Source organism: Lepisma saccharinum, chromosome 8, assembly GCF_977018435.1.
Source record: "Lepisma saccharinum chromosome 8, izLepSacc3.1, whole genome shotgun sequence".
NCBI lineage: Eukaryota > Metazoa > Arthropoda > Insecta > Zygentoma > Lepismatidae > Lepisma > Lepisma saccharinum.
In genome coordinates, this window is record NC_139236.1 from 12449080 (window position 1) to 12593258 (window position 144179).

At 38.2% G+C, this 144179-nt stretch overlaps 1 protein-coding gene across 1 annotated transcript; it reads left to right on the forward strand.

Annotated features, from left to right (window-relative positions):
- Positions 1-1272: 1272 nt before the first annotated feature.
- Positions 1273-119743, forward strand: LOC145991665 (fatty acyl-CoA reductase 1-like). Its single transcript, XM_083127730.1, has 9 exons — positions 1273-1287; positions 4544-4744; positions 46711-46959; positions 53679-53824; positions 60930-61039; positions 88936-89131; positions 89984-90226; positions 110141-110398; positions 119674-119743. The coding sequence occupies exons 1-9, from the start codon at positions 1273-1275 to the stop codon at positions 119741-119743; spliced, it is 1488 nt and encodes a 495-aa protein (XP_082983856.1).
- Positions 119744-144179: the final 24436 nt, after the last annotated feature.

Below are 144179 nucleotides of genomic sequence, written 5' to 3' on the forward strand. Positions count from 1 at the left end.
AATGAACGTGTCAATAAACCACTGATCATTTTGGCAGTTTATAGTTCCCGTATTTGGTTTTTCCCAATTGATGGACAGGTTGAAATCACCAAATAACATAATATCTCCACTTGTCATTGCTGCTAATACCGAATCCCTGCATGCTTCGAGGATGGAAATATGAGAGTTCTTATGTGGGCGATAATACGATCCAACGAGCAGTTTTTTTTTGTTTTTTTTTAAATTGAGTTATATCCAAATAATTTCAGTCCTTGATTAGGTCTCTTCGTATCTTACAATTCTGTTTAACTTTAACGCAGATCATCACTCCTCCACCACGACGACTTGCACGGTCATTTCTAAATACATTTAAATGCTTTAAAAATGGAAATTCACTATCCATCACCGTGTCGTTTAGCCAAGTTTCGGTGAAAACTAAGCAGTCATATTGCAGTAGCTCGCTTAAGTGAATGTCAGAAAGTTTGTTTTTTATACTTTGCACGTTCTGGTAATACAAGGAAAAAACAGCATCATTCCCTTGGGAGGAACCCGGGTTGAAATGGATGTCACCGCACAAGAGCACGAAGCACAAGAGGTTAGAGTAACCGAGAGTGGATTGCTTACCTCGCGGTCGTTGATCGTCGGACGTCCGTAGTCCCATCATGGCTGATGTCAGGCCAGATAAAGTTCCAGCGGCAGGAAAAAGAAAGTTCCTATTTCCTATTTTCCACGTCTTCAATAATGAGCCACTATTGACCATAGTTACTTTAGAGTTCTGATTCACACGTACGTGGTATTGAAAAACAGAAATGAAGCACAACACCAACACTTCGTGCTAGTGAACATAGCACCCAAAACGACTTTCCACAACAGCAGATACAATTTTGTGTAGTTGGTTAGGATTGCAAGGTTTGGTACTGACAAGTTATTTTCGGCGTGTTATTTTGCTATTTTACTGTGCATACAAACAGTTTTCACTAACAAAAAGCGGCGAAAGTACTCCGAAATTGCAGGTTTTAACCTACGCGGGCCATATTTTGGGATCAAATATCTCCGTGCTGGAACGAATTTTATATTACGAAAAACATCGAAATCTGTAGATTAAAAAGAAATCCAACATAATTCTCGAGAGGGTTCAGTGGGTCAAGGACCCCCAAAGAGCTACCTATTAAATATGGTACCGGAGAAATATCGAACAACTGACAAAAAATTCTACGCATAATTCAACCGTTGAATTAAAAATTAACAACGGAATGAAATTTATCGATTTGAAGGTTCATTAATCAAGGAACAATGCATCTGAAAAGTGTGAGAAAAAACACAAGACCACCTTTGAAGTCTGGAATAGCCATTACTGAACGATACCTCGTACAACCTATACAACTAGGTAAATACACGTTTCTTCTTTCCCGGGTACTACGAAAATTAGTTTTGAAAACGGCCAACAAAGAGATAAGAGAATCACGACCAAAAAAAATGGGATGGAGGGTTGTATCGCAGGTCAAGCCAACCATCGTTTTTAATCGTAATGTTTTTTTAATAACCCATCGAACGTTTATGAGTCTAAAATATGCCGCGATAAAGCCGTATAGGAACGTTTTACGCAAGAATTCTGTATCTATAAACAATCTGAATTTGGAAGACATCCATACGATGGAAGACATCCATACGATACCTACAAAATGACGATGGTCGCATATAGGGCCAATGATCACATGCATGGGATTAGTAATTTAAAACGACGAGCTTGTACATATAGGTACTTATAATATATAGCTGAAACTACTGCTAAATAAGGTCTTCCACGACACCAAAACATTCTGCTTCCTTTCACAAACAGGAAAAAAAGAACAATATGGCTGCCGGACGTTTAAACTTTCTTCCGCACTCCTTATCCTCTAATGAAATGATTAGATAGTAGTGACGTCATTACTGTTATACAACGTCACCACAGCGGCCATGTTCCCATCGATGACGTCACGACATGGTTTACTTACGGTTTTGGGGGTGCAGCAGGAACGTCTACGTTTTAAATTTGCATTAGAAGGATATTCTTCACCACTATATTTTTTAACCGCATCAAATTCTATGTAAGATCTGCTCTGTACGGATGAATGAAAGCATCTCCGATATCTACATCTATCTCTACTTCTCTGTTTGGTTCATTAAGATTAGCAAACGTCCTCCTATTCGGACGCATATATTGCAACTCGTAACTTTCAATATGATCCATGCTTATTTTTATACATTGATTTATATCACAGCTGAGGTGGTGGCACCAACAAAATCAACAACTTCACTTTTCTCGTTGGTAACTGCTATTTATACGTCATAATTTTATCGTGTGAAACAGGAAAATAGCTGGTGGAGCTGGACAATAGATGATGGGTTCCATAGACTCGGAACTTGGATTAAATGTATCAAGGGTGCCTGTTTAATTGTGACTGTCAATTGCATTTTCTTTTGCTTTGATAATCATACCTTTCGCTACATTGCGGTGAATATTTAATGTTTCAATAGCTAGAAATTTTGAAATGAAGGTGCCGATGTACGTACTTAATGCCTACATACAATTTACTATTATTCAGAAGTACTAAAAGTTCACCTATATAAGATAGATAGATCCACTTCGTGCGTGGATAGCCGGCCCCTGTGGCGGAGTGGTTAGCACATCGCTCTACGACGGCAGGGGTCCCGGGTTCGAATCCTGGCCTGGGCATGGATATTTGTGAGTGTCCATTCATCAATTTCATCCAAATCTTATCAAATTAGCCAAAAGTGGCACAAAATGCGAAGTAAAATAAAGCAAATCAAATCAAATCAAATCGTTCGTGGATACAATCTCCACTCTGTGCGTTACCGAATTTATAGAAAGCATTACGCTCCTGGAAAGTTCAGCTTGCAATGTGGATACATTATATTGCCCAGGAGGAGTAATAATATTCTCGTTAGCCACAATGATGGTATTATTGTACGAAGTCACATTCGGAATGCGGTACATGCTGTAGAAAGCTCTCAAAGCGACATATTTCGAATAAATAATATCTACGTGCGGTTTGAGTTTCAAGACCGACGTTTTGCTCGAGAGATGAAAGACTCGCATGTTTTACGTACCACGCTCCGTTTTGAAAATCCTGTAATGTGATGTTGTGTATTTTAGATAACAATGCAAGTAACAATACGCAGATATGACCACAGGTAATTTGATCGATGCTTTGAATGCGTTCGTTGTTCTAATAAGTGCTGGAATGGGTTAAATAGTTTACTAATTCTAACGGTGGCTCCCCATCAAAGAATTAAAAAAATGAAAGCAATATTGCTTTGCTTATAAAAGCAGATCCAGTGCGTACCGACATTTTTAGATACATCCAAATTCACCACACCGCATTCTTGGAATAAGAAACAATTTTGAAGCAGAGAATCAGACATGAAAACACATCCGAAATATTGAATCTTAAATATTTTAACTAAACTTTTAATGTGTTCGTTCGTAAGTGGTTTTTCTTCTTCTTAATTTTCTCAATGCTTCGAATTTCACGCCACAACCTATTTTTTTCTCCATATCCAAATTATGATGTTTCTGTTCTGCCAACTCAGCTATATTATTCTTCGCATCAATGACCGCTTTGGCAATAGCAGCACTCTGATTTGCTCAATTTCCCACAGTAACCAAAGCTGGATAGCAGGGATACTAAAAATAAATCCTCAAATATGTCAGTTTTTCCTAATATCTGCAAGTGTATTAATTGGGGTGTGCTTAGTAATAATTACATTCCATATCCTTTGAGCACGCATTGTTGTTTCTTCTCGTGCTGCCTTTTAGTAAGAACAGAATTAAAAGAATTCAAATATTTTAGATTATCGTAACGCACTTGATAGACAAAGCCTTTTGGTTTCATACTTTTTAGGGTATTTATAATTATAAGCCTTATCCTAATTTTCCTTTCGTATTCATTGCAATGGTGGTTCGCAGAGCTGCTACACGTTCACCAAACGATGCATTTTTACTGGCAATATGGCCGAGGGCTGCATTTTCTAAAATGTTATCTGCTTCGTGTCTAGCATCGAGATCTGTGCTCCTATTCTAAGCGATGTCATGCTGTTTGCATGCTGCATCCAGGGGATTCACACCTTGATATTCTCCCTGTATTCGTTTCTCAAGTTTTGTGCCAGGACCACAATTTTGATAACCTGGGATATGTAATTCGAATGGTAGTTTATTAATAATATCATTGACAAGACCATTTCCTTCAGCCACGTTCCAGAATTTCGGTGGAAGTGTGTTGATAATTTTAATCAAATACCCTGAGCCCTTTGTATCGTTCACAATAACATTAGTGAGCTTCGTACTGATCATATCCACGATAGACACTTTCTCATTGTAATAAGTTTGTTTCCTGCATTTTCTTCTGAGCCTACGTACCCTGGACTGTAGCCCTAACTTTCTGCAAATTCTGTGTGAAGCTATCCCTCCCATCACCTCCTGGCTTGCCCACTCTTTCCTTCCTGCTAAATCTTCCGTCTTCGTTTAACTTGCTTTTAAAATGCTTCTCTTCCTGTGCAGATCGGAAGCCAGCCAACGAGGATCTCACACTTCTTCCGGGGCCGCAGCGTCCTGGTGACGGGCGCCACTGGCTTCGTGGGGAAGGTCCTGGTGGAGAAGCTGCTGCGCTGCTGCCCGGACGTCGTGAGGGTCTATGTTCTCCTCCGCCGCAAGAATGGGCACGCGCCCGTCACGAGGCTTCAGGAACTCACCGACGCTCCGGTTAGTGATTCTCACACTAACAGATATTGCATTTTCAGCATTCAGAAATTAAATTGCAGTGTGTCACACTTTTTTAGTAACCTATTCTTCCCGTTGTGCAAATCTCCTAAATCTGTTTCTTCATTTTACCATGATGAATAAAAATATCGTACAAGAACGAAGAACGACTGGGGAAATTTGGGTTGAGAACAAGAAAGGGTGGAAATCGTGCTCCTTTGTCCTGTGCCACTTTAAATTTAAAAATAATTTATTACTCCTACCCACATCTTTCGGAAAAGAAGAACACCTAATTTGAATTTAATATTCAATTTCCTATCATTGAAATTATTATTTCACATATTTAACTAAATCTTTCATTGTACTTATAATCTATCACATAAAATACTATTTAATTTAAATTAATTAACCAATAATATCAAATTTGGTTTTCATATATTATAAACCAAGCCTAACAAAAGTAATAAGATCATGCAGAGTATGACGTATTGCACAAATATTCTATCTAATAGAATTATTTTGACACATAAAAATAACCAGACAAACGACATATTTTATGTAAATAAATCAGAGCGATGGGAATGTGTACATGCCTTAGAACTAATTATTCAAAATACTTTCCTTAAGGATAATTACACTCAAATCAAATTTCAATTATATTTTACAATATAATATTTAATACTAGCCCAATGGAGGAACATAGTTGTTCTGATCCCACATTAAACTGTAGGTCCAGTCCCGATTAGCCTTTCTGTGCATAAAGTGGACTTAAAACACCAAATCAATAAATCATTCAATTAAGGCTAGCACGTTTCAATCGTCTCCTCCTATTAATGTATTACACCCTCATCTGAATTCTGAAATATCATTTGAAAGGAAAACTCAATATATGAACTTAAAATACTCCTGTTACGACGGTATACAAACTGCTTACACTGCTTTACCAAATGAAGTTCTGGAAACGAGAGGTGAATTAACATAATTCTAGGATGCTGATTACGAATAATCCATTTTCTCCCATCACGTCGAATTTTTTCACAAATTAATAAAAAAAATATTTCAAATATCTATATACACATTCGCTATTTGCGTATGCTAACAGTTAAATTTTTCTTCCAAAAGAACGTAAATTTTCATGATAGATTCGAAATGTCATTGGTCAAACATACTTCTTCTATGTCCGTTTCTACCATTTCGCATGGAAGCTCCGATAACTAGACTTGCTCTTGAATCCTCATCCAACAGAAATCCGCCATCTCTGTTGTGCTCAAACGTTCCTGAAATTGGCGTTCCATGTCAGTGATTTCCTGCTGAAACCCATAGGGGTGTGAGTGTGTGTAATTATTATTATTATGTTTTATACAGATGCATTTCTGACGAGGGGCGATGCATAAATTAACCTACCAAAACGATGCATCTCAACTTTACAGTCGCCGCACCCCCGCCCCCTCTGGCGTAGTAGTTAGCACATCGCACTACGAAGCCAGTGGTCACGGATTCGAATTCTGGTCTGGGAATGGATATTTGTGAATCTCCGCGCAAGGAGTAAATCACTCGGTGTTTACAACATGCAATCAATGACGGCTTGTAACAACATATTCGCACACATTATTAGCATTTTACCAACTAGGACAACGTTTACAAACAATGTAATTGTTATTATCGTGTACTTTCACCTGTGTCAGTTTGCGCTATTACATATGGGACACCCATTATATACTTTCAGCAAATGATTTCTAAAAACAATAAATGCTTAGTTCTATCGCTTGGCATGGAAGGAAATCCAAACCAAGAAAGTAAGTACCATCATCTGTCGTTCAAAGAAAAATATTACTTTGCCACGTTCCTTGTGCGGAAACGCCTGTTAAAATCCAGTTATCCAGGTTGGGACAAACAAAAGTCTCAAATTGGAAAGTAAAGGTGGGATTAGACCAGATATTTGAATTTCCAGGAAAATGCTATGTACTACGTTAACGTCCACCACTTTCGTGGGCGATGGCCATTTTGACTGCGGTAAGTCTCTAAAGAGAGAGATGTCCGGTAACACCCAAGACAGTCGAAGGATTTCCCGCAGGTGCATCGTTGGCTTTCGGAATCTCATTGGGCTTATTGTTACACGAGACCGCATCTGTACGAACAATGCCTGGTAGACTTCGATGAGAACTAAACAGAAGCAGCGAACTCCTATGAAGATAATTTCACGTTACCCTTCACGTGAGTTGGATCTGGGTTTGGATCTTTGTGTCACGTACTTGCTCTTCATGGAAACTTGAGTACAGGTTCATTTAACAAATGCACAACAATTTTTCGGAACAAATTTTGGTTTTGGCCGCGCTTCTAGCGACTCAAAAACAATGGTATCTGCCAGTATGGGTGCAAAAACATCAACTGATACTTACCGATACATCGGTATAGGTATCGCTATCGGCTCAGCCCTAATATATATATGTGTGTTTGTATGTATGTATGTATATATGTGCATGTATGTATGTATACGTACACACAAGCGCGCGCGTCTCTATTTGTGCGTGTGTGAATGTGTATGTATGTAGCATTGTAGCATTGCTTTACATCGAATTTTTAAAACGTTTTCATCTGATAGGAAAGTTGTGAAATTGACATGCAGTATGTAAATTGAGATTTCTAACTAGTGATTGCTACATCCGGAGCGAAAATAGATCTTGTAACCCTCACCTCATGTTTCAGAAAATGATTATTTTCTAAACTTTTCTAAACTTACGTTTCTCTATAATTTTTGCTTGCAAATAACAACTGTCGTTCCGTAAGGTTTCCATAAAATATTATGAATTTTGCCTTGAGTACATCTCATTTCTCTACAGTAACAATCTGTTGTTTCTTAGCTGTAGCAAAGAAGACTTAATAATACAAACTCGTCCTTTCATTTTGAAATGTGCATTTGGCATTATTTATTCTGCTTACATTGCATTACTATTCCGTATTGAGTACAGTTTATACAGAATTCAGAGGGTTGTTAATACAGCACTTCAGAAGAATTGTTTTGAAGTAGTATTAATAAGTACAGATTTTGATGTGACTCAGAAGTACGTAAATGGCTTTAGTATGAGCGAAGCGAACTACCAAAAGGCTAGTTAAGATAAACCTGAAGCTGAATCTATTAATGCATCCTGGACTGCATTTGGCAGACTGAAGCGAGGCTCTGGGGCCTGAACTCACGGACAGTACAGTTTTATGTAGAACATTTTTAGAATTATTTATCTGCAAACTGAGAATATATATCATTAATTAATAATGCTTACAATCAGGGCGGATAAAAATCATGATTTATATTTTTTTTAAATCATTTTTGTTAATTTTGTTTTATGTAAATCGATTATTTAAAAAAAACGCTTCAAATTGCTTGTATAGTTTTCGGCACCATACATAGATTAATTTTCTTAACCCACTACTATAATTAACATATAAATAAGATGCCTGAAAAAGGATTACCATGATAGGGTAAAGTTTACATGAAACCTAACATGTTCTTATTATCATGTATGTTTTATAACTGAAAGAATAAACTTTCACCGATGGTATCAAACCTCATAGTGTATCATACACCAAAATATAATAAAAAGGTAAGCTAATTAAGCTAGAGGGCTCATACCCCACAATTTCTATAATAGCCTTTTATAGAAAGTTTTTTTCTGCTAAACGGCCCTGTAAAATATTTTAGCAGTTTGATTAATTCAAATAAAAAATATACCTAAATATACATTTTTCTGTTTCTGATACTGTACTGTACCTACCAGTGGCGGCGATTAGGGGGGCGAGGGGGTAATGCCCCTCAATTTTTGCCTCTTTTGCTCCGTACTCTGCTAAACCTTATCTACCGTGGGAAAGTCAACTGTCCTTGCCCTCACAGGTTTTGGCACCTTGCTCCCTAGTTTTGGAACCCAATCGCCGCCACTGGTACCTACTATGGAAATATTGTTGAATGTGTTATTCAAACTAAAAATAATTTCAGGAACTTTTCTTCCAGTGAAAATGAAACATTCTGGATGTACTCTGTAATTGTAAGTTAAAATAGTAACTTAAGTATTTTTATAGTCTTTGTAGCTGAATTTTGGGAAGTTTCTTAATGGTGGTTAAAAGATATCAGCAACCATGTTTATTTACAGTTTAATGATACTGACACTATTTATGGTTTATCATGATTAGTATTTTGATATTTCTCTACACAAAATCTTTGCTACTTTTGCCTATAATAGTTATTGAATTTTAAATCCAAAGAAATGTGTGTTTACAATTTCTTTCATATGAGCTTCACTCCATCCAGTACATACATTTTATTTCATTCATATTCCTATCTTAGAGTCTAATAAGCTCAATTAAATTATTACGAGATTAATATACTTTCACCAAAAGTGATAGTGATAATTACAAAATCCTTATGTACAATAGTCTATAAATTATTTATTTAAATTTATTTATTTTTTAAATATTTTTTTGCTCCTTCGGTGACCTAAAATAAACGCAATCATTTTGTAATTGCTTAATTTTAATTATACGTGGGAGAATCAAATGAAAACCGCAATTAATGTTTTTCCACTACTTTAATGCAGGGATAATGTTTGATTGTGCATTATTTTTCTATATAGTCCCCTCCCAGTTCAATACACTTACGCCATCGGATAGGTAGCGCTTCGATACCGTGTGAGAAAAATTCTTTTGGTTGACTGTGTAGCCACTCGTGCACCGCCGATTGGACATCTTCATCAGACTTGAACCTCTGCCCTCCAAGATGCTCCTTTAATGGACCAAAGATGTGGAAATCAGATGGTGCCAAATCTGGTGAGTATGGCGGATGTGGTAGGCACTTGAAGCGTAGGTCATCGATGGTTTTCATGGTTGAACGAGCAGAATGAGGACGGGCGTTATCATGTTGAAGCAAAACACCTGCACTCAGCAATCCCCTTCGCTTTGTGCGTATCGCTGGCCTCAAATGGTTCTTGAGAAGGTCGATATAGGTGGCACTAGTCACTGTCATACGCGGGGGCATGTAGTGTTCCAGAATAGGACCTTTCTTATCCCAGAATAAAGTCAACATGACTTTCCCTGCAGAGGGCTGGCTGCGAAACTTCTTTGGTTTCGGCGAAGACGAATGTCGCCATTCTTTGCTTGCACGTTTCGTCTCCGGTTGGAAATGGTGCACCCAACTTTCATCCCCGGTGACAATGTGAGCTAGAAAATCCTCACCCTCCTCTTCATAACGCCTCAGCAGCTCTTGACATGCGTCAACCCGACGGACTTTCAGTTCCTGCGTCAGCTGTCGAGGAACCCACCTGGCGGACACTTTTCTGTAGCGGAGTTCGTCATGCACTATGTGTTGTACTGAACCGAAGCTCATATTCAGTAAGGAAGCCATTTCAGCCAGGGTGACACGCCGGTTTTCCTGAATAAGCCGATCTGCTGCGTCTATGGACTCCTCTGTCACAACTCGCTGAGCCTGACCCGGACGGGGAGCATCAGTCAATATAGTCGTACCTTCTGCGAATTTCTTGCACCAATCGTAGACTTGCCGCTGTGACAGACAGGCGTCCCCATACTTCGTCTGCATTCTCCGATGAATATCAACCGGTTTGACACCTTCACTCCATAAAAATCTAATAACTCCACGCTGTTCCTGCTTGGTGCAACTGCGTAGTGGTGCCGCCATCTTGAATCAGCTGTTACTCACATCCAACCCCACCTACCGGCACTGCTTCGTACTACTAGCTCGGAAAGACGTCAAGGACTGTGTCTGCAAGTTTTCAAACGCCTAGAAAGAAAAAAAGATTTTTAATGGCACTTTTGCGGTTTTCATTTGATTCTCCCGTACTTGTATTCTTGAACACATGTGCTTGACATTTTATTGAGTTCGTGATTTACATGTTGATTTCTTTACTTGTTCTTGACAGCCATGACTTTCTTGACTGGTAGATACACCCTGTTTAACATTATAACATACCTCAACAAGACTTTATATACAGGGACATAACGAAACTTGATCAATAGCGCAGATTCCCGTCAAAGATGTAATTTATAACAGGAATGCAATGTTCATTGATTGAATTAGGTTATTTTACGTAACTTTTCTTCCACTTTTGACTAATCGCGATGATGAGGATGATGTGATGAAATTGATGAATTGGCAATTACAGAGAACATCCATGCCCAGGCCGGGATTCTAACCCGCAAGCCCACAACGGCGTTACACGCTACGTAACCACTCTGCCATGCAGGTACGCTAGGGAATGAGAATGTGGTTATATTTACTTTTCCGACACCTCAAGACACCAATATGTCTTGATAACACAGATAGAATCGTAAATGAGAAGGAGATGAGTAAAACTTACCAGTGAATTGATTCTTTATCAGACAGGCTTCAGTAGAGTGATCTTCCAGATTGACTTCGCTTTGTTTCCCGGGTCCCAAAGCATTCTCCAACTGAAAACTATTATTCGCAATTCATTACAGACGACGTGCGGACACGTTGTCCTGATCCAATGGGAATGAATGTACTTTGTTCTCCAAGTGGAGAATTACTTCGAGTCGAAAAGGGTAGGCGAAGATTGAAGTAAGAATTTTTTTCCCAGATTTCTAATTCTTTGTATTCGTCTTTGGAAGTAGCAACGAATTTGACTCATAATCATTGCTTGGACCTTTATCTGTGCCTTTATCCCAACTTTGAATGTAGGGAGGAGGGTTCCGAACCTTCCCCAAACCTACCTATGGGAAACCTTTCACTGTGTTATCCAATTAGTTAACCGAACCCAGAAGGAAAGCTGTCTAAATGCAAATGCAGGAAATGAATCTTCATGATGTGACACACTGTGCTTGAAATTTTCATATTTGTTCTTCAAAGCAAATTCCGATAAATGTCTTTGAATTCATTACAAGCTTTCCTTCCTATGGCTGCCATGCTTTATTCAAAGTCCGCGACCTTCAATAGCTTTCTTATCTGATGTCCCATGAACTTGCTATCTTTTAATTTAGCATTTGGCAAATCTGGAAATTTGTAGCGAGATACTTTAAGCACTGACCATCCATGTCCAAAGCTCTGACATATTGTTTCATTACACCCAATTTAATATATAACGGTGGCAATAGAATCTTGGATGGGTCTACGAGGATGACATCTTGCAAATTTTTACTTCCTACATTCTGTATGCTCCTGAGAGGCCATTCTGCTTGTTTTCATTGATTGATCGATTTTGTTTATTTTAAATCGTGTTTCTGCCACTTTTGGCTAATCGCGAACATGAGAAAGAGTGGTGATATGATGGAATCTATGAAGTGACACTCACAAAGAACGCATGCGCAGGCCAGGATAAGAACTCAGGATCCCTGACGTCGTAGCGCTATGCTAACCACTCCTCCACGGAGGTCGACGCCATTGAGCTTGTACCCAATGTAAATTTGACGTGTGTGTGTTTCACGTATGACGAGATAAGTATTATGTAGCGCTCCTAATATGGTAAATGCGCCCATTGCATATGTAGGTATCTTGCAAATCTTAGACTCCGCGGGTTGCAGGTAAGTGTCACAACTTTGAAGAAAAATGAAAAAATACATGACTCTGATAAGACCAGCGGTTGTATATGGCTCAGAAATTTGGAATATTACTTCCGAAATGTGTTTTTGAAAGAAAAATAGTTCGAAGAAATTATGAACGTGTCAAAGAGGAAAACATCTGGAGAATTCACAACAAAACGGAAAGAGACAATACATTAGAAAATGAAGATATAGTGATAGTTTTAAAATCGAACCGATTAAGATGGTTCAAACATGTTGAAGGGAAGATACCAAGAGATGATATCCATATCCGTGCCAAGATGGAAGGGAGAAGATCAAGAAGACAACGACGGCGCTTGCGTGATTAAATGGAGAATGATCTGAAAACTTTTAGAATCAGAAATTTGAGAAATGCTGCAAAAGGATAGAGACGAATGGAAAGATGTAATAATAGAGGCCAATGTTCGCCCAGAACTATACTGCCGGATAAGTAAGTAAGTTGAACAAATTTGTCGAACTCCAAACTCGAACATAATAAATGTCTAAGTGGTAGTTACGTTTTCTCCACTTTGATCTCTCTTTTATCATAAAAACTTATTCTTCTTGAAAGTCCAGCAATAATTAAGAAGACAATCGTCATAATGGAAAATATGACATGAATCGAATCTTTATCAAACGCGCTGTATAAAGAAGCGAAATACACGCGCACAAACTGGTGCTGTGACAGGTACTATGTGAAGCCAAAACTAGTACCCGGGTAACTATTGCCTGGTCCAAAATTTACAGAAATTCCCGTTCTGTTTAGGGTAAAGAAAGTCACTCCCGAGCTGGTTGCCAATGGACGTAAAAACCCCAGACGACTTTTGAGATCCGGGCGACATTTTCCGGTCGTTCCCCCACACGTTTAAATTTTGACAAGAAGGATATCAAACTTAGACGGTAGGAGCATCCCTCAGAGTGTGATCTCTTTGTTATTTCTGTTGTTTTTTTACTTGAGCTTAAAGGTATGTGGACGGTCATATAGGAGTCACGTAGCTTATATTCATTGCAGAAACACATTTCAAGGCACTGGCTAATTCAGTCGAAATCTTGCGATTTTTCGAAGCAGGTCCAGGTTTATTCCAACACTGACCGCCTGCATCATTTTTCATTTTCGAAGAACGTTACTTGCGTCTTGAGACACACTTTTATTAAGCGTGTGAACCTCGAAAGGTTCGGGGATCGAACCTGGAGCCCTTTAGATGAAAGTAATTATTCTTCAATCGGGGGTTAGCAGTAGCCCGTAAGCTCTCGCTTGGCTGCATCTGCTAACTGCAGGAGGTACCCGAATAAACTTAAATTTACAGAACCCTTTATAGAATGGCAACTCTCTAGATTTGGGTTACAATGACCTTAAGTCTGCATTGGCAAAGGATGGCATTAGAAAAGTATATTACCTGTCTCTCTTTAGAAGCGTGGACCGAAGAGTTTCTAAAGTAACTGTCCCTCGCTTGCTGAAGTTCACCTCTTAAATTGTCACTCAGATTCGTTGCACTCCACTTCCAAACAAGTTTCTAAAAGTCTGCATCCAGCCTGAATCTCCCTCAAAATCCAACTCACTCTCCTCTCTCCAAAACTCAAAACTCCCTTTTCTTACTCCCGAACCACTCTCCTCTTCTCTTCAAAACCCAAGACCAACCACCTGTCTCTCTCGAGCCAGATCAAACTTGCATTCCTCCTAATCAAAACTCCTCCCCTTTTTCTCTCTCATCAATTTTCCTTTGCAAACATTGGCGAATGCTTTTCGCTGAGCTGGTGCTGAAGTTAACACTTTCCTATACTTCCTGCCAGGCTGCCTAGCTAAACGTAACTCGAAAATGAAAATGAGGGATACGTAACGGTATCCAGCTGGGCGAAAAAAAAATTCCTTTGAATTTTTAAAACGTTTAGCTAAGTTGCAGGTACAGTGCCGGTTATGCCAATGCAGTCCCTTATAAGGTCTATTTATTTAGTGAAGAAAAATAATAACACATTTCACATCAGTGAAAATAAACACTACAGACTAACTCTAAAGCTAAAGGGGAGGGAAAAAAAATTGCAGTCAAAATTAGATTTGGTTGACAGGTGTCAAGTCGTAATCTAATTTGGACTATCGAACATCAAGACAAAAGCTCTGTGGGAACAAACTAAAATTAAAAGCCGAGATGGCAATCAAAAATGAGAAGTCCAATGCCATATTTTGTTCGTCTCTAGCATGAATGAAATGAACGCGTGCGTACTACAATATTTATGCTGAGCACGCATACATTGGCTTCCAAGAAATGTTTATCAACACGAGCTAAGCGGTAATGTCAGCTCGGGTCAGAGAACCATGAAAAATATGTTGATACATCAAACACACACCACTGAACTCACTTGTCAGCTGAACTGACGTCAGAATGGCCAAAGCTCTAAGTTGTGGCTCCACCCACTAATCATGTGGGGGGGGGGCTAACACCAAAACATTAGGAATATGGGAGCAACAGCTCACGACACAATAAATTGCAAGGCAATTTGCACTAATATAAGATGATCCTGGTGAATATATATTGTATCGAAGCACATGCAAGTTTCTCCGTCCATTGAATCTCTCTGAGAGAATAATATATGTATAGAAGATATAAGTACCATCTTCCAATAAAAATTAGAGGAAAAAAAAGATTGTTAAAATATATCAGATTATAGTGAATAATGCTATACTGCATTACGTATTAAAATACCAAAATTGTCCAACACCGTCCATTAAATATGAGTAGATATTTGAATACACACGTGATAAGTAAAGAAACCCAACTTAGTCCACTACAAATACATAATGAGTGGAATATTAAAATCAAATGTCCATTATATATGTATATCTTGGTTAGTAAAAATTTAAAATCCTACAGTCCTTGCTGTACGGCGTAAAAGTTAGGTCCGGAATGTTCTGAAAACACGCGAAAGCACTTGCGTGCAGTATCCACTGCATTCCATGGAGTCCGTGCAAAAGTGTTTGCAACTGCGAAAACCGGAACGAGGGTGTCACAATTTACATCCCAATCATCACGTGAGAATATCGGTCCTTGTAGCTTAAGGAACGAGAAGTGTTCATGATTGTACCACTGGATGTAAAATTCTGGGTGAGGGACGTTTGATGAGGGGGGGGGGTAAATCTTGAAGATCGGCGGGTGAACAGAAGGAAGAAACAGTTGGATTATTTTGTGCTGCTAACTGTACTGTAGAATTAATCATCCAGGGGAGAATGCTGTTCACAGGACTCTGCTATGCGATGTAGACGTCATGGAGATACGAGACATTATTAGGTGAGGATAGGAATGAGGTGGCCAATTAAAAAAAAGGAACAGGGAAAGGTTTCAAAATACAGTCTTTAAAATCACAATAACCCAGAGTATGCCATTCAAATAAAAGTACAAAATCACTAAATATGGGGCCTAATGTCAAATACAATATAATAACTAATAATAAAAAGCAATAAAGAATGTAAATCAATTTTAAATAACTGTATGCTAAAAATGTGAAGGTTTACGATGCGAGACATTATTTTACCATTACGGGAGTGTAAACGTGGTGAAAATATTGATTGAAGGCTAACAAAATTGCAATAATTGCCTCTAAATTTAAAGAGGTGATAATAAACAAGGTAAATGAGCGGAACCAAATTTTTGAATTTATCTTCAAATGTTAATTATGTAGGTGACGTAAAAGGAATTGAAGTGACGCAATAATGACGTAGTATCCCTTAGGTACTAGTCGAAGAGAAATTAGTAAACAATTAGAAAAGGTAATTGAACATGCCTTATCTCAATTGTCGTGTCCATTGATTGACGAATATGAACAATCTCATCAGCAAAAATAAATTGTCAAAGTACTTGTCATATCCGTACTACATTATATATCTGAATGCTTTATTTAAATAACTCCAACAGTTCACCATTATTAGTACTGAATTTTTGTCTTAGATGTTATCACCACCCTCGGTTCCTTCGAGAAAACCAAACTCCCGTGAGGAAACGAGGCTGATGTGACCGCGCAGTGGAGCATGCTATGCTATGCTATGCGTCTCGAGAATGTTCATTGAAAAATACAGATGTTACAATTAAAACCAGCATGTTTCAAAGAAACCAGATAAAGTTATATATTAACATGAGTTTTATTGCAATGTATTGAAAACAAATTGAAAAATATAATGTTAACAAAAATCTTTTGGAACCATTCTATCGTTCCATTACTCCCCTAAGTTAAATTAAAGACACATACCAAATACCAATTAGAACTAACGAACTCTACCTTACATGAATAACGCTAGTGTACGTGCAGTGTATCTGATCGGCGTTCTACCCAGAACTCGAGTGCCTCAGCCTTCCTGGTCGCTCTTGAACACTCGAGCTCGTTTGTGCAGCACCAATCAGATCACACCTGACGTCATCTCTACTTCTTATATTTAACGCTAGAGTTCGTTAGTGTACACATCATCTTAAAAGACCCGTTTATAACAAAGTGGTCTTAACCTCCCCCACTCGGGGGTAATTTACAAAAATTACACCTTAGTTATGATACCATTCTAATTTAAGTATGTTCTGGGTAGCCAGCGCCGTTATTCCAATAAATCTGGTGTTGTGTGTCGCGACATAAAGCTAGGCGTACAGACCCCATCTGAAATATACAAAATCGAGAACAGTATCTTCGTAACTTACATGAACACCCTGTATAACATTTATAACTCAAACATATGTACACTGCTGTTTGTGAAAATTGCAACACCCAGAAATAATGGCCCAAATTAATCCAAACTCGGAGGATGTGTAGAACAGTGTACCAGCAATAAGTGATTAGTATTGCAGAGAGATGGCGTGCATGTAGGCCCAGCAGCGCCCTCTCTTGTGTAACCGGAAGGGTCAGTGTTACGCCAAGCTCAGTCAGTGAAGAGCCGTCAAACGAAGTGGAAACGTGAAAGCAAGTGCTGGTATACCTCGTCGACGTCAAAGGGTGCAATATCAGCATGTGAGTGTGTTCGAATGGGGCAGAATGAGCGGTCTCTGGGAAGCGGGTTTGTCATACCGTGACATTTCGGCTCGTACAGGGCATGCTGCTACGACAGTGATGCGTGTGTGGAGCCAGTGGATAGAAGAGGGTCGTGCACAGCGACGAGCAGGTACTGGACCACGCAATGTGACCACAGCACGGGATGACCGCCATCTTGCCCGCATGGCTGTAACTCACGGTACGGCTTCGTCCACAGTATTGGCTCGACGCTAGAGCAGTGCAACGGTTGTGGACCTGTCTGCGTGGACGGTACAACGATGTCTGCTGCGGGTTGGGCTGGTGACACGCATGCCATTGCGTCGGCTTCCATTGTTCAGAAACCACAAACGCCTCAGGCTGCAATGGGCACGTGAATGCCGTCGCTGGCATGCTAAGTAGCAAAATGTAGTGTTTTCGGACGAGTCCCGCTTAAACTTGTCCTACAGTGATGGCCGCATAGGTGTTAGACGCTACCGTGGTGAACGCAATCTGGCAACCTGCATTGTTGAGCGGCATAGCGGACAAACGCCAAGTGTGATGATTTGGGGTGCCATTGGACACAACATGCCATCTCCCCTCCTACGCATTGAAGGCAATCTAAACAGCAACCGCTACGTTAGGGAGGTTTTGTAGCCCGAGGCACTGGCCCTCCTTCAGGCAACTCCACATGCCATATTTCAGCAGCTCAATGCCCGGCCACATGTGGTGAGGAATGTGCAAGCCGTCTTCGAAGCACGACAGTTACCACTGCTTCACTGGCCTGCACGTTCGCCTGACATGTCACCCATCGATCATGTCCGGGATATGGTTGATCGGCAACTTGTTCATCATGGTCTTCCAGCAACCACTGTTGATGCTTTGTGGACTCGCATACAAACCGCGTGGAAAGAGATTCCCCAGGAACATATCCAGGCTCTCCTTGATTCCATGCCACGACGTGTAGAGGCTCTGTTTGCAGCACATGGGGGCTTCACACCATACTGAATTCTCAAGGTCAGAGATCATATACAGGTCTGTAACTCTAATCATTTGTGTATTGGCATGTACCAAATCTGTGGTATAAAGTTCATTTCAATCATACGTTTTCTTCTTGGTGTTGCAATTTTCACAAACAGCAGTGTATATTATTTTGATTACTTTTCACATATAAAAATAATTAGTATACAAATTATTTACAAATGTATGTGTCGACACATCATTAATGGATTTGCAACATTGGTTTTGGATTTTTAGATTACGTAATCTTTAACCTTCGTTCAGTAACACATTTCCGGAAAGGAATTAAAGAGTCTGGCCTTGAGTCAGTTAGGCAGGTACAACTTGAAATAAAGACATGCCTATACAGCAGACTTCTACAAGTAACAGATGGTTACACAGATAAGACGCAACACAAGGAGTTCTGACACGTGTTTTGGGTAGCACGGCGATAAAGAAAAAAAAATCTGGGGAGTTCTAATCGTGAAGTCGAGACAGATACCTTTTCAATTGACTAACATGAGCTCGACGAACTTTCCTGGAGTCATTTACATTTTCTAATAAAACACTATTACCCCCTAGAAATTTTATTATCTGATAAGGTCCAGCATATTTCATACTCAATGATTTCGTTATATTTTGTGCTAGACTAGAGATTTTATGCGTCTCTACTAAAACTAAGTCACCTACCGAAAATCTTATGTCTGCAAATTTTTTCTTATACATTTTGTCTCGCTTATGCCACATTTTAACCATATTGCCAATTGCAAGTTCCCATTTATTTATTAAATCTTGTTTTTCAAGATGTTCATCCGACAAGATAAATTGCCACTTAACTTCTAAAGGGGAGTACAACTTCCTACCTAAAAATAATTCTGCCGGAGACATCTTTAAGGTTTCATGATATACTGAATTGATACTAAAGACAATTTCTTGTAAAACACTTGACCATTTGTCTTGTCTGTTGTGTATATAAGTTCGCATGGAACTTTTAATAGTAGATATGTATCTTTCACTCAAGTTTGCCGCCGCATGGTATGGCGAAATTGTAATATGACGAATTCCCATGGAGTATAAATATGAGGTGAAATATTGACTTTTAAAATAAGCTGCATTATCAGTTACACATTCATAAGGTACTCCTAGTAACATAAATGTTTTATGTAGTAATTTGACACACATTTTAGAACTAATCTTAGCCATTGCGTGACATACACAAAACCTAGTAGCGGCGTCTACCATTATTAATATAAACTTATTTCCACCAGACATGGGTAACGAACCTATTACGTCCATAAAGATACGTTGCAAGGGTAATTTTATGATTTCTGACATCAAAGCATTGAATGTGATTTTTCATACCTTCCCACGTAAATCTAGACTGTATTTTCTTGAGAGTTTTTACCCAATAACAATGGGATCCACCAATTACATTCGAGTGAAAATAATCGATTATTGAATTTTGTAAATGTTCTGGCACACATATTTTAAACGTTTGATTTAGTGCACGAGTTTTCTTGTACAAAATATTATTAACTAACTTATAATCTGGAACCAATTCTTTATTACTTATTTTATCTATGATTCGGGACAATACTTTATCTTTTTTCTGTTCCAAATCAAATGATAAAGAGAATAATGGATGAAAATACATTCCCAAATTACATGTTGCAATTCTTCAAGTTCTAAACTTTCTGTATCAAATTCTTGACTGTTGTAAATGCGTGAGAGAAAATCAGCTATAACATTAGCCGTGGTGGAAATGTGAGAGATTTCAAACTGATATTCGGAAAGCTTTTCTAAATAGCGAGCATACAATGGATATTTCTTAGCTCTCCTTATCATCCATGTAACACTGAGGGAATCCATCTGAACCGTAAATGGTCTTAATTTTAAATAGAAACCAAATTTCTCGATAGCTAACATTAAACCCATTAATTATATTTCATATATAGTTTTTGATTTATGTTTCTCTTTCAACCGTTTGGAATGAAAATAAACAGGTTTTAGTTGACCTTGTTCATTTTCCTGCAACAACGTGCATCCAAACCCTTTTAGGCTTCCATCCACTTGTACTGTGAAGGGTTTATTGAGGTCTGGTAGTTTCAGAACTACAAAATCTTCAAAACATTGCTTTAGTTTGTCGAAGGCAGACTGTTGAGACTGTCCCCACTGAAATTTAACTCCTTTAACCTTTAAATCATACAAAGGTGCCTTTATTTCATGAAAATTTGGAATAAATCGGCTGAAGTAAGAGAGAAATCCACAAAGTCTATTTAAACCTCTCATATTTTTAGGAGGTGGAAGTTTATGTATAGCTGCTATTCTATCTGGGTCCATGCATAGTTTTCCTGATTTAATAATGAATCCCAAATATTGAATTTCTAATTTCATGAACTGACTTTTAGTAGGGGAAATGGTGACCCCCCATTGCTTAAATCTGTCGAATACAATTCGAAGGTGTCTCAAATGTGTCTCTTTATCTGGGCTAAACACAATTACATCATCTGCATAGAATTCCAAAATTTTACCTTTCAAGTCACCCAAAATTTTATACATAATTCGGGCTAAGCTACTAGGGCCAATTTTAAGACCAAATGGGATCCTAGTGTACTGGTAAAATCCCGAGGAGGTCCCGAAGGCAGTCAGTGCTTTCGAATCCTCAGTTAATTTAATGTGATGAAAGGCCTTTTTTATGTCTAGCACACTATAAACATTTCCTTGGCTAATTGACATCAAACTTTCCTCTAACACCGTGTTAGGAAAGGCATCAAATAGTATATGTTTATTGACTTCAGAGTAGTTACAAACAAGCCTACTTTTATTGTTTTTACCTTTCACTATGAAGCAAGGTGAACAATAGTTACTTTGGCACTCTTCTATAATTCCCTTTTCTAATAAATCTTGAACAATTGATTCAATTTCTAATCTTTTCTCACGAGTTACTGGATATGGATTTATTCTAACGGGAGTTGTATCTTTTAACTTTATATGATATTCATAATCCCTTATACATCCTATATCATTATCAGTAAGTACGTCAGAAAATTCCTTTTTCAGCTTACCTAGTTCTTGCTCATAATAGCCTATATTTGCAGTCTGCATTCCCAGATGTGTCCCTTGATGTCTTCTAGGCCTGCCAAAGTGTTCTCGGGTTCCTGGTCTGCTTCTTTTCCGGACTCCAACTTGTTCCCGGCGGTCGTCGTATCCATTTGCTTGACGAATCCTCTGCCCATTTGAATATTGAGGAGTAGAAACACTTTCCTGAAATATTGTACATCCTTTAAGTAAACTATCACCATTCCACTTAATTGGCACAATCTTATTGCTGCTTTTTAACTGCACTACACCATCACTTAACTTTATATTCATTCCAGTTCGAATTTGAAATTTTAGGCCAAGAACTAAGTCTACAGGTAAGTTTATCAACTGGCCACGACATTTCATTAATTTGAACTCCAACTGTCACTCTCTTATTAAGATGTAAACTGGACGAATTACCCACGGTAACTTTGATATCTACGTCATGCTCGTGAAAATTTCTTTTATCTTTAATTAATTGCCAAATACTGTCTTTAATAATGTTCTCAGAGCAACCTGTATCAATACAAGCCAACACTGGTACCTTTTCCACAGAACAGTCAATGAAAACAGCTTGCATCTCCTGTTTATTTATAGTTTTCGAAAGATCTCTCTTCATTATATAGGCCTGTCTTTTAAGGGGACAATTTGATTCTTTATGATTAAAGTTTGTACAAAATCGGCATTGCATAGGAACTTTGTCTTTAGGCAAGGGGAAGGAAACAAGTTTTTCCTGTCTTTTTTCCGCATAAAATTCACTTGCAATAACATGATGTTTTTGCATTCTTTCTAGACTCGATTTGAATGTTTCAAGAGAGCCAGGAACTTCACTCATTATAAGAAATTTCTCGGAATATCTAGGCAACAGTCTTTCGACCAACAAGGCACAAAATTCCGCATCTGTCCACGCAACTTGCAAAACTCGGGCTCTCCTTAATCTAGTTTCTAAAAATTCTACTGGGTCTTCCCAATTATCCTGCCTGCGTAATACATAGTTCGTAATGAGCTTCTCACGTCCCAAAGACGTCACATGAGTATCTAGTACTTTTCTTACAACTTCTCGCCACATGCTGTTCTTCGATATACAAGTCAACCATAAACTATACAATCTTTGTCCCACTTTATTTAACACTGACAACATGATTTCTCTCAAGGGAAACAACCCCTTTTCCACAATTTTCTCTATTGCTAGCAAAAATTGAAATATATTATCCGAAGATTCGGATACCACGGGCGGAACATCAGCAATAGCTTGAACTAACGTATTCTGTGCAATATGACTAGTTAACTTGCTTAACACACCATCAGGAAAAATAACACTATTGTTACTTCTTTCATTAATATTAAGCCTAACTTCTTCGTCATAATCAGAGAACTGTATTAAATTGTGACGAGGGCGTCTATTTACCCAGGAAGTCCTGATAGGAAACCTATAACTAGGTTGTAACTCTACATTTCTTTGGTCGAGTACATTAATAGGATTATTCTCATTACCTTCAGATCGCTGGTCTCTGTTACGAGTTGAAGAAAAAGGCTCACGATATTGCGTGAGATCCGAGTCTCCCACCTGATCTAAGGTTAATAAAGAATTCACACCATCCATTTTCTTTATATTGCAAATAGTGTATCTGTAATTAGAAACATACGTTAATACTAAATACTAAATTCTAATTTTCAGATCTCCCCCCTTCTGTTCCATATCCAATTAAATTTTCCTTTTCTTTTACGATGAACAGATTGAATACTGGCATTTTTCAATGTAACGAGCAGAGCAAACCGACAGCTGGTATGCAAGGTCAAATGAACATGCCTCTGAAAACACACGATCAACCATGCTCTCTCTTATCACCACCCTCGGTCCCTTCGAGAAAACCAAACTCCCGTGAGGAAACGAGGCTGATGTGACCGCGCAGTGGAGCATGCTATAGAGAGTCCTATGCGTCTCGAGAATGTTCATTGAAAAATACAGATGTTACAATTAAAACCAGCATGTTTCAAAGAAACCAGATAAAGTTATATATTAACATGAGTTTTATTGCACGGTATTGAAAACAAATTGAAAAATATAATGTTAACAAAAATCTTTTGGAACCATTCTATCGTTCCATTACTCCCCTAAGTTAAATTAAAGACACATACCAAATACCAATTAGAACTAACGAACTCTACCTTACATGAATAACGCTAGTGTACGTGCAGTGTATCTGATCGGCGTTCTACCCAGAACTCGAGTGCCTCAGCCTTCCTGGTCGCTCTTGAACACTCGAGCTCGTTTGTGCAGCACCAATCAGATCACACCTGACGTCATCTCTTCTTCTTATATTTAACGCTAGAGTTCGTTAGTGTACACATCATCTTAAAAGACCCGTTTATAACAAAGTGGTCTTAATGTATGGAGATTTCGAAGTGCCAACTTGGAATTAATGTTTCGACGTCGAACGCTGGATCGAGTTATTACCCGAAGTGCAAGAAAGTCATGACGTCAGAATAACTCTCGGGGGAAAATTCTGGGGTGGGGAAATTCTAAAAGGTAAGCATGCTGGAACATGGTTCGATCTTGCCCGGCTGCGAGAGCAATAGAGTCGCCGCTAGGCAACAGATTATGCGAAGTCAGGAAAAATTAACGGGAGATGTATCGTTCCTCAGAGTCAGTTCCTTGGAAAAGGAGCGGAGTTAGCCATTGTGCATTGTCATATTGCAATCCTGTCATTGTATCAATTTTCATCGTTCGGCCGGAACTGTCCAAGGTTACTGGGTGTATGGGAACGCTGAATCGCAGCCTTCGGAGTTTGCTGGAATGAACTGACGCCGGTAAAATGGAATGGAGGAAATTAACTTGCAAGAAATGTGAGTCGCCGGGATGGGACGAAGCTTCACTGGAAATCTGGAGGAAAGGAAAGGGGGAGGATTCTTGATTTGCAGTTAGGATTCATCGCGGCGCTCTGAACAGAAAGAAATAGTGGATGCGCAACATCCATGCGCCAAAGATCCAAGCGCGTGTCGTTACGTAACAAACGTGACTACACATTTGTGAATGTATCTTGTTCGACTTCTATGCAACTCGATCATAACAATGATTCCGTTTGAAATGAAATCGTCATCTGGGTCATTCAGTCCAATGCTAATCTTGTATTTCAAACTTTTCTTTTACAGGCTTGTAGCACGGGAAACGAGAACACAATAATCGTATTAAGAAAATATATGGCAAAGATCGCTATTATTAATATCTTATTCAAAGTACATACGAATACTGAAACGCTTCGAAAAATATTTCCGAAAATGATAACACCTGAACTGAAGGGAAATTAAGATATAATATTATATTTACTAACAAACTATGCAAAGTGAAAAAGGATGCAATCCTTTTTGGACCACTTAGTGCGCTGAATTCTCTTTAATTAGGTGTGATATGAGCTCTATATTGACATATTTAAAAGGATATCGTAGCTATGCGTTTCCTATTCTTTTATATTAATGCAAATTACAACTATTCTCTTTGGAACTAAATATATGTAGGGTGGGTGGGCAAAAAAGGGGAAAAAATATAATGCCTTAAATATGTGAATATAGTTCAGCCATTACTAGTTTTATATCACACGAAGGGTCAAGAAAACATTTTGTTCACGGGCCTCTATTAAAATATGCTTTGAATATTTATATATACGTAACATTTACTAAAGTCTTTATTCAGACTGGACATTATCGCCATTCTGCCGATAGCAGAAGGTACTTTCACCAGTTATTTGGGATCCCTGGGTAACTGGAGAAAATGGTATTCACTAAGCGCATTTACATATTATTTCGTATTTTTCACCATTTCTTCATTATGTGTAGCTACTTAATAATTCTCACTGTATTCATGCGCATTTCATAAACTTCTAACGTCGCCCTGTGAACTCCACACTCTTCCGCCTAACTAGTGTGTATAATTGGCAAATAAATTGAGTAAAGTACAACCATGTGTTTAATAACCCATAAATATTCACATATAAAATTAATACTTTTCGTAAAATCGCCCAAATAGCTGTTGCCTGTTATTCGTGTCCTTGTGATGGACAGAGATGATGTTACAAAACCTCTGTGACTGCTAAAACGCGTTCTCATGTGTTAGTGGTTGCTCAATTTCCTACGTATTCTCCGCTTGTTTAGGGTCTGACTGAATGTAAACACGATGAGGTCTTAAGGCGGAAGGCGTACAAGATTCTGCTTTATTAATTCTAAATATAGGTACAAATTCGCAAAACTTTAACATTATTTAATGAAAATTGATAATCAATTTTATCTTAGTTTAAACAATCTGTAACGTGTATCTGTTATTCAGTGAGTAAGTGATTAACGTCGTGATTAGGGAAGCACAAATTTGTTAATTAACGCTAAGGAACGTTGATATTGATGAATGCCGTAACTCGAAATATAAATATCATAATTGCGCGTCAAGTTTGAACAATAGATATAATATAAATACACATGAAATTTAAGGTATTAAAATTTGTCATGAGCTATAAAATGAATGCGTAGGAGGAATATTCAACTGTCCATCAAAGCAATAACTCAGAGAGGGGAAAAAAATATCAACAACAAAAAAAATATCTCGCAAACATGTGAGAAACAATCGCGCCGTGCTCTCTTAATTGTGTCCAGTTAAATCATTATAAGTTGGCTTTGCCTAACTTTTGGGTGCTTGAAATAGAAATATATATATATAATATGTGTACGTACTGTTTCATATCACTAAAACCTATTCATTGGCTTAAATCATCTTACACTCTGCCATAGCAGACTGCTTTATTTATCTATATATGCGCTTTATTCACCATTATTCATTTCTCGGCCTATTTATGCATATAACTAAAGCACCTTGTATTTCTAAACCAGAATCCACTAATTAATCGAGCGATTTATACTCTGAACTAATGGTAGCGTCACTCTAACTACGTACGACCGGCGTACAGTAGCGGACATAATTGCTGCTTCATTGCCAGAAATATAATATAATTTCATTTCTTCACATGTCAACATATAGTTTGATAAAACAATTTAGGCCTTAGTTAAGGTAACTGAAGGTAAAACGACTGACTCGTGAATTCCTCGACTATCTCCTGAAGCCAAGCATCCTTCTTTGAGGAGCTAGGAGCATTGTGTCATTACGAATATAAATGAGCCGACCACAGGACCTTGTTCGTTCCCAAAACTACATTTATTTAAAATTAATATCCTCTTGTCAATAATCTGAACAGTTTATAGCTCATGCGTTTTTGATCATCGACAAGTTACGATCAGTTTTGAACGAAAATAAAATTTAACTTTAAAGAACTTTGATTAATAAACAACAAAAAAATGACTCAGCATACTCGCTGCTGGACTCGATGAATACATAGTGCAAATGATTCGGAGTCAAGACTAAATTATTTTCATCCTTGGCGATAATCGTACTATTCACTTTTAGTTAAGGATATAATTTATTAAAATACGTGAAAGGTAAAACTGAAACATGATCTGAGCAAAATTATCGCGAACATAAAATGTAAAAAAATCGTTCACATAATTTCTGTAGCTTACTGCACTGTTATATCACTTATCACATAAATCACGTACAAAAGTATTACTATTTTCTTTTCCTCCGCATTGTATTGCGCGTGACTGCGGCGGTGATTAGAATATCAGGGTGGGAAGTGACTCAAATTTCAACATCTTACATAATTAACAATCGTATCGTCGCTGACAATTTCTATATAAGACTTTCACGTTCACCAATGTAAATTTAGATAGCTCCAATACATGCAATTTCAAATAACACTAGTTATCGTTGAGAGTGCACTAATTACTGTAATTTTGAAGAAAGGATGAATCTCCTGTTGTTAAAGGGGTTCGCTGTTGACTGTTATTTCACACATTTATATCACATCCCTTTGTGTCAAAAGAAAAGCCAAATCGTTGGGTTAGGGAGGGGGTAAATGACGCTAATTTTCATCACATTTCGTATAGAAATTGATGAAATTCCGCACCTGCACCACGTCTTGAGACACACCTTTACTAAGCGTGTGAACCTCGAAAGGTTCGGGGATCGAACCTGGAGCCCTTTAGATGAAAGTAATTATTCTTCAATCGGGGGTTAGCAGTAGCCCGTAAGCTCTCGCTTGGCTGCATCTGCTAACTGCAGGAGGTACCCGAATAAACTTAAATTTACAGAACCCTTTATAGAATGGCAACTCTCTAGATTTGGGTTACAATGACCTTAAGTCTGCATTGGCAAAGGATGGCATTAGAAAAGTATATTACCTGTCTCTCTTTAGAAGCGTGGACCGAAGAGTTTCTAAAGTAACTGTCCCTCGCTTGCTGAAGTTCACCTCTTAAATTGTCACTCAGATTCGTTGCACTCCACTTCTAAACAAGTTTCTAAAAGTCTGCATCCAGCCTGAATCTCCTTCAAAATCCAACTCACTCTCCTCTCTCCAAAACTCAAAACTCCCTTTTCTTACTCCCGAACCACTCTCCTCTTCTCTTCAAAACCCAAGACCAACCACCTGTCTCTCTCGAGCCAGATCCAACTTGCATTCCTCCTAATCAAAACTCCTCCCCTTTTTCTCTCTCATCAATTTTCCTTTGCAAATATTGGCGAATGCTTTTCGCTGAGCTGGTGCTGAAGTTAACTTTTTCCTATACTTCCTGCCAGGCTGCCTAGCTAAACGTAACTCGAAAATGAAAATGAGGGATACGTAACGCTTGTTACTGCTGCTACTCTTCTTCCCTCCTCCTGCTTTGCTACCATATGAAGAGGAAAATGAACCAATAAATGGTATCACACTAACAAATTCAGGTTTATCGATTACCTTGTACTCAGATGACTATCTTCTCGGCCACTTTGGGGAAACTTACGAGGATGTTAGAAGGAAAATGGAAATCTCATTTCCAAAATTATTAAATTGGTACAGCATCAACAACCTGAAGCATAAAGTTGCGAAGACGCTGGCCATTCTACTTCACACTGGTAATGGAATTCCAGCGAATATATAAGGTACTAATCTCAATGATATGAAGGTATATTTAAGTAATTATTTAAATATAGGAATTATTATTGAATCCACGCTTAAATTTTAACCTCCAAATAAATAACTGTATTCCAGAAATCTATCACAATACTCATAAATGTTTAAAAAAGTCAAACATCTCAATCGAGATGTAAGTACACATTTATTTATTTATTTTATTAATCCCGTATTCGGATATGGTCCTAGCCTTATTTTTGGTGGTACCTTAACTCATCTTAAGTCTTGAAACATGAACAAATTAAGTTGGGCTATCGACCAGGTCAATTCTAGAACGTTCTGTAGAATTAACCTGGTCGTTCCTCGCCAGGAGAGATTCAAGACTCACTTCAGACTTGAGACAATATAAAATAATTATTTAAGGACCATTAACATGCATGCACTTGTCCAGGACCTGGCTATGGTTCTGTAGGAAAGTTTAAGTATAGTGAATCTTTTTCGTAGTTGTCTTAAGAAGTATTTTTTGACTTGGGTGGACATCCGCTACTTGGTACAGTTTCCCGCTATAACGTCATCAAATATGGCAGCCGCTCAATCACAAAGAGCTCATATCTCTATTAATACTTGACCGATTGTGATGGAAATTTAGTCAGTATGTTGTAATTTATATTTAGAAGGTGAATGCAAATAATTTGTAAACTATTCTATAGTATTTTGTTTATGGTTGCAACGTCCCCCCGGTTGTACACCAGTCGTCACAAAGTTAGTTCGCTGCTACTTTTGTCGGGAATATGAGACGCTTTTATCACTCATCAGGGCTTACTGGGTAGAAAAGAAAACACAACATTCTTTTCAAAGTTAAACACAGTTTTATAATCGCTTATATTTCCTAATCACTTACCATTAAAACACTAGAACATTCAATACTAACATTGGGCAATTCACTCGCATATAACGAAAGTCAAATTACATAATTAATTGTTTACTTTCAACTTATCGGCAAGAAGAAAACTGGAAAACACAAAAATCTATACTTCAATTCTCTCCGTTTCCAAGTTCTTATTATTCTTCACCTTCACCTGTTTTTCAAACTCAGTCTGTCGTCAGGTGAGGAACATTCAGGTGGGTTCACTTCCTCGGCTGAGATTAGAAAGTGACGTCAACACGAACAGATTTTGACGTATTTATAAACATATAAACATATATAAAAGTTCCAAATACAACTGTATCAGTCTAACTATAATTGTCTGTGACAACTTGCACATTTTTTGAAGTAACAAACATTTTAAAAATCTTAACTTCTTACAAATATAAAATCTTAAACTCTCAGGTTCGTTACAATTCGTCAGGGGAAAATTTTTGAAGAAATTGTAATTTACAAGTTCTGAAAAAAATTTGAGTATATCATGAAACTTTATATACAGAAATTATCTTGACAATTGAATGAGTCAATCTTGGCTTCTCTTCATTTGAAAACAGCTCAGAAGGAACGTAGTTTGTAGTATCCAAAACAGAATACAAGCCAGGATAGTTAATCAGCCAATAAGCAGTGAATTCAGGCAATGATTGATTCCATGATGGTTTAATAGAACAGTAGGTTTCCATATATCTAGTTTCATCTCCGGAAAGACTTTGTAGAAAACGGTATACGGTTCAATAAGCGGTGAACTAAATCAGTACTTTCCTATAGCACTTCAAACTCAACACTCTTCTTGCTTCTGCGCTTTTAGAATATTGCCTTTAAATCCGCACCAGCAATATAATAACTCCTGCTTATAGGAATCAATCCAAATACAGGGTGTCCCACGAACGGCGCAACTGGGAATTAAGAGTGGCGTTACTTTGTAACCGAAACCTGTACATACATAAGTCATACACCAAATGTTAGCCCTGTCCCAAGTAGCTATTTTTAAACATAGAAACAACAAACGGGGTGCAGTGTTGTTCATGCAGTGTTGCCAAATGTAAGTGAAACTGTAAATTTATTTTTCCACAAAGCATGGAAAATTGCATGTGAAATATTCGTACGGAAATTTGGACGTCAATTTCCATCTTGGGTAGGTGGACTATTTCGCCATCTATAGTTCAGAGAAGAAAACCGATCGTTTTCGCGTATAGCCAATCCTGAAATGCCTCGTAAAGGCGTACCGGTCCAAATGGGTGTTTTAAAAATTTATGAGGTACAGTGGCAACACTGTTGATGTTTGAAGGCAACAAAAGGTGTGTTTAGTGATGGTCTATGGCATGGAAATACTGGAAACAGGAAAAAAAGAAAATGAAAATTATGGTGAAAAAAGTGTTACTTACCTACTCCTGGCAACCATGCAATGCGATAAGAGCGCCCACCAAACGAGAACAAAAGAATCAGTTAGTTGTATACTCAGAACTGTTTGAGCCGTGCATTTCGCATCGTTCGTAGGGGAAGATTAGAATTGTTCTGTGAAATGAAGTACTCTTTGGAAGAGAGGGTGCTCATTGTGGAACATTATTTTTGTTCAAAATCGTACGCTAGTTTAAAACTGTGTTTCGCGATAAATATCCGAATAACAGTGTTCCAGAAAATTCGACGATATATCGACTTGTTTCCAGATTTCGTGAAACAGGATCAGTTAATGACAAACTCTACCACAGACAACCACCAGTTTTGACACAAGGTGTGCTGCAGGATGTGGAGCAGAGAATATCACAATCTCCCAGGAAATCTGTTCGTAAACTTGCTGCACAGTCAGGTGTATCAAAAACAACAACTCACCGAGCGTTAAAACAATTGCACCTACGTGCATATAAGGTACAGGCTGTGCAAGAACTGAAGAGAAGCAGACAAAGGTGCACGTGTAAGATACTGCCAGTTGTTTAGAAATTTTATTAGAGGCAATGGTGTGAATATTTTGGATAAGTTTTTTTTTCACGGATGAAGCATGGTTCCACTTAAATGGATATGTCAACAGTCAAAATTCTCGACACTGGTCAAGTAACAATCCCATTTGTTACATGAACAATCACTTCATCCACAAAAGATCGGTGTGTGGTGCGCGATTTCGCGGAGAAAAATAATCGGTCCATTCTTTTCACACAACAGTTGACGGAATAGTTTATCGTGACCTTATCACACCAGTTTATTTCTTTGTTGGAACGTGATGAACGTGATTGTTGGTTTCAACAAGACTCCGCAATATGTCACACGTCTAATGAAACTTTAGACATGTTGGCACAGTTTTTGGCGATCACATTATAAGCAAAAACTTATGGCCCTGTCGCTCCCCGGATCTGACGTCTCCAGATTTTTTTCTGTGGGGTTATTTGAAACAAACAGTTTACATTAATAACCCAAGAACACTTGATGATCTAAAAATAAACATTTGCACAGCCATTAACAATATAAACAATCAACCTTGCATAAAGTTGCTTCCAACATGATAAAACGTATTGATAAATGCCTCAGGGAAAATGGTTGTCATTTTCAACATCTTCTGTAAAGCTACACTGCTGTTACGCGCATTGCATGGTTGCCAGGAGTAGGTAAGTAACACTTTTTTCACCATAATTTTCATTTTCTTTTTTTCCTGTTTCCAGTATTTCCATGCCATAGACCATCACTAAACACACCTTTTGTTGCCTTCAAACATCAACAGTGTTGCCACTGTACCTCATAATTTTTTTAAAACACCCATTTGGACCGGTACGCCTTTACGAGGCATTTCAGGATTGGCTATACGCGAAAACGATCGGTTTTCTTCTCTGAACTATAGATGGCGAAATAGTCCACCTACCCAAGATGGAAATTGACGTCCAAATTTCCGTACGAATATTTGACATGCAATTTTCCATGCTTTGTGGAAAAATAAATTTACAGTTTCACTTACATTTGGCAACACTGCATGAACAACACTGCACCCCGTTTGTTGTTTCTATGTTTAAAAATAGCTACTTGGACAGGGCTAACATTTGGTGTATGACTTATGTATGTACAGGTTTCGGTTACAAAGTAACGCCACTCTTAATTCCCAGTTGCGCCGTTCGTGGGACACCCTGTATTTGGATTGATTCCTATAAGCATGAGTTATTATATTGCTGGTGCGGAATTTAAAGGCAATATTCTAAAAGCGCAGAAGCAAGAAGAGTGTTGAGTTTGAAGTGCTATATGAAAGTACTGATTTAGTTCACCGCTTATTGAACCGTATACCGTTTTCTACAAAGTCTTTCCGGAGATGAAACTAGATATATGGAAACCTACTGTTCTATTAAACCATCATGGAATCAATCATTGCCTGAATTCACTGCTTATTGGCTGATTAACTATCCTGGATTGTATTCTGTTTTGGATACTACAAACTACGTTCCTTCTGAACTGTTTTCAAATGAAGAGAAGCCAAGATTGACTCATTCAATTGTCAAGATAATTTCTGTATTTAAAGTTTCATGATATACTCAAATTTTTTTCAGAACTTGTAAATTACAATTTCTTCAAAAATTTTCCCCTGACGAATTGTAACGAACCTGAGAGTTTAAGATTTTATATTTGTAAGAAGTTAAGATTTTTAAAATGTTTGTTACTTCAAAAAATGTGCAAGTTGTCACAGACAATTATAGTTAGACTGATACAGTTGTATTTGGAACTTTTATATATGTTTATATGTTTATAAATACGTCAAAATCTGTTCGTGTTGACGTCACTTTCTAATCTCAGCCGAGGAAGTGAACCCACCTGAATGTTCCTCACCTGACGACAGACTGAGTTTGAAAAACAGGTGAAGGTGAAGAATAATAAGAACTTGGAAACGGAGAGAATTGAAGTATAGATTTTGTGTTTTCCAGTTTTCTTCTTGCCGATAAGTTGAAAGTAAACAAATAATTATGTAATTTGACTTTCGTTATATGAGAGTGAATTGCCCAATGTTAGTATTGAATGTACTAGTGTTTTAATGGTAAGTGATTAGGAAATATAAGCGATTATAAAACTGTGTTTAACTTGAAAAGAATGTTGTGTTTTCTTTTCTACCCAGTAAGCCCTGATGAGTGATAAAAGCGTCTCATATTCCCGACAAAAGTAGCAGCGAACTAACTTTGTGACGACTGGTGTACAACCGGGGGGACGTTGCAACCATAAACAAAATACATATAGAATAGTTTACAAATTATTTGCATTCACCTTCTAAATATAAATTACAACATACTGACTAAATTTCCATCACAATCGGTCAAGTATTAATAGAGATATGAGCTCTTTGTGATTGAGCGGCTGCCATATTTGATGACGTTATAGCGGGAAACTGTACCAAGTAGCGGATGTCCACCCAAGTCAAAAAATACTTCTTAAGACAACTACGAAAAAGATTCACTATACTTAAACTTTCCTACAGAACCATAGCCAGGTCCTGGACAAGTGCATGCATGTTAATGGTCCTTAAATAATTATTTTATATTGTCTCAAGTCTGAAGTGAGTCTTGAATCTCTCCTGGCGAGGAACGACCAGGTTAATTCTACAGAACGTTCTAGAATTGACCTGGTCGATAGCCCAACTTAATTTGTTCATGTTTCAAGACTTAAGATGAGTTAAGGTACCACCAAAAATAAGGCTAGGACCATATCCGAATACGGGATTAATAAAATAAATAAATAAATGTGTACTTACATCTCGATTGAGATGTTTGACTTTTTTAAACATTTATGAGTATTGTGATAGATTTCTGGAATACAGTTATTTATTTGGAGGTTAAAATTTAAGCGTGGATTCAATAATAATTCCTATATTTAAATAATTACTTAAATATACCTTCATATCATTGAGATTAGTACCTTATATATTCGCTGGAATTCCATTACCAGTGTGAAGTAGAATGGCCAGCGTCTTCGCAACTTTATGCTTCAGGTTGTTGATGCTGTACCAATTTAATAATTTTGGAAATGAGATTTCCATTTTCCTTCTAACATCCTCGTAAGTTTCCCCAAAGTGGCCGAGAAGATAGTCATCTGAGTACAAGGTAATCGATAAACCTGAATTTGTTAGTGTGATACCATTTATTGGTTCATTTTCCTCTTCATATGGTAGCAAAGCAGGAGGAGGGAAGAAGAGTAGCAGCAGTAACAAGCGTTACGTATCCCTCATTTTCATTTTCGAGTTACGTTTAGCTAGGCAGCCTGGCAGGAAGTATAGGAAAAAGTTAACTTCAGCACCAGCTCAGCGAAAAGCATTCGCCAATATTTGCAAAGGAAAATTGATGAGAGAGAAAAAGGGGAGGAGTTTTGATTAGGAGGAATGCAAGTTGGATCTGGCTCGAGAGAGACAGGTGGTTGGTCTTGGGTTTTGAAGAGAAGAGGAGAGTGGTTCGGGAGTAAGAAAAGGGAGTTTTGAGTTTTGGAGAGAGGAGAGTGAGTTGGATTTTGAAGGAGATTCAGGCTGGATGCAGACTTTTAGAAACTTGTTTAGAAGTGGAGTGCAACGAATCTGAGTGACAATTTAAGAGGTGAACTTCAGCAAGCGAGGGACAGTTACTTTAGAAACTCTTCGGTCCACGCTTCTAAAGAGAGACAGGTAATATACTTTTCTAATGCCATCCTTTGCCAATGCAGACTTAAGGTCATTGTAACCCAAATCTAGAGAGTTGCCATTCTATAAAGGGTTCTGTAAATTTAAGTTTATTCGGGTACCTCCTGCAGTTAGCAGATGCAGCCAAGCGAGAGCTTACGGGCTACTGCTAACCCCCGATTGAAGAATAATTACTTTCATCTAAAGGGCTCCAGGTTCGATCCCCGAACCTTTCGAGGTTCACACGCTTAGTAAAGGTGTGTCTCAAGACGTGGTGCAGGTGCGGAATTTCATCAATTTCTATACGAAATGTGATGAAAATTAGCGTCATTTATCCCCTCCCTAACCCAACGATTTGGCTTTTCTTTTGACACAAAGGGATGTGATGAAAATGTGTGAAATAACAGTCAACAGCGAACCCCTTTAACAACAGGAGATTCATCCTTTCTTCAAAATTACAGTAATTAGTGCACTCTCAACGATAACTAGTGTTAATATTTTTTTCTAATGCCAAATGGGTGTTTTAAAAAAAATATGAGGTACAGTGGCAACACTGTTGATGTTTGAAGGCAACAAAAGGTGTGTTTAGTGATGGTCTATGACATGGAAATAATGGAAACAGGAAAAAAGGAAAATGAAAATTATGGTGAAAAAAGTGTTACTTACCTACTCCTGGCAACCATGCAATGCGCGTAACAGGCAGTGTAGCTTTACAGAAGATGTTGAAAATGACAACCATTTTCCCTGAGGCATTTATCAATACGTTTTATCATGTTGGAAGCAACTTTATGCAAGGTTGATTGGTTTATATTGTTAATGGCTGTGCAAATGTTTATTTTTAGATCATCAAGTGTTCTTGGGTTATTAATGTAAACTGTTTGTTTCAAATAACCCCACAGAAAAAAATCTGGAGACGTCAGATCCGGGGAGCGACAGGGCCATAAGTTTTTGCTTATAATGTGATCGCCAAAAAACTGTGCCAACATGTCTAAAGTTTCATTAGACGTGTGACATATTGCGGAGTCTTGTTGAAACCAACAATCACGTTCATCACGTTCCAACAAAGAAATAAACTGTGTGATAAGGTCACGATAAACTATTCCGTCAACTGTTGTGTTGAAAAAGAATGGACCGATTATTTTTCTCCGCGAAATCGCGCACCACACACCGATCTTTTGTGGATGAAGTGATTGTTCATGTAACAAATGGGGATTGTTACTTGAACAGTGTCGAGAATTTTGACTGTTGACATATCCATTTAAGTGGAACCATGCTTCATCCGTGAAAAAAACCTTATCCAAAATATTCACACCATTGTCTCTAATAAAATTTCTAAACAACTGGCAGTATCTTACACGTGCACCTTTGTCTGCTTCCTTCAGTTCTTGCACAGCCTGTACCTTAAATGCACGTAGGTGCAATTCTTTTAATGCTCGGTGAGTTGTTGTTTTTGATACACCTGACTGTGCAGCAAGTTTACGAACAGATTTCCTGGGAGATTGTGATATTCTCTGCTCCACATCCTGCAGCACACCTTGTGTCAAAACTGGTGGTTGTCTGTGGTAGGGTTTTTCATTAACTGGTCCTGTTTCACGAAATCTGGAAACAAGTCGATATATCGTCGAATTTTCTGGAACACTGTTATTCGGATATTTATCGCGAAACACAGTTTTAAACTAGCGTACGATTTTGAACAAAAATAATGTTCCACAATGAGCACCCTCTCTTCCAAAGAGTACTTCATTTCACAGAACAATTCTAATCTTCCCCTACGAACGATGCGAAATGCACGGCTCAAACAGTTCTGAGTATACAACTAACTGATTCTTTTGTTCTCGTTCGGTGGGCGCTCTTATCGCATTGCATGGTTGCCAGGAGTAGGTAAGTAACACTTTTTTCACCATAATTTTCATTTTCTTTTTTTCCTGTTTCCAGTATTTCCATGCCATAGACCATCACTAAACACACCTTTTGTTGCCTTCAAACATCAACAGTGTTGCCACTGTACCTCATAATTTTTTTAAAACACCCATTTGGACCGGTACGTCTTTACGAGGCATTTCAGGATTGGCTATACGCGAAAACGATCGGTTTTCTTCTCTGAACTATAGATGGCGAAATAGTCCACCTACCCAAGATGGAAATTGACGTCCAAATTTCCGTACGAATGTTTGACATGCAATTTTCCATGCTTTGTGGAAAAATAAATTTACTGTTTCACTTACATTTGGCAACACTGCATGAACAACACTGCACCCCGTTTGTTGTTTCTATGTTTAAAAATATCTACTTGGACAGGGCTAACATTTGGTGTTTGACTTATGTATGTACAGGTTTTGGTTACAAAGTAACGCCACTCTTAATTCCCAGTTGCGCCGTTCGTGGGACACCCTGTATTTACTATATGGACCTTCTATGAGAGGTCTATGGATTTATACATCCCGATTCTATCCTCATCTTGGACCTTTCGGATGTACCGCACTAAATATATATCTGGAAAATCCTCCTTCATTTGATCAGGAGTGGTAACAAACAACACATCAACTGCATTTTTCTTAATACTTATTTCTGCCTGGTGTAGTTTTTATAAAAAGCATACTCCACAGGAAGTCAGAACCAAAACCTTTTTAAATGAATACTTTGGTGCTAAAATTCAGAGCACCGATTTCCAGTTCTACTTGTCTACCATCTAGCACTCTCTTCTTGAGTCTTCCAGAAAATACACCAGTTTAACATTCGGAATTTGTTTGCACTTGACTGACTGCCTGAAGATACATTTTCGGTCAGCAAAAAGAATTTACATATTATTCTTGTATTTTACGTCCATTCGAGTTTACTTGCCTAAACGTAGAGGAGGCACTTAGAAAAGATCGACGTTTTTTTGACATGATTAGGATCGCTGATTGTGTAGAAACTATCTAGTAGTGTCCACTGCTTCTCCCTGCTCTGAGGCAACGTCATGTCTTGGTGAAAAGGAACCACAACTGTCACCTCTACGTGGTGGAGAGTACCGTCTGGGCGAAGTAGGATTACGTCGTTCTTGGTAAAGCCATCCGTCTGGAGAGTTCCGCTCTTGTTCTGGACGAGGTCTGTAGAAATTTCTCTGTCTTTGGTTTTGATCTTAGTTGAAACCTCTCCTGCCTAATCCTCTGTTAAATCTTCGAGGTCGTGAGAAATTTCCTCCTCGACTCTCTGAATCCGTCTGGATATTCCGGATCTTAGAACTTTTATTGCCTGCAGCCTCTTTATTCTTAGGGTCTTCTTTATTCTTCCAGGCATCAGGGTCATCATAAATATCGAAGTCCTTTAAGAAGTGTGTCAATTCATCCACACTTCGTGGAGCATGCGCCAGACAAAGATTCCGAATGCGATACGGCAACTGTCCAATGATCAAATTAAGTACTTCACTCTCATTAAAATTGTCAGCCAGGTTTATATACGCTGCGTAGACACTCCAGGCAAAACTTTCTAAGTTGTCGTGGATCAGGCGAGAATACCTTCGGTTCCTCACATCTGCTAGTTGTCTTTGTTTTGCCTTTTCTGATGCAAATTCATCCTTAAAGCGTGCGCAGAAATCAGCATAATTCACAAAGTTGTCCATATTACCAGCTACCCAATGCTCAGCCTTGCCGGTGAAAACCCGAGGTAATAATTCCAATCTATAGTGCTCAGGCACTTGCATTAAGTCAAAACTGACATTTAATTCAAGCAGATATCTTTCGGCAGATTGAGCTTCGATATTGCCTTTAAACTTCGGAATGTTCGCGATATCAGCCATTCCGGGCATCTCAAACTTTTCTACAGAGTTTTTCTAGGAGAAAAACCGTCGTAACTATCCTTTTCTCTAGGCGTCTTGCATCTATCAGAAGTTGTGGTATTACTGGGGAAGAATGGGTTTGGAAGTACAACAGGAGGTTCATAGGCAGTAGCTTCCGGGTTCAGTCCTCGGATTGGATCAGGCACTATATCGGAAGAGGTTTCTGGTCGAATCTGTAAATTATGGATCTTTTCCTGCAGTTCACTGACCCTACTTATAATTGTAACTGTCTGTTCCTGAATTTCTTGGCGAATAGATACTTCCATCTTTTTAGCCTTCTCATGGAGAAAATTAACGTTTTCTCCAGCTTCCTTTATTTCAACTTTCTGTTCTTGCACTATATTTTCTATGAGTTCTGTTCGTTCACCAAAGATTTTTAGTGCTACATTAACTCTTTAATTCTTGAACTCTCTGTAGAGGGTCACATTCTGTTTCTCTTCCAGACTGGACAATTTCAAGGCAGGTTTCCATATTCTTCTTCAATTGATCCTGTTCCTTCTCTATCCGTCCTTTCCGAACTGTTAAGAACTCTAGCTGCTCTTCCACAATTTCCTTTACCCTTTCGCCCACCTTTTCAGTGAATTTAATACTAAGCTTTTCTATCTCTCCTCTGATGCTCTCTACCTGTTCAAGTTTATGTTGAGAGAATAGAGCCTGTAACTCTGACCTTAGTTTTATATCTTCCTGTATCCTCCTTTCTTCCTGGTTTTCAATCAATGAACGGAAAATATCTAAGTCTTCTTTTCTCTTTCTCTCTTCCTCCTCTTTCTCTTTCCTTCTCTTTTCTTCTTCCTCTTCTTTTTCCTTCTTTCTCCTTTCCTATTCCTCCTCTTTCTCTTTCCTTCTCTTTTCTTCTTCCTCTTCTTTTTCCTTCTTTCTCCTTTCCTCTTCCTCCTCTTTATCTTTCCTTCTCTTTTCTTCTTCATCCTCTTTCTCTTTCCTTCTCTTTTCTTCTTCCTCCTCTTTCTCTTTCATTCTCTTTTCTTCTTCCCCTTCTTTTTCCTTCTTTCTCTTTTCCTCTTCCTCCTCTTTCTCTTTCCTTCTCTTTTCTTCTTCCACTTCTTTCTCTTCTATAGACTCAACTATGAGTTTAAACTCCATCACCTCCTTCTTTCGAACTTTCTCTATCTGAGCAATCTCTTTCTTACGCTGTTTCTCCTCCTCTATCCTTTCCTTCTGTCTACGCTCCTCATCCTTCTGTCTACGGTCTTCATCTTCCTTTCCTTTCTGGTTTCGCTCTGCTTTATCTTTCATCAACCAATCAAGTAGCCAGTGATCTGATGAGGGTTTGGTAGGAACGCTCGGTTCTGGTTCTGTTTCTGGTGCTGACAAGCATGATGTGCATCGCATCTCTTTATGTGATGCCAACGTTACTTCCTGCCCATCACAACTACTATGAAACCTCTGCAAACATTGGCAACACTGGAAGAATTCCCTGTCATTGGTAAGATCATCACAGCATCCAAACTTGGTTTCTGCATCCATTGTCGTTCTTCCTCTGCTTCACAGATTCATTCCTGTCGCGTCTTTCTCCATTCTACAACACCGTCTATGGCTCTTACAAGTTAATACCTTCACTTCACTATCACACTTTTACCTTCGTGAATTCCAAGGACTTTCATTATCACCTTCGTCAATTCTATGGACGAACACTTTCAGTATGCACTAAATCGGGTATCACGTTTTAATTGCTAAAATAACTTTGCACTCAAGCCCCCACGATTGTACCAAAATAACTATGCACTCGGGCCCCACGTTGGTGTTCCAAAATAACTATGCAACGTCCCCCCGGTTGTACACCAGTCGTCAGAAAGTTAGTTCGCTGATACTTTTGTCGGGAACATAAGACGCTTTTATCACTCATCAGGGCTTACTGGGTAGAAAAGAAAACACAACACAACATTCTTTTCAAAGTTAAACACAGTTTTATAATCGCTTATATTTCCTAATCACTTACCAATAAAACACTAGAACATTCAATACTAACATTGGGCAATTCACTCGCATATAACGAAAGTCAAATTACATAATTAATTGTTTACTTTCAACTTATCGGCAAGAAGAAAACTGGAAAACACAAAATCTATACTTCAATTCTCTCCGTTTCCAAGTTCTTATTATTCTTCACCTTCACCTGTTTTTCAAACTCAGTCTGTCGTCAGGTGAGGAACATTCAGGTGGGTTCACTTCCTCGGCTGAGATTAGAAAGTGACGTCAACACGAACAGATTTTGACGTATTTATAAACATATAAACATATATAAAAGTTCCAACTACAACTGTATCAGTCTAACTATAATTGCCTGTGACAACTTGCACATTATTTGAAGTAACAAACATTTTAAAAATCTTAACTTCTTACAAACATAAAATCTTAAACTCTCAGGTTCGTTACATGGTTTTCTAGTTTTCTCTCGCATAAAATGATCCATAGATACACCCACTTAATATATATTGCAATAAATACAATATTACTGTTGAGTTTGTTTTATAGTTCACTTTATGCACAGAAAGGATCATTGGGACTGGACCTACAGTTTAATGTGGGATCCGAACCAGTATATGACTACACTGGACATCCTACTTGGGACCTTTTGATTAAAAGGCGACGATTGTATGATTTGGTTTATTTTTCTTCGCTTTTTTGCCACATATGAATGACGATATCAAGATATTGATGAAGGGAACTCACAAAGAGTACCCATGCCCAGTCCTGGATTCGAACCCTGGACCCCTAGCGTCGTAACACTCTGTGCTAAAAGGCGACGACTTTACCACTATGTCAATAATCATAGTGCACTGATGCCATGAATATAGTGGTTTCAGACTAACATTAAAATTAATATTTAGTAAGAGTGATTACATTGCAAATTCAGATTTTATCTAATATGTTTTTTTACAAACTGAATTTGTCTTCTGACACACCTCCAAAAGGAGCCGCAGGTTAATTCATGTTCCCTAAAAATGCATGGAGATTTACCAAATTTTTAGCAATTATACGGCCTAACAAAGGGATATTTCTTTACATTCGTTCTGGAGCATAACCATAATCTACCAGTCGAAATCTAAATCCACAAGGGTCTATGCGAAGAACAACGTCATCTCAATAAAATGTTGCTTAAGATGTGTGTCGAAATAGGATCTCGGCAAATTATCCCTAGCACATCTTCTCCGAGACAGGTGATATCCCAAAGTTCTCCAAATATAGATGCTGTCCTCCTCCGTGGCCGTGTGGTCTAACGGGCTGTGCTTTGGATTCCGACTGCAAGACGACATAGGTTCGAGTCCGCCTGGGTTCAGTCTCTGGGTTTTCCGCCTGTTTATAGGACTGGTGACAACCCACCATCATGAGGAAACTGGGGAGCTACGAGCGAGTAGCGTAATCCGGTCTCGGAAATCTTTATATGGCTGAGGGTTCGACGTGTTGACCCAACGTCACCACATTACCGGTTGAAATCCACACCTCTAAGCAGGATTGTGGGAGGGAGAATGGCAGTCGGGAGATAGGTCAAGGCAATTTCAGGGCTGTTATTCATAGTATTATTATGAGCAGTTTTGTGATTGAGTGGCCGCCATCTTTGATGATGTCATAGCGGGAAAATGCACCAGGTTGCGGATGTCCACCAAAATCCTATAATACTTTTTGAGACACCTACTAAGTACTGGTGAAAAAAAATTATATACTCAAACTTTCCTACAGAACCATTGCTAGGGACAGGACTACACAAGGAAAAAAATTCAACAATTACCAAAGAGTTACAACATACTCATAGCCACTTCAAGAATACATTACATCTACTTGAATAAATACTGCAGGTATCAAACCATTTTCATTACATCATATGCTTAAGCTCCTCTCTGAGGTCAGTATACGTAGTAACAGGTAGTCCTTCCAAAGAGACTTGGAAATCTCCATACATAACAAAAGTAGGTTTGGCCAGAAGTAATGTTTCTACTTAGCAGCGGTAACCTGGAATTCACTCCCGACGAAGGTCAAACTCAGTAACAGCAAAGAGCGGTACTGCAGTTTTCTACGTTCACATCGTTCACATATAGTGTTTTCTCTCTTTCTTAAGTTTTCATTCTCATCCCTCGAACAGTCAATTCTATATACCTTCATATTCACACCCACATATCCTTACACTTACGTTTTCTTTTTAATATTTAAAGTCCCTTTCTTTATTTTACAGTGCTACAATAGAACATCTACATACCCATGTATTTTTTTTCAAATCATCTCATTTGCCTTCAGTTTTTTTAGCTTTTTTATACGCTATCTAACTTTTGTGTGTATTAGTGTTGTCTTAAATTATGTATTGTATGCTTTAATTACTACGTGTCCTCTTCTACTTCTGTCATTTTAATGAAGTCCTAATGCGAATGTCAAATAGATCATCCACTTTCTTCCCGAACGTCTCCTCTCTCTCCAGCTTATTCGTGGTTCTCCCCTTTTCATCCTTACGCACGCTTGGCCATTTACAGTACACACCTTCGATAGCCTTAATAGCATGTACCTTCGAATTAATAGTTAGGCCAGCGCCCTGTCAATACACTGTCACTTCTCCAACGCGACAAAGGCCGAGTCTCTGAGATTCTTTCCACAGCACTACAAGAAGAACATCAGATTTCGCAGGACTTCTCCTCATCAAGGTAGCGTGTGTCCATCTAATTCTTCCAAGACATGAGGACCACCCTTCATCCTCACCCCGTCAACAACACTTTCACATCTCGTTGCATGTTCACTTCAAACAGGCACATTGACACGTGGCACGCGAATACGAAGATCTGCAATCAGAGGAGTATCTCATGCAAGATGAGAATTACGTACACTCAATCGACATATGTGCTCGCTGTGTTCTCTATGCTGCCCCAAGACGATACTGCTAGCCTTTAGATACAGGCCACAACAACAGCCTGTGGGCAAGATTGTGTTCTTTGTCATTTTCAGTGTCAATCTTCATTACAATGCTAAATCACAGTTTACCATGAATATGTATGAAATGAATGAATGATGTATACATGAATATATTCAATGTGCATGTATGAATATATGCAATAAATATGTATTATGAAACTCTTTCATGGCCTTCTGCATATGTTTGAGCACAAATTTAAAAAAAATCTGATCCTTTGAGGTTCATACCTTTACCTTCTAAGCATGAAACCCATATGGGAGAAATACATTCGCATGAATGAGGCCGGAGGAAATGTCACCCGGGTTCAATACTTCGTTGAGTGTTTTAGGTCCATTCACACCCATGTAGGGAGTGACTGTCAAAAGTATTACCTTTTTGGAATTTTGGACCAGCTAGGATAAGAATTTAGTACCTAGTCCTGATACGTTCTTGTAATTAGACGCGTCGTATTATTATACTATTAATATTAACTTAATAATACTCAGCGGTGAACGATGAGACTCGGTGAAGTACACAGACTCCTCTCAGGTACAGGGATAGTGTTAGGCAAAGACAATATTCACTGCACAGAGAAATAAAACCACATTACTGCAGTATGTATAAACTGAAAGGTTTTATTCTTTATTTATTGCAATGCAAATATACTTGAGACGAAGGTGAGGATTTCGCTTTGTCGATGAATTGACTCAATTAAAACGCATAAACTCAATGCGTGGCTATCGGCAAGCCTATGATCACATAGACCTAGCTTGCGCCCCGAACTACCACACCAAGAGATATGCAATGATAACTGAGCCAATATTTGCTCTTTAGCCTTTTATTTCCAAATTAATCCTTAGGCTAGCTTTATTATTTAAAGTAAAATGGTTGCAGTATTGTGCATATCATCAATGCATGGCTATCGGCGTACCTATGATCACATAGGCCTAGCTTGCGCCCCGAACTACCATACCAAGATGTATGCACAACACCGAAGAGTTCTTTTTAATTTTAAAAGCTTCGTCGATCCGTGGCGAAAAAGTGTGATGATTCTTACGCGATATCCTCGCTTTTATACTATTTTCGAGAACACAGATTAAAGTACAGATGAATCATTCACTATCTACAAAAGGATACTATCAACAAAACTGACATCTATACATCTTTAGAAATACAAATTCGTATAGTGCACTCTTGCAAACATGAAGATACATTAAACTACTCATAACAGAGCATAAAATACAATAAACATTAAACAAAATATATATATTACAAACAGGGTGCAATATTACATATAATAACAAAGAAATTACGCTTTCTTTTACAAAAATAAATACATTAGTGACATATCTGCTACTGGTGACGTCACATAAAAATGTGGATCATATCAGTTCAGTAGCCAGATTGCCTTTCAATTAAGAATACTAGTTCCGCGGGGGATAGGTTTTACTGAAGGCACTACAAGTCTGACTGGCTCTGTATTCTAGCTCTTCCTAGTCTGGAATTTTGCCAAAGTGTGTATGTTTAAGTGTGGTGCCGAGTCCTGAATTTAGGAGTCTCGGGAGGGAGCGCTACAGTACCCTGGTTTCCATCTGGAAAAAGGATTCCACTAGAGGAAAATTGCTTTGAAAAGTACCACAGATTACTTTTTAAAAACGACATATTTGAAGTGACTTAATTGTTTGATTTGATACATTGCTTCGCTTTCCTCAATTTTTAGTCAATCTCGACAGTGAATGTTTAGTGATGATATGATGCAATTGATGAAGTGACACTCACAAATGTGACCTATGTGAAGGCTGGGATTCGGTCCTCTGGAGTCCCAGGGCGCTGGGCTAAGCACTTTGCCACGGAGGATGTTTATTACCAAATATGACGATGTTGTTGGCCTCAGAACTCCAAACACACACACACACACACACCCACACACACACACACACACACACACACACACACACACACACACACACATATATATATATATATATATATATATATATATATATATATATATATATATATATACATAAATATACATATGCCTGCGCACCCGACCCTGTGGCCGAGTGGTTAGCACATCGCGCTGCGACGCCAAGGTTCCCGGGTTCGAATCCCGGTCGGGCTTGGTTGTTTGTGAATGTCCATTCATCAATTTCATCATTTCATCACTCATCCCCATCTTCGCAAATTAGCCAAGAGACACAAAACGCGAAGTAAAATAAAATCAATCAATCAATCAAACATATGCCTGCGCACCGGGGCAAGAGGGGGCAATTACCCCCAACCCCTCCCTATCAGTCTCACTTAGAAATTTAATGTAGAGGAATCTTATCACCGTTATTAAACAATATTATGCTCATTAAAAAAAAGTATTTTCAAGCCGACGAAAATTTCAAGGAAATACGGAGTCGGAGGAACGTGCATTATTTCCTATGAAACTGAACTATCCAACTTCGTTCTCTAGCAAATGTCTTGTTATTGACACTCCCACACACTTTATTCGTTAGTTGCATTAACTCTATGTGTTTGCATAATAAATTGCCCATACATTGGAAATCTCACTTGGGTGACAAAAATGAGGAGGGGAGGAGTGTAACTTTCTCTTTGTAGACAAGGCTTGGCGTTAAGAGGCCATAGAGCAAGAGCAAAAAGTGGCTAAAAGTATAGGGGGCAACTTCCCCCCACGCCTCCTTAATCACCGGCACTGTTGGAAATGAATACATTACGTGTAGTTGTTTTGAATCTGCTGTACGAAATCATGTTTATATATAAAAGAGTCTCTGAATCACAGAGAGGAGAAATAAAGGAGAGGAGCCGAAGAACACGGAGGCTTGAATTCTTCTAATACAGTAATTTTCGGCGGGTCGGGACACACACTATATACGCCCCTGTTCCATACCTATCAATACAGTAATACAGTGAGATGTTTCTCGGATTGAACTTTCATAAAGGCAACATCTCCGGATGTCGCAACAATAAAATATATATATTCACACACACAAGGGTCTGCACATATATTGTGCAATTGTGCAAAAGCTGGGAACGTCACAAATCAGATTTAACTCACAAGGAGATCCTTATTCCATACGAAAATATCTTATATAAATTAATATGTACTTATTTCCCTTCAGCTGTTCGATAGGTTGAAGGAGGAACGCCCGGAGGCTCTGACCAAACTAGAGGCTGTGGAAGGAGACGTCTCCCTTCTGGACCTCGGGATCTCCAAGGAGATGAGAGACAAGCTGGCCGAGGAGGTCTCTGTGGTGTTTCACTCGGCGGCCACCGTCAGGTTCAACGACTCCCTCAAGTACGCGGTCATCGTAAACGCCAGAGGGACCAGGGAAGTGGTCAAGCTCGCGCTTCAGATGAAGAACATTGCTGTGAGTATTCAAAACCAGTCCGTCCATTGTTTGGCAGTAACAAGTTACTTGTACTTCGAGTCAAAGTAACTAGTTTTTTCCATAAATCACTAGGAGAGGTTTGCTTAATAACTCACTTACTTTTTCAGGTAACGAGTAACAAACTTAATCCCTACCTTTTGTGCCTTTCAAACAAAATGAACTAGAATTTATCTTTTGCAAAAAATAATAAAAATAAAAATAATAATAATAATAATAATAATAAAAGAAGGTAGAAAGAATTAATTATTCATGTTTACAATGTACATTTGTTGCAAACAAATGTTGGAATCACATTTTTAAAATTAATTTAAGTTATTAATTTGGTTGATTTTACTTCGCTGTTTTGCTACTTTTGGCTAATCGCAAAGCTGATGATGAGTGACGATATGATGAAATTGAAACACTCACAAAGATCAATCACTTTTCAAGAGAGAGGCTGCGATAATTTTCTGCAATTTTATGGTGCAGGAAATCTTCTTTTTCCCAAAAATTACTTTACATTTTTGGTTTGCCAATTCATATTCGAAACAGGGTACACAACGCAACTTTAAGGCACCTTTTTGGTTCTAAATGTTTTCCCTCGTGACGTCATTGGCTACAAGAGTCTAGTGGTGACCAGGTCTATAGACAGTTATTACTATCTAGTGCGGGATACCGAGTATATTGATATGATATCCCCTTATAACTAAGTGTTCATACCCTTTAGCCAAAGGAAAAGAAATCTCATTTCTATCAAAATGTAAATACAATAATCCCCGTGATATCTACAAGTATTTTCACCTTGCGTTAAAATTATGGGAAATTAAACACCTTAGGGGTGGGCACGGGTGGGCAAGTGCCCACCCAAAATTTCCTGTGTCCACCCGATTGCCCACCCAGTCAAATTCAATAACTACGTATGCTTGTGGATATGTAAATGACTCAATAAGTAAGTGTATTCTGGTGTTCATAACATGTCTATTTTACTTGTGAATATTATCTATGCTAGAAATGTTCATATATTATCAACCCATAAAAAGCCAATTTTGTCATTAGAAAGTAAAAGTAATTACTAGAGCTATTGAAACAAAAACAACTGTGATCAAATTAATACCTCTATGATTAAAAGCAGCTAATAGGCTTAGAAAGTTCAAAATTATGCAGGGTATGATCAAGATTAGATCAGAATTTAGGGTGAACATCAGGACTCTCCAGGTCTTCATGGGAAAGACTGCTTTGAAAAGTACCACGTAATTTAAAAAAATAGGTACTTTGGATGTGGTAAAAAAAGAATAACAAACCACACTATGTAACTTGGCGAGAAGTTATAACCGAAACTGTGTAGAGGGGACTGGAGTGAGGTCTTGGTGCTGTAAGCTCCGAGCCTCCACATACGTATATAAATCGCGGCCCTGGTATGGTTAAACTAATCTCCAAATAAACAAATAAAAACATCATCTTAGCATTACTTCCTCCAGCAACACAATAAATTATTTCGACATTTTAATTATTATTAGAATAATTTAATCAAGAAAACAGATTGGAAGGCCATGCGATACGAATGGCAGAGGAAATAACATTTTACAGGATTCTTGTTGGGAAACCTGATGGTAAGAGAATAGTAAGAAGGCCAAGACGAAGATGGAGGGATAACGTTCAGATGGACCTAAAGGAAATCGGTAGGGATGGGAAAGATTTGATTGATCTTGCCCCGGATAGGGACATATGGAAGGCTTGTGTTGCTGCAGCCATAAACCTTCGGGTTTAAATATGCTAGAGAGTGTAGTATAGGTTTACTTAGCTCTGATTGAAATTTCAGAAGTGTCCCTTTCTTTATTTCATTACAATATTTATATAGCTGTCATCTTCAAATACCAATATGATATGTGAAATATTAACGTTATATTCGTTCTAGTAATAAGAAGGAATGACAATAATCACTACAATACCGAACTGGAAAATAAAATTGATAAACCAGTTATGTATGGAAAAAGCTACAGAATTATTCAATTGCTAATGAGTGGCTTATCATATTTAGAAATCCTCGTTCGACACATAATTGTTGCCACATGAATCAGCCGAAAATGTCGACAGAATCTGTAGATGCAGTTGAAGTGACGAAAAGAATTATGTCACGAAGTATCCACAAGACGTCTTTGTGAGTTTGTTTTTAAACCCACTTTTATGCTCAGATAGGCTAATCGGGACTAACCCTACAGTTCAACGTGTAGTCCGAACCAGTGTGCATTGTGCTTCCACCAGAGGGGGGAGTCGAACACAGGACCTCTTCATTATAATGCAACAGCGTTATGCCATCGTAGAAAAGATATACAGAAAGAACTCGCAACAAACGTGTCATTTTACCACCACAGAAGATGCGTCCATTTTAAGAGGGTCTATTGCTTGAGACAAATATTTGAGACTTTTGGGAAAGAACGTCATTGTTCACGGAATTAGTTGCCTTGATCTACTAATGAACACTTTGCAATATGTTTCATTAGTAGGAACTACCACCTCAACTTTCGAAGTGGTACTTATGTACAGCCAACTCAGAAAGAAGTCCTGCATCTAATCTGATAATGCCGTGCTACGCAAGGCAGTCCTGGCTAGTAAGAAAACAGTCCGAGGCCTCATTTCCATCCACACTGCTCACCTGCTTATCGCTTGAACACGATTCAAGCAAGACCTTGAACGAACTCGATAGACAAAACCTACAGGAAGAAGGGGGAGGGGGTGTTTAGATTTGCTGATATTCACTGAGAAGCGTGGATTTCCCTTCTACAGCCGTAGGCATTACGTAGTTGATTTTCGATCTTATCACAGAAGTTCCTTGGTTCGATTCTGCGTTGCGAAGCCAGAGGTCCTAGTTTCGAACCCTGGTCAGTCATGAAGGTTTTTGTGCATCGTCATTTCATCAATTCATCCTTTCTCATCGTCGAGATTAACATGAGAGATAGAAAAGCGACGATAAAATAATAAAAACCTTTGCTGCCTTAGTTGTCTCTTCACGATCTCGTCGTCGAAGGTTCCGGGTTCGAGTCTCAGCTTGGACATAGGCATGTCCTTTCACAAATCTCACCCAACAATCTTTCATTTTTATTTTTGCGACTGGGCAAGAGTGGCAGAGAGAAGCGACGTTAAATAAGAAAAATGCCAGTTTCTAGGGAGAGATAGAAGCCATCTCAAAGCCTGGTCAAGAGTAAATAGTAGTAGTGTGTGTCATTGTAAACTTTAAATATATATCTAGGTAACAAATCGAACGTAAAACGAATTCAAAACAAAATGTTGGAAATTTTAACATATTCCATGGCTCTACAGCTCTGGAAGGGCTATGGTCTATCTTCTGACTGCCAGTCTCCTTCCCACAATCCTATCTAGAAGTGTGGAGATATTCAACCGGTAATGGGGTGACGTGGAGTCGGCACGTCGAACCCTCAGCCGTTAGATGAGATTTTTATGTTACACTATTCACTCGTAGCTCCCCAATTTCTTCACGATGGTGGGTTGCCACCGGTCCTATACACCGGCCGAGAACCCAGAGACTGAACCTAGGCGGACTCGAACCCATGCCGTTACGCAGCGCCTTAGATAGCACGGTCACGGAGGACTGTTGGAAATTTCAGACTCTTTTTTTTTTTCAGAAATATCAGAAGGCATTGACTGGTTGATCTTGATTTAGTTTATTTTACTCTAAATAACGAAATCAAATCAAAATTACTTTTTTATGTTGAGTTGCATTATATTCCATTATTAGCGATACTTCGTTTATAAGTTATGAAATTCTAAAATGTTCTAAATTGAAATTTTAACCACATGTTAAATTTAACCAGACCTACAGGTTAAAGTGGGAACCGAATCACTATGTGCCTCCACATATCGAAACCGAACTCCTTGTTTACGAGGGACGATATTACAACTGCAACATCGGAGAGGCCTGCATGTTAGTTGCTTGATAAACTTTTTACAAATTTTTCATGTAATTGGGAAATCATTAGTGCTTTCTTCTTCTCTTTTTAAAAAGATATTAACAGCCATTAAAAGACCTGAGTTAGGTTTAAGAATTAGCGGGGGGGGGGGGGGTTTAATGTCGACACTTTTTTGGTGCTACGTATGAAAAAAGGGTCGGTGGGGACTGATTGATTGATTGCTTTTGTTTGTTTTAGTTGCTTTTCTTCCACTATTGGCTAACCACGAAGATGAAGATGAGTGACAATATGGTGAAATTGATAAAGGGACACTCTTAAAGAACACCCATTCCCAGGTGGCCGAGAATCGAACCCGTGTCCTTGCTAACCACTCCTCCACGTATGTCAGCAGTGTGAGTTAAGAGTTTGACATGTGAGTCTGAAATTTCGATGAACGGTGCATGTCTCTCTGCTCCCTACCTCACCCCCCCCCCCCCTCGCGTGCACACAACACACCACGCTGACACATTCACAAACCTGATAATTTCATAGCTCTCATTGGGCGGGCATTGGTATTGTTCACGCTCTCAAGTAAAGCAAGCGTATTGCGTATTGACTTGCAACTTATTACAGGACGTCATCAAATGCAATGAGCCCGACCCTGTGGCCGAGTGGTTAGCACATCGCGCTGCGACGCCAAGGGTCCCGGGTTCGAATCCCGGTCGGGCTTGGTTGTTTGTGAATGTCCATTCATCAATTTCATCACTCATCCCCATCTTCGCAAATTAGCCAAGAGGCACAAAACGCGAAGTAAAATAAACTACATCAAATCAAATCAAATCCAAGGCAATGAAAAAGAGAAGAAAAGCTAATTTGCTCTCGATATCCAGGAGTCCTCGCCTCAAGGACGTGCACCTTACAGTAGTGCGATAAGAACCTGTATCTGTTGCTCCAATCAGTGTTGGCTGTCTAAGAACCGTGGTTTTTCCTTAAGCCGAGGCTCGGTTCGGGAGGGGGAGGGTAACGTAGTACTTGATGAGGCGAGTGTACTAATGAAACTTCAATTTTTGGAAGAGTAAGTTGTGGTTGATTTGTTTTATTTTAAGTCATTTTTCTGCTAATTTTGATAATGACGATTGTAAGGTTCAATGGTGTTTAGATGAAAGTAACGAAGGGGCGAAAACAAACACACGCTGACACTCAAAATACAAACCCTCATAAATTATTAGTTTGACAGTGGTTCCAGGCGCCATAGACTCGTTGCCCTGAAATAATAAAGTTTGCAGGGTATGCTGTACAGGACAGAGGTTGACATTCTAGTGTGTTCGAAATGGCCATGCCATACAACCCAAGTCATCTATGAAAAATAGCCTAGGAATACTTCATGGTCAATGAACAATGAATTGGTCTCCCGTGTGTGTTTTAAATTATTCCTAATGAGACGTTCATTTCAATTCAAACATTCAGTAGCGGCGATTAGGGGGAGCGGGAGGTGGGGGATGCAGTTCCCCCCGGGCACATTTTGCTACTTTTTGCCCACGTACTATGACCTCTTTATGCTAAGCCTTTTCTAGCAAAATAACGTATTTTGCCCTTGCCCCTCAAATGTTGGCACCCAATCGCCCTTACTGCAAACATTCAGATAGATTTGCCAGTTGTACAAACCTTGTAAGCTAACAAAGGCGACCCCCAAGGAGTAACAGAACTCTTTCAGTCAAAAACTCATACGATGAAAATACTATGCTCAGGAACATGCATTTAAATTACGAGAAACATCACGATTGTCTACCATCGCCCTTTTTATCACTGTCGCCGAATACATAAAATCAAGTATGTGCCTTGTATTTTATTTTTGCTCTCGAAGGGCAAAATGTGATGCAACACAAGCTTAAACCTAATTAACATTTATTTCATTATATTAACATGCATGAAAGAATGTGACTTTGAATGTATGGCTGCGCATGGATAAACTCTTCGTTGAAATAATTGTGTCAATCAGAGACAACGCGAAAGGAAATGGAACAAGTTGCGAGAATAGATTACAAAAAAATAAAGAGGAAAACAAGAGAAGGAAAGAGAAAAGAAGCAAGAAGAAAATCAGGAGTGTAAGAGAGGCCTTACATGCACATGTTCTTAAAATTATACTGCCCACCCTAATCTATCAATATGGAGCTTCTGCCCACCCGGCCGAAAATTTCTGGCGCCGCCCCTGCTTAGCCACCAGGTCTTTTTACGTATTTTAACGGCCCTAGGGACTCTTGTTGTTAATGCTTTATGTGTAGGCGGAGGTAAAAGGTGTCCGACAAGGTGAGAGGTGTCTGTGGTAAAGAATCAGCGGAGCTGGAAGTCGACAGAACAGTGGTAAACTCATACAATGCATTCGAAGCAATAACCAGCAAAGCAATTACGCTCAGTCTTCAAATTTTTCACAAAAATATTTGAGTTACAAAGTACTCGATACTAAAATCTACACTAAACAATTTAAACGTTTTTTTGTTTATGACCATAAGGTGTGTAGTACATGTCAATTCCGCCATTGCGTGAGGTCAGTGTCAACAGCTGACCGGTGGGGTCGAGTGATTCACGTCAGACACTTGCTGTACAGACTGTGAGCGGTGCACAATGTTTGTGTGCAATCCGTGTTTCGAAGTGGGCTGGCTGTTGGTACTCGTAAAGCGGTAGTATTCGTGTACTATGTTTTCTTTTTATTTCCTTTTGTGAAATAAATCTGTTGTTCAGCATATGGGCTTTCTGTGCAGTGTGGTGATATGTTTTGTACTTGAATAGAAATCTTATTAGATTTCACCATTGCAGGTCTTCGTTTATGTGTCAACAGCATACAGCAACTCAGACCACCAGGACATCGAGGAGAAAGTCTACCCCCCTCACGGAGACTACAAGGCGATTATACGCCTTGTGGAAACGGAGGACGAGAGGGTCCTAGAGGCGATCACCCACAAGTAAGTTGCTTCCTCCTGCCTCGTAGCTTTCACACTTAACAAAACGTATATCAGGACGTTCTTACAAATTGTCTAGCGTCCGCTCCCAAATATTTCTGTTTCTCTGTAACTTCCTAAAATGCGGCTCGTGAACATTCTGTCGCACATATTTATCTGATACATCAAACATCATTTTGATGTTACTTTCATGTGAAAATTAGATGTTGATAGACGTGTATCCGAGATGTAATTAATTAAGATGGTCAGATAGCTAAACTCTAAACAAGGTGTAAAAATAGTCGTAAATTACGTGCGCTTGTGCCTATGCCAGTAATTGATATTAACTTTTGTGCCAACCTGTACTGCAGAGAAATGGTGAAGGGCAGGGACATACATGAGGACGACTTCGGTGTCATTGTAAATCCATTCAAATATTAAAACTTTTGGCACATCGAAATGTAGAGCTGAACGATATCGGAAATTCGATAACACGGTCAGCAAGATATCGCCATTTACGAAACTATTCGATACTTTCATATCGTGATATCGACTATAAATATCGCCTTCGCGATATGTGTTCTACACGATAATTACCGTTGCGGGCGTATATGCCGTGACCACAATATGTATCGGGTTTACTGAATATTGCCCTGGGAAATATGGTTTGCAGTATTTAGAAGGGTAGCACGAAAGTTAATCTCTCACCGTATGGTACCAATATTGAACCATTTTATTTTCATATACACAGAGCTGAAATTCAATATGCGAATTTTTTTTTAAAAAAAACCTGAAAATCTTTGGTTGTCTTTTTTTTTTCAAAAGTAGAAGTGAAATTCCGTGCGGTCATATTTTTACTAGAAATAAGCATAAAATGATAAAACACAACTTAAGAATCCGTTCTGATCTGAAATACAACGTTTATGAAACATCCATTATTCAGGTATTATGGTTTTATTTGTTACGGCTTTATTCTTATGCAAAATGTTGAAAAATATAACGTAGCTGTATTACGCATTTAATGTTCCGCCAATCAGCGATCAGATGAAGAGAGCGATTAACCTGTATACAACCAGATGCATCAACTGTCGACTGTAAGTTGTAAATTATAAATTTTACTCTTTGCGAAGCAAGATAAAAGAAAGAAACATATTATAACTCAACTTTTAAAATTGTATAATGATAAATCAACATATGTATAAAAAAATTAAAAGGATGAAATTGTATTATGATATGAAAAATATGTAATCGCCGGGGGTTGGAGAGTACACCCTTAGGTATAAAAGCGAACATTTTGGGTAATATAGCAGCAAGATAACTTAGTATATAAGGTAGGGCCATACGAAGATTACCGATCATGCACGAGCGCGTGACTAATTATTAGTAACATAATTAAAACATGTTATTTTTAAAAGGGGGGAAAAATACACGTGCAAAACGTAAAAATTCATGCTTCTGAAACCTGATCGACATATCACAAAGAAGGTTGTCCGTTAGCATTTCAGATTTCATCATTTCATAAATCGTATTATGATTTTAATAAAAACGGTGCATGCTAAAGAAGAATTGTATAGTGAAAGAGTTACAAAGAAAATTAATTGACAGATTTGGTTTATTTTCGCTTTTCTGTCTTTTTTTTAATATCAAAGAAAAAACCCATAAGCGGTAGTTTCCCTCGCCCCGGTTGTTCCTTTTCTTTGCTTCCACAAGCCGATCTTAATGGCGTAGTGGTTAGCACATCGCGCTTCAACGCCAGGGGTCCGGGTTCGAATCCTGGCCTGGGCATGGATGTTTGTCAGTGTCCATTAATCAATTTCATCATTCCATCACTCATTCCGATCTTCGCAAATTAGCCAAAAGTGGCACAAGAAGCGAAGTAAAATAAAGCAAATGAATCAATCAATCTTTGTTTCCACATATATCACATTTACTAAATTCTCAAATCAATGTCTTACCCGATTGGACCCCTGGCGTCGTAGTGCGCTGTGCTATCAACTCCCCCACGGAGATCGACAGAGGCCTCCGAGGTACTACGGGTCTCACAGAACGTCACAGGAGTACTATCGGATTATAAATTATGGATATTGGAGTTTGGATAATAAATAAAATATATAATCTATAAGTCCTCCTCCGTAGTCGAGCGGGTTAAGGCGTTCACTCGTCTTGAGATCGCTCGCTGCGGGACGGCGTAGGTTCGAATCTGGCTCTGGTCGGAATTTATTCGGTCTACGTATAGGGCCGGTGGCAACCCACCATCGTGAGGAAATTGGGAAGCTCCGAGTGAGTGAGCGTAACCCGGTCGAGAAGACCTACAGTAAACGGCTGGGGGTTCGTCGGGCTGATCACCCGTCACCCCTTTACTGGTCTAAGAACTCCACGCTCCAACAAGGTGACGGCGGAACAGTGTGGGAGGGAGACCAGCAGTCGGTAGGTAAGCCAAGGCCCTTCAAGGTGCTGTAGAGCTGTGGGTTATTATATAATCTATAAATAAAAAACACACCCGTTCTTTATTTATAGAATTGCAAAGAGAGCGATAGTTTGCCAAACTAAAAAAAATCCTATTTTGTTCTCACGACGATAAAAATAGAAAGCATAATCGAAAAAAAATGGTAAGTATAGATTGACACAGAGTTGAATTAAGCTAAATTTTGATGTAACTCGTTCTTATGTGGTTCTACTGGTTAACTTCTAATTGGAGTCCAAACTTGAATATCCGTAATTTTTAATCTGATAGTACTCCGGTATAATCTGTTTAGTTTAACACAACGCACTACAAAGCCTAATATTTAGTTTTCTTAACTGAATCGTTCCTTCTTATTCATTCAGAATGTTGCCATGACTTCCAAGAACATTCCAAATTTTTCAATAACATCAGAAAGTACTTAAATAATACTGATAAACTTAAAATCCAATCTTTACCGTTCTCCATAATCTAACTTTATTTTTCAAATTATCAAAGGAAAAAGCAATATTCAAGCTAGATAAAGTTTTACTCTGCATTTGAAACTTAATGTAATTTGAAAAGAATCACCAACCTTCATGTATTTCTTTACTGTACAATAATTAATGATCAAAGTTCCACATGCAAAAAAATTTTGGAAAGTTTTATGTGGAGGAAGAATGAGGAAAGAGTTTGTAAGATAGTAATTTCCGACTTTGAAAACGCAATTCCAGTTTCTATAATTTGCAGATAATTTAAATTTCTCTGGTTCAAATTTGGCTGCAAGTTATCGTTGTCATAGTTCTAAAAAGTATTTTTTCGTATTAAAAACTTTACATACACACGGGTGCAGAAGACGAGCCTAAGTGTTCAAGTGTACAAGTACTAATTTAACTAACTTAACCTACTCGAAATACTTGATGAGTGCTAGGAACATCAAACTTAAATGTCTTATCCCACTAATTCATTCTATATATATAGATTTACGATCACACGGTAAATGAAACGCTTTGAGAATATCGATGAAAATATTTTAGTTCTCAGTTTAATAAAACAATAAAGGATAAAATTACATGAACTCACAATGATTGACCTTGGAAATGTATGAATCATTTTTCGTTAAAGTACTTTGTTCTCACATTTTCCTTTTACATTTCCATGTACGTCTGAGTTGTATAACTGGAAACCAAGGCTGATATGCGACACACATATGTATATGTAGTTCATTAACGAAGTAACTTGCATTACAATAATCATAGATCTTGCTCTTCTTGACGGAAATATGCTACAAAGAAATAATGTAGCATATATTGGTTTATATTGAGTACAAGGGTACAAAATTATCCATAATGTATTTGTGAAATACCAAAATTGATCAAAGTTGCAAAAATTTCAATGATGGACGTAATATTCACTCATGCAATATTTGCCATCGTGCATACAACGCTATGTAACTCTAATTGAAGATGTAATTGAATTTCATTTCAAATAGCGTGAAAGTCAGTACGCGATCTTTGAACTTCGAAATGCACATTTCCGACAACATTTTTCACAATAATTTGAACATAAAAGTAAAAAGGTAAAGTTCTCCCTTGTGCTTAACACCACGCCATGAAGGCGTATAGGGGGTGTGGGGGTAACATACAAATCACAATCAACATCGGTTTGTGTTAAATAAATGAATTTGTTAGTAATTACAAATCCGACATACATGAAATCTACATAACAAATCAGTTAGGTACACTATACGTACTTCGCCCTAGTTGAACACATTTTCAAGATATTGGTAACTTTTCTTGTAGTATTGTCGGTTAGGTTACGTTTTATTTTGAGCTTCTTTATTTGGTTAAAGTAGGTTGAAAGAGGTTGTTTGTAATCCAATTTTTTTTTTCTTCATTATGCAGACGTGTGTTTCTCCTTTGTAAACGACGGATATGTTTTCCAACCACGAAACATTGCTTGCAGTTTGTGTATATACCTACGTTTATATACTTTTCTCTTTTTGGCAGCATAGTCTTTAGCCTGTTTAGAGCACGTTTCCTTATTGCATGTCTTTCATAGAGTACATCTCTGCAAACCTTATCAGCACGTCCTACAAGCGAATCAAATTGTGAAGATGAGTTTAGGAGAACTACATCATTATTTGGTACTAAAGTAATTGGGACTATAATTTTAGCGCTGGCACTGCAGTTGGCTTCAGCACGTTCTTTGGTGGAAAATACAAAAGTTCTGTTTCAGATCTCGCACATAGTCTTCTTCACAATAATTGGCACTGCATAATTGAATTTTTAAAATTTCGTCTACAAGCATGAATCCACTGTTTACTTACGCATTTATCGGCTGGAAATCTATGATATTTTATGTCAATTCCCTTAGTTTTCTGGTTATAGTTTTCCTAGCTTGCTACAGCACAATTAGACATGATTGCAGTCGACAAACAAAAATACAATAAAATTAAATCGAACGCTACAAAATCAACAACGTGCTTGTTCCAATTCTCGCGACGTGTTAGCAGCTGAATTTGACCCGCACCAAACCCAATTCTTCCCAGATGAAGTACCGCATCCACGGATGACTGCGCATAGCAACGAGCACCCCCTGATATAACAGCACTTCCTGTGTTGAATAGGAGGGAGATTACCTGCGTAGAACACAGGCTATAGTGACTACTCTCCTGTGTTGAATAGGAAGTAGAAAACATGTGTTGAACAGGCTTTAGCTTTACTCTTCCTGTGTTTAATAGGAAGGGAACAACATGTGTTGAACAGATTTCAGCTTAACTCTTCCTGTGTTGAATAGGAAGAAGACCGCCTGTGTAGAACAGGATTTAGAAACTTCTGAATATAAACTTCATAAATTCCAAAACTTCAAAATTGTGGTTTACTCGACAATCCCGTATTTCTACGAACGGTATTAAACTTTTGACAAATAAACAGTTAAACCCAACTATGGTGTTCAGTATTTCCATGATCCAGAGATGGCTTCAGTGAAGGTCTGAAGAGTCTTAGGCCTCACAGAAAGAGCATAGGGTAACAACTGTAAAAGGTTTGGTTTGGTTTGATTTAGTTTATTTTACTTCGCGTTTTGTGCCTCTTGGCTAATTTGCGAACATGGGGATGAGTGATGAAATTGATGAGTGGACATTCACAAACAACCAAGCCCGAGCGGGATTTGAACCCGGAAACCTTGGCGTCGCAGCGCGATGTGCTAACCACTCCAACTGTAAAAGGGAACGTAACACAGGTCAGCCCCTTTAAGAACTGCAGAAGGGGAACATGTAATCCAGTTTCATAACTTTTCTCTGTAGTTTTAAGTGCGTCTAAAATATGCGACTTAAGAAATCGAACACACCTTAGAACTAGGTAGAAACCTAAGGAACATTTCACACCGTAGCGACACAGCACACGTCTCCCTTGAGAACTTCACGAATCGAAACGGAGACGCGTGAGGCTTGTCACGCCGCTGCGGTGTGAAACGTTGCAACATGTGTCGCGTGTTGCTTGATGCTTCGGTGTGAAATCTTCCTTTGTCAGAATAAAGAGACAGGCGAGAACTAACAAGCAACAAGTGACACGCGACACGTGTACCAAAGTCTGTAGAAAAGCAATCACTGCTCATGTGCGATTTGGGGAGAATTCACACCGAAAAGACACGTGACACGCTACCCGCAACACGTTAGTCTCACACCAAAGAGACAAAATGCACGCGACACGCGGCAAGCGACACTTGTTTCTTTGCTCAGTTTGCATGATGATATAATTGACTTAGTCAGTTTATTACTCACCCGAAAAAGACGTAACAAGAGACATTGTAACATGTAAATCGAACTGCAAAATTTGTGCACGTAATAGAAAACCGTGAGAGGCATTTTGTGCATGAGAAAACTGAGAAATAATATGCACTGACCTCAAACTCTATACGCTAGACTTTCCAGCCTGAATAAACCGAATACCTAAGCACTAGAGAAACGGTTCTCAAATTTCCTGAAACCATGTCCCAGTATTTTTTTAAGTCAATGCCCTTAGCCCTAGAATTTTTCTCGTAAATCTTTACAGTATTGAAGATTCTATGCATGAATTAACATGTACGTACCTATGAAATTCAATATTAATAAATAATTTCTAGCACAATCATAAACAGTAATAATAGTTTGATTACGTGTGTAGGATTGTTGACAATTATGGAAATGTTGATGACGATGTGGTAATGTCGTCTACTTGTAATTAAGTGATCCCGGGTTCGATAACCGGTGGAAGCACTTTAGTATCGCGGGTTCCACTTTAAACTGTAAGTCAAGTCCTGATAAGTATATTTGTGCATAAAATCGACTTAAAGAACGAAAACTCACAACTCAAATATGATATTGGGATTATGATAGTTGTCAACCACTTTCAGCAGAACATTTTGTAGCTCAGTATAGTTGATACCAGGGCACGGTATCGTGTCGCTGTACGGCAGTTGAGAAACAATGCACTAGAGTACTTTACATGTTGACTGATCTATTTTGGACTAAAGTGCCTCCATATGCTGGTTATTTCAATTAAAAGCAGTCACCTCGCAATTGGCGAATAGCCTACATGCGAGATTTAAGACTAAAATACATGTGTATTTTAAGAAGCTATTGAAGTATTTACTTTATAATATTTTTCGCTCTTGCACTTGTAAAAAGTTATTTGTTTTGTCCTGAAGGTTGCTGGGAAAGCTTCCGAACACTTACGCCTTCTCCAAGTCCTTGGCTGAGCACGTGGTCAGCGATCACTGCGCCTTGTTGCCGGTTGTCATCTACAGGCCTTCAATTGGTGAGTTGCAGTTACGTTCTCCAGGGAATGGTTCTTACTCCTTAATCCAGTCTCTCACGGTAGTAAAGTACGTCCCCACATCCCGACCCACGTCCGACTCGAAACTACCATAAGATTTTTTACGTCGTCGGTTCGCGAAGGCAGCAAACGGGGTCTCACACAATCCTTAAAATCGCATATTTAAAAATGGCGACTGCACAAACACGGCATTTCACTTCGCAAGTTTAGATGCTAATATCTGCTGAAGATTTGTGAAAATAATATTTTCTCTTAAAAGAATAAGAGAATAGCATTGGCACTGTTGAAAAATATAGCACATGTAACCCGTGGCAGTGAATTTGAATATACAACGTATTTCAAGTTCATATACCACTTTACGGACACTCTAGCATAAAGTTGCATTACCCATATATTACGATATATGTTGTATATTCTAATTAAACCCTTCTCGTACGGTTTTGAAATATATCCCCCAGTACGAACTAGTCAAGTAAATTACATAAATTTCTCAACATTCAAAGTGCAAAAATTGTGGTGTTTACATTAAGTTTCAATATTATATTTATATTTCATTGACACTTCCTTGCTCCTAAAATACTTATTGTGAAATTTACTTTGACGTCCATTTCATAACTTATATAATATATATCATTACAACACTAGCAGATTAATTTACTGTGGTGCTACACACAGCACGGTCTATTTGTTACGGCAACAAACCAGAAAGTACGTACGTATGTGTCTCTTCAGTGTTTACTGTTTACTTCAAAATAGTATTCGCGTCGGTTGTGAAAGTAAAATAACAGTATCACAGTAGGAAAGTTAGACATAAAAAACTATTTATTTAAAACAATACTCTTCACTCAACAAATCATTTATATAGCTGTATCGGTGTATTAGTCGAATCTTTTTCTTCTTTATCTTGCCTTGAATAAACAGTCGAACATCTATTGTCTTTCTTCTTCTTCTACTTCCAACTTCAGCTGGCCAGTGTGCTCCTAAATTCTGATTGGTAATTCTATGGTATTAATGATGGATTTAGAGACTGTTTCTAATTCTAACGGGAACTGAATAAGAGAAAACTCTCACACGATCGTTAAGTAAGGAAGCTAGAAGTCGATGGCGAAGTGACGACATATTTAACTGCCGTGTGAGACTGGCTTTAGTAATGTCAATGACATTTCCAACGCACAGATAACAATTTAGCCGCATTTCGAAAGTAACCTCTTAATTCTGATCAAATTTCTTAAACTATTGAATTCAATGTTGATACATATATGTTTCAGTACAAAGTGGGAAAACCTTTCACTCTATCGTATAAATCCCTAAGATTATATGTTTATTCTATAAAAGCATCTCTGAATGCTTCACGTTGACCAGGGCATTCACTTGTTTTTCTCAGTTGTCTCAGCCTCTGAGGCATGTAAACAATGCACAGTGTTGTGCTATGCAAACCTCCTGAGCTATTCAGGAAACAGGTAGTTTCTTCTGCCCATGGAGTCAGCGGTTTGCATAGAGGCAATTAAAAACACGATTCGGCATGGAGGAAGAGCTCCATGGCCTAGGGATATAGAAGTGGAACAAGCTGAGAGGGGACTGTCTTTGGATTGGAATTGAGAAGGGAGAAGAGGTTAGGAGAGCAGTGGAGCAGAAGTGAGACGACGCTCTAGTCAACCGATAGAGAAGCCAACAGAAGACTTCGTATATTTTATTCATCGTAATTATCTTCATACATCAGATAGACAGGTAACTATCCTAACACCCAGCCATGATTCAGGTTCAAAGGTTCAGAAAACCCAACGAGTGACCATTGTCTTTTCTGGTTGATTAATTCCTAAATCTTATTTGTACCTTTCGTATTGCCAAGCGTTAACTCGTCATGAAAATGACGAGTGCTCTCATCAGAAGATGAATGATGAATAACTTACATCACCCAGCAATTAATTGCAAAGTGACTGGTTCTGATCCCATCATTCTTTAGAATGATACGTGATGGAGATGCTTAGGGCTTTCATCATTTTTTTCGGAAATGAGATGGAAAATTGTTAACCAGTTTTAAATTTAACCCCACCCCATAATTTGTTTTGCTAATTTATTTTTAGTATGTCCTTGCCATATTTTATTTTGAAAATACATAGGGCTTAAAGGTGTTTTTAACCGGATGGGATTTTTTTTTATTATATACGCCATGATAGATGTAGAGCTTTCACCTTGCTGATGAACTCGATGAAACATTGGACCAGTTATTAGATATAGCACGAGGTACTACAAGTTTTAACTTAGATGTCAGCGGTCCAACTGCAAGTTCAACCCCCAAATTTAAACGTAGCCCAATATTAACTAGACGCCTTTAGCGACAATTATTAGAAAAACAGGAAAATGAAAAGCAATTAGAGCAACAATGTCAGGATTTTAGAGATTTAGGCCCAACACAATTTGCAAATATGGCTCAGTCTCAGTTTATTCCCCCAACAATTTTAGAGGGTATCCCATTTCAAGGGATAGCCGGGGAAGATGTATCAAAATTTCTGGATAAAGTAGATAGCCTTGCCATTTTAAATGGTTGGAACAGCGCCAGAAAGCAGGAAGTGTTCCCAGTCCTTTTGGCCGGGCCACCGTTGGCATGGTATCAGGGTGGGAAAGATGTCCAAGAAAACCAAGACAGTTCTTACGAGAATATAAGACAAAAAATTAAAGACGAATTTACAGGGTCCTTGGATCAACTCCAAATCGAGGAACAGATTCGATACAGGTTACATAAGGAAACTGAGCCAGTTAGAAATTATGTTCGGGACAAGCAGTTACTTTTACTTAAAGCAGATCCTAAAATGGGCGTTCAACAGCAGATCAAACAAATTATTTTAGGATTGCAGGTGGATTACATGAAAGATATCCATCATAAAGAATACGAGTTAGTGCATGGGTTGCTTAAGGATTTAAAATCCTTTGAAAAGCTTCAGTTCTTGATGAGACAGCGCAAGCTGAAAGAGCTGAGGTGCGAAGATCAAAGGGATAGTTTATTCCTTCCTTTGAACAGCGCACTAACACTTTCGCAACAGCAGGAGATTATATTGCAGAATAACAATCTGGCTACTGCTGAGTCTGCACAATAGCGACCTACTTCAGAGATCGACGCAAGATTTAATGCCTTGCAGAAGGAGGTCGAAAGATTAAAATTAGCAAACAATCCTCAAAGTAAAAAGGCTCAAGTCCAGGCTCAGGAAACTGGTTTGGAAGCTAGATTAGCTAGTCTTACTTTTAGACTGGATAGCATGGACAATCAAAAAAAGCACCCTGGCACATACTCATCTGGACAGAGACAATTTAGAGAACCATATTATAGAGATAATTATCAGTCAGGAAATAATTATAGAGGCTCCTACCGGGGTAATAATAATAGACGACCATAGTATAATAGGGAGTATAGAAATGCACGCCCTAATAATAATAACAATTCAGATCACAATAGGGGAAATGGCAATGCCCAACAATGGCGAGGACGTGGAAATTTCCGCGGACAGAACTCGCGGGGTTCCTCGTCTTCAGCAGGGCGAGGCCAGGAAGATAGGGAAGAACAACGGGGTAGACCACGCTGCTCAATTTGTAACTATCCCAATCACTCGGCAGCCACTTGTTTTCAGAACAAGGTGGCTTTAAACGAGCAGTGACTGCCCATAGAAGAGACGTATGCGCAGATTTTGTAGGAAAGCAAATTTCAGTCTCTACTTTCCCCTATGAGGAACTAATTTACATTAACACAGTGATAGGGGGACAACGTCATAGGTTTCTTGTGGATTCCGGGAGCCAAGTATCAGTTACTAGTGATCGAGGTATTCATTCAACTGCCAAACGTTTTAAAATTCATACGGCCATAACGGGAGTAGCAAAAGAAACAAATTGAAATTAAAGAGATTGTCCTGTTAACATTTGCAATAAACGGCCGCAATTTTACCCACCCTTTTCGGATTATTCCAAATTTTGAACATGGGACAATCTTGGGTAATTATTTTTTAAGAGCTCATAAAGCAAATTTGGATTTTGAACAAAATCGACTCACATTGAGGAGCTTTGGAACTCCTCCGCGGAACCAGTTAAGGACGGAACACAGAAAAACTTTTGACGTATCCATAAAAGTTGCTAGTCTGATCAGGGATTTATATGTGCCAGAATTTGTAACTTCCAGACAAATTAGAATTAAACCTAGGTCTCATTTGTGTATTCCTGTCAAATTGACAAATTCTAGTAATCAGAATTTAACTTATTTAGAACCAGATTTACAGTTTCAAATGGACACGGGCTTAATGATGCCCCGAGCCATTGTAAATCCGGAGTCACTTTTAATTTGGATTACTAACCCAATTCTTACAAAATTAAAATTAGGAAAGGGGAGCGCTTAGGTACCGCAGAGGCATGGCAAAATCCAGTCCCAGCTTCGCGTCATACTGCAGGTGACGAAGAACCTAACGTTATTGTGACCAAGAAAACTGGCACCATGACAAAAACAGTGCACGACATTACTAAATTTGATATTAATCCAGCATTAGAACCCGATCAGAAGTTGTAACTTACACAATTATTAGAGAGGTATGTAGATGCGTTTTCATGGTCTGAGTAGGACATTGGTTGCGCCACAAATTATACGCATCGTATAAGGTTAAAATACGATTCTGAATTTCACGTCCCAGCCTACCCTATACCTGTACACCTGCGTTCGGAAATTAATCAGCAAATTGACAACTCGCTAGAAGCAGGGGTCATCAGTCCTACAACATCTCCCTACAATTCCCCAGTCTTTATTGTTAAGAAAAAATCAGGAGCTTATCGCATGGTGCAGGATTTTCTATTACTTAATGCCAGGTCTGTTTTCGAGGCAGTTTCAATAGGAAACATTTCAGAAATATTACATAATATGGCCGGTAAGAGCTACTACTGAAGTGCAGACCTAAAACAAGGATTCTTTCAGATTCCTTTAGCAGAAGAATAAAAAAAATTACACTGCCTTTACTATACCAGCCAAGGGACAATTTGTTATGAATTTTACACCTATGGGACATGTGACATCTCCCGCGGCAATGACCCGGTGTGTCCAGCTCGCTACAGCGGGTATGAATGATAATAATTTTGCCTTTTATATTGATGACATGCTTGTATTTGCTAACACATTTAAGGATATGTTGGTGAATTTAGAAAAAATGTTCCAATGTTTACGATCTACCGGATTAAAATTAGCTGTGCCTAAATGTTCATTTGGATACTACGAGACAAATGCTTTAGGACATAATGTGGGCAAATATGGGTATCGCATCAGCGACAGGATACTATCATCCATTAAGAATTATAAAATTGCTGCTACCACAAGAAAGGTTAAAACGTTTTTAGGTCTTTGCAGCTACGTGAGGAAGTACGTCAAAAATATTTCTGACATTGCATCACCATTACAAGGTTTAATCGGTAAAGGTAAGAAAATTACATGGGGTCCTGAACAACAATCAGGATTTGAAAAATTAAAAGAGACACTAATTACTGCACCTGTTTTGTTACCTTACGATCCAGCGAAGAACACCAAGGTTTTTACCGATGCTTCATCTCATGATGTCAGTGGCGTATTGATGCAGCCCAATGAGAAGGAGAGTACTTGCCGTGTGCATACTGTAGTAGAACTTTGACGGACACTGAAAAAAGATTGAATGTAATTGAACAAGAACTAACAGCAATTTTATATGCTCTCAAATCATTTAGATTTTTTCTTGTGGGACGCCATTTCGATTTGCACACGGACAATAAAGCAATTACGTATTATAGGACATCCCGTAATTTAAGCTCAAGACTTCTTCGATGGAGTAACTATTTGGAGGATTTTTCATTCACTCTCATACATGTCAAAACTACGGAGAACATCGCCGATCCCCTCAGCAGAAAATGTGGAAAAAATATAGAGGATGGCAACATTGAAGAGGACATTCCCGAACCCAGGACACTTACATTGTTTGATGCAACCACAGATGTTGCGGAACATGAGAAACAGGATTCCTTTTTTGGCCAAATTATTAAAATTTTGGAGGACCCAGACAGGGACGATGGAACACAACCTTTATCCATCCAGAGGCAGGTTTATCATCATGTACTGGAGGATGGTTTATTATATAGACAGGAGAAATTAGGAGCTACTACCAGGAAATTGTTATGCATTCCGATGACGTTACGTGATTCTGTGATTCAGACACTCCACGCTTCACCCATAGGAGACTCTCATCTTGGATTTACCAAGTGTTACAATGTTGCATTACCACGAATTTATTTTCCGAATATGGAACTATTTATGCAAAGAAAAATTAGGGAATGCATTACATGCCAGCAGAATAAACGCCTTCCAGGTCCACCAGTAGGCGAACTTTGTACTTTTCCCGCACAGAAGCCATTCCAGCGGATTTGCCTAGACTTTTCAGGTCCATATCCTCCTTCGTCCAATCTTCGTCACCAATACATAGTTGCCGCAACAGATTTTGGGACGCGGTACTTAATAGCCAAACCAGTTGCGGATTGTACGGCCAGTACAGCAGCTGAATTTGTGTATGAGGAAATAGTGTTACGCTATGGAACGCCACAAGATATTTATACCGATCGTGGTTCAGCATTCAAATCTAAGCTTTTTCAGGAACTTGGCAATAAATTGGGAATAACCATCAAGTTTTCGCCAGTAGGTTTACATAATTCCATAGGGCTTTCGGAACGCAATCACGGCGTATTACAGAGTATAATGAAGTGTTATGTTAATTCAAAACACACTGACTGGGTCCAATATTTACAACCAAGTGTGTTCAAGTATAACACTACAAAGAATCAGAATTTGCGGTATAGCCCATTCTTTTAGTACATGGATTTCAACCCACTTTGCCCTGGGAGCTTGCGTTACACACACCAAGCTCCAAGCTGTGAAAATGTGGAGAATGATGTACGGTTTCGAGTATTGGAAAAAGCAAGAACCAATGATACAGATAACTTGGCAAAGCGACACGTTGAAGTGAAGAAATATTATGATCGGAAGAGGAAACAGATCACATTTCAACCAGGTGATGAAGTATTAATTTCTGACAGCACCCAGAAAATTGGAACCGCACGGTGTTTTCGGGTATTTATAAAGGCACGGCCACAGTTATCCGAGAAGAGAATCCTAACACATACCTGGTGGAATTCCAGAACAAGCGAGGAGAGACATTAGTGGACTCTATTGCCGTCCAGAGACTCAAAAAATATTATGCGCCAGATGACGTTGAAGGCGAAGAGAACTTGACAGGTCAAGATGAAGATGAAGGTCATCAGGAGGACAACTCGGACTCACGCATGGATAATGGTCACTAAAAATGAAAATTTATATAAGTAACAGGTTTAATATTTTAAATTTCACTCGCGTGACATAATAATAATTTATAATAATAATGGCACTAATAATATTAAAGGTTAAAAGCAGACTTATTATTTAATAATGTGCCTTATTCACAAAAAGTTTTTTTTGCAGTATTAAAAATACTAGCTCAGCAAGTACAGAACTAAAAATTTATACTTACACTTCACCATAAGGTATATAATTATATAAGCAAAGTTCTATTTTAAGCGCCAGTTAATGAGAATATTTATTTTATATGAATATGTAGACGTCGAAGTCAAGTTTTTTTTGCGCCCCAATAACAAGTATTTTCCTTCGGATATTGGATTGCAACCAAAATCCTGGAAATCCATTCTGCCATCGCAGAATGATTATGGTTAAATCACAACGGTTTTATTTTCAAACTTTGCCACAATAATATGCTCAGCATATTTTAGAATGAGTTGAGATAGTTAGAGATTCTTCAAGTTTTAGTTATGTTAGTATTTTAATGCATTTAAAGATCGTATAAATAATAATTATTATTTTATTTTAGATAGTCAGGAGTAAATCAGTTTCAATTTTCGTTTACCTTGTACCTCAGTACGGTTTGATTGATTTTAAGTACTTAAAAATAAAGATAACACCTGAAATTAAATAAGATAAGTTTGCTGTAAATTTTAAAATAAGATCAGATAAACAGTGCTAAAATATTTAGGGAATAAATAAATTATATCAGATAAATTGAGCCTAGATTCAGAAATAATTAAGTTGAGTTAAAATACTTACTAATTTAAACTAGGCAGGCTTAAAGTACGTGTTAGCTTTGAAGAACTGTTTGTTTTGTTGCCTAAGCAACATAAAAATCATTGCGATTTTAGTTATGTTAAACGGATTTCTTCCATACGTAAAAGCTTCAAATTTTATTTATCTGTTGAAAAAGTCCTTTGACTATCCTTATATTATTATTACAAGTTTATTATTAACAACATTTATTATTAGTATTTTTATAATTTTCGTACTTTATTACTGTAAATGTCAACGCAAGAAATATATTACTTATGACCATGAGTTAACCAACGAATTAGCGTTAAGTGAACTTAAAAATGATTCACCGTCCATGGACCACCTTTACGATGACGTTGCATCGACTGTTGAAGTGGTACCGTTAAAAACTATTCACCCGCCAATACCCCCACCCTTTCCTCAGTCCGTTATTATTCAGCAAAGTGTACAAGAAGAAGTTCAAGATTCGTCCCGAAATATATTAGTCACCAAAGACGACGTTTTAGATTTGCCTAAGAATATTGTATCTGTTAAAGATAGAGTTCAGAAGTTTGCCGTAAGCAAGGGTCAAGGTTTGTTCAAAACAGCCGCAAAATTGAAAGTGAATTGGTTAGTTCGCCCTGTGTCCAGACAATTGTAAAAGTTAAAGATTTATTTGTAAATCAGTCAACAGCAAAACTCGAGAAAGTTCCAAGTTTTACTCAAAAAGCAGAAAGTAAGCCAAATTCTCAGGTTTCCGAATCTGTTGTATCTTTTACTGATCATATTTTTGACGACTATACGTTTGCCTAGAATTTATATTATATTTATTACGTATTCTTTTTAAGTTATAATCCATTATTGAGGTCTGATTGTGTTTTATGCAAGGTGTATTAGTCTTTTATTTTGCTAGCACCTTCCCAAGTCTTTGTTATTATGCGATCACGGAAGTGTTCGAGTTTTGCAGCCACGCTGACAGAGCGCGACAATTTTTTTTCCTCCATCCCGCCTACGACGTCATTTCAAAAGTCCTTGACTTTCTTTCGACTCTTGCAGCTCTTTCTAAACCTTGTTTGTAATAATTTAAAGTTTTGTCAACATTCACGCGTCACGCAGCGAGTCAGCGAATCATAGCGCTCCATTTTCTTCCTACGCCCGTTGTAATTTTACCGTCCTAGCAGGAGAATCCTTTTGCCCGTTGCTCTAAGCAACGATTCCCCCTCCCCTCCGCTATTCCGACGGAACCCGAGTTGTACCCGAAGTCGCCCGGAACACGGCAACTAGCCTACAAGCCTTCTCGCTGTCGCTGTAGAGAACTCAGCTCAGTTCATTCAAGCGATCACGGAAATGCAACTTTGCAAGAACTTTGAATATTTGGTGTCAGCGCATTTTTTTCCCCGCTTTGAAGCCTTCCAGAGCACGCTAGAAGCACAAAATAATTAGCATGGAAACGACAACGAAAACTTTAGACTGCATATTTTTCCAAACCAGTGGCGTTAGCTCATTAAATTTTCATGGGACCAGTTTAGTTAAGGATATAGCCATCAGAATTTGATTTTCACGATAGAATTTCATATCAACAATGTTACGGATATTTTGTTTTACATAGATAAATTTTGCCATAAACGTCGCAATTATGCACTTAAGATTAATCACGACCAATAATTTTAACAAAGGAACAAAAAGACGAGATTTTTTTTAGTTCTCGCAAAATTTTCCCGTTTATAATAAAGATATTTATAGTTAGTAATTTTTTGGGGGGAAATCGATTTGCATTTGATTAGAATCAGGATAAATCCAAACGAAATTTCGATAGAAATCAGGGAAATTTTTACAAAAGGGCAATTTTAGCATTTTATGCACATAGATTAATCAACATTTTCAGCAACATGCCCGGGCTAAGCCTCGGTGATTAGCACAGGCATGTGCAGCAAAAGCCGCCACGGCACCGTTAGCCTCTCCAAATTTAAACAGTATGGTTTACCACAAATGTTATAATTTGAGAATTTATTATTATTATTATTATTAATATTTATTATTAGGAAATTTTGTTCACTTACCCTACTGTGAGTCTTCATCAAAGACTCCCCAATTCTTGCAGCTGAGGAATAAGTCCCCCAGCCACAGGAAATCGTCTTGGACCACGCCCAGCTCCTGCTGGAGGAAGGCTAACCTCCTCCGGTAGTTTCTAGGGCAGGCTGCTATAAGTCGTTCCTGTTTCTTCATCTCCTCCCAGTATTCCCGCACTAGATTTTCCAGTTCTGTCAGGGTGCCTATTTCCCGAAACACCCTATCCTTGATGGCAAATTTTACTATGTACTTTATTCGCCAATCCCACGTAGGATCTAGTAGGACCATGGGGATGTAGCTTAAGATGTTGGTAGTTATTTCTGGTATCCTTTTGAATTCGCCTATCCATGGCTTTGGTCAACTAACGGTATTGGCTTTAGAGTTACAGTATCTTTCCCATCTTTCGAATGATATTGCTGATGTGTTATTTCCCACCCCTTCTCTAACACCGATCAAGTTACTTATCTGATCCCATACTTAGTTCATTGTCACTACATCAGCATAATTTTAGCTTTACTAAGGTATATATACCAACTTCAAGCTGTACTGATGCAGGAAATTTTTTTATTGCAGAAGCATGGCTACTCGCAGAATTACTTTCCTACTTTGGATTTTAATCCTAGTCCTATCCCTGATTAATTTTATTGGATCCCTACCCTACAATGAATAGTCGAAAGACATATTTTTCAAATCATTAGGCTTATATTATGAGAGACAAGGGTTAACCATTCATAGCAGTAAGAATATTTTTACAAGTGATATATTCAGCGATGCCCATATTCAGGTTGAAAATGATTCCTCATGTGCGCAATGGAAGGTCATTCATAATGATACTAGCACCAAGATTAATGATTATCTTACTGAAATTTCCCAGTATTTTCCATGTAAATTTACAGTAGGAGACGTAAGACCTATTTGTCAAAATTTATATCAGAATGTTACTAATATCCACAGCAGAGAGAAGAGGCAGGTATTTCTCAATTTAATAAATTTGATTAGTGCAGGACTTTCTGTTTTCAATACCATGTCAGTTCATCATTTATCGCAATCAGTTAAAACTTTAGCAGCCAATCAACATCATATAATTCAGGAAGTACAAAATATGAAACAAAGTCATGTAAAGATGGTCAACATTGTTAATGGAATTTTGGTAGTTTTAAAGCAATCAGTGTTGCATTTAAAGGAAGAATTACTTGCTAAATTTTGTTATGATTATAATGAAGAGAGACATATAGTCTCTTTATTGCACGCCTCTGATATGATAGAGCGTTTAGACTTTATAATTATGGAAATAGCTTCAGGAAAATTATCTTATCATATTTTAACTCCTAATTGGCTCCGTACATTTATTCAGCATCACCCCGATTTTAAAGATTCGCTTTACAAATAACACATTGGATTATTTTATTCTTTGACCAAGGTATATTTGATTAGTTATGAACCCAGTAGTAGATCATTTCATTAGTGCTTGAAACACCTTTAGTACAGATGAATGACATCGCTCCTATTTTTAGATCAGTAAACTTAGGCATATTACGTAATAATTCTTGGTCCCGCATTAGAATTCCAGAGTTAACTTACAGTATGCAACATAAGGGAAGCCCACGATTAGTGCAAATTGTTGAGAGCGCATGCGAGCTTAAAAACTTTTTTACCTCTGCTAGCATAGTGAAGTTACCATCGATAAAGATGTACAGTGTCTAGAAGACTTACTTTTACACAACAGATCACTTTCTTGTAATTTTGAAGCGAAGTCTATTACTGACAACAAATTATTTCAGTTTGTTAGAACACGTAATGGTATTTTAATATCAGGTACAGGTCAATTTATTGTCAGTCAGAATTTTAATAATAATTTGAACACCCACAGATCAATTCAGATTAACGAGGGGCAATTTATATTTTTTAATTATCAGGATTTTTCTCAGATTATTGTGGATCAACAAATTTTACATACCAGAATTTTAGCTTTTGAACAGGTACAAATGAAGGAAGTTGAATTACCACTTGATATTCCCAAGAATCTATCTGATTTCACTATTCCCCAGTGGACTCCGCTTGAAGTTGCCTTAAAGCAACTTAATAATCTATTAGTAAGGGCATTTTTTTTCAGGAATTAGTTTTAAACCCTTTGCCCATGTCTATATTAGTTTTTATTATTTGGAATTTATTGCTAACTGCAGCACTTGTGTATTATTTTTATAAGCACCGTCAACTTGCAAGACAGGTACATTCAGAGCAGCACAGCAATAATTTATAATTTAAGGCAACACGTCAATCATGGACATTAATATTTTAATTACGGTTGTATATTTTATTTAAATTTTCCTTATTTATTTTCAAAGAATAATGGCAGATATTTAATCAATTTATTTTAATCATATTTTATTTTGATGAGGCAATTTAATTTAATCTAATTTTAAGAAAAGGCAATGGAATGAGTTTGGTTTTGTGTGCATACCGTGAATCAAATACACCTATCCTCAGCAGTTTCCTTTCATTATTATAATTTTCCTTTTATTTAACCTAACCTGTCTATGCGAAACGACGTGGACGAGCAATGCCTACACCAATCATGGGCATTTTTATGAAATACCTGCGCCGAAGCAGTCAACTACCATGCGGAGAGACTCGTCACCAACAACTTGAAGGAGACATGCAGACATTTTTAGTAATACTACAAGAGGACTACACTTTTACAGGGAAGACTGAATTCAACCATGAATTTCCCAGTTCAGTGGATATTGATTTATCAACCACACTTAGTGAAGGAACCAGATAAAATTTCCCTCCACACTGTTTGCAGTTGGGAATACTTTGTTCCCCATCTCCCAAGTTCTACGGGTAATTTGTTACACCTTTTACATTGCCCCAAACTAAGTTAAGAAGACAAGTAATACAAAAGAAGAAGAGAAGCAGAGAGAACAGATATCCTACAAGCAGCAGTTTTGGTTACAACAATAATTACAGAGTTGTTGTTCAAATTGTGCTTCAGTGTTTCCCCACACATGCACATGCAAGCTTATACCATGTGTATTGATGTGGATGTTTCCCATGCATCATGGAAAAGAATATTTTTCCATAGCCCTTCTTCACATGTTCAGTTCCATACCATGCATGCTAGCCAGTTTTAACATGCATTATATTTTACATCATAATACAAGGAGGCGACAAGCACCAGTTGTGCCAATTAACCAGCGCTAGCAACAACTAGTGTATATTTTTTTAAGAAGAAATTTTCACAAAGGATAGCCAAACGAACATGCAAGTAATAGCAAAGCATTCCTACAGCACCTTAGAACATTTCAAGAAGTATGCTTTATTATGCCAAAGTTTTATGCATATGTTCATTACAAGCAGTTATTTTTTGTTTCATCAAGATGGAACATAGTAAATGACACATTTTTACACATGAATATTATGTGTGAAGTTTCATTTTTCATGTCTACAAATCAGAGCAGACAGTTTTAGACACTTGCAAGATTTTTTTTCTTTGTGCAGTTATATATCAGTATTTACAAGGCTATATTACAGTGTACATAATAACATAGTCAAGGAAATCGAACGTTATTTTGATTTTCTGGGTTTTTTGCCTGCAACAGTGTAAATAATTATGTGCATCGAATACTTCCTACTCATACATAGGAATAAGCGAAATTGCCAGTCACAGTTTATATATTTGAAGATGCTTATTTGGCTTGCAACGAAGGGAAGATCTGATATAAACAGTGCATAACATTTTTTCCTTTCGTTTGGTAATAAGTGAAGTGGTTATAAATTAAGCAAAACGTATTACATTTTGGTGCACCCAGGCTTTTCTACATGCAGAAACAGTGATATGTGTATTTGTGATAAGTTTACTGCGAACACTTGTATACCAAGATTCAATGCAACATACTACGTCTATTTTTTATATATGTTCTACATGCTTATTTACGATTTTACTTACATATGTGAGAATACACGCTTTCGTGTACTTACTTTTAAACTTTTGTTGTTCCCGACACTTATTAGAAGGGTCTACATCGGGCTCAATCCCATAGAAATATTGTGAACTATGGCTTTCCTTGCGAAAACACGTCGGCCATTTGCAGGCTTTGTTTACATTTGCTGGAAGTCAAGCTTTGCCATCGCGCTGGCGATGGACAAAAGACAAACGACCGAGCGCTCGCGACCCATAGGAATGAGCAATCCTACATCAAAAGGCTTACGTACGCAAAATTGTGTTACGTTGAAAGTTATATCATATAATGACATGAACTTTTGTAAATACCAGTCATGTAATGATACATAATATTTTTTTATATCATATCGCAACTGAAGCAATACTAATGCAATTGTCACACACATTAACTTGAGAGTTACCTTCACAAAAACTTACTTCATTATCAGCTGAAGAATCCAATTTATCTGCATCTTTGCGACCAACACGATCAAGAGAGCTGGGTGTAGGAGTGACGGGTGTTTTATCATCTCTAGCCTTGAGACAAGAATCACATTTAAACAAACTTTTGCCATCATCCATAAAAATTGCATATTCCGTTGGACCCAAATTCAAACTGATTTCACATGGAACTTAATGTTGCACAAAGAACAGGTCAGATTCATTTGCTTAGCAAATAACAGCTTTTTACATTTTCCGCACGAAGTTCGTGAAGAACCACCCGCCGCCATCTTTGGACGATAATAATACCAATAATATATTACATGTTAGCATGTGCAACGTGCTTTATTTTTTAGTTATTCGATATGCATAATGTTTCGAAAATGGCCTTCTCTAACTATGATAGCTTCTAAAGTGGAACTTGGGAGATAGATTGAATTAAAATTGGTGCCTTATCTAAAATTATTTCTTAAAAATTTCAAACAAGGGTTGTCAAATTGCCTTTGAGAAAAGCTAAAACTGCAAGGTTGTAAGCGTACGTGCACAAGAGAAACACAGCACATTAATACGTAAGATATTCGCAAAAAAGCTGAAACATATTTGAGAAAAACACTGTTGTCATTTCTCAGCATGAATGACGAACATTTGAGAATATTTACAACATGCATGTGGAAAGCAAAACATTCAACAAGAGTATGCCGAATACTTACAACGACATTACAAGCACAACACATTGGATGATTCAGCACTAGCAGCAAGTTACCATGGGTTAGACGGCTGTGCCCAATACGCAGTCGAGTGAAAAGATCTTCTCGACGAGAGGGACGGGCACCTATGGTGGGCTTTATTCCCCATTACCACATCCCACTCTTGTTACATAGTGTCAAGGAAAGACATAACTTTACACTGTTTTATCTGCATTTACTTGACACTAGGTAACAAGAGTGGGATGTGGTAATGACCTATTAAAAGTTGCCTTCTAAAAATGTCCGCGAGTACGTTTTACATTGGAATGTCACAATGCGGTTGTAGTCTTGTAGATAACCTTGCGCAGGGAATAAATCAAAACGCTGTTGTTCTCTCGTGGGCCAAGGTTCAAAAACTCCCTTGTCGAAGAGTTACTGTACATTGTACATAACGCAATTGACTAGTCATATTGAGTTCAAAGAAACCCGTCACGTGTTGCTCCGGCATCCGATCAAGGAACCGCAGCCAATAGGAGCCGTCGATGAGCTAACGTGAGGCTGCTGTGTTCCCAGCAGATATTACAACAGGGAACGGCAGTGCTGCTACAACCAAGTGAAGGAAAGCTCGCGAGAGAATGGAGCTATATGGAGAGTGGTAACGTGACTGCAGCGTATGCGTCTCGCCCATTTCTACCTTGTACCTTAGATTCTCGAGACAGCCAGCATCTGGATTAGTCTTTCATGCTCACAAGTGAATAATTGTTTATCGTCAGGTCCGTATTCGATCCAATTTGCTTATTGTTTCATTTCAATACGGAACTTGGACCCTATTTAAACCGATTCGCAAAAAAAATGTTCCTGGACCGTATTTAAAATGATGCTGGAATAAAGGTTTCTGGACCGAATTTAAATTGGTTCGGAAAAAAGTCTCCGGATCGTATTTAAATTCATCCGGAAAAATTGTTCCTGGACCGTATTTAAATTCATTCAGAAATAGATTCCTGTACCGTATTTAAATTCATCCTGGAATAAAGGATCCTGGAGAGTATTTAAATTGATCGAGAAAAAAGGTTCCTGGACCGAATTTAAATAGTTTACAGATAAAAGGGTTCTTTACTGTCCAGAAACCATTTACGCTTGCTGATTTTCTCTCCTGGACCGGAATTGAATTTATTTAAAATTTCTCGACCTTTAACAACCCTGCTTCGAATCCCTTGGCGGGGAAGGAATAGAGAGGGGAAGGAGGAGAGAGGGGAAGGAGGGGGAGAGGGGAAGGAGGGGAGAGGGGAAGGAGGGGAGAGGCGAAGGAAACACTGCTTCTCAGGCGCCGTGATTCTGAGGCCAGGATAACCTCCTTCTGGAGAGTGTCCATCGGTCGCACTCTCCACCCCAGAGCCTCTGCCGTTCCTTTGGCTGGCATCCTCCTCTGCCATTCTTCCCCGATGGCCTTTGATACAGCGCCTTGAATAACGTAGTGTGGAAAACGACCCAAGAAACTGGTTCCCCAGGCGGATGAGAAACATAGATGGCAGTGCGATCAATGTCGGTGCTAATTTTCTTATGAAAGCAATGCGGCTTTGTTAGTTTTTGGAATATATTATGTAGATTTGTTTGCCTTGAAAGGCGGTACGTGAATTGATGGAAACAGTTATATTTGTGGAGTGATTTGCAGTCACGAAATGACATTAATTTTGAAAGAAAAGTAAAATAAAATTAACTAATAAATAGCATGCGTAACACAAGAAGAAATATCGCAAAGTGATTCCGGACGTCAAGTGTTGGATTGTGTACTAGAGTTTTATTTTTCTATGTTATTAGTTATTAGAATATAAATAGTATCCTGAGAGATATTTCATACCGAGGCGACAAACCACAAGTGTTGCTTGGAAGCGAGCAGTCCGTAATCAATGCAGCCTTTAGAACCGTAGGGACACAAGCTCTGACTGCACCGTTTCCTCAAGGAGATTTTACACCAAAGCGACACGGGTCCTTCGGTCCAAGGCAACTTTCACACCGAAGCGACACATGTTGCTTGAAACGAGCCAATCAAGAGCAACATTTCACATCGTAGCGGCATGACGGGGAGCACAGGCCAGCGTTCGGTTGGTGAAATCCTCAAGCGATAAGTGTCGCGTGCCCCTTGTCGCTTTGGTGCGCAATCTCCCTAAAGCAAGACACTCATTGCATCGCGCATGCGCGAACAACAAACCACGGCAACATGTTGCAAGCTATTGAGGAAATGGCCCAGTTTGAGCGACGCACAAGCGACAAAGCGACAAGTGTGACTTATCGTGTCGCCTAGATCTGTTGTTGTAATGTGCGGTTTTTCGTGTCGCCTATCTGTTGTTCGCACAATTAGCAGCGAACGCTTGCCAATAGAGTGAAGGCACCATGTCGCTTCTCACTTAGTTGGGAACTCCCCCTGTAGCGCGTCGCTTCGGTCTGAGCACCCTTCCTTTAAGGAGCTTTCCGACCGAAGTAACAAGTAGCACGCGAATACGCCATATGGACGTGTTGTTTGCTGTTTGGACCCTCATGTGCAATGAATGCTATTTTACAGTCTGGAAGTGTGTGTCACTAGTGTCGCTTGTCCCATTGGTTTGAAAGTTTCCTTACACTCATGTCGATGGCACTAAGAAAGTTTTGTGGGTTTCCCCTTGTCGTTTCATGGAATCATCATTATCATCATCGCCGCGATTAGTTTATAGCGGAAGAAAGGAGACAGTAAATATCCAAAATACAAATGCTTCAGTGTGTATATCTTTAAAAGAAATTATGATGATGATAATAATAATGAACCTAATTCATACACAAAAATTTAGTTGCCAAGAGCATTTCACGCGTATTTTTTCTCCCGTATTATTAACGAAAGTATGACGATAACAGGACGTGGTCGACTGTCTAGAATGTTCGTTAATATCTTCGCGACCACTGTACCAAATATCATAGCAATTATCACATTCATAGAAATGCTTCAAGTAAAAGAATCAGACGAAAACTCCATTTACTTCCATTATAAGCAGACGAATACCAAGCACCGGGGTCAACACCAGCGCCTTTAGCGGATCATGTTCGAGTGGAACCAGCCAGAGCGCGCAGAACTGTGCCGTTTTCCACACTACGTTATTCACTCGTAGGAGCTGTGTTGTTTACAACAGGGAAATTTCTCAGGAAAGGGAATTCTGGCTTCACAGATTACGTACTGAAAAGATAATTAGCGTAAATACATCTGAAAGTGTGCGAGAAAGAGGGAAATCTGAAGAACATTTGCGAACCAATTCTATGTTAATTCTCATTTTACATTTGCTTTTGTCTTTCTGATCTCTGCTATTTGAAAGAATTTGTTAAAGGAAAAAAGCTTAAATATTTAAGATGAAGGTAATTAAATAAATTAAAATTTAAACTAGAAATTCAAGAAATTACACCGCCCTCCGTGGCGGAATGGTTAGCACAGCTCCCTAAGACGCCAGAGCTCCAGGGTTCGAATATCGGTACGGCCATTGGTGTTCTTTGTAAATGTCCCTTCATCAATTTCATATCATCACTCATCGTGATTGGCCAAAAGTTGCAGAAAAGCGACGTCAAATAACAATGTAATCAACCGATCAATGAACTAAACTATTCATTTGCTTACCTTTTTTGCAATTTTGGTATTTTAAAATGTGTGATTACTTTCTCTTTGTAGCCTTCAAAACCAGCGAGAGTACATCTTTGAAGGAAATGAATATTTTTTGAAAGGGAAAGCTATAAGAAAAAAATATAATAGTTAATTGACCTTGCTTTCCCCCCCCCCCTTTGCATTAATAGTGAATCATACTGATGAAATATTTATGAATGTAAAATATATAAATAAACGCGCAATGATTCCAACTTATAGAACCTCGCACATCGCAGGGAATTTTAAGCTAGGACAGGGAATTTTTCAGCATCCATAGGAATTTCATTCTGAGTCAAGAAGGAACACAACACAAGATTGGCGCGGGGAATTGAATTCGTGTTGTAGATGGCTTTGTGTTGTGCTTGGTATTTCTATTGGCTTTTCTAAAATGTATTATTTGTTTAGATGTTAGTCGTTTAGTATTCGTGCTAATCCTAATTTTACTGAATTTAAAGACAATGGATATAATAGATCATTTGCTTGAAAATGTTTGCATCGAGATATTTTCCGGAGAAATTGCAAATCGTTAATGCAAGGTAGGCCAGTAGCATCTCTTGTACCACTGGTCTTTAACTTATACTTCCGTGTATAAAAATCAAAATCGCAATTGCACGAGTAACTGGGAACTTTTGTAACTTGAATTTGACAATTCGATTAATATTAAGGGTTTTTATTTCACTAGCACAATCGTTTCATATTGTATGTTACAGGTTTTTTACAGGTTTATTATACTTTCTTCTTTTATTAGTTCAATTAGTTGAAATTCTAAAAGTAGATTAACTCAATTACAACAATTAATTGATAGTGGTCGCAACAATACGGTAAAATTTTCCACACATATATTCATAAATCCTCTATGGATTCTGAGATAAATTTGCAGGGAGACTTCAGGAGTAGGTGGATGAATCAAGGGTTGGAAATTACTCACTTTAGGCACTTTACTCACCCCTTTAGGCAAAAGGGACAGAAAAGCGAAGCCATGTATCCCAAATCAGTCAATCATCTGTTAGTGTCCGTTTCATGCGTTTCTGATCATGCCTTGATGAGCATGGCAGCTGGCAAGGAATTTCAGAAAACATATGCAAAAATGAAACATCTGCTTCTGGTCTTCTTAAGACCTTGATCTGAATACAATTAGTTACACACCTGAGATGAAATGTTGCAGTCACTAATAATTCATCCAATGTATCAGGCAGTGACAGTCCTCATATTTAACGGTTCAACACACATCGCTGTTGAGTCGGGTAGCACATCGCTACTCCCTTGAATATTAAACTACGTAACAACTGTTTCCTAATGTAAGTTTACAGTGGTAAAGTTATTTTTTATTTAAAACAGCTGCAAGGAGCTTCAAAACAAGACGAAAATCGTATTTGTAGGGCGTCCCTATACTAAGAAAATGTTGTTTCACAGAATCGGCGTGTAGCAGTGTTCTGTACAAAACCGAATAATCTATCTCTCTACTCTTTTCACTCCTTTCTCTCTCTCTCTCTCTCTCTCTCTCTCTCTCTCTCTCTCTCCTCCCTCTCTCTCCCTTGGTTGTTGCACTCATACATGGCGGTGGGTTCTTTTTATTTATTTATGTATTTATTAATGATCTTACTTTCTATTCTTATGATCACCCAGTCTTTGAAAAGTATGAAATAGAAATCAGAAGAATACCCTGATCTATCGAGAGTCTTTCCGACTTTTTCCACAACAATTTCCCAGTCCTCGGACGAATGTCAACAGAAATTAATCGACTCTAACTTAGCGTTTACAACAAGAAAATGGAGTGCACTTTCATTGCAATATCAGCGACTTGTATGGATGGTATTTTGAACGCTAAGATTGCGAGGTGAGGGAGCACGGTGGATACGCTGATGCAACGCAATTATCGTTGCAAGAAGTTATTTATTTATTTATTTATTTACATATTTTCACCTATAACAGAGCATTGGCTCCATATACATATATAAATATACATATATTATAAATAATTTTAATAAATACAATTTCAACAATACAAAACAAAATAAGAAAAGAGCAAAACTACACTAATCATTGCGTAAATTAATACTAGCACAAATTTTATAGAAAACAAATCTAAAAATGACATGTACAGAAGTATAACGAGATACACACACACACACACACACACACACACACACACACACACACACACACACACACATATATATATATATATATATATATATATATATATATATATATATATATATATATATATATATATATATATATGCGGACATTCATAACTATGCACATGTATATACTCATATATAAACAAGTGTACACACATACGAGCATAATTATATTTACAAACATACCCATGTACGTACACAGAAAATATCTATAATTGTTTGATTTGTTCATGACGTTCTTCGAAGGACGGACAGGAACTGCTTGAATGGCATAGCGAAATCCAAGTCTCCACCGTTTCTGACTATTTCTTTGTATTTAATACATACGTAGTCTTAGAATGGGCAAATTCTGGTGTACTGTTGGGTGGGTGGGATTTGCAGTAAAGGCTTCCTGAACCGCAACATGTTTTTCTTAGCATTAAAGTTTAATGTTTGGAGGAGATTGATTTTTGATTGCTTGATTTGGTGTTTTTAAGTCCACTTTATGCACGGTAAGGCTAATCGGGGCTGGACCTAAAGTTTAAAGTGGAAATCGAACTACTGTGTGCCTCCACCGGGAATCGAACCCGGAACCCTTGATTACAAGGCTACGACGCTACCACTGCGCCATGGGGGAGGTCCTGTTTGGAGGAGACTTGGACTGTCGACTAGCCCGTTGACTAACTTATATACATTTAATTGATGTGATACCATTCTCCTTTTGTACAAAGGTGTAAAATTGAATTCATTGAGTAGTTGTTTATATGATACCTGATTCTGAAAAGATGATCTTTTGTATTTCTTTGTAATACAAGTAATGAACAAATTTGTTCTGAATTCTTTCTGTCTTTTTGATATACGGCTGTTCGTAAACTCCAGCCAAGTCAGCCGAAGCTGGCTACATCTGTTCTTAAACTCAATCCAAGTACGGCTAGCTCCGCCCACTTCCGGCTCCCTGACGTCACGGTGACGTATCCGGCTTGCTTGGCTCGTAAGATTCGTAAGCCGTCCTCGATGCGACTGAGTTGGCTGACTGTAGACGAAAACTAGCAGAAAGCACGAGGCGACAGCTTTCAATGGCCGGCAATCATTTATTTGATGCCTTCGTAAGTCAGAAAGGCAGCTGAAGGAAAAGATGTAATTAATATTATCTTATCATTCTTTCCGCAGATGTATATATATGGGAAAAATATGCAAAAACTGGTATCCGAAGAGAAAAAAGTATAAAACAATGAAAAAGTAGTTTTTGATCTGAACTGTAATGAAATAACTATTTTTGAAACCATTTCATTTACCATAATTCAACGTTATTAGTTGGTGTTAACACACGGTATACTAAACTAAATTCACCAACCAATAAAATACTACAAAATAATTATTTTTGATGTGTAGGCATACCTAGGATAATTTTTTTTCGGTTATTTATTGTGTCAATTTCTAAATCTTGTCAAAATATTCTATTAATTTATATTAATGTAGCCGAGCTTTATATAGAAGTGAGATTTAGTGCCATTTACACCTAATACTACTTCCAAAGAAAGTCAACTGCTTTTAAACATGCTCAAGAGCATGTCAAGAGTCAAGCAGACGAGACGATCCACCACGCCATCCATAATCCATGCTGTTCGTAAACTGCAGCTTGGCTAGTGACGTCGACATGACGTTTTGTGTGACGTCTGCTTAATCCACTCGTAAGATCTGCGCTGAGTTGGCTGGAGTTTACGAACAGCCGTTATCACATTGTGTGTAAGGTGACCAGACTACACTTGCATATTCTAATTTGGTTCGAACAAGGCAATTAAACCGGCTTGTCAGTGCTCTTTCACTATGCATGTCTTGTGAATTTCTAATTAAGAACCCTAAAGTTCTGTAAGCATCATTACAAATCTGATCAATATGTGTTCCAAAATATAATTTATTATTTAATGTAACTTCTAAGTCATTTATCTTATCTACTCTGTGTAAAGCATGATTATTCATTGTATACTGATAAATATTAGGTTTGGTTTGCCTGGAAAACGTTATTGCAAAGCATTTTGTGACATTAAAGTTTAATGTATTTTCGATGCTCCATCTTTGTGCATTTTGCAAGTACTTTTGCAAATTAAGTGCAAGGTTTGGATCTTTCATTACTTTAAACAATTTTAAATCATCAGCAAAAAGTAAACATATTGATTATTTAAAAATTGTCGGTAGATCATAATAGAAAGAATAATGGTTCAAGATTGGAGCCCTGTTACACAGCAAAAGACTTTGTACATGTATGACTGAGCTTGATTATATGTCACAAATTGCATTCGATTGTGTAGGTTAGAGGATATTAATTTAAGAAAGTTATGAGAGAGACCAAACTCAGACAACGTACTCAGCAATACATCGTGATAAATAGTATCAAAGGCTTTGGCGAAGTTCTTATACAGGGTGCTTGGCAATTCCCCTTACAAACACCTAGGGCTAGTAGAGGGAACTCAGTAGACAATATTTGGAATAGGAACCCAAGTCCGGAAACGTGCCGTTTCCGTGCAACAACCATGACAATGTGTCGGATGTGCCTGTGTTGGTATGCAACGGGGTAGGCAGTACATGACGTCAGAAGATCACCTGATGAACTAAAGTGTAATCATTTATTACTGCCATGTCAAATGAGGTGTTACGTAATGTACAGAAATGAATGACGTGTGACTCAGTCCATAATACAAACAAATTTATTTGTTAAAAATGCCAAGGGAACAAAAAAGAAACGTGCTATCAATGATCACAATAACATCTGTGTCGACAGTGGAACGCAACAATTTGTTTCTGTCTTCTGTACTGGCTGTGTCGCATACGGCACTGCTCAACTACAACAGTGGCTCGATGTGATGACCAGCAACGTCGTTGCACACATTGTACGAATGAATCGTGTTCCGGTACACTTGCTCCATCACACCTAGTGTCCCGTCAATCTCTTGTGCAGCAACCATAATTCGTGCCAGCAGGTCTCTACAGGAGTCTCGTACACCATACTCTTTATACGACCCCACATAGTCCAATAGCGTTAAATCCGGCGATCGCTGGTTGGACCCCCTCCCCTATCCATCTTTGCTCGAATCTTCGATTAAGATGTCTCCGAACGTCACGTGTAAAGTGAGGCGGTGCGCCATCGTGCTGAAACCACAGTTCCTGACGAACGTTCAATGGCACAGCATCCAAGAACAGGGCCAATACGTCCTGTAAAAATATCAAGTATTCGGCACCCGTTAACCTGGCTGGAAGAAGATACGGCCCGATCACCTGACTGTCCAGAATACCTGCCCACACATTGATAGCAAATCTGTGCTGGAATCCCCGGACCTGCGTCGCATAAGGGTTTTCGTCTGCCCAGACATGGCTGTTTCGAGAATTGAGAACACACTCCCTAGTGAATTTACATTCATCTGTGAACAGAACTCGACGTGCAAACTAAGGCTCGTCGATGCAGTGGTGCAGAAACCACGTGCAGAAGTCAACACGTGGTACAAAATCGGCTGGTCTTAAAACCTGTACCATTTGGTGATGGTAAGGATGTAGTTGTTGCTCATGCAGAACCTCCCACACGATGCTGCGATAAACACCCATTGTACGTGGAATTGTTCGCGTACTTATTGACGGGTCGTGTTCAACGTGGTGCAGTACAGCTCCTTCCAATTCGGGCGGGCGCCGTCTCATTGAAGCACCACAGTCCTTCCTGTCGGAGCCGTTGCGTAATGCTGGCAAAAATGTATGCGATGGAGTCGCACGTTGTGGGTAACGTTCTTGATACAGCCCATGAGCTGCTCTTCCATTCCCTTCCGATCATATGCGTGTATTCTGCAAACGTGTACTCAACTATGTTCATCGCAGACGTACAGGCACTTGTATGGGGCTCCAGACAGGATACCGCGGCAGGGTAGACATTGCGTGCCATCAGGTGATCTTCTGACGTCATGTACTGCCTACCCCGTTGCATACCAACACAGGCACATCCGACACATTGTCATGGTTGTGGCACGGAAACGGTACGTTTTCGGACATGGGTTCCTATTCTAAGTATTGTCTACTCAGTCCCCTATACTTGCCCTAAGAGTTTGTAAGGGGAATTTCCGAGGACCCTGTATATTGCATCAAAGAAATTCCTATCATCAAGGGAATCGGATATAGTCTGTGTGAAATTGACCAGATTAGTTGTAGTTAATTTTCCAGGACAAAATCCATGTTGGTCTATTGATATATAAGGTTTAATATGGTTGTATGTCCTGTTATATAAGATATATTCAAATATTTTTGAAGGAACTGAGATTAATGAAATAGGTCGATAATTTGTAATTTCGCATGGGTCTCCCTTTTTTAGAAAAGGCAAATTTTACTGATTTTACAAACATCAGGAAAAATTTGCGTTTTTAGAATAATATGGTAAATATAACACAAAGGGGTACATAATAATTCGGCACAACCTTTGAATATGTATGTTGTTACTGTTGTTCGAAAATGTGAAATCGCCGTTATCGGTGAATAGATAATACAGAATGCTACATAATACATGTATGCCTTCCAAACTTTCTAAGAAGAATATGTCATATTTCTGCTCAGCCTCCTTCAGTGTAGGACTAGCAAAGCATATGGTGTGAACTTAAGTTAGAACCCAGTTTGTGCAGCATCAGTAAACAGATGGTTAGGCATTTTTGGGTCGCAAGGAGTAACAACTGATGCGTTTACACTTTTCTGTTTCAAGCCCTGAAATCAGCTTTCGCACTCCGGTGATCATACACTTACAAATTGTACGTTTCACTTAAGTAGTCTCGAAAGTGTGTGGCATGAGAACTCAAAGATAATATGTATATCCTTACGAACGAGCAAATCGCCAAGGAATTCCTTATGTTATTTGTACATTTGGGGTGGAAAAGTTACTAATTGAGGACAGACTTTTTTGAGAAATTTCAAAACCCGTCATTGTGTCCTAAGCAATAAATTTTCTGATATGCAAACTATGATTTATCAACTTTAAGCGTCAGGTTAATTTTGAATGTTGAATTTTTGTAGTTTGCTGAAACGGTTATTTGAATTATATCATTTCTAGAGTCTACTGTGACCTCTTGGATCATCCAAAAATCGTTTCCCAGGAGCTGGAGTATGTCACTTATTTGCACCGCTCTGAAGGGGTGAATGAATCACTTGTAGAACAACTTGAATCGAATGAATGCAATTTCCTTTTCTTTTTATCTCGTTCACTGTGACGTGACGCCTCTAATAAAAATGCCTTTACTTTTGTGCCTTTGGTTCTGGAAGGGATAGTGTGTCTGTGTGTCTGGGAAATATGGATGTCATGGCTTCTAGATCTTCACAGCAATTAGCCTTGGTTATTCCCTAACTTCGTGTTAATTGTTTGATGAGTGGAACCTCTCTTACTCGTCCCCGAATATGTGGCGGTTTTTTAAAGGTTGGTTGTTCTAGGGTTGGATATTCTGGGGTGGCATTTTAGTATTTTGTGGATTTCTTTCCCGCCGTAGAAAAAGCAACTGTTGGGTATTTTCCATCATTATAAGTTCGCGATCATCTCCTGGAATTTGTACTTCCTTCTCTGCGAAGTGTAGAGTGTTGAATGATGGACTGTGACCTGCAGCGGAAGCTGCTGAGTTTGGTTTGCCTGTTCAACGACTTTGCGGGAGCAAAGCCTATCACATTTCGCTTTATATGATGAATTTTCTTCATCTTTAGAGGGGAACGACTCTGTGCTGCATACATAGTTATCCGAGTCGAAACTTTAATTAGTATGTCTTGTCTTGTACACTGTTTAACTATTACGAGTAGTTTCTCAACTCGGCCTAGCCATTTAATGAGGTCTTCCAAGTCGGTAAATTATTTTCGGTGACTTCTAGATTGATATTTGAGTCCCTTGATTATTCTGTACGCAAGCTTATCTTTCCTGATGGTCGGAATCAATTTTCGAATCAATTTTGTCTTGGCAGCGACGTAATGCAGCGTAGGTTAGTTTTTCCTTTAGATTCGGGCTCTGATTCTGCCCTCGAACATTTGTAGGTCAGTTTTTTTTAAGGTTTTCTTTAGCCGTAGGGTAAGCTGCTCGAAGGTAGTATACGCGTAGCCAGGAGATATTTTACTGCCGAAACCAGTCTAGATCTAACCCTCTAAGAGACAATGCGATCGCTGTTTTCTTCTTCTCTGAGTTCCACTCATTATTGTACTCAGTGACGTTTCCAAACACTAAGAGAAAGTTATCACGTCTTCTTTTTCCTACCCTGAAAATATAGGTGTCTTGAAGGATGTGGAAATGATCATGATGGGATTTTCTGTGCCTAGGACGAGGTTATTGTCATTGGGTTGGGAGTCACTATGTGAGGTATGGAATAATAATGCATTACTTATATTCCCGTCATTGCGCCTACTTTGTGCTGACCTGGCCTGCCTACTGATAATTAATTACTCTGTTCTATGGGTGTCGATGCGATCGATCTCATCCAACGTGCAACTAAGCTCTTCATGTAGCTGGTATATTCTATCCATCGAACACAACATGACTAGTTTAGATTGATTTTTTTTAAAAATGGGTATATTAATAGTGTTGTTGTCGTTATTATTCTTGCCAAAAGTGTAGAATCTATGATGTGCCGTAACGTGAGTGTGAATTTGGAGAGCTAACAGAATATCCCTGTAATAAAGTGCGTTGGTTTCAAATTTTTTTTATAGGGGCGCTTCACATTTAGTCCCTTGTCGCCCTCTTGTTGCCTGACACTCGTGCATTAAATAAATGTATTTTTATAAAAAGAGTCGAGAAATATTCTGACGCCAGTTTCCAATTTAGGAAATTTCTTATCTCATGGCATTCTCTTTTCAGTTGTCGCTAGCATAAAATCTCCCTTTCCCGGCTGGGTTGACAGCTTCAATGGCATCGTCGGAGTGCTGGCAGGATTTAGAACTGGCATTATCAGGTCCTTGTTTGTAAACCTCTCTTTACACATGGACTTTATACCAGTAGATGTGGTCGTAAACGGAATGATGGTTTCAGCAGTTTGGTACGTTGGGCACGAAAGGTATGTTCAGTTGAGTTTATTGTAGCTTTGGGCTTGTTCACAATAAAATATGGCAATCTAAGACAACTTCCTTCACTTTCTATCTATGTTGCGGCGAGGGGTTGGAGGGAGAGTTCGAATTGAGCAAGAAGGTGTGACTGAAGCGACTTAATTAGTTGAACATATGATGTAAATGCAGACATGAGCATGAGGCATGTTTCTACGCACTACCTTATCTAATTATGCCAGGAGCTTTGCATGGGTGTGAAACAATGAGCCTTTAACTAAATGAACATAAAGTACATTTTTTAAAAAAAAGAAAAGTATTGAAAATACATTTGGAGATAAAGGAGATGAAACAACATGGGAGTGGGGAAGGTTACATCATACCGAATAATATGTATTCTAGCCCTGATATTGTTAGAATAAACAACTCAAGAAAATACTTCTCTGCCAGCCATTGGAGAAAGTGGAAAAGATCATAGGGTCTTTCTTTTGAAACCTGATGTCAAGACATCAGTAAGATTGCGAAGATCAAGGTGGAATGACAATTAGAAGATTGGCCTGAATGAAATTGTGAAGGATAGTCAAGAATGGGAGGATCCTGTACAGGATAGGAACAGAAGGAATTTTCTTGTTGCCGCAGAAATAAACTTTCGGGTTTAGCTATGGCAGATTTCGTTAGAAACATTTAACATTGCACTGCTACCGTTTTAGGTTATTCACAAAAATTGGGATAAATAATGAAACCGATGAAAAGAAATAATGAAGTTCTTGGCTTAGACATAAACCCAGAACTTTCTGCGATAAGATTTGGCAGTAGCGTACGAAAGAATTTTCATCCTGGCGTTTTCTTTCTTTCTGTTTTCCCAGATTGTTCAGTCCCATGGTCATAAACTGCTCCGCTGCGGAAAATTTTAGGATAACGTACGAATTCCTCAGAGGCCAAATGGAGATCCTTCATGGCTACCAGCCGCCGCTTCGCGTGTTGTGGTATCCTTCACTACGACCCTTCACGGAGCAGAAGTGGTTGCATTACATCTACGCTGTTCTTCTTCACTTTATTCCGGCTGCACTTCTCGATTTGATTCTCTACGCAACAGGATCAAAGCCAGGGTGAGTGTGCCAGTCCCGTAGCTAGATATCTTGACACTCTAAGTAGGAATATCTCTTGGTGCCCCCCACTCCCTTGCACTAAAAACCACCGACATATTATGTGCGCTCTTCAATATTTTCTTCTCATGCCATGGTTTGTGTTGTTTACATCTTACATTTTTTATTTGACGAAACAAGGAGATATTCGTTTAAAATAATGTAGGATATATTTAGGGGAATTCACACCGACCGCGACAAGCGACAGTGGACACGTGTCGCATGGGAACGAACCAATCACCGGCAACATTTCACACCGTAACGTCATGACAGACGGAACAATCCTGAATTGTTTTGGTGAAATCTTCAAGCGATCTTTTTTTTATTATTTTATAATTTGGTTTTAAGTCTGAGGAAGTCCCTGATGGAAGGTTCAAACGTCACTTTATTGAGTGTTTCCTTGCTTAAATGTAGACTACTTTGGTCAGCATATGTTGTGAACGTTTTATTGTTGCAACTTTCAAGCATCAGTATCAGTGGCAATCTGTAAGAGTATCGTTATCGGTTCAGAGTGGTACCCGTATCACCAAATGTAATTTCGCGATATCAAGTATAATAATAATTGTGTTAATTGGTAACATTTTTATCATTCAGGAAGCAATAGTTTTCGGTTTACTCAGTTTTTCAGTGCATATGTACGTGTATAAGTACAAATGTACCAGATTTCCACTCAGGTTAAACACTACTTCTGTATTTTGCGTTGAAGCACAAAAGAATGGATTGTAGTGCACGGAGTAAACAACTTCTGCATTCTAACAATAGCGGCATATGATATGCACAAAGCATGTTTCTCACTGCAATGTTGGGCCTCCCCGATGGCGCAGTGGTAGCGTCATCGCCTTGTAATCAAGGGGTCCCGGGTTAGATACCCGGCGGAGGCACAAGTGGTTCGGATCCCACTTTAAACTGTAGGTCTAGTCCCGATTAGCCTTACTGTGCATAAAGTGGACTTAAAACACCAAATCAACAACAACAACATCACTGCAATGTTGCTTTTACAAAATTGTTGCTTATTGTTCTTGGAAAGGATAAGAGAAAACTTTGGTTTTGGTGATAAAAATGTGTGTTTGTCACGCAGTAGCGAAATGAGTAGAAAAAGCTTTTTTTTTTCTTTTGGGAGTCTTTGGCACAGAGCGTGTGAGACAAGCAAAATGTAAGCCCTCCATCGATATTTGGATTAGCGTCGATTGGAAAAAAGTGACGCGTTCTGATAACACTAGGGAAAGAATTACTTCATTCAAAAAATTATGTAAATTTATATATAAGAGACAGGTACACCACTTGTGTGCTTCTGTGTAGATATCGTTTACATAATGAATGAGTTCGGTGTTCGACATTCAGGACCCGATTGGAGACTGTTCATAGACACCTCAAAATTAAGAAAAACTAAATATGCTGACCAAGGCAGTAATTTATTTTATTAAAAACATAAACTAAACGTAACGTTTCAACCTTCTAGCAAGGTCTTCATCAGACTCTGTATCAAGTACAAAAGTAACAAGATACACAAAAAGGGCATTATATATACACAAACATTACTCCCTCCAGACTATTAGAAAGTTGTTAGGAACTTTCTAGCAGGTGGCTTTCACTTCCCAACTGTACTTTCACATAAAAGTCTAAACATAATTACTTTCATATAGAATGTGAAGAGATATTCATATAGAATATCTCACGCTCTTTTTCCTTCATTTTCTCCCTTCTCCTCTCCTCTTTCTCTCTTGTCCTTTCCACTCTTTCTAACACCATCTTCCATTCTTTGTTTAACTTCAGTCCCCCATTCCAGTTCATTATGTCTTCTTCACCTTTCTTCTCTATTTCCTTGGCTTCCTTTGTGTATATATAATGCCCTTTTTGTGTATCTTGTTACTTTTGTACTTGATACAGAGTCTGATGAAGACCTTGCTAGAAGGTTGAAACGTTACGTTTAGTTTATGTTTTTAATAAAATAAATTACTGCCTTGGTCAGCATATTTAGTTTTTCATAATCATGGAAACAAGGCTTAATGGTGTTATAACTCAAAATTAAGTATGAAAGCTGTATGGCTGCATAATGGCAATGTTTTACCATCAATTCCTTTATTCCATGCTCTAAATACGAAGGAAACATACGAAACAATGTCTGCTTTGTTAGCAGCTGTAAATTATAATAAATATGAATCTGAAATCTGTGCTGATCTCAAGGTTATTGCCTTGCTCACAGGATTACAAGGAGGTTTTACGAAACATTGCTGCTTTTTGTGCCTGTGGGACAGTCGCTACACAAGTCGTCATTTTGTAGTTAAATATTGGGGAATGAGGGATGAATACCAAATTGGAGAAAAAATGTGAAATATGTGGCGCTTGTTGATCCAAAGAATAGTCTTCTCCCACCACTACATATTAAATTAGGATTGATGAAGAACTTCGTGAAAGCCTTGAATAAATATGGCAGTGGATTTCTTTACCTCCAAGACCTTTTGTCAAACTAGTCAACAAGCAAAATTGAAGGAAAGTATTTTTATGGGACCACAAATTACAAAACTCCTGAAAGACAAAATTATTCAATCAAGCTCCAAGACGTCGAGCTGGCAGCGTGGCGTTTCTTCAAAGCTGTGGTGAATGGATCCCTGGGAAACAAAAAAGAAGAGAACTATGAATTTCTAGTTTCAGAGCTACTGAGGTGTTACAAAGAAATGGGTTGCCGAATGTCTTTAAAAATTCATCTTCTACATTCTCATCTTGAATATCTTCCACAGAATTTAGGTGATGTAAGTGATGAACAGGGGGAAAGGTTTCATCAGGACATTTCTGACATGGAACGTCGTTACCAAGGATGATGGGACCCAGCCATGTTAGGGGATTACTGTTGGAATACGAAACGAGAAAGTAGCACTGGATATAAGAGACGTTCATTGAAATGTCAACATTTATTACCTATTCTCAAGTAAACGTATGCTTTTGTATTGTTCAAATTTCCTTATCTGTAGCAAGCTAATTACTTTTGCCTAGTGGCTGATTACTAATTTCCTTATAAAATGATACTTTATATTATTTACATGTACTTACATGATGTGCAATTCATGGCTCTGTACATTTCTTACGCATATTTCCATGTATACTGAAATCTACCTGCAAAAATAAAATCTTGCGTGTTAGAGCACTTTTTTCGTTATTTTTTAATTCAGCACACTTGTTTCCATAAGAGGCAACTTATTTCGCTCTGGAGGCAAAAAAATATTTCATTTGTTCCCTAGTGTAATTAAATGGTTTAGTGATTGGTGTTTGGAAGAATACAAGGGCAGCATTCCTACATTAGAAGCAGCCATTTTTCCCAAAAGTCTGCGGGAAATAGAATTTCTTCGGTGGAAGATTGTCTTGTTTATGGATGAATGCGAAGTTCTTCCCTGAACGTAAATGTCCATATCAAGAATATGGTAAGCAATGAAGTGCTGTTTGTGAGGTAAGGTCTTTTTTCATTCTTGCTACGGTCATAGTGGGAAACTCATTCCTTCCGTGGTCATCTTTACATCAGTGGATGTACATCATTATAACGCCGATGATTCAAGGAATTTCTAGATGTTAACGGTCGACGTAAAGGTAAAGGTAAAGTGCTCCCCTGTGCATAGCACCACGCCATGAAGGCGTATAGGGGGTGTGGGGGTAAAGCACCTGAGTTTCTTGATCCGGTCGTGAGTGGGGGTGATGTGATCAGCATCACGCCCCTGACCGCCTTTACCCCCCCCCCCCCACACCCCAGGGTTTCCCCCAGGTACCCATGTTATTCGACGCTGGGTGGGCGCCGGGGCCGCTTCCATCGTTAGAAAAGTTCCCGGATTTGAACCGGCCGGGGATCGAACCCGGGACCTTTAGCGTGGTAGTCAGACGCTTTTCCGACTCAGCCACCACGGTCGACGTTCTGCAAGTAATAGAGTACTTTTGAATTAATTCTCGCGAGAACATATTACGAGGGCAGATCGGAAAGTAAAGCACAATATTTTTTTTGTCTCCAGGTATTGCAGCTGGAATGCTGAAATTGCACGACGAGAGAGTTTGAAGTTTGCACCACAGAGGGTATTTTTTTTTCCTGTGCAGCTCTAGCGAGAGAAGCCTGAACTACGAAACAAACGTGGCGCGCATGTTACTGTCGTCCACGTGTGAAGAGCAGCGAAGTGTGGTTCGATTTTTGTGGGCCATAGGGCATACACCGAGTGAAATTCACAGGGAAATGCGTGTCGTGAATGGGGACGACTGTCTGGACCGTAGCAATGTCTCCAGGTGGTGTGTGTATTCTTTCAAGAGGGCCGTGTGAACCTTAGTGATTCGCCACGCTCCGGGCGGCCAGTAACAGCTTCAACTCCACAGAATATCCGCGCCATTGAGGCAGCAATAGTGAACGACCGGCGTGTGCACTTGCGAATCTTATCGCATACGTTCAACATTTCTATGGTGTGGTGTACGACGTTGTTCATGACACGTTGAAATTCCTTAAAGTTAGTGCTCGCTGGGTGCCTAAGAACCTGACAGACCACCACAAGGGCCAGCGAATGATGACAAGCATGGATCACTTAACGCGTTACGCCGCAGAAGGGCATGACTTTCTGAAAAGAATCGTCACTGGTGATTAGTCGTGGGCGTACCACTACACGCCAGAAACCAAGCAGGCTGGTTCCCCAGTACGAAAAAAATTCAAAGTGACTCAATCTGCTAGGAAAGTGCCTGTGACAGTGTTCTGGGACATGTTTGGTGTGTTATTGGTGGACTTTGCTGAACACGGGACCACTGTGAATGCTGCAGCCTACATTAAAACTTTGGTTAAGTTGCGTCGTGCCCTTCGTGACAAACGCCGCAACATTCATGGTGATGGTGTTAAACTTCTTCATGACAATGCCCGTCCCCATGTTGCTGCTCCTGTTCGTGAGAAACTCACCGAATTTGGGTGGGAGGTGCTCCAGCATCCACCATACAGTCCGGACCTGGCACCGTCGGACTTTCATCTGTTTGGTCCCATGAAGAAATTCCTGGCCGGCCAACACTTTGCGACAGATTCGAAAGTGAAATCAGCAGTCCGCAGATGGCTATACTCCAAACAAACGGACTTCTACGAACAGGGCATATTGAAAATGGTCCCACGATGGAAGAAATGTGTTGAGAAACTTGGTGACTATGAAAAAAAGTAGGTCAAAGATGTCAATTCATTTGTGATTTGTTTGGTTTATGTTACATGTTAAACATTTTGCGCAAAAAAATATTGTGCGTTACTTTCCGATCTGTCCTCGTATATGGACAAAAGAACGTTTTTAAAAACTAAAGAAGGCAGATGCGTATATTCCAAGCTATCTAGGGTACCTGCGAAGCCCAAGCTCAGAAGAGAAGAAAACTTCTGTCGGAAAATGTGCATAAAAATTGTTCATTTCAATGAGAGTTTTAGGAGTTGGCACATTTACTTCTTACAAGTTATTACACTTACTTCTTACGAGTTGGCAAACTTGCCCGCTTTCTTTGAAATCCGCAGGGAGCTGCGTGAGTTAAGCTTGGCAGACTTCTTTCTATGATGCCGTCAGTGTTGCGAACTCATTGTTACCAGCGTGATATCTTCCTAGCAAGGGGAAATTTTGGAGCGAAACTATTATAGGAAAGGGGAAAAGGGTTGCTTTATGACAGAGAAATCCCCCTCTGGGCCAAGAACATCACTTTTCAATGAACATTTGCAGACGGTAGGACAAGAAGCTTTTCACCTCTGAAACAACCAGAGTATATGACGAGAAGTTCTGAAGATTTGTTAGCTGACCGGAAATATATATTCTGGGAAAGAATCGTTTCGTTGTGACATAGTTTTTTTTTTAAAAAAACACGATCTTACATCTGACACGTCATGTCTTTAGCTGGCAACAGTGCAAACGATCGCCGTCATTTGTTCTATTTTTACAACGGTTGCTACGCGAGGAAACGGTAGTGGTGCGTTTGTGTTACGGAGTTTGTGATATTGTGTGTTTGTTATCAAAGCTTTTTGTGACATTTACTGTTGTTCGTACAACAATGGACAAATTTATTATTCGACGTAAGCGCCTGAAATCGGTAGCTCCAAGTTCAATTACAAAAGAAGTCGGGCCCGACCCTATGGCCGAGTGGTTAGCACATCGCGCTGCGACGCCAAGGGTCCCGGGTTCGAATCCCGGTCGGGCTTGGTTGTTTGTGAATGTCCATTCTTCAATTTCATCATTTCATCACTCATCCCCATCTTCGCAAATTAGCCAAGAGGTACAAAACGCGAAGTAAAATAAACTAAATCAATCAATCAACAAAAGAAGTCGAGAGTTTCATCACTTCAGATTTAGGCAGTAAAAGCAAAGGGCCTAAACAACCGTTGCTTTCCAGATTTCCAGGTAGCGTTTTCGGTAACCAGAATAGGTGCTTTAATGAAGTATGTCACAAACGTTTCCCGTGGATTGAAGTACAGTGTTAATCACGATGCAGCCTTTTGTTTTCCCTGTAGACATTTCGTAGGCCAGACAGCTAAGGTAGATCTGCATTTATCAGTATTGGTGTTCGTAACTGGAAAAAGGCTATAGACAAATTTAAAGATCACGAGAAATGTGCTTCTCATGTAATAGCAACTGAAAAATGGCTGATATTCCAAAGTACAGAAAAATTGGGGACAGTAGGTAATCGTTTGACAAATGCCAGTGTGAATGAAATAAAAAAGCGCCGTTCTTATCTTCATCGCGTTGTTGAAGTGTTATTGCTCACAGGTAGGCAGTGCATAGCACAAAGAGGCCATGATGAAAGTGAAGAAAGTTTCAATCAAGGAAATGTGCGTGAAATTCTGAAGACATTAGGGAAGTTTGATACTGATTTTAGTGTAACATTTCAAAACGTTATGACAAAGAATGCCACGATCTTTCTCCAGACTCCCAGAACGTTCTGTTGGAATGTAGTGCAGCTTTGCTGAGAAAAAAATATTAACGGAGGTAAATGAAATTGGCTATTTTGGAGTTATTGCAGACGATACAAGGGACATAGGAAAGGTTGAACAAATGAGCATGTGTCTTCGCTATTTTATTTATAACAAACTTAATGAGAGGTTTTTGTGTTTTTTGAATGTTAAAGATTTAAGTGCAATGGGACTAAAGGCACGACTTTGTGAAGAGCTGTCTGAATATGATATAAAAAATGCAATATGTGTTGGTCAGGGGTATGATGGTGCCGCTGTCATGAGTGGCCAAAATAGTGGTGTTCAACGGCTATTTAGGGAAGAACATCCCTTTGCACTATATGTTCATTGCTATGCTCACATGTTAAATTTGCTTCTAGTTAACATTTGTACAGATATTCCTGAAGTTGGAATTTTTTTTTGATATCCTCAAGTTCTTGTATACCTACTTTTCTACGTTCGGAATAGCTCATACACGGTTTGTAGAAATACTGACAGAGTTAAATGTTCGTGCAGAACTAAAAAAATCTAAGTAGCACTAGATGGGCTTGCCAAATAAGGTCTCTACTTGCGGTGAGAAAAACTTATGATGCTCTTTTGAAATATCTGAGGAAACCATCAGATTCAGGAGTTAAATGTAGAGCCCTAGGCCTTTATGAATTTTTGAGAAAATTCTCAACCATGACGTCTCTGTTTATTTTCATTGAGCTTCTGTTCATAACAGAAATTCTCAATAACAAGTTGCAGTCACCAAGCCTTGATATTGCGGAGGCAATTGCAGGTGTTAATGCAGTGCTTGACACTTTGGCTGTATGCAAAATGAAGAATATTTTAACTCTGTATACAAGGAGGCAGAGTCATTGCGAAACAGAAGGTAACTCTCAATGAAACAAGTGTTGAATATTATTCAAAAGTTCACAAACATGTTCACACATTACCATCATTACTGAAAGACCACGTTGTAAATGAAACCCTGGGGCACAAAACTGATACCGATAGACCTGCATTCTACTGACTTTTTTACACTATCATTGATTGAATGATAAATGATCTGGAAAGTCGTTTAAAAAATAAAGCAACTTCCAGTGTTCTGGTTGGAATTCAGCATATGTCACCTTCTTTACTTACAACAAATTTTGACTTGTTTTTGAACCCTCAATTCTTCAGTGGTTTTTGTGACTATTTGCAATTACAAGTGCCGATCGCTGAAATCATGGTTGCAAAAAATTACCTAAAGAACTTGACATACACCATCACATCCATAGTACATTTAATGAATGCCATTCCAAAAGACATGTTTCCGAACTTATGCAGAATGTTGCAAATTGCAGTGACAATTCCTGTGACATCAGCATCGTGTGAGAGGAGTTTTAGCTGTTTGAAGAGAATCAAGACATTTTTGAGTAATAGTATGGGCCAAGACAGACTTTCCTCACTTGCAATACTGGCCATAGAAAAGGAAGAGTGTCATTAATTGTGTGTGCATTGTGTTGTTGATAATTTTGCAAGAAATTCGAACAGCAGAGTACAGCTGATACATAGACATAGTTCACCAGCATTAGAAAAGCAGGACAAGAATATCCATCTGCTTTCATAAAAATTAATGCAGTAAGTCTATGTTAGTTTTAATTCCTTATGCTTGTTATATATTATTGTCTTATTAATCACTTTGCTATTTTCAAACATTAAAAATATTTACAATAGTAGTAAGTCATGTATCATGTCTAGCGACGCCACTGCATGGATGCAGAAACCGTCATATCGGCTCAGCCCAAAAAAAGGTTCGCATATTTAAGAATAATACAGATAAACGTAATATTACAACTACTGTTGGAAAGAGAAAATTCCAGCAGTGTGTTACTAAAATATACCTTCGCCCCTCCTCTCTCTTTCTTTCTCTCCCTCTCCCTCCCCCTTGTCGTATGCCGACTAAAGATGTACCCAGACCTTATGTGTATCGTTGGTGTGCGCCAGACCTAATTTATCTATGTCTCGTTTTCATCATGTACTGTAAATCTGTATCGTCCTTCTGGATAGAAAAGGACATGTGCAATCCGTTTTACAATGTGAGTTGTTGCCACGTCCCGGAGAGGGTGACACCAGTCCGGCTTAGGCCAGGGTAAAACATGAGATTCTCAGGGCAACTAAAACTGATTGATAACTTATTTTATAAAGAGAAAGGGAACAAAGGAAACAACTTGTTTAACCTACTATGGAAGGTACAATGCACCGTATATTCTTAATTTTTATATTACATTAAATTTATATACAGGATTGTATTTAGAGCTGTCTCTTTGTTTCTTGGTCACATGTATCTCCATTAAATATATTTCATCTACTGGGAGGCTTCTATTTCTCCTTCTTCTTTATGGATACGTGATGAACTTCTTCTTCTATTTGGCTTAGGCTCCCTCTTCTTCTTTATGGATATGTGAAAGACTTCCTCTTCTGCCGGCTAATAGGCTTCTTCTTCTATCGTTGATTGGTTAATAGACTTCTTCTTCTATCAATTGGTTAATAAACTTCTTCTTCTATCAATTAATATGCTGATTCATCTATTGGTTAATAGGCTTCTTCTTATATCAATCAATATACTTATTCTATAAACTCCATCTTCTATTATTTGATATACTTCTTCTTCTATCGTTGAAATCATATGCCTTTGATATATTTATTCTTCTAGTAAATATATCTATTATTTACAAAGGCAACTATATCCAAATTCCTTCATTTATTAAACATTGGATTGATTCCCGTATCTTCCCTGATATATTTCTCTACTTTTCTGGGCTTTGTCAAAGATACAACAATAATTCAACTCGATATTTTTGCTGCACAATAGCCTAATACAAGCAGATAAAAGGGTTTAATCGAAGGGCGCCGCCTCAATCCGGGTCAGCAATATATGCGCCGCAACGGAAGTGCTTGAGGGTCGCCACACCGGGGAAAGCAACCAAAAAAATGTCTAGTAGGAAAGCTCGTTCCTAAGACGATAGAGATATAAAATTGTAATCGCTTTTTAACTTCATTAATCTTTACATATAATCACATATGCTTCACGTGTCGATCATTCCTTTATGTCGCCTTTATCCATCTCCTTTGTTTATCTAAGTTCATAAATTTATGTAAGTACAATTAATTTCGGTTCTCCCAAACGTTTTCATTCAATTCGCGTGCGCATTGTTACTATAATCTGCGATCTTAATATTTCTTCCGCGTGCTGCCATCTATGATTCCTTATTTCAATCATTGGCCATATGGTTTACATGTGCGGGTACGTAATGTTGTTTAAGCATGTATTATAGATTACTACGTGAATTGCACACTTTTGCATGTGACTTCAATCAAGTTGTATTTTCATTTGTATACTCTGGTATTCTAAAACATTAAAACATTGCATATCCCGTCGGTACGGGTAGAATCTTGTCTAAACGTGTCAGATCTTGCTACTATATTTTGTTGAGGAAAGTGGTTTTAAAACAGGAAGCGGTGTGGCTCTCCTTGACCCAGAAAAGCCAAGGTCGCAGGGTCGCCGACGAGATATGCTACGAAAGAACCCGTACTTGACAATGACGACGAGGATCTTTGTAACGTCAATTTCTACTTATTTCTCATAATGTATACATATTTCTCTTCAAGCTGTCTATTGGAGGTAAGAATTTCTGTACGTCATACAAAAGTGGTCTCAATTTTCTGAATTCTGCAGATTGCAGGAAAGCATCAACAATTATGTCGAGAGGTTCGAATATTTCTACAAGGCTTCAGACTTTCCTGACGATAAGGCTAAACATGTTTTTTTAGCAGCAATCTGGCACAGAACGTATGCTGGTTTGCATAATCTAGTACGTACAGTGGGATCCATGAGTATTACCGTGCAAATTGTGCATTACTATTTTCATTAATTTTTGTCTTGCATCCTGTGTGTTTTTAAGCGATGGATTTTTATGTATGTTGGTGCAGGAGTTGTGATCAGCTTGGTTTGAGTTTTCTCTTAATTCTTGAAGCTCTTATTGGGTCAAATAAAGTGCACGAAAATGGTGATGAATAATTTGCACGGTAATACTCATGGACCCCACTGTACAACCAAAATCCCTATCGGATCTCAGTCTCGCTGAGAATAAACAATTATTGATCAAGCACTATGAGGCCAAGAAGAATCTCGTGCTTGAAAGGCATAAGTGTTTTCTTATAAAGCAGAAACGTAATCAAAGTTTTCCTGATTTCATTGTACAAATCAAAGAGCAAGCCTCAAAATGTGATTTCGGTGATCGTATTGATTCCATGTGCCGCGACGTATTTATTCTTGGTATAAGAAGTGTACGTGTTAGAAAGAGATTATTGTCAGATCCGGAATTGACCTTGAAGAAGACAATAGGCACAGCCACGTACCTTACAGAGTTGAGAGTTGGTTGAAGGCATTATTAACCAAAATTACTAGAAGAATGCTGTGAAACATTCTGAAACTCCGACTTCGCTAGTTCAAAACAGGTGCAAGGGCAGGCCCGTATCCAAGGGAGGAACCATGGGTGTCCATGGAACCATGGGGGCATGCCCCCCCTTCGAACCATGAAATATTTATATGTTAACCTTTAAAAAGCTACGAAAAATAAACATATACGATTTTGCAAATTTTAAAAATTTCAATTTTGTTCTTGCATATATGAAGTTTGTTGTGTTGAAGTTAATTTGGTAATCTTTCTTAATTCTTTCATCAGTAAACTTTCCTGTATCAAATTTTATAACTTTTAGATTTTTTGCTTATGATTTACCACTGCGAGTCTTTCTCTTAATTTAGCAATTACTAAATAATGGTCACTGGCACAGTCAGCACCTCTATGTGTACGAACGTCAATTATACTAGTATGCCTTCTCTTATCAATAAGAATATGATCTATCTGATTATGAGTTTTACCATCTGGGGAAGACCAGGTATATTTATGGATATCTTTATGTTTAAAAGTGCTACTTTTCACAATTAAATTCTTTGAGGTTGCAAAAGTAATCAATCTTATACCATTATCATTACTTAATTCATGAAGACTTTCTTTACCAATCGTGGGTTTAAATGTCTCTTCTTTGCCAATCTGTGCATTACAGTCACCTAACAGAATTTTCATATCATACTGAGAAAATTTATCAAAGACCTGTTCTAACTCTGTATAAAAATTATCTTTAGTATTATCATCTTCATCTTCCGTTGGTTCATGTATGTTTATTAAAATAATTTTACACCACCTACCCTGTAAAACTGCATATGATATCCTATCATTAATAAATTCTACTGTTTAAGAGCCGAGATAATTCTATTTTTTATGAAAAAGCGTGTTCCAAAATTATGATTTTGGCAGAGTGGTTAGCAGAGCGCGGTAAGACGTAAGGGGAGCCAGGTTCGAATCTCAGTCTGGGCATAGGTTCTTTGCGAGTGTGTTCCTTCATCAATTTCATCATATCATCGCTCATCCTGGTCGTTGCGATTAGACAAACTTTGTACAAAAGCAAACTAAAATATCCTAATTTAATCAACTTCACAGCATTTCTGAGCTTCTCTTTGTTCCACATATTCCGATCTATCTGCTCCCCCTTAAGGAAATCCTTGGGATGGATCTTACCAACATGTACAAAATATATATAAAACACGATGCAAGACTGATATACGTATGTAATCTTATTAATATTATTAGAGAGCAAGAATTAAATAAAAATATAACATTAAACATTTCAGCTATTTTGTAATCTGTCTCTCTCATATAATATATAGTATATAAACCCATTTTCGAATTTGGCCCCTCCGTCAAAAAAATATTGAGTACGAGCCTGTGCAAGGGTAATGTTGGAACAAACTTTAGACAGAATAAAATTGATTCGAGGAATGTTGGCAATAAATCGAATATTGATGCTCATAAACCGTGTGGTAATTGTAATTCCTTTCATCCTAACGGAAAATGTCCGGCCTTCGGGGCTACTTGCAGATGCCGAACAAAGAAAAATAATTTCTCAACAGCCTTCAGAAAGAGGGAAATTATAATTCTAACAAAGACAAATTGATCTCTGGCACAAATATTGTACATGACAGTTCCAGTTCATTCAAAACCTACCATTATACCTAATAATCACGACAATTTCAACCATATCTGTAGAGAATCATTCATTAATATATTCAGATTTCCATGTTCCTTGCATTCCCACAGAACACAAATTTTCAACTATTCAGGATGTTGACGAAGAGAAATCTGAAACCATATTAGTTGATTGCAGCGCCGATGTAATGCTCTATATCTTGGATTTTTACAACTTTCATTACTAAAGAAAGTGAGTCTGTTTGGTATATAGAGTGATCTGATCATTATTCATCGACTTAAAAGTCGACAATTCTAAGAATCCATTACTAGTGGATACAGGTTCTATTTATACTTTCATTGACAGTAGACGATTTGAGTCTTCGTTACGAGGTTGCACTCTACGCAATTTTCCTATCATTCTGAAAGTAGCAATTGGTTATAATCTTTGTGTTTTAGGAAAAGTTAATGTTGAAGTTGTATTTCAAAGAGAAAAGCACAACTTGGATTTGATTTTTGTGAAGGCAAAACTGAATTGTGCTATTATGGGTTTGACTAGGATTGACATTTTCATACCTTAGTGGCGAAACATGTTTGTTTCTCATGTTCCTCAAATGGTTGCAACTCCTGTTGAATTATTGGCAATAAAGGAAATGGTTGATAATCTGAAGGGATTCTGATGGTGACGGATCGATCGTCTGGATTCTGTTTGAATAGCGTGTTGAATTGTTTGTTTTTCTAGTTTGAGATCTAATTAATTGAAGTTTGATTTGAGAATAATAGTTCTAGAGTTACAAGATTAAATATCTCTATTCCTTTTACATTTGATATGTGAAAGAGAAAAGCGAAATAAAAAAGCTTGTGATTTCCCAAGATGGCTCAGGATGTGAAAATTAATGAAGAAAATTCAATGCAAGCAATCCAGAGTGATTGCACCTGAACAGTTAGCGGAAATGGAAGTTAGTGATAAGATTTCTTTCAAAAGAGGTCGATCTAATGAAGAGTGCACAGAACCTGACGTGGAGAAAAACCCAAAAAATCCGAAAGTAAGTGCAAGTTCAAAGGTTGGTGTTGCTAAATATAGCAGTGAGGCATATGATATGTCTATATTATGAGGGATATCAAGGCCCATATATCGTGTTGGTAGACAGTACATTACCTGGATCACAGAGCTTGAATACGGTAAAATTAGGTTGTAATTTGTGTAAGGAGAACGTCGATGTTGAATTCGTTAAACAAAGTGGTTTGAAGCAGGCAAAATTGATATTTCGCACAGTATATTATGCAAATAAATTTGCCAAAAATGAATTCATCACTTTCTTTTTCTTTAATTTTCTCAAAATGTCGGAGCCGGCCCAATTGGCGGAATAGTTAGCAACTTGGCGCTACGACACGAGGGGTCCAGGGTTCCTAGGCATGGTTGTTTGTGAGTGTCCATTCATCAATTTCATTATATCGTGACTCATCTCCCTCTTCGCAATTACCCAAAAGTGGCAGAAAAGCTAAGTAAAATAAACGAAATCAATCAATTAAAATTTCGGAAGGGACTGTAGCCCCATCAGTTCCCCTCTGCATACACCAGTGGCGGAATCTAAAGGTCCTAGCGCCTAAGATGATTTTGAAATCGAATGCAGGGTCAACAAACACCTTCTGTAAATAAGACTTGTTCACCTTCCATTATGTCCGTAAACATGAGTTCACCTTCACAGGAAATGCGAAGAGCATTGACTCCACATAGCTACGAGGGAGAGAGAGGGACTCTCTTCGATCTCATCTCAAAACCACTCGAAAGGTTTGGTCTCATTTTCGTCTCAAGTTCGAGACGGGACAGAAAAGAAAAATAGATTTCTCTCATTTCCTTACCATCTCTAATTTCAACAAAATCTCCATCGGCCAACAAGTAAAGTTTTCCGGAGACCTTTTTACAAAGTTAATAACTTTAAGTTATGGGGGGAAATAGGTGATAATTTGATTTAAAGAAGTACTTAAAGCTAAGCTGGCCCATTGGCTGACGCCAAACAAAGTCGCTTTATTTATTGTGTTTTTTTTTATGATGAGTCTATTCGCAAATTATTAACAAGACCATTGTGCATTAAATACATTTTAAATAAAGCATATAAATGAACCTAGTCACTTCCTAATTGATTCCGTAATTTTTGAATAACAACTTCTTCCCCTTTTAAGCTAGCCTTTTTCTTCGATAGTTTAATCGGTATTTAACTTACAGCTTAATTTAGGATATAAACCTTTGAATCGAATTCAGTATACCATGGATAATTATGCATATTGCATATGCAAATGAATATTTAAGGATTTTTAACTAAAATGCATATTTCATATGCAGGTGCATATTTGTATGAAAATAAGTTGTTGATGTGCATATTTTTGTATGCACAATGAACACCGAGCATATTGAGCTACTGTATTTATTTTTCATTCTCCTCGCTTCTCTTCTCTTTTCTTTATATTTTCTCGGTCTTTCTTCTGTCAACAACTTCAAACAAGTTACAACTTCAAACAAGCATCAAAATTATAGAATACGTTAAAGAGGCCCTCGCCCAGGTTGGAGATCCTGTGTATGTTCAGAAATTGGATGCAGTATTGAAAAAGAACAAAGGGTATGCAACAATGGTGAAAGTTTGCAAAATTCTGCATACAAATGGACAACGTGTGGATAATCTGGAACTTGATGTGTCTGACTTTGCTGCACTAAAATACAGTCCACTCGTATCTTGCGAAGTGGAACGTGTGTTTTCTGAATATAAGACTATTCTAGCTGAAAATAGAAAGAGTTTCAAGTTCGAAAATTTGAGACATCATGTTGTTATCAAATGCAAACATGATCTCGATCTGTAATGTATTGTGTTTCATTTAACGCAAACCATATTAATTTAAAAAAATCTGTGTTACGAATGAGCATTCAGAATAATGCATACTCATTGCCTGGCATGTACTCTTTCATAGTTTGTAATATACAGCATTTATAAATTAAACGGGTTTTTAAAGTGTATATTTCAGTGCATATTTTACACTTTTTAGTGCATATTTGCATGCATATCTTGCGCTTTTTTAATGCATAACTATCCGAGCCCTACTAATAACACATGCAAGCCATTAAAACTCTTCATTCGAATACAAGACATCCATTTGTATTAACGTATTAAAACAACTACTGTATATTAGCTTCCGATCAAGTCATGCACAAGAATAAATAAATAAAATAAAAATTGCAGTTATTGTGAATTATCATTTTGAATACCTCTTGAATTCACAACTACTTAAATGTAACAGATTAAAAATAATATTTCGTACAAGCCTTACATTATTTAATTTAGTAACATTTCAATATATTACACGTACACTAATCTTCAAGAGTTAAGAACACATTGAAATATAATATGCTACAAGACGCACATCTGCAAAGATTTGAGTAACAGATCGGACAGGGAAAGAACACAATATACAAAAAAGTGTGCATTCTCATCCGACCCAAAATAGGTAGTGGCGTGCCCAGGATTTTCGAAAGGAGCGGATAAGGTAAATTTTTTTAGTAGGCAGCCTTCATTTTGCCATCTTTTCCTGTATTTGATGTTCTTTTTTTAGGAACAGTTTTTTAAAACGATTTTGAACGTCTGCCATTTTCCATAAATCCATTTGTCAGTATGTTTAATATCCAGCAACGTTACTTCCATGCTGAATCTATAAAAATATATCAGGTCAGGTGAAAATATTACTTCTTTCTATTAACATTAAGTACGTGAATGAACTCTTTGCTATAATAGGTTCTACTTATTGATCATAACAATAAAAGTCTAATAAATAATATTATTAGCCCACTATTATAATTTATATATATATAACTTTTGCTATTTGTCTCTTCCTCACAGCTGTTTCGAGTATCTATGTTTATTGTTCTTTATACGTGCATTTTGCAACACTGTTCTTTCACATCTTGTAGGTAAGTTCACAGACATGTTGAAATGCATGCTTCAATGCAAAAGCGTGGTCCTACATTTCGTATCAGATAATTGTCTGATGTTAGAAACAAGAAAAGTGTGGATTTTGTATGCAGTAGAGTGCACGACGTATCAGGCATTGCGCATTTCTATTCTGTCTGTATTTGATTAATACATACATGCTGTGAAATACGAAACGTTCCCACAAAATGCATCACTAAAAATATTCACAATTTTCAGTGTCAAATATCAAGCAAATTCATCATGCGAAGGAAAATTTGTGATATTTCAACTACGATTTCAATGTTCGTTACGAGCAATTAACACAGAATGAATGTTTTCATCCATGAATCTTCGTTTAAGCAGAGCATTAGACACTTCTCGTATGTGGGATTTGAAGATTCGTTCCCACGATACGTCACGAGCAAGGAAAAAAACAATTGAAGTTCTCCCTAGCTACCGAGCGGGGTTGCTGTGTATGATCCTAACAAAGACTTATACCTGATATCAGATGTATAGCCGACTACTAAGGAAGCAGCCATTATGCACAACATAAACGGAGTCCTCAAGCCTATCATGTGTATGGCCGCTACTTTGTTCGCTGCGGAAAGAAACTACACTCAGTTGGAAAGAGTCACTCGCATTAGTCCGTAGATTTAAATATTTTCAAATGTATGTATCTTATTGGACGACATTTTATTGCGTTCACTAACTCGAAGCCATTATCTCACCTGCTAGATCCTACAAGTAATCTGCCAGCTCTGGCCATCAGCAGAATCAACAGATGGAAGTTAGTATTAGATGAATATTATTTCAAAACAGTATACACGCCTCGTTGGGTTGGTTGATGCGCTGTAAAGAATTTGTGTTGCAGATGATTGGTTCTGTTCTATTCAAGCTGGGAAATGCTAGTGGAACGTTGCAAGAAGAAGTTCAGCCATGGTTCCAAATATATTCTTGGCGAAATTGTAAAATTGATGGGTCGGAAGATGGCTAAAGTAATTGTGGAAAACGGCGTGGTTTTTATTCATCTTTCGAATATTCAGAGATATCCCGCCGAGGCTGGATAAGGCACCGTTGTCTAAAAGCTAAGTCTCTCGCGCGGCAACACCCCGGTACTAGTAAGAGAGAAGGACAATGTCTCTGTACCTGCTGCTGAAGGTCAAATGGAGCCTACGAACGCGACAAACGATCATCAGCCGATTAGAAGATTCCAGAGAAGAAGGCGACCGCCTGATGACTATGGACAAACTCCATTAAACAGGAGTCTCTTCTACTAAAGGAGGAGGAAGTGTTGTATGTTGTAAGATGTACGCCAGACCTGAGCTGTGTCGTCGGCGTGCGCCAGACCTAATTATTCTATGTTATCTGTCGCAGCTCTATTGTCTCGTTTTCATCATGTACTCTGTAAATCTGTATCGGTCTTCTGGATAGAAAAGGACATGTACAGTGGGATCTATGAGTATTACCAAGCAAATTGTCCATCACCAAGTTTACTCTCTTTATTTTACGCAATGAGAGCTTCAAGAATTCGAACAAAATGCCAAATAGGCTGCTGGCAACCTCTGCATCAGTATAAGTAAAAATGATTTACTTAAAACTAACAGGATGCAACAGAGAAATTAATGAAAGTAGTCATGAACAATTTGCCGAGCAATACTTATGGATCCCACTGTACAATCCGTTTTACAATGTGCGTTGTTTATTCATGTAATATAAAATAGTTCGTGAATTACATGCTTTTTCTTGTGACTTCAATCAAGTTGTATTTTTTATCTCCACTCTCCGGCATACTAATGAACCTACACTCGACACCCACTCTACTGCTCTCCTTCTCCGTCTACTGCTAATTACTTTTTCTTTTTCTTTCGAAAAAATAAGCGTGGCGTACACAGTTCTTGAGGCTTTCCATGTTGCAAGTTGGTGGCCGTCGAAGGAATCTAACAGCAAATGGAAACCTGCTCCTTTTTTTCAAACTAGAGCTACCATAACTGGCTATCTTAGCCTAGGGAAACTAACATAGTGCGACGCATAATTAAAGGACATACACAAAAAGACAAACCACAATAGTTAGTTGCTATGTACCTGTTTGCCGGCTACGTTGCAATTAAATCCAATAAAAAGACAGTAAATATCAATACCTATTGTTACGAGTTGGAGTACACAAAACAAATTGCTCAAGATGTGAATTATGAAGCCTACAAAGAAACGAAGACATTAGCAGAAGACAGAAACAAATGGAGGGATGCAACGAAGTACGAATAACTTAATATAAACAAGTTCCACAGTGCGTTCTGTAAACACGGAACAAGGAACAAAGAGGAAAATAAAAAGGAATATGAAGTGAGCAGGGAAATAATAGGGGAGTAAAATCTAAAGCAACATCACTTAAGAAGAAGTATATTTTCTTTGCTCATATAATTCTTATTTCAGCCTCTAATTCCGAAACATTCAGGGCAAAAATTATCTGCTATGATGTGAGAACCGTACTTGTTACACTGAATAAGATTAAAAATATTCCCAGTTGATTGAATGGTATCCATGATCTTTTGATAAAAATTACTTTGCAACACTTGCATTAGGCAGCCTATTAATGTGTAAAATAATCAATATTCAATTTCCTCCTTCTTTGAGCGCACAATACAGGAGTTGTTTTGGAGTGTCCAGAAATGAAGACATTTTTTGTTTTCCTGGTTTGTTGAAGAAATAACTGACAAAGGATTACGACTTGAAAACCGTGTTTTAAAACCTTATTCTACAAATAGTTAAGATTGTTGTGGTAGTACCCACTGCACCCACTGTGCATTCGCCTATGTATTTGCTTCCATTTGATGTTCCTGAAGTAATTACTCCATTTATAATCTTATACAGTATTTACTGCGTAAATTATTACCTGTGACTTGCATTTTTTTATTTCTATACACATAGTTACTCCTGTACTGTTTCATTTCAGGTATCTTAAACTTCAGTCGAAATTGAATGCTGTGATCCTCTCAAATGAATATTACTTAGTAAACAGCTGGACATTTCATCGGGATAACATGGAGAGACTGGAGTCTCTGGTTCAGCTTGAGGACAAGGATGAATTCTCCTTGTCTATGGATGGAGTGGATCTAGTGGATTACATAAGAGTTTTTTGGTTGCAAGTAAGGAAGAACTTGCTGAATGAAGATCCGTCGACAATAGAAGAAGCTACGAAAAATTACAAGCGGTAAGTTAAGGAATTATTGGCTGGTAATTTGTACTTACCTTCGGTAGAAAGGAATACTTAGCCTTCTGTATCATCTGCTGTTCTTTAAAACTTCAAAATATCTCAAATTCACCATTGTGAGCTTGATTATTTATTAAGGGCTCATTATACGAAATGAGAGAAAATAATGTTCCTCTGACTAGTTACAATGCACGTTTGCTCTTATCTGTACTTGATACACCATTGCCTAGTTACTCTTGTTAGAGTATACTAAGTAGAAGAATTAACTCTGTTAAGAAGAATCAAGATGTCTTCTGGTTGTATTCATTCTTCAGTGGTGTCGGATAATGATTAGCAGAGTCCACGCGATCACAAACTCCAGCAGGCAGGTGTGCTGGATTGTGAATTTTCCTGCTCCTAATCCACAAACAATTCACGACATATGGATCAAAGAACTTCGTTCACGGGAGCAGGTAGCGAATGCGCTCCAATTTGGTCATAGCAAAACGTCACAAAAGTTTTCCTAAATTTCCTATTATTACACACCTCAGCTAAGCTGCATCAACCTCATTTTTCGTCGTAAGTATTCCTACTTCTATGTTTTTCTTTTACGTTCTTTCTTAACGATTGAGTTAGCCGCGATGATGAGGGTGAATGATGAACTAATGCAATAGGCACCAGAAAAAAAACATTAATAGCACTTTGTAATACAAATGTAGGACTCCTGGCATCATTGTGTGTTGCCATAACAAACTCACCACAGAGGCTGGTCTTGTAAATGGGCATCTAGTTTAATGAACAACAGACATAATTCTCCTCAGATATAGAAAGAGTACAACAGTGTATCTAGCTACAAAATTTGTAGCTGTAGCTGTAGCGACTCTACATTTTGAAAATTGTAGTTGTAGTGGTAGCGAAGCTACAAAATTCCTGTAGTTGTAGCGAAAATTTCGCATTTTGAGGTAAATTTTGAATGTGGTAATAGCGTAAAAAAATCTACAATAACGCTTCCTTTTACAGGAGGTTAATAAAGATAATCTATTACATGGAAATACGCATTGCCTCCACGATGGCGCAGTGGTAGCGTCGTTGCCTTGTAATCAAGGGGTCCCGGGTTCGATACCCGGTGGAGGCACAAGTGGTTCGGATCCCACTTTAAACTTTAGGTCCAGTCCCGATTAGCCTTTCAATGCATAAAGTGGACTTAAAACAACGAATCAATCAATCAATGGAAATACGCATAATCTAGATTGATGGATTGTTTGAATTGCTTTATTTTACTTCGGTTCTTATGCCACTTTTGGCTAATTTGCGAAGATGAGGATGAGTGATGATATGATGAAATTGTTGAATGGACACTCGCAAATATCCAGGCTTAGGCCAGGATTAGAACACGGGAACCCTGGCGTCCTTGCGCGATGTGATAACCACTCTCGCACGGGAGCCGGTATATAATCTAGATTATAAATATCTCAATATCGCGCATTATAGATATTTGCGTAATTTATTTAATTAATATCTGAATATTTCTTATATCCAGATAACTTACAGACATATATGAATTTATTGAGGCTAACAGCTACTTTTTTTTTTAGCTGCATCGTTATTTTGGGTAGAAACATGTCTCGCTTGCTGCACCGCTGGAAAAAAAATGACTCGTTTGCGTCACCTTCGGAACAAATCGTGTGGATATCCATGGTGTAAGAGACAGCAAAATATTAGTAATTACTATGTAAAACACAACTTGCAGTGCAAAACGAGCGATCCATTTTCCAGTACAATGACACATAAATCAATGGCCAGGTCACGGTCAATGGTACGTTAATAGCATTGATCATTGTCAGTATATATGATCTCAACTCCAAGAAATTATTGTTACAAGAACGATAGACATACACTTTCTGGAATTACATTTATTTTCGTGATAGTATTTGTTCACAAATTGTAAAATTATAATATGTTTATAACACTAGGGTTTACACGTCAATGTCAGTTTTCTCAATAATTTTATCATATTGTAAAAAGTACGTACGAGTTATTGACTTTTCTGCAGAATCGACAATTTTCTTTAGTTAATTCACATAGTTTTCAAATTTATTATTTTTTCCTACTTTTTCGTCGCTTTCCTGTAACTTTTGCTAATCATGGCAATGAAGATGAATGGTTTAATTAGTTATTATCTTATCTATAGTCACTTTCTGCCACTTCCGGCTAATTGTGAGAGTGATGAAGAATGACGAATGATAATGAGCAGTGTGGGGAGTGGAGGAGCAAGGGGATTCCATCCTCCCAACTAGGAGTGTTTCCTAATTTTTATTTTGAGTCCACTCTATGCATAGATAATCTGATCGAGACTGGGGCCCCTGGATTACAAGGTGACACAAATTCGACTGTGTCTTCAGGGAAGCAATCCCAACATAAAAACTTACGTAAAGCATCGCTCCCCCTGCTTCTCATTTATACCATAAGAAGCATCCCCGAGATATCCCCAAGGATTGAGTAAATCCCCGCCCACAACTAGCATTCAATTTAATTGCTAAGAAGATAGAATTTATAACTATTACTTTTTTTATCTTATTCCTATTTTGCACAAAACGTTATAGTTAATTTCGATTTATATGATAAATTCCTATTAATTTTTAAAAAGTAGTCAACCACATAAATATTTTTGATGTAACAATGAGAACAAGACGCACACGTCTAAGACTCCATTTTCATTAATATTTCATGAGAGCAGCAGAGATATTTAATAAGAAAAATTATCATTATAAAGCATAGTTTACCCTCCAATATGTATGAATGTTCAGAATGCTGCTTTCATATTAGTCTATTAAATAATGAATTTTGTTCTCAAGAAAAATATGTTGATATGTTAGTCGATGGGCCAGGCCAGATGTCGGTACCACCCAAGGTGGCAAAACGTCAATGGTACTGAAATATTTGTTGCACGAATTTAAGTACAAAAATATGTGATAACCTTTCCAAATTAGTAGTTTTTCCATTTTTCTTAGATGTTACATGTCTTCGCCTCAATTGCATTAGTCATGCATCAATTGCGATCATGCAAGTTCACAACGTACATAAAAGAAACATTTTCTGTGGAATAATGCACTGGGGTTTCCTTCATGTAACTATTTAACCGAAGTTTGTGTATATTATTATTATTATTATTTGTATAAAGACAAACAGTAGGTTTCACTGAAAATTATGAATTCCTTTGACCTGACAACCAGACAAAGGCTGTATATGTCTTCAAACCAAGCTTTGTATGAAGAAGGAAATCAACCAGACAAATTCCAGAATACTATCATCGTTAGACTTAGAATATTACAATCATTCCTATGATTAGGGAAGCGATTTGAAGTTGTTTCAAGACCTCTGCATTGAGTCTGAACTTGTAACCGAAGGCTTCATTATTGCCTGAATGGATGGTCGAAAATACAACAGAGCAGTTCTGATACATAAACTGGTGTATGATACATTCAAGCGATTGACATGGAAAGGGTCTCTATCATGGTTGGAAAATTCTCTTGCAAAAGATATGGTTCACTTGGGTAATACACTGAAGATCATTGAAGGTCTTGGACAGGAAGTGTCACAAGCGTCCTTGATGTGCAATCATCATTTGGAGTCTATCGTGAGTTTCTCAAAAGTGGGAGCGGAGTCTGTCACGCTTCTGTATGTCTTACTTAGATATATTTCTGGGCCTGCTACATGCATCTAGAGTGGAAGATGGGATACTACATTTATCACCCACTCGAGTAAAGATACCATGGCAGACTAAATTATTCACGCTACTTCCCATACTACTATCACAGAGGTGTCAGCTGGCCACTGCACACTATGTGCACTATGAATTTATTTCAGGAGGGTGGCTGATCCCACTTTAAACTGTAGGTTCAGTCCCGATTAGCCTTAATGTGCACAAAGTGGACTTAAATACTAACTCAACAACTCAACTCATGTCAGAAGGCTTTTCAGTTCAGCTCAGCTCCTCGAACATTTTTGCCGAATTCCTGTAAATCAAAGAATTGAAGAAACTGTGAACAAGGATACCTAGCCACCAGGAGGAAAACAGAAATTTAGTTTGACGGAAGGTGCAGTGACCAATTACTAATTTACACCTGGGCACAAAAAAGCACATATCTGAAGCAGCCGAGAGACATGATAGATGAAAGGAAGTCCAAATTGTCCCATCCAGATCTACAACGTGTAAGGATCAGATAAGATGGAGCAGATGTGATCTCATGGATAAAACTTGGCTGAATCCTATGTCTCCTGATGAAGCTGACTTGCTTACACTGTCCACTGGCAAATGTAGCCTAGGATCTTCTGAGGGCTCGAGAGGTCGGGTTGGTTTGAAGCCAACCAGACATTTAGGCGAACGCGGTTAGATGAAGATCCACCTTAAATGAAATTTTATAAGATGGCAAAGAAACCTGAAGACCTTCTCCAATGTCTGCACAAATAAAGCCCATAGGTCTGAGACAGAGATGGTTCTGAAGGCAGACTGAAACCTCTTTAGCCATGTGATCGTGGTAGCTGAGAGTAGGAACCAACATGAAAGAGATCCTGGCATACCCACTGGGCACATTACCATGAGCTCATGCAAATGTTGATGGTTCCCTTCGAAATACATACAAAGACGCATTGGCCGGAGTGCTCGAAAAGAATGTTCACCATCAAGCTCCTTCACTGACTGGGTGAATTTTGTGCATAAAATGATGGCAAACAAGAACACCTTTTTGCAGCTGTCAGTGTTGGGCTCTCCATGAGGGAGCGCAGAGTGAAATTGTAGCGTTCAATGAAATATGCTGAAAGATTGTACAGGAGTTCACAACTCTCCAGTATAGTAGCATTGCAGATAGACATCACATCCAGCAGTCTAGAAAATTATTGTGTAGTTCTCGCAATAAGATCGGCCTTTTGAAGTTCCTCGTAGATGAGTGGAAATCCCCGCGATGTAGAAACATGTTGAATACTAGAGGTCCTTTGGGTGACCGACGAGGAAATCTGAACGGAGAGTGGGCGGGAAGCAGTGCTTGAGTTGTGATACACTCGAGAGGAAGCTGACCCCCGTCTGTTTCTACATGCCTTGTATGTTACAAATGGTGGGTCGAAGACAATTGTGAAAACAGCTTAAGATACCGATGCCATGGTTCTTTGGCTTGAATTCCAAAAGAGGATCCCCTGTCTTATTAACCGTAAGTGTGGGACTGCTGAGAATCGGACACACTCTGTCGACATCAGCAAGCTAGCAAGTTCAATCGGACAAACCATATGCAACAGTCTAATTGGATTACGCGATTCCACACTGCCAATGACTTTACCGGTTGTAGGAAGCTCATAGCTCTTGAAACATTTAGTCAACTTGGCCAGTCGGGGCTCAATGATGAAGTCTTTAAGAAGATAGAGCAGTTTACTTGCTGCATGTATATGTTTCCGCTGCCGGCACTGGTGAGGTAATTGAATAGCGCTACCATCTATTCTTTACTTAGAGGGAAGAAGTATATTACACTTCTTGTTTTATCCATCCGCCTGCCACCACGCAGAGATTGTCTCTTCATGCACGTTCTACGAGCCAGCAATATGGATGTGTTGCCTGCAAGCAAATCCTACGGTGTCAACAGAATATGGAAGGACGAATGGTGGAGACGGTAACCTTGTCAATCAGTGGATGGGTCAAACTACACTTGGCTGTCCAATGGAGTCAAGTGTACATACACGTACAATTTACAAACTTGCGAAAACCAGAAACAGCTTGAGGATGGAGGATCTGGTTTTCAACTCGAGTTCTCAGACGATGATACATTTGAACAGTATGATGGTTGATTCCTTAAATGTATAATTGCGGTTATTGTCCTAATTTGTTTTGTAATTTTGATCTGAACATACAATACTGTCGAGGTGAACAATTAACAATAGGATTTTTGTAGCTTTCATCTTAATCATTATATACTTACTTAACCGGCGATCGCCAACCTGTTTAATGCAGTTCACTAAGCCTAAAACTAATGAATGTGAGAGTTTAGTTGCTACTACTGCATTCCACTTTAAAAAGTTGAATCATGTTTTGCTAAAAGAAGGTAATGTGGAATAATTTTGTAGCTTATTTTGCCTTGAATTAAGTAATTTCTAAAAATTAGTCATTTTTATCATTCCGAAAAAAGCTTTTCACGGGATTGGGAAAAAGTGGTTATAACCCCCACTAAGCTACCACTCTGCTGAGGTTATTCCATCAGATAACACTGGGGAACAAATTAAAACTTTTTGTTTTGCCGCTGGATGAAAATAGGTTATCTTTAATAAATCGGGTGCGCTGATTTCAAAAATCATAACACAAATGCTGTATCACGTACCATTTCTGGCGGAAACCATTTTGAAAAATTTTCACCGCACATTAAAAGAAGGGTAAAATATTGCATATTGCTCCAAACCTTAATGTGATAGTGTGAATATTAGTAATACATTAGGTTCATAGAATACCAAATATGATTGCAAATGATGTAGTTATGACATGCACTAAAATTTGCAGTTGCAGTAAAATAGTAAACATTAAAGTAAACAGTAAAAGTAACACACCTTCAAAACGTATTTCTGTATGATTTCCGCTTGTAGCAGGCATGTTGAACATCTGATACTGTGTTCCAGCAGTAATCCGCTAGTAATCTGGGAGACCATCTGCCTTTATAACGTTTTTCCATTTCTGCGATTTGTTGGTGAAAGAGCTTGCCCTGCTCGTCACTCACTGTACCCAGATTAGAGGGGAAAAAGTCTAAATGGGAACACAGAAAGTGTATCTTGAGAGACATATTGCATCCCATTTTTTTGTATGTTGCCAGCATACGTTCTACAAGTTTAGAGTAATTGTGAGCCCTATGGTTGCCAAGAAAATTGCGACACACACCCTTGAACGCACCCCATGCTGCTTTCTCACATTCACTTAACAGTTCTTCAAAATTGAGATCGTTCATTACCTCCCGGATTTGAGGGCCAACAAAATATCCCTTCTTTTATTTTAACATCGCTTACACCAGGAAATTTGCTTCGTAAGTACTCACACCCTTTTCCTTCTTTGTTTATGGTCTTCACAAAGTTCTTCATTAACCCCAACTTGATGTGTAGTGGGGGGAGTAACGCATTGTTGGCGTCGACAAGAGGTTTGTGAGAGGCACCTTTTTTCTCCAGGTGTGTAACACTCTCTTGGAGGCCAGTGTTTAGTTTTGTAATGCATGTCCTTTGCTCTGCTGTCCCATATACAGAGGAAACAACAGAATTTCGTGAAGCCTGATTGCATCCCCAAATGAATTCCCAGTACCTTCAGATCAGCACAGATTTTCCACTGGTGTTTGTCGTAGCTAACACTTGTGAGAATCAAAGCAATGTTTTCATATGTTTCCTTCATTTCACTCGCATGAGCAACTGGCACTGAAGGTTTCTCATTTCCATTATGCAGAAGGACCGCCTTCAAGCTAGTTTTTGACGCATCGATGAACAACCTCCATTCGTCTGATTTATAGTTTTCTCCTAACTCCTGCATTAATCCAGTGACATTGTTGCAGTATACAAGGGACCCTTTCATAGAAAGAAAGGAAGAAAATTTTAGTTGACGTTTTCTGAATGTAATACTTGTCCCTGGTTCCAGCAGGTTCCACCCTTGCAGTCTTGAACCCAGCAGTTCCACTTCTTTCTTTGTAAGGTTCAAATCACGTACTAAATCATTTAATTCTCGCTGGTTGATAACATGCGGTGTCTTCCGTGACTCTTGAAAGTCAGGATCATGTCCGAGAGAAGATATCGGTTCATCTGAGGAAGTTTCTGTTTCCTCTTCCAAAGACCATTCCAATGGTGGCTTTGGAACAGGTAATGTCTCACCATGTTGCACTGGTCTTATCGCAGAAGGTACATTTGGGTACTGTAGGATAATTTTGGATTTTCTTGAGAATCCCGTTACATTAGTTAAACAAAAATAACAAGTAACGTGATCTCGAGGTTCGCGCCATACCATGGGAACAGCGAAGGGCATAGATAGATGGGTACCATGTAACCACCCTCGTAAATATCGCGAGCATCTACTGCAACAGACATGAGGAGCCCACCCTTGATCTTACGCTCCGATTTTGCATCCGGAATAGAGCTCGTAAGCTTTCTTCACTATTGGTGTAATTGAGTTTCGTTGGGATGTTGTCGTGAACTCACCGCACACATAGCAGAACAGATTGGGTGAATTTACACAGTTACGAGGCATCACTGCACTATTTTCAAATACCACACAAAACAATCGCGATGAAGCACACAACTTAACACACAACCTACACTTCCAGCGAACAGAACGCAACTAATAAAGACACAGTACAATAAGTCACCTTGCCTCTTTAACAAAGACTTTTCTCTACTCTTATCTTATCGGGTAACAAAATAAACAACAATGTTTGCCCTTTTGTTGTCGTTACAATGCTTTCTTCATATTACGCAGGAAAAACAGCCACACGTGTTCTCTTGAAGAATCCTTGTATATCATATGGCGAAAAAAAGCTTTTTCAATTTCGCGTTTGGAGAAAAAATAACATCATTTTCGTGTTCAGCAAGTCAAAAAACATAGAAATAGGTTGTTTTCAGGTCGCGGCAAATTTCATTGTTCCTCAGTGTAATTTCCCTCACGCATGGACCATTACAAAAATCATTACTAGAACGTCACTCCAGGTGGTACCGATAAGTGAAATTTTGAAGCCAAGCTCATGGACTATGTTAACATAGATACGTAATCCTACCAAATTTTATTTGTGTATAATTGTAATCATTAATTTGGGTAATACCGTAATTGCAATATTCATATATCAAATTTGAATTGATATGCCACTTGCATAGGTACGTTATTCTCAAACACTATAGTAAAAGTAAGTGACTGAAGTAACACTGGTATCAAAATTATCGAATGACGAGAATCATGATAATAAATAACTGAATCTACTTTCCAGTAAGTACAACTATCATACTAGGGGCTTCTTTTAAATATCCATACGGTTGTTTTTAAAAAAAAATTATGCAGAAGTAGCACAGAAAGTAGCGAGTAGCGAACAGAAGTAGCGTAGTGAGCTACTTTTTAGTAAATGTAGCTGTAGCTGTAGCAAAGCTACATTTTGCATGTAGCTGTAGCCGTAGAGAAGCTACTTTTAAAAAGGAGCGTTCTCATGACTGCAAATCAATAACTTACAGAAGACAAATACAACGCGAAGAAATATCAATTGCTGCTTAAAACCTAACCATGTATGTGATTCATCTTTTTTTTGTTGCAGGTTGTATTACTTGGACAGGATGGTTAAAATATCCATCATTGGAAGCGTTCTCTGGATTCTTGTTTTCTGATGATGCAGGATGAAAAGTTTATGAAATCAGCTAACTATCTATTAACATCTTATAGGGATTGGAAGGTAATTCGGGCGTAAATATGTATATTATTGTTTTGTATCATGTTGGTTGTTTTAAATTAATATAAAATCACTGTGTAGACGTTTTCTTTGGACGAATTGATTTCTCGGGGGGAAAATATTTTAAGCTTTTTCAATATCTTCATGCTGTGAAAAGTTTTGTTTCCCGAATCCAGTTTAACATGCTTCACACAGTGAAGAATATCTCATTCACAGGCATAGGCGGCGTACGGACAGAAGGGCAAGGGGGGCTGTTTCCACCTCTAATGTGATTACTTATAGAGGAATCTTTTCACCGTTATTAAACTATATGATACATATGTTCTACAGAAAAATGAAGTACTTTCAAGACGATGAAAGCTCCAAGCAACTACGGTGGAAGGTGATGGTGATGGTGAATTATTTCCTTCGTTCTCTAGCAAATGTCATGTTGTCAACAATCTCATGTAATTTATTCGTTAATTGTGCTATCTCTTTGTCGCTGCAGAATAAATTTCTCATAGAAATTGATATGAATAAATTATGTGTGGTTGTTTTGAATCTGCTGTAAATAAATAATGTTCAGTTATTTATCCGCACCCCTCTTCCCGGGACCTCCGAGATGCGTATACTTCGTGTATACTCCGTATACGGGCCGCAACCTGATGTCGTCAAAGGACTGATGACGTCAAAAGATTAGTCGTGTGTTTTGGCGAAATAGATGGATTTGAATGAGTGAGTTGTTCTAAAAAGAGTTTCTGTAAATGTATTTATTTCACAGTAAGAATAATAATTATTATCGCAAATTAAACATAGTCATGTCCTGATCAGTTACAAGTAAATGTATGCGTTTATATGTAATACAACATTTAATTACACGTTAGTAAAAAGAAAAGTGTGTTCAACCAGCGCGAAATACATATTAGAATTTGTGTATGGTAATATTAATTACATAGATGCCGAACTTGTAACTACTATTATATTATTTTAATTAACACGAAACAATGTTGATAGTTATTCATATGTTCGTATTATTGCTCATAAGTTGTGTAGTTCAAAGTTCATAAGTCGTCACGTCTTAAACATCTAATTTACTATCTAGCCACAGTAGAGGAGTATTCACTTACTTCTTCAAACTATGTTCCGGTTTACAAAAATTACGATCTTGATGATATACATCACGTGAAAGAAATATAATGTACGTACATCAATGGAGTTTTACGGCTTCTTTCAATTCTAATAAGCTATTTCACAAATACATTGTGGATAATTTTATATCTTTGTACTCAGTAATGGATGCTATATTTTCTGATTGTCGGTTATTTCTCTCGAAGACAGGAATAAATATTTATGATTATTGCGATGTAGTTAGCGAACTGTAAAAAAATGTGTCCTTCTGTTACCATCTATTAAGGTAAATTGAAATGTAGAACGAAAATCTGTAGACAAGTTGCTAAAGTGAAAATTTACTAGTTTATAAAGAATCTGAATAATGATTCGTTTCGTACACTTGCACAGACAGTTGTTGTGATTTCATGTAACCTATTTGCTTTATTTAAATTTATATCTGTATAAAAGTAGGAGAGCGAGATTTTATCTCAACCTGTTCTAAATATCCCAAGTACAATCGGCAATATAAGGTAACAGTAGTATAAGCCGGAGACACATAAAACGCTGTTGTTTTCAAATAAAAATCATTGCTACTTACCTCATATGCATAGCGGAAGATTTTTCAAGCTGGCCATAACTTTTTTTCTAAGAAAAACACGTTACTTTTAACATTATAATCATTTATTGGTCGTTGCTAATTCGGCGGGGAAATCTTGACTCACGTTGTCTATCGTCAGCTGATATGCAATATCGTCAGCTGATGTGCAGTGTTTCCAAACTTATGAACCGATATATGCCGCACAAACTATTCACAAAAGGTTTTTAAGCGAAAATTGAGGCTAGACTCTACTTTACGTCCTTATCTGCATGGTGATTGCTTATTTGCGTTTGCGGTGCGCGATCGTGGTGCGGCACCCGGCATCTCTTCGGGAAAGTACCTTTTTCTTTTTACACTTTCTGTTCACGATAGCCTCACTATCCATTCACGGGGTCGAGGTATGCCTACGAGGTTAGGTTAGGTTCCATTAGCACTCATTTCACCCCTAAATATGTGCTTCAGCATCTAAAAAATACCTCAGTACGTTCAATTGCGCATATCCGGACAACATCGGTTTTTCTCGATATGAAATTTTTGCTCGCTTTTGGATTTACGTTGTTGAATTCCTTATAAAATAAGCTATCCAACGATATATGACATGTATTCCTTAGGAAAAGGACGTAAACTAGAGTCTTACCTTTTATTGGAAAAAAAAATCCCGCTCACACATCATCTTGTCAAACTTCCGCGTGGTTGCTACACTGTGAGGGGGTTATATAACCGAACGCACGGAACATTTGATTCACGTAGTCGACGGTAATGGCGGCACGAGCTATCGCACAACGGAGATGCATGATTGACGAAAAATACCTTATTTACAGGCAATTTACGTAGTACGATTATAAAAAAAAATATCTCCGGCTTCAGAAAGTCCTCAAGAACACAATTCCGTAAGTACTTTCTCGTCTTTTCTCCTGTAAATTTTAAGAAATCCGTCTCCGACTTATACTACTGTTACCCAATAGAAATATGAAATTATGTGTCAGCATGGTACGATTTCAATACATGTCCAGGTACAGATACAAGTAAATTGTCCTTGTTAGGGATGAATAAAACACACGCTGATAAAACTTACGCCTTATCCTGAAAAACAACTTGTCTCTTGATTTTTACCATATCTAGCTTGTCTACCGAAAAGCGATATAATCATAAGGATTTGAGAATACGAATTTATTCTAACAATATTCTCATGATAGATCATGAGGTTTATTGTGTTCTCCTGATTTTTGCTTTGGACTTCTTAATTAAAGTAAGTCGCTTGCATTAATATTCAATATTCCCATTTTCCGTGATCGTGAATCCATTCTCATAGGCTTTAATTACTGTTAGATAATTTAAGATTAGTTTTCTTCGTAGCATCCAGGTATTTCGAATAGCTTAGGATAATACGTTTGCTGCAACGTTCTGAATGAATAAGAAAGGACGATTGAGTCAGAAAAATAAATATTATACTCTTATAATGCACTTTGTTAAATGTTATAAATTGACTATAGTTGACTAGTCCTGTGACGTCACGGAAGCTGGTGTGAGACCCGTATATAAGTATCTCGGAGACCCCGCTCTTCCCCTCCGAGTTTCTTCAAGACTATGTTTTTTTCACAATGTCCCGATTTATAGTTGTTTTGGGCTCTAACCCATTAGTGCCTATTTTTTTTCAGATATCTGTTTTATACTTGAATATAAGGCTATTGACTGTCAGATATTATGCTTAGCTTCAGTTTCGATATGATATCTTTACTTGTTAAAGAGTGGAGGGGGGCCCACAAATGTGGGCACTGGGCACTAATGGGTGGGGTGTTTACTTGCCCACAAATGTGGGCACTGGGCACTAATGGATCTCCTGATATTTATTATGATAGAGCAATTATAATAAGTCACTCTTCTACAAGAGCTTTAAAGTAATTTATAATGCAAAGGTTCTAAATTTATGAAAGTACAGTTGGCCTGTTCAACATTTTATGCACTGAAGTATACTAGAATTTACATAATATCTCCTTGTATATATAATGGTAGATTTTTTTCTTAGTAAATTACTCCCAAAATATTTAGTCTACATGAGCTTCAAATAAATTTATAATGCAAATTTCTGGATTTAGAAAAGTATCTCTTCGATTTTTCAAAAGTTTATTTGTGACTTTGAAACAGTTCAATACATTTGATGTGACATCCCACATTGCACTTTCTGCACTTTTTCCAAGTATTCTTCTTGCACTCTCCACATCGTATTTGTGTTTTGTTGGTTTCTAAGATGTGAAGAGCACCATCTAGTCAAATATTATCGTCAACTCGTATCTTCCCAGTTGTGGAAACTCGTGACTGCCTTGGACGCTCTTGTGTGTACCTAGACAAATAATTCTGAACTACAAAGCGGGTGAATGCGAGAAGATCTAAACCCTGCTGGTGTCCAATGGGTGTTTTTAATCTGTACAGCTGCCAAGCATTATTCATTGTAACATTTAAAAAATAAGCAATGAGCTGCCAGTACCATTTTCGGTTTCGAATTGTGATGCGGTAAGTAGATATGTTCTGATCCATTTGGTCTATTCCACCCATGTAAGTGTTGTACCTCGCAATGCAAGCTGGCTGATCTATAAAAATGTGCTTCTTTTCTGCTCGACACCATCTTTTACTTTTCACCAATGGATGCACACCACAGCTCGTCGATGCTACAGTTACAACGTTGTTGTCATTGTATTGCACCAAAGTTATTGCAGATTTTGTGCCCGTGACCTGGTTATACGAACCACGGATTTCCTTCTTGATCACTTTGGAATTAATGAGAGGCGCCTTTTCAACTCGATTTACTCGATTGTACCAACTGCATCATGCCCTTTTTGAAGTAAGGAGTCAAACAATCTGAGGGACGTAAAGAAATTGTCCATGTACAGGCAATATGTAGTATCAGGTGACATTTTGTTGACCAGTTTCGTAACAACAGAACCACCTACTCCAAGTTCAGGAATAGTATTACCTGTTGAGGCCCCCTGGTATGGTTCCACCTCGAAGCTGATTACCAGATAAATGTGTGATATCAAAATCTTCTTCAGAAGCGATATCTTTATCGCTGGCCAATGCATTTTCAGGTGGTTGAATATACACATCCGCATGAAGTACGTCGTCCTCTTCAAGAAGAGAGGGTCCCGGGTTCGAATCCCGGTCGGGCTTGGTTGTTTGTGAATGTCTATTCATCAATTTCATCAGTTCATCACTCATCCCCGTCTTCGCAAATTAGCCAAGAGGCACAAAACGCGAAGTAAAATAAACTAAATCAAATCAAATCAAATCTTCAAGAAGAGCTGCGATTTCTTCAACATTTACCCTGGAAAGAAAAATAAATGCTTGTATTTATCTGATACCATTAGATATAAACAAAATTTCATTCAACTTGAAAAGAACGAACGGCAAGGAGGCATTAAATGACAGTATTTCCAAGCCTACCTTTTATGCCCTTCCATTTAGAAAAAATCCGATGGCTATATAACAAAACATATACAAAGGAAATCCGTTTCCGCAATGAAGAAAACTCATAAACTTCAATCGTTTTGGTATATAATTTATAAATGCGATGTTGTAAATATTCTATGTTCCTTTTGCAACCAATGTTTTTTGTGTAAACTACAATTCATGTGAAATATAGGTCTACAGCTCAATGTTAAAAAAAAAATAGCTACGAAAACTGCTGTAGAAGTTCACCCACCCTCTTGTGCCCAGTGCCAACAAAAGTGGGCAATAAAAATTAAACCCTTACTGTTACTATGCTATGAAGTTCAAAGAACCTTTTACTTTATAATAATAAACATAGATCATAGTAGTTTAAAATGACCCTAACAAATAATAGGTAGACCTGTTTAAAAACAATGAGAAAATAACTTACCTTCTGGAACTCGCCATGCTCGTAGACTTATCAACTACAACGTACTTCAACAATAGCTCGCGCCAAAACGAATGCAACCTTCAATTTGATAATGCTACTGCAGATCACTGTTGCCAACTCGTAACTGATAATACCAACAATTTCATGATCAATTTTTATTTACATAGTTTGTGGGCATGATCAATAACTGCCAACAGGCGCCAACAAATGTGGGCACTGGGCACTAATGGGCTAAGTATACTCCCATGGACGTAACTTGGGGCCTGACTTTCGGGGCGCAGATTCAAACTAAGAGTTTAACTTTCGGGGGAGGGGCAGAATTATAACGTTTTCCATCCTATGGCAATAATGTCCAGGACTATTTTGCTAAAGAGCTGTTACATTTGAGATATAAAAAGAGCTCTTAATTTCTTTGAACCTCTGGTCCTAGGAGGTTAAAATAACTTGTAAATTTTAACAACCCTGAAAATTTGAGGGCAATTGCCCTCCTTGCCCCTGCCAAGCTACGCATATATACACCTTTCCAGGAAGAAAATTCTGGATAAACCCTTGATTATGTGCATATGCAAATTAGTCTCTGAACAATAGAGAAGGGAAATAGAGTCAAACGATGAAATATCTCGTCGACTACAAGATACGTCACAGAATGAAATCTATTTCAAATCAAAAAGGAAGATTTCAATGTACAAACACTTCACGCTTTTTTTCTTGACTCTCTTATGACCGGCATTGGTCCACGTATCAGTCACGAAACTGTAAATCTGTTGAATGTAGTGGCCTTCCCGATGCAGCAGTGGTAGCGTCGTCGCCTTGTAGTCAAGAGGTAACGGGTTCGATTCACGGTGGAGACACATAGTGGTTCGGATCACACTTTAAACCGTAGGTCCAGTCCCGATTAGCCTTACTGTGCATAAAGTGGACTTAAAACATAAAATCAATCAATGTTGAATGCAGTGGACATGCTTTTTACGTTAAATATACCAGGATTACTTCTGTTTGCTACAGTGTGTACGATATTGAGGTGGAAGTAGGACTTGTACTAAACACCTCTGCAAGTGGAAAATGACTCCTGGGAAATGGCTGGGGATTCTGATATTAGCTGAAACTGTTGAAGATGTTTTCTGTAAGAAGTTGTTCTTGTGAAAGAGTATTCTCCGAGAAAAAGATGTAAAAACTAAATTGCGATCAACAATATTGGATACTCTTTTAAAACAGGAACAAAATTTTTATTAATTTAATATTTGTTAATACATAGCATAATAACAGAAATGTAACATTGGTATAACTGATTGAGCATTTTTCATTGTTCGGGCAGCAAATCCTGTTTTTGATCCTTGCTCGTGCAAGGTACTAGTTGCAAGTGTCTGATGTAGCCTGCGCAAAATGTTGCCGCTCAGGTTTGTGTCAGTGACATAGAGCAGGTGTTTAAAACTAAAACTGTTCTAACAATTTAGTGCAGGACATTTTCGTACGACTGCAGGAGTTCAATCTAATGTTGGACGAACAGTGTTTACGCTATCCAATATTTGTAAATATAGGTGCCTTTAATTTGAGAGTGTGTGTGTGGGGGGGGGTGTTGGGATGTGTATGTGTGTATGTGTGTGTGTGTGGGGGTGTGTCTGTGTGTGTGTGTGTGTGTGTGTTGCGAATGAGGCATGATATATATTAAAATTGATGGAAGAATATAGTAATGAACTCAAACTCACGAGGGAGATTCGTGGCCGCGTTAGGTAGTCATCGGGATATACAGGGTGTTGCAAAATACCTGTTACAACGCTTGGGAGGTGATTCGACAAGTAAAAACAAGGAAAAAATGTCATGTGAAAAAATGTCGAAATCGGCACTGTTTTCGAGTGACTGGCGTGCGAAAATCGCCTCACACCATGTGTAAAGCACAATAACTCAAGAAGGAAGAAAGATATCAATGTCGGAATAAAATAATGCAAACAAAATCGTACCTGACGAATACAATGATGCAGCAATTGAGGCCCAGTGTAAATTGCGCAAGGGGACTATCAAAGAAAGTGGGGAATCCCCTGATGGAAAATACAAGAAATTTACTACTATCTTCTACATAATGTTGAGATCGGAATGTAGGCAGTATAAAATGGCGACGTATGTACACATGTCCCACTACTGCTGGAACACCGTCCCACACCCGGGAAATAGGAAAATAAATGCAAATCTCCTGTTGTACACGGTTCACATTGAGGTACGAAGAAGAAAAGAAACCAATTTGTCGCATGTACACTACTGCTGGGACACCATCCCAAATGGAAAAAAATACGGGAAAATCATAAAAAAAGTTTTCAATCCCTTAATGTTGACACACTACTTTGCAGTACGAAAAACAAAAGTTAAACAATGGCCACATGTCGTCAGGCTGTACATACTACAAGAGAGCTCCCCAAAGAAAGTGGGTAAACCTCGAAGGAATGAAGCGGAGAATGGCAAGAAAACGCACACAATGGCATGTAACATTTCCAGGCACAGCACATCTTGAAGAAATTCCATTGAGAAGCGCACAACCTCCGCACATGCAGATCGACGGTATATAGTACAGCGATCTCCAGCATCTTCACTCGCACCTTTCAGTAAAGAACACTATGCAACGCTGATAGGTGCTCACAAACACCGGTATACTTAGAGACGTTGTTGAAAATGTCCGCCATTGACTTCAAGACAAAGATGGCATCGGCGAAGCACTGATTGTCTGGTACGCGCAAATACCTCTGGCATGTCATCAATTGTCCCAGCAGCGGCACTAACACGAGCAATGAGATCCTCAGCAATTTCCACAGGGGTTTCATACACGAGCCTTTTCATTTCTCCCCACACAAAGAAATCCAGTGGTGTGAGGTCGGGGAAACGAGGTGGCCACGGTAAAGGTCCACCCTTGCCAATCCAACGATCGCCGAAAATATCGTTGAGTAAGGCCCTGGCCCCCCGATCGAATTGTGAGGGGGCGCCGTCGTGTTGAAACCATATACGTTGTCTACCTGCCAGTGGCACGTTTTCCAAAAGTTCAGGTAATACGTCATGTAGAAACAAACACCCGATAATTCCCACCACACAAAGTAGAGGGCAAAATGTACGGGCCTATGAAGTGGTCACCTACTACGCCACACCACACAGTCACTGCGAACCTATGTTGATGATGGCGCACAATGATTGCATGCGGATTGTCCATATCCCAGACGTGGCTGTTGTGGCTATTGAACATGCCGTCCCTGGTGAACATTGCCTAATCGGTTCACAAAAGTATTGTTGGGAACTCTGGAATGGCAAGAGTTTGTTGCACGTACCATTGGCAGAAATCCATGCGTAGGGGAAAGTCCGTTGGGCAGTATGTGGTGCACCTTATGCAATTTGTATGGGTGGAATCCCTCCCCCTGAAGAACGCTTAACACATTGCTATGGTGGGTTTTTTGCGTACGAGCAATGACACGCGTGCTGGTGTCAGGACGGTCTCGTATCGCGTCCAACACGTCCTCTTCAAATTGCACAGTGCGCACAGTGCGGGGTCTTCCACAATCCCACCTACGGGGTAGTAGAGATCCAGTTTCACGCAGTCGAGCATCAAGTCTTTGAAAGAGTGCATGTGCTGGTAACCGCCTATTGGGAAAACGTTCATGATACGAACGCCGTGCTTCACGGCTGTTTTGGTTTGCCTCTCCATAAACGAGATGCATATCAGCAAGCTCGTGGGTAGAGTACTCCACCATTGTCCTGTTCGAGAACTGCCCAGCAACAGGGTACTTTCCCTCCGAGTGACGGATCACAACTACCGTAATTAGCACCCACGTAATGTCACACAGGTGTCCAAGCAGTTGTTGCAAACCGAGAAAGAACACAGGAATACGTACTCTACGTGCAATATTCATTGGCACAATTCAACCACACACACACACGCCAGACTAAACTCCACACTGCGACATGCAGGACAGATAGGAAGAACAACGGTCGACTACACTCTCTACGTAGTATCCACCAACGCTAATACGTAACAGGTGACCTACACTCCCAGCGCCTCTAGTGGGGCTTTCTGTATCAATTAGCTGAAATCAATCTCAGCGTAATCTGATGGCATAGCGTCATTTTCGGGTAAATTTCCTATTTCCCGAGTGTGGGACGGTCCCAGCAGTAGTGGGACATGTGGACATACGTCATCATTTTTTACTGGCTACATTCCGATTTCAACATTATGTAGAAAATAGTAGTAAATTTCCTATATTTTCCATCAGGGGATTCCCCACTTTGTTTAAAAGTCCCATTGCGCAATTTACACTGGGCCTCAATTGATGCATCATTGTATTCGTCAGGTACGACTTTCTTTGTATTATTTTAATCCGACATTGATATCTTTCTTCCTTCTTGAGTTATTGTGCTTTACACATGGTGTGAGGCGATTTTCGCACGCCTGTCACTCGCAAACGGTGCCGATTTCGACATTTTTTCACATGGCATTTTTTCCTTGTTTTTACTTGTCGAATCACCTCCCAAGCGTTGTAACAGGTATTTTGCAACACCCTGTATACACAAATGCAAGCTACGTATATATGCACATCCATTCCATAGCCACGCCGATTAAACAAAATGCTCACGAACACCACTCACAATTATAATTAAGTTATATAAGACACACACACATGCGTGGGAAATAACAAAAAAGTGACTTACCTAATAATCTGCTATCAGTATATGGTAACACACCAACGGTCGTATATAAACGCGTATACAGAGTGTCGCAAAACTCTTTCAACAACCCTTGGGTGCTGGTAGATATCATAAAAACAAGTAACATTTCCCTATAAAGTTTACCTCGAAAGCGCTTAGTTTCTGCGCTATAAGCTCTTAAAATCTATCCTGTACGTATGCAACCCAACACAGCAAACGCTTGCTCTGACATAACTACCAGGGGCGTGTGGCAGGGTTGCCACTAGCGTTCCTCGTTAAGAAAGACGACTTCAAAACAACAACTTGGTAGTCTTGCCTGAGCAAGATCCAAAACATTAATGATACTAGCAATGTTGTAAGAAGCATTGACAGTATTTATAAACTGACCAAGACAAATAGCCTAATGGGTAGACTGAAATTCAAGATTACTCATTCTAAAATATCTCCATAATTGATTGATTGATTGATTTGGTTTATTTTAATTCGCTTCTCTGCCACCTTTGGCTAATCGCGTAGATGAGGATGATATGATGAAATAACAAATGACCCCAATGTCTAGGCCAGGATTTAAACCAGACACACTTGGCGCCGTAGCGAGCTGTGATAACCACATCACCACGGAGTGTTTCGTGTGTCATGCAATATCAACAATTGCAAGGGACACGTGAGATAGGGAAAATCCATACGTATAGATTTTAAGCTCTTCTAGCGAGGTAAACTTTATAGGGAAATGTTACTTGTTTTTATGATATCTACCAGCACCCAAACGTTGTTGAAAGAGTATTGCGACACCCTGTATATACTGGGTGGTCCAAAGGTCCTGGAAAATGGTCACATATCGTGAGAAATACACATCGAATCGGAAAACGAGAAAATACGTGTTAAATAAGTGAAACAAAGCTATTCAATGATATCACACTTAAATCCCCATCCCCGCTACCTGGGCTGGGGCGGGGGGCAACTGTGAATTTTTAAATGGAAACCCCTATTTTGCATTGTAGAATCGGAAAGAGGACTTCATTCCGAGTCCAGGGAGCAATTAGCTATCATGCTAGCTAAATTAGGAACGAAGATATGGTGATTTTAAATTGGAAGGGGTCTACCATATATCTATTATAAGGTCTTGACGTCCAGATTTCGAATCTGCAATCCTCAACTCTAGCTCAATTAGGTGCACAGTGTCCTTTTGAAAATATTTTGGGTTTCATGAAATTTTTTTTTTTTCTGACACAAGACATTTTAAGTCAAACTTGTTACATATAACAAAACCGAATCGAAATCAACAACTTAAAACAAATATCGACATTGAAACAGCGTTCTTAATCTCAATAGTTCCCTGTTAATTTGATAAACGTATACGCAATAGAAAGAAAGTAAATATTAGTTATTTGTGAATGTAGAAGACAGTCTACAATATACAAAACTACTCGAGGAATCAAACATTTTATGATCACCCTGTATGTTATCTAAAATGTGCAGATCAGAAGTTTTCTCAATACATAAGATTATGTGTCAAATTATGAGGCATATACAGGGTGTCATTTTAATGGCGCCCACGGACCACAGATTCGTATAGAGGATATCATAACAAACAACTTTTCTCAGTAACATTTTTCTCATTGGTGCGTCGATTCGACGCTACAGCCGTTCAAAAAAGACCGTTTTGCCGCCTGAATGCTGGCAACCCAACACAACATTTGATCGTATCTGTGACGTAATTTCCTGCGGCGAAACGGCTCACGGCAGGGTTGCAAGGAACACACAAATTTTGTGAAAAATGACAAACTACCAACCACATTATTAGCTGTAAAACGAAGCGAGAAACGCGTCCAGTAGACTGAACGTCGTAGCGTACCAGCTAGATGATGAGCAGTCATTTCAGTGGAAGGGGCAAGTGAACCAACGATATGAGAAATGGTAAAAAAATATTCAAAATGAATTGTCAATATCGGATTTTGTCTCAGCCTACATGTCAAATATCAACAACAATAAATTTTATTGGCCTTGCAGCTTACATGTGGCTGTTTACGCCCAGCTACATGTCAAATATTTGCAAATCTAGTTGCAAGGTTGATATCTGCAGGTTTGTGTCCAGATGCCTTGTGGTACTTTTGTGCTGATAACGGAATCCGAGGTTCACGTTGTTACATTACGACTAAACACGTACAACCACAGTAGCAAAGTAATGATGAATCAGTAACGAATATACTGCCCTATTCACAGTTGCAAACTATTACATATGTATCCGGTGCATGCATAAACACAGTCGTCGGAGAGCTTGTATTACTACTACTTATATCCCTTTATTTTCAACCATTTTTTGCCACTTGCCTCATAATGCCCTGAATATAAATTATATTATGTGTTGCTTACCTTTGGAATTTTGACTTCTTTTATTTCCATTTTGTCATCTGTTTAGTGTGTCACAGACAACTAGTATCAGAAGGACGAAGAAATAGACCAAATTGTAGATGCCAACTTGGTAACTAGATTTGCAAATATTTGACATGTAAGCTGAGACAAAATTCGATATGACCACTTCCACTTGAATTCTATTTTCTTTCTACTATTTTTCGTATCGTTTGTCTACTTTCTGTTAGGTTACAGAATGTGTTTTCTCATTTTGTTTTACGGTACATAATGTGGCTGATTGTAGTTATGTAATCTTTCATAGAATATGTGTGTTCCTAGTAACCCTGGAAAGCATCGCTTCACGAAGGGATATGACGTCACAAATGCAATCAAATGTTGTGTGTGGTTGCCAGCATTCGGGCGGCAAAACGGGCTTTTTTTAACGACTATAGCGCCGAAACTACGCACCAACGAGAGAAATGTTACTGAGAAAAGTTGTTTGTTTTGATGTCCCGTGGTCTGAGGACGCCATTAAAATGACACCCTGTATAATTCACACATACGTGAAACAATACTTAGTAATAGCCTTCCGGAATCCAATCTCCTTGTTGGCTAAACTACTTAATATAAATAATATACAAAATGCTGTGTCATTACAAAACTCTTCAGTACATTGATTATTGAAACATTACACATTCAATAAACAACTTGCCTCCAATTATCATTATTTGCACCCTGTATATATTTTCATTAACCTTGATTTGGTTAAAACATGTCTGATCTCTGCATAATATTTATTTGCACTTTGCATCATAAATTTCTGGATAATGTAGCCAACTTACATTCCTTCAGCTAAGCCATATCTTAGTCTTGTCGAACTAAAGTTCAAATCTGCCGTTCGTGTACTATATACATACGTAGTGTTTATCAAATTATTATCTAAGTATCACTTAGCAACTTACAAGTACTTGTTTGTAAATATTAGGACCAACTGTTACTTAGCCATTATTGAAAGTTCAATATTGTTGAGTAATTGTTGCATAGAGTCCATGTCCAAAAGTCAAAGAATGAAAACAAGGAAAGGATACCTCACACTCCCAAGCAACTAATATTATCTTCACATGCATCAGGCACGGATTCACAAGGAGGGCGATTAAGATGATCGCTCCTCCGAACTGCCACAATTTTCTACATATTATTATGCTTAATACTTGTGAAGACTAAAATATTCTGCCATTTATCACGAAGTTCAACAGGCCCGAGAACATTTTTCCTTTTAATTGTTAATTTGATGAAAGTCTCCATGTGATAGACTGATTGGAATTAACAGTACAGTTTAAATTTGGAACGGAAACACTATGAAATATCCATGAAAAAGGGACTAAACCTGAGGCCCTATAAGTTTTTGACTCTTTTTCTTATTTCCTATACTCCTCTTATCATTCCGTTTACCATTCCAATTGGAGGAATTGTGAAAAAATAACCATCTATTCCAGCCCGGGATCCCCATTTCTGCAAAACAATATGTACATGGAAATCAACTTGAATCCTGTTTAAAGTACTATATTTTATCTATATGAAAAGGTGCAAAGAAGGCAGAGGCGGCGCCAAGATGAACCATCTAGAGGTGTTGAGGGAGTGCGGAAAGAAAATTAGGGGGTGCGATGCTGAAAATAAGGGAAAAAAGAGACACATATGGAGGTAGCAAGTACAGTTTACCTTCACTTTGTAGATAAGGTTTAGAATAGTACGTAGCATAAATAGCTAAAGGCGTGGGTCTACTACACCCCTAATCGACTCAGGTGATTAACATAAATTATTAAACTTTAGATTGATATCAATTTTCAAGAGAAGCTGTGCCCTCCTACATGCCTGCACCCTATGGAAACAGTGTAAACATTCAGATACATGTCGATTACATATATGGGACGTAGATCAGCTTAATTACAGTTACAAATATATATTACATCCACATGATTACATACGTATATGGGATGTAGACCAGCATAATTACAGTTACAAAATAACAAATATGTATTACATCAACTTGATTATATGGGATGTAGATCAGCTTAGTTAAAGTTACAAATACATATTATATAAAATCATTTACGTATATATATGGGATATAGATCAGCTTAATTAAAGTTACAAAACTGTTACACTCCTTAGGTTTACAGAGAACTTATTCTCTTGCCAGGGACCTCACCAACAAATAATCATTCCAAACCTAATATATTTTCATTCACACACGAACATGAGGTTAAGGAATATCTGAATCTTGCGCCAGTGACCTCATCCACTCCCAAGGTTTACAGAGAAGCTATTCTCTTGCCAGGGACCTCACCAACAAGTAATCAATCCAAACCTAATCTCCTTTCATTCACACATGCACATGAGGTTTAGGAAGATCTGAATCTTGCGCCAGTGACCTCATCCACTCCCAAGGTTTACAGAGAACTACATTAATAACCCACCCTCCCTCCCAACTTATGAATAGCAGTATTATATGTTTTCCATTTTTTTCCAGCTCTAAAATCTGAAGTGCTATGACAAAATGCATTGTCAAATGTATATTTTACCTTTTTCCATCCTAAATTTCATGATAATATGTACTAATAGTAGCTACATATATAGATGATTTAATTAATAGTACAGTACTATATAACTACAGAGTGTTTATTTACATTTAATTAATACTTAGCAAATTACAAGTTCTTAAATTTAAATATTAGGAAAAGATCAAATAGACCAGTTTGTTCTTTAGCCATTATTGAAACAACAATATTGTTGAGGATAGACTCATAACGTACTGATCAGAAGTGACCTAGAATTTAAATTTGGAACCAAACCACTATGCAATATGCCTGAAAAAGGGATCGAAGACAAGACACCTATAGGCTTTTGTCTGTGTTCATTTAGTTTACTCGTCGTCTCTCCTTCAGTTAACCGTGACAATAGGAGGCATTATGACAAGTAATAACCACCCATTCCAGCCATGGACCCATATTTTTTGCAAAACAATACTCTAATCTCTAGTACATGGAAATCAGCTTGGTTCCTCTTTACAGTACTACATATTGTTTACATGGAAGTGTAATTTAGAATTAATTTTCGGTGAAGTAAAGTACCTGTGTGAATCTGCCCGTCCCAAACTTAACTTCTCAATCCGCCACTGATATGTTCAAATGCATATTATCAGTGTCTGCACCATTCAGTGTAGCTAGTTGCGGAAGACAGTGCAGAATTTTGTTGTCGGTTCAGAAACAGACTGTCCCCCACTTCGAATCAAACATAGGTACCGTACATTAAAACTTAACATTCGCACGTGGGAGCACCTAGTACCATAACTAAAAATGCCCGACCCTGTGGCCGAGTGGTTAGCACATCGCGCTGCGACGCCAAGGGTCCCGGGTTCGAATCCCGGTCGGGCTTGGTTGTTTGTGAATGTCCATTCATCAATTTCATAATTTCATCACTCATCCCCATCTTCGCAAATTAGCCAAGAGGCACAAAACGCGAAGTAAAATAAACTAAATCAATCAATCAATCAATCATAACTAAAAATATAACTAATAATAAGATAACTATGAAGAATGTTGTAGGACTAAAATATTCTTACCTGAATTTAAAGCTGAGTCTGTAAAGGGACAATCTGCACACAAGGACAAAACACAGGATTACACACACATAGCCCTACAGGTCATTATACTGGCCGTAGGTCCAAAAGCCAGAGCGAGGGCGATTAAGATGATCGCTCCTCCGAACTGCTACAATTTTCTACATATTATTATGCTTAATACTTGTGAAGATTAAAATATTCTGCCATTTATCAAGAAGTTCAACAGGCCCGAGAACATTTTTCCTTTTAATTGTTAATTTGATGAAAGTCTCCATGTGATAGACTGATTGGAATTAACAGTACAGTTTAAATTTGGAACGGAAACACTATGGAATATCCATGAAAAAGGGATTAAACCTGAAGAACTAAAAGTTTTTGTATCTTTTCTTATTTACTTTACTCCTCTTATCATTCCGTTTACCATTCCAATTGGAGGAATTGTGAAAAAATAACCATCCATTCCAGCCCGGGATCCCCATTTCTGCAAAACAATATGTACATGGAAATCAACATGCATCCTGTATAAAGTATTATATTTTTATGTACATGGAAAGGTGCAAAGAAGGCAGAGGCGGCGCCTAGATGAACCATCTAGAGGTGTTGAGGGAGTGCGGAAAGAAAATTAGGGGGTGCGATGCTGAAAATAAGGGAAAAAAGAGACATATATGGAGGTAGCAAGTACAGTTTACCTTCACTTTATAGATAAGGTTTAGAATAGTACGTAGCATAAATAGCTAAATGCGTGGGTCAACTACACCCCTAATCGACTCAGGTGATTAACATAAATTATTAAACTTTAGATTGATATCAATTTTCAAGAGAAGCTGTGCCCTCCTACATGCCTGCACCCAATGGAAACAGTGCAAACATTCAGATATATGTCGATTACATATATGGGACGTAGATCAGCTTAATTACAGTTACAAATATATATTACATCCACATGATTACATACGTATATGGGATGTAGACCAGCATAATTACAGTTACAAAATAACAAATATGTATTACATCAACTTGATTATATGGGATATAGATCAGCTTAGTTAAAGTTACAAATACATTTTACATAAAATCATTTACGTATATATATGGGATATAGATCAGCTTAATTAAAGTTACAAAACTGTTACACTCCTTAGGTTTACAGACAACTTATTCTCTTGCGAGGGACCTCATACACAAACAATCATTCCAAACTTAATCTCATTTCATTCACACACGAACATGAGGTATAGGAAGATCTGAATCTTGCGCCAGTGACCTCATCCACTCCCAAGGTTTACAGAGAAGTCATTTTCTTCCCAGAGACCTCACCAACAAATAATCATTCGAAACCTAATCTCTTTTTATTCACACATGCACATGAGGTTTAGGAAGATCTGAATCTCGCGCCAGTGACTTCATCAACACCCAAGGTTTACAGAGAAGTTATTCCCTTGCCAGGGACCTCACCAAAAATTATCATTCCAAACCTAATATATTTTCATTCACACATCCACATGAGGTTTAGGAAGATCTGAATCTTGCGCCAGTGACCTCATCCACTCTCAAGGTTTACAGAGAAGCTATTTTCTAGCCAGGAACCTCACCAACAAATAATCAATCCAAACCTAATCTCCTTTCATTCACACACGCACATGAGGTTTAGGAAGATCTGAATCTTGCGCCAGTGACCTCATCCACTCCCAAGGTTTACAGAGAAGTCATTTTCTTCCCAGAGACCTCACCAACAAATAATCATTCGAAACCTAATCTCTTTTTATTCACACATGCACATGAGGTTTAGGAAGATCTGAATCTCGCGCCAGTGACTTCATCAACACCCAAGGTTTACAGAGAAGTTATTCCCTTGCCAGGGACCTCACCAAAAATTATCATTCCAAACCTAATATATTTTCATTCACACATCCACATGAGGTTTAGGAAGATCTGAATCTTGCGCCAGTGACCTCATCCACTCTCAAGGTTTACAGAGAAGCTATTTTCTAGCCAGGAACCTCACCAACAAATAATCAATCCAAACCTAATCTCCTTTCATTCACACACGCACATGAGGTTTAGGAAGATCTGAATCTTGCGCCAGTGACCTCATCCACTCCCAAGGTTTACAGAGAACTACATTATTAACCCACCCTCCCTCCCAAATTATGAAAGCAGTATCATATAATTTCCATTTTTTTCCAGCTTTAAAATCTGAAGTGCTATGACAAAATTCATTGTCAAATGTCTATTTTTCCTTTTTGCATCCTAAATTTTATGATAATATGTACTAATGGTAGCTACTCATATAGATGATTTAATTAATAGTACAGTACTATATAACTACAGAGTGTTTATTTACATTTAATTAATACTTAGCAACTTACAAGTACTTAAATTTAAATATTAGGAAAAAGATCAAATAGACCAGTTTGTTCCTTAGCCATTATTGAAACAACAATATTGTTGAGGATAGACTCATAACGTACTGATCAGAAGTGACCCAGAATTTAAATTTGGAACCAAACCACTATGCAATATGCCTGAAAAAGGGATCGAAGACAAGACACCTGACAAGACATGAAATTCTCCATGTGATAGACTGATTGGAATTAACCCTACAATTTAAATTTGGAACGGAAACACTATGGAATATCCCTTAAAAAGTAATAATCCTGAGTTCCCTATAAATTCTTGTATTTTTTCTTATTTACTTTACTCCTCTTATCATTCCGTTTACCATTCCAATGGGAGGAATTGTGACAAAAATAACCATCCATTCCAGCCCGGGACCCCTATTTCTGCAAAACAATATGTACATGGAAATCAGCTTGCATCCTGTTTAAAGTACTATATTTTATCTACATGAAAAGATGAAAATTAGGCAGAGGCGTCGTCATGATGAACCATCTAGAGGTGTTGAGAAAGTGCGAAAAGAAAATTAGGGCGTGCGATGCTGAAAATAAGGGGAAAAAGAGACATATATGGAAGTGGCAAGTACACTTTACCTTCACTTTGTAGATAAGGTTTAGAATAGTACGTTGCATAAATAACAAAAGGCGTGGGTCAACTAAACGCCTAATCGACTCCGGTGATTAACATAAATTATTGACTGAAATGATATTATAAAACTTTAGATTAATATCAATTTTCAAAAGAAGCTGTGCCCTCCCCCATGCCTGCACCCACTGGAAACAGTGTAAACATTCAGATACATGTCGATTACATATATGGGACGTAGATCAGCTTAATTACAGTTACAAATATATATTACATCTACATGATTACATACGTATATGGGATGTAGACCAGAATAATTACAGTTACAAAATAAGTAGTGTAATTGATGATATTATAAACTCGAGAAATGATGAGCCCCCCTCAGGCAGATTTGCCTACACTTAAAACTAGCTCAACATGCCCATATGAGCTTTTTGCTCAAGTGTGGTACTCTGTCTAATCCAAGATTTTTGTAAAAATGCCCTCGGGAATTTCCCGTGAAATGATGAGCCCCCTCAGATTGATTTGCCTACACTTACAAAAGCTGCACCTGCCAGATTGTTGTCCATAAACTTGTCAAAAATATGCCCCTCTTGATATTTTTTTGGTTACACTTAAAATTAAGCTAAAAAGACACACACACTCACACACCCACTCACACCCACCCACACATATTTACTTCCGGTTTAAGTTTATTTGGACCCCAGCCTCAACTTGCATATCTAATATTAAAACAATGTGTTATGCAGAGATTTTCTAGAATTGCTCTGTGACTCTCTCATTTCTTACATCATAAACATATGATTTTTCACCTATAAGAATAACACTACATATGGTGTCATCAGGGAGTGTATCGTGGAATTCACAGATAATTTTAATGTTTGTCCTGTCATTAACCACAACTTGTTTCCTTTTTGAAGTGTTGATGACAAACATGGGTCTCTGTGCTTTGAATTCATCTGGTGTGTAATACATGTCAGTATTGCCAGTAGTGACCCTTTTGTATGCTGTAAATGCCTCATATAATTTAAGGAAATCATCCTTGGACATGTCTAAATTATAATTTTCCCTAGGAAATACCTCATTTCTGCCGTTTTTAAGATATATGTTCTTGATGTTGCAGTTATCAAATTTACTTGAATTTTTTTCCTGATTATTGTTTCTTCCAGTCTGAAACAGAACCACCACATAATCTGGCATGTCATATTGTATACTGGAGAATGAATTTGTAGCATCAAACTCATAATAGGTACCAGTGGCAGGCTTCTGTACACATTGATATGTATAAAATTGTAAAGGAATCTGTGGATTTTTTAATATATCTGCTTTGTATTTAAGAGCATAACTGGCTTCATATTCAACAATTCTTAGCTCCATAGTCTGAATAATGCATTTGACCTCATCAGGTAGGGTATTAGGCAGAGCTTCCCCTGTAGAGTTTAATGCACTGTACCTCATCAAAGCATTATTATCATTGGCAGCTCTTCTAAATGTGATTCTTAAACCACCCTTCCACATAATATCTTTGTAATCTGAGAAGAATCCTGGCAACAGGCGCATGGGGAACAGCACAGTGTGGCTCTTAGATAATATCTTATCACCAGCCTCAAATCCACCTATTTTGTAGTAAGAAGCCTCGGTTTTGGATAATTTTAGTGTGGCCAAAGCTGTGGAGGTAATGCCGGGATAATCTACTCTGTTTATAACAACACCATGTTTTCTGATCTCAATTTCAGAGAACAGATGTGGCACAAAATTGTCCACCAATCTTATATTTGAATTTGCCGGATAATCTGTACCATCGAGCTTTACAACATCAAATTTGATGTATAGATCTGCTCTGTGGTGGTGTATAAAGCCATCCCCTACATCAAGATCAACCTCAATCTCTGTGTTGGGTTGATTTAAATTTGCAAAGGTCTTCCTGTTTAGGGGGAATGATTGTAGGTCATAACTCTCAATATTTTCCATTTTTTTTGTATGTATTTTTATTTAAATATTAATCTCTATGATAGCAGTTTTTGTGGCTCCAGCAAAATCAACTAATTCTTCTTTTTCATTAGTGACCATCAATTCAATATAATCTATTCTGTTATGGCACACAGGAAAATATAATGTTGGGGATGGAGTGTAGATGATGGGCTCCATAAATTCAGAATTAGGTTTGAATGTTGCAATGATGCCAGTTTGTTTGTGAGTGCCTATGCCATTTGATTTGGTGATCATACCCTCTGCCACATTACAGTGAATATTCAGAGTCTCTATGGCTAAGAATTTAGGTATATTAATAGCAGTGTGTTTGATGGCCGCTTCAAGTTTTGTGTTATTCTCAAAGCCTAACAGCTCTCCTATAGTACCCAGATCCACTGTCTCTGTAGCAGATACAATCTCTACTCTGTGAGTGACAGAATTTTGAGTTAATACTATACCTCTGGGTAATTGAGCATTTAGAGTGGACAGATTATATTGCCCTGGAGTGATGACAATTTTTTGATCCCCTACTGCAATTGTGTTGTTGTGATGTGTAATATTAGGGATCAAGTACATGCCATAAAATGCTCTGAGAGCTATTGTTTTGGGATACACTATGTCATCATGTAATCTAAGTTTCAATATTGAATTTTGGCTGGTGAGATGGAATACCCCCATGATGTTTCAGATACCACAAGGCTTTTTGAAATTTTCAATTGATGGTTTATTTATTTGAGACATATATCTAAGAACAGATAAACACAGATGTCCACAATTAACATCTTTGAAGTTTTGAACACGGGCATTATTGTAATAAAGATTAGTTGATTTTAGATGTTTTACTAAATTTTCAGGTGCAACACCTCCAAATGAATCAAACACAAATGCTTCATTTTTTAAATATTTAAGATAGCAAATCCAGTGAGTGCCCTGATTTTTGTACTGATCCAAATTAACAATGCCACACTCTTTGTTGAGTGGTTGTTCTGGCAAAGAATCAGACATGTACACACCTCTAAAATTTTTGATGCCCAGTGGCTTGATTAAAGCTTCAATATCTTGGTTTGTAAGCGGCTCTTGTTTTTTATAAACTTATTCATGGCTCTCTTAACACCTTTGCCTTGTTTCTCCATGGCCAGGTTGTGGCGCTTCACTTCATCTAATTCTGCCCTATTCTTCTTGGCATCTATTACTGTTTTTGCTATGGCAGCTGATCCCCCAGCCAAGCTCCCAACAGCCCCGAGAGCAGCTAAGATGGCCGGGATAGTAAATATAAATCCACCCACATGTGATTTTTTTCTAGATTGCTGTAATTTTTTTAATTGGGGGGTACTAAGTAACAATTTCATACCATGGCCCTTGGCAAGACAAGAATTTTTTTTCTTGCGCTGCTTTTTGGTTAATAGACTATCAATAGTTTTAAGAGATTTAAGACCTGCATAAGGTATTTGATACATAACACCCTTGGCCTTCATTGTAGGTTTATTATATATATATTCACAACCCCCACCCCAGTTTTTGTTTGGTGTTCATAGCTATGGTGGTCCCCAATGCTGATATTCTCTCACTTAAAGAAACATCTTTGCTTACAAATCTACCAAATGCAGCCTCTTCTAATTTCTTGTCTGCAACATGTCTCTTGTCAAGATCAGAATGTGTGTTGTATGCTATGTCATGGTCTCTACAAGCAGCATCTAGGGGATTAACACCAGGATCACCTCTGTTTAGCCTATGATCTAGTTTTGTGCCTGGACAACAATACTGATAACCTGGAATATGTAATTCAAATGGCAGCTTGTTTATAATGTCATTAACCAGCCCCCGACCCTCAGAAATATTCCAAAATGTAGGTGGTAGAGTATTAATAATTTTTATAAGATATCCAATCCCCTTAGTGTCATTCACTATAAAATTAGACAATTTGGTGCTTATCATGTCCATAATTCCAACCTTTTCATTGTAAAAATTGTGGTTGCCAGCATTTTCCTCCCCAGCTATCACCAGCAACCTATCTACAAGTTTCCTGACATCATCAACCCACACAAATTCTTTGGGCAGGGTGTTGTATTGTTTGATTCCACTGCCAGTCTTGATCTGTGACCATATGGGCTTGATTAAATTATTGTATTTTGCTCCACTGCTAGACTTGACTCTTTTTTGTGTGGGATCATTGTTCTGGTATAGAGCATCTGATTTTATTAATATTTCTTTGTAATGCTCATAATCTTGATCTGTATAGCTGCCAGGCCTTTTCCTAGTCATCAGTTCCCACAACCCAGGTGTGCCGGGATATTTAACAAAACCACCTTTTTCTCCAAGATGAGATTCTGAATATACAATCAGATCATCTCCCATAAATGTTACTCTAAAATTGCCAATTCTACGTATGATGCTACCATCACGCTCTGTGTCAGCATATAAGCCAAAAACCTCATCTTTGTTGTCTTTAGGTGTGCTTAAATATTTTTGAGCAAGAAGACCCAATTCAATAGGATCCTGAGTAGCTCCAATTCTTCGAGGACCAACAGGACTAGGTGTGAATGGATAATCTAATATCTTCCTTGCAGCTACAGGTACAAGCTCTGTGAGCAAATTTTGATTTTGCTCTGTAACAGTTTTGATATTTTTACCTAATTCACTAATAGCATCAATAATAGGCTGTTCTGTTTGCTTGTGTTTTTCATAAATTCCTCGGTTCTCTCATTTCCATCCCTTAAATCTTTTTACAAGATAATCTCTTAATTTAAAATCATCAATGATTGGCCTTTTCATGGTTATTTATATATGTTTCAATGTCTAGAAAATTGTTAATTGTATTTCTATATTTACCAGTATTAGGTGTTCTTGTCATATGAATTGTGACAAACCCATAGCTGTCCTGATTCCAGCACCTGCTACAAATCTTAGAAAAATCATTGTAGCTCAGGTCCCCACCTACATATTCATCATGTATATGTTTGAGGTTGGTATGGTCTTGATGAAACACACATATAAAATTGCTGTTGTCTCGGATCAGCTGCTTCGGTATTTTAGAAAAGTCTGTGCCAGGTAGAAGCAATCTATGTTTTTGTGCCGGCCCTGTGTAAAGAAATTTCTAACCTTGTTTTGATTATCCAGTATAATATCATCAAACACAACAACAGAATTATCGAGACATTCGAGTGGCTTAACATCTGATTCAAAAGTGGCAATATCCAGTCCATCATATA

Bases quoted from the DNA above. Each gene is read 5' to 3' on its own strand.
- LOC145991665 (XM_083127730.1), top strand. The intron at 4,745-46,710 runs GTTAGTGATTCT...ATTTCCCTTCAG, and splicing joins AGGAACTCACCGACGCTCCG to CTGTTCGATAGGTTGAAGGA. The intron at 110,399-119,673 runs GTAAGTTAAGGA...TTTTTGTTGCAG, and splicing joins GCTACGAAAAATTACAAGCG to GTTGTATTACTTGGACAGGA.